This window comes from Anolis sagrei, chromosome 11 (genome assembly GCF_037176765.1).
Source record: "Anolis sagrei isolate rAnoSag1 chromosome 11, rAnoSag1.mat, whole genome shotgun sequence".
NCBI lineage: Eukaryota > Metazoa > Chordata > Lepidosauria > Squamata > Dactyloidae > Anolis > Anolis sagrei.
The window spans coordinates 15,154,394-15,297,551 of record NC_090031.1 but is presented as its reverse complement, the minus strand read 5'-3'; the positions used below and the strand labels follow the sequence as shown (position 1 = coordinate 15,297,551).

Here is a 143,158-nt window from a genome sequence, read left to right as displayed (position 1 = left end):
CTTGTGCATATGTGTATATATGTGGTTTTGTGCATGCATTGTAATGGGGGTTTTTTGGCTTTTTAAGTCTCTTCTGCTGTGTTTTTCAGTGTTTTATGAGTGATGGTCATTTGTTGGCCTGATAGGTGTCTTGTGTCCAAATTTGGTGTCAATTCATCAAATGGTTTTTGAGTTATGTCAATCCCACAAACAAACATTACATTTTTATTTATATTGATACTAGCTGTCCCCTGCCATGCATTGCTGTGGACCAGTCTGTGTATGTCTTTTGTGTATGTATATATGTGTGTGTGTGTATATATATATATATATATATATATGTATGTATTTCTGTTTATATGTGTATATGTATATTGTGTATGTGTGTGTGCTTGTGTATATGCATGTGTGTATGTGTATATGTGTGTAGGTGTATATATAGGTGTGTATGTGTGTGTTCTTGCATATATGTGTGTGTGTATGTACGTATGTGTGCATGTGTATATGTATATGAATGTATGTGTATATGTATATATTGTTTATTTTTTTTGGGGGGGGGAGGAGGTTAAAGTCAGTTCTGCTGGATTTTTTGTGTGTTTTAATGAGTGTATTGTGTCCAAATTTGGTGCCAATTTTTCCAGTGGTTTTTGAGTTATGTTCATCCCACACACGAACATTACATTTTTATTTGTGTAGACTAGCAGTCCCCAGCCACACGTTGCTGTGGCCCAGTCTGTTTATATGCGTTTTGTTTGTGTATATATGTGTATATGTGTGTGTTTGTGTATATATGTGGTTTTGTACATGCATTGTAATGTATTTTGTGCATGCATTGTAATTTATTATTTTTTTGGCTTTTTAAGTCTCTTTCACTGTGATTTCAGTGTTTTTACGAGTGATGATCACTTGTTGGCCTGATAGGTGTATTGTGTCCAAATTTGGTGTCAGTTAGCCCAGTGGTTTCTGAGTTATGTTAATCCCACAAATGAACATTACATTTTTATTTATATAGAACCTATCAAGAAAAGAGCACATTTCCTAAAAGAAGAACCAGGAAAATAAGACTCTGACTGTAAATAGAAGGTCAGCTGTTGTCCTCTCCTTTTTGCCTTGCCTTTTACTCATGTCGTATCTTAAAATGGTCATATGACTGGTCAAATAAAGAAATTATTATTCTAGTTATATTTTGTAGATATATAGAAGATATAGATAGATAGAAGATTGTATTGTCGAAGGCTTTCATGGCTGGAATCACTAGGTTCTTGTAGGTTTTTTTCGGCCATGTTCTAGAGGCATTTCTCCTGACATTTCGCCTGCATCTATGGCAAGCATCCTCAGAGGTAGTGAGGTCTGTTGGAAATAGGAAAATGGGTTTATATATCTGTGGAATGACTGGGGTGGGGCAAAGAGCTCTCTGCCTAAGCTAGGTGTGAATGTTTCAGCTGACCACCTTCATTAGCATTTGAAGGCTTGGCTGAGCCTGGGAAATTGTTCTGTTGAGAGGTGTTAAGATGTGCCTGGTTGTTTCCTCTCTGCTGTATTGCTGTTGCAATTTTAGAGTTTTTTAATACTGGTAGCCAGATTTTGTTCATTTTCATGGTCTCCTCCTTTCTGTTGAAATTGTCCACATGCTTGTGGATTTCAATGGCTTCTCTGTGTAGTGTGGCATGGTGGTTGTTGGAGTGAACACAGCATTTCTGTGTTCTCAAATAATATGCTATTTCCAGCATATGATAGAAGATTCTTCGGATTGGAGGGGAATATGCCTTTAAGAAACCTGCACCGGCTGGCCACTCCCCCTGGCTACGCGGCCCCGCCCCTTCCCGCCTCAAGCCTATCCGCTCTTTGCCTGTGGTATTGTTAGGAGAGAAGGAGCTGAATCAGGCTGGCCGCTCCCCCTCCCCGCGGGGCTCCTCCCCACCTCCCCCCGCGCAGCCAATCCACATTGTTATGCAAATGAGGGCAGTTTAAAAGGCGGCGGCGCTTCTGCGAGGCGCTTAGTGCCTCGGCGGACGCGGAGGAGGGAGGTCTGATGCCATGAGCCAGACGGAGGTCTCCCCTTGCGGGGCGGCAGCAGGAGCGACAGCAGCGTCCTCTTCGTCTTCCTCGTCCTCCTCTTGCCCGGCGCCTCTTCCGTCCTCGACGACGCCGGCCTCGCCTTCGCTGCCGGGGAGCCAGCGGGTCTTCCAGGAGGCGGTGCGGGCGGGCAACACGGCGGCGCTGCAGGCCTTGCTGCAAGGCATGTCCAGCTGCGAGTTCAACGTCAACGCCTTCGGGCCGGAGGGGCAGACGGCGCTGCACCAGTCCGTCATCGAAGGCAACCTGGAGCTGGTCAAGCTGCTGGTCAAGTTCGGCGCCGACGCCCGGCTGGCCAACCGCGACGGCTGGAGCGCCCTCCACATCGCCGCCTTCGGGGGCCACCAGGACATCGTCCTCTACCTCGTCACGCGGGCCAAGTACGCATGCGCCGGGCGGGGAGCCGCCGGGGGCGGGGCCGGCGGAGGAGGAGGAGCCGCCGGGGGCGGGGCCTCGAGGTGAGAGAGAATCTGCCTGTGGTGTTGCCACGCCCCCTTCTGGCCCCGCAGCCAATCCGCGTTGGATGCAATACCGCAGGCTGCCAACCGGGGGCGGAGAGCGAGGGGGCAAAACAAAACCCTCTTCACTCCGCAGCCAATCAGGGCGGGCTTTCCGCGTTGGATGCAGTACCGCAGGCCGCCAACTGGGGGCGGAGTGCGAAAGGGCAAAACAAAACACTCGCCCCGCCCTGTTTTCACCTCGCAGCCAATCAGGGCGTTGTATGCAGTACCGCAGGGTGCCAACTGGAGGCGTAGAGCGAGAGGGCAAAACAAAAACCCTCCTCGCCACGCCCCCTTCTGACTCCATAGCCAATCAGGGCCGCCTGTCCGCGTTGGATGCAGTACCGCAGGGCGCCGCTTGGGGCGCAAAACAGGACAAATCAACAAACCCTCCCTGCGAGGTCGGCCGAGAGGACTCAAAAGGAACAGGGATGGTCCCGTGGATTTATTGGACTCGCGTGGCGAAGAGAGAGAGACTCGAGGAGCCGCGAAGCCCGGGACCTCCAGGAATATGTCGAAGCTGCTGGGAAGAAGCCTCCCGTTCAATGTGTTGCGTGATTCTGCTCTGGAGTCCTTTAGATAGATAGGATTGTGTGATGACTTTGTGTCTGGGCCTTGGTTCTACTGTAAAACCCCTCCGCGGTTCCTTTCCCTCGCCTTCCATCTACCTCGGTTGCGCCCCGCAGTATTTACCCCTGCTTCCTTTCCCCAATTTCAGGAGCTTGCTGCTGTCTTGACGCCCCTTTTGCCCCGCATTCGATGCGGTATTAACCTCCAAATGAAGCATAGGAGTCTCCGAATGGGGTGGGTGGGGAAGGGTACATTTCCCCCCCTTTTGGGGGAATAGGGAGCATTCTGTTATTCCCTTCTAGGAATGGGGCCTTTGGGACTTCATCTCCCAGCATCCTTGCTCATTAACCGCAGCGGTGGAGGCTTCTGGGAGTTGGAGTCCCAAGGCCCTTTGGAAGCTAGGCCTAGTCGCTGTGGCGTCACTTCAAGCCTTGGACTCTATTTCCCAGAGTGCCTGCTCCTTCGCCTCCACTGCCGAGGCTTCTGGGAAATGGAGTCCAAAACTTCCTAGAGGTTGGGAAGCGCCAGAAAAGGCTGAGGTGCGTTTCTGAGGGAACTTGGAAAACTTAAAATCTAACCCTATTTGTTGAATAGGATTGCCATAAGACACCCCCTGCTCTTTGCAAGACACATTTCCCCGCTATTTATCCATGTAAATAAGATTGTGTGTATGTTTGTTCACTGTGTGTACATATATGTGTGTGCCTATGTATATATATCTATATATATTGGGTGTTGTGTTTGAAGGGATGCCTCGGAAATACAGTTTTTTGGGGGGAAGAAGCAGGAATTGAATGATATTTTCTTTCTTTTTCTTCCTGCCCTCCTCCCTCAATTGCACTGACTTTTATTTTTCCCATTTTGTGGGGGTTTTTTGGTAAATTTTGTGGTCTTTTTGTGTCATTTTTTTGGGGGAGGGGGCATTCTTAAAATTCCATTTTTTATTTTTAGAATTGCACATAATTTCTTTCTCTCTTTCTTTCGTGTACATGGATTTGCCACAATTCAAATGTCATAACATTTATGACATTGTTATTATATGCGTTGTCGGAATCACTGGGATTGCTGTGAGTTTTCCAGGCCATGTTCCAGAAGCATTCTCTCCTAACGTTTCACCCACATCTATGGCAGGCATCCTCAGAGGTTGTGAGGTCTGTTGGAAATGAAGTAACTGGGGTTTCTATATAGAATCATAGAATCAAAGAGTTGGAAAGAGACCTCATGGGCCATCCAGTCCAACCCCCTGCCAAGAAGCAGGAATATTGCATTCAAATCACCCCTGACAGATGGCCATCCAGCCTCTGTTTAAAAGCTTCCAAAGAAGGAGCCTCCACCACACTCCGGGGCAGAGAGTTCCACTGCTGAACGGCTCTCACAGTCAGGAAGTTCTTCCTCATGTTCAGATGGAATCTCCTCTCTTGTAGTTTGAAGCCATTGTTCCGCGTCCTAGTCTCCAAGGAAGCAGAAACAAGCTTGCTCCCTCCTCCCTGTGGCTTCCTCTCACATATTTATACATGGCTATCATATCCCCTCTCAGCCTTCTCTTCTTCAGGCTAAACATGCCCAGCTCCTTAAGCCGCTCCTCATAGGGCTTGTTCTCCAGACCTTTTATCATTTTAGTCGCTCTCCTCTGGACACATTCCAGCTTGTCAATATCTCTCTTCAATTGTGGTGCCCAGAATTGGACACAATATTCCAGATGTGGTCTAACCAAAACAGAATCTGTGGAATGATGTCCAGGTTTGGAGAAAGACCTCTTGTCTGCTTTGGAATTGGCCACTTTGATTAGCATTTAATAGCCTTGCATCTTCAAAGCCTGGGGGAATGCCTGCCATAGGTGTGGGCGAAACGTCAGGAGAGAATGCTTTTAAAACATAGCCATTCTGCCTGGAAAACTCACAGCAACCTAGTTATTATTATTAATGAATAGAAAAAATTAAAATAGTTGAGAAACCCAAGATATCTAGGAGGGTAGTTCTTAGGAAACGAGGGAATTTTAAAAACAGCTGGTTTTTCTAAAGGAAAAAAAAAGAAAAACTCTCTTGGGAGTGCCTGTAAAGATGTTAACACATATTTATATATTTTTATATAGAATATATATATATATTAAGGAAAAAAGTCTACATTTGAAGACTGTGAAACCTTTTTGTCCCATTTTTCTTATGAAAAATGAGCTAGAATTGCATGTATTTTAATGGGAGGGGAATGGATTTATTGCTCTGAAAAAGTTGGGGTTTTTTTTTCTTCCAGGGGGGTATTGATTTATTTTTATTTTATTTTCCCTTATGAGTTGCTGTAAGCCCTGCTGAATACTTTAAAAAAATATTTTGGACTATTATTTTTTTTAAAAAAAATTGAATATTTCAAAATTAGAATGTTTTCTGGACTGTATGTTGTCGAATGCTTTCATGGCCGGAATCACTGGGTTGCTGTGAGTTTTCCGGGCTGTCTGGTCATGTTCCAGTAGTAGTCTCTCCTGATGTTTTGCCCACATCTATGGCAAGCATCCTCAGAAATTGTGAGGTCTGTTGGAAACTAAGCAACTGCAGTTTATATATCTGTGGAATAATGTCCAGGGTGGGAGAAAGAACTTGTCTGTGAATTTTGCAATTGGCCACTTTGATTAGTATTGAATGGCCTTGCAGCTTCAAAAACTGGCTGCTTCCTGCATGGGGGAAAGTGGTCTTGCCATACATCAAGGGAACCACGGACCCCATAGGGAAGCCAATGAAGCACAACCTAATACGATCTACAGATCCACTAAAAATTTTTAAAAAAAGCTCAGTTCAATAAAGGACAAGAGGGATCCTCTCACCTCTGCGGGAGTCTACTATATACCATGTGGCTACATAAGGACCACCAAATGCAGCAACATTGCCCAGACACGAATCAAAGAACAGGAAAGGCACTGCATACTAATTCAACCAGAGAAGTCAGCTGTAGCAGAGTACCTGATAAACCAACCTGGATGCAGCCTATTATTTGAGAACACAGAAATGCTAGACCACTTTGACAGCTATTGTATCAGAATACACAGACAAGCCACTGAAATCCATAAGCATGTGGATAATTTCAACAGAAAGAAGGAAACCATGAAAAAACAAAATCTGGCTACCACTATTTTAAAAACTCTAAAATCAGGATAGTAAATAAAGAACAACACTCAGAAAACGGGGAATTCTAGACTGGAAACAATCAGGGCCAGCTAACACCTCCCCAAAAAAGAATTCCCCCAGGCAGGAATCAGCCAGGTTTAGAAGCTGCAAGGCCATTAAATGCTAATTAAGGTGGCCAACTGCAACATTCACACTTGCCTCCAACAGACAAGAGTTCTTTCTCCCACCCTGGACATCATTCCACAGATATATATATAACTCTCACTTGCCTAGTTTCCAACAGACTTCTCAACCTCTGAGGATGCCTGCCATACTTGTGGGTGAAACATCAGGAGGGAATGCTTCTGCAAAATGGTTATACAGCCTGGAAAATTCACAGCGAACCCAGTTTTCTGGACTATTATTTTTGAATATTTCCAAATATTTATAGAATTAAAAAGGTTTAATATTTTGAAACATTTTGGGGGTTCCAAACTTGAATTTATTGGGTGTTATATCTCTCTTTCCCCCCATTTTTCTTTCTATGCAAACCTCCCATTTTGAGGAAATAAAAGGCATTGTCCACCCCATTCGCAGACCTGTGCTGCTGTGACCTTGGTTATGATGTTGATTCCCTTCCTTTTTTTAATTAATATTTTAATTAAAAATAGCCTGAATATTTCTCCTGTTTGTGGGGAAAAATGGAAATATACATCTTTCAGAAACTGAATGAAATAATCCTCGTCTTGGACTGTGTACGGTCTTTCTCCCTCCTTTCTTCTAGATGGCAAATACCTTCCTTTCTTTAATTATGTTAATTAATATTTGTTCTTAAGAGGTTTAGGCTTATATTGAAGCTGTTTGTGGGTCACTGTATGATCACTTTTTAACTGGAGTCTTTTTTAATTATGATTATTAAAGAGAGAGAGAGAATTCTGTACAGGAAATGAATTGTATGATCTAGCGTTTTTGTGACCTAGTCCCAGGTGAGAAGTTGCTAAATAAATCTCTCTCTTGTTTTGTGTTTTTCACAAACTTTTTATAAAAAGGAAAAGAGAAAAACTTGTGTTTGCTTTCAATCTATTGCGGAGTGAAATGCGTCCCCAAAGGCCTTTGCCACCTGGAATCAAAGTAAGAGCAAACCCCGCAAGTAAACGCTTCGTCTCCTTTGGCTTCTTTTGAATGTTGGGCTGTTCCTGGTATTGATGGCCTCAGCTTTGTGTTGTCTGTCTGTGTATATATAGAACATATGTTTATATGTATGTACACAAAGACACCGAGATTAGTTTCACGAGTCTTTCTTCCTTTCTTCCTCTGCTGGAGGGAGGGAGGAAAGAATGACAAAAGATGTACAAGGGATGGGAGTCTTCTCTGGTTTTCTTTCTTGTATTTCCTTTTTCTTTCCTCCCTTCCATTCTTCCTTCCTTCCCTCTCTTTTCCCTCCTCGATCTCCCTGTTTTCCTTCCATCACTTTCTCTCCTTCCTTCTTTCCTTCCCTGATTTCTTCATTTTTTTTCCTTCCATTTATTTTTTTTCTTTTGCTCTCCATCCTTTTCCCTCCCTCATTTCATTCCTTCCATTCCTTTCTCTGCTTCCTCTCCTTTCTCTTTCCTTCTTTCCCTCCTTCCATGCTCTTTCCTTTCTTCTCTCCTTCCTTTTTCCTTCCCTCCCTTCCTCATTTCTTTCCTTCAATTTCTCTCTTTCCTTCCCTCTCTCCCTTCATGCTCTTTCCTTCCTTGCTCCTTTTTCTTTCTTTCCCTCATTTTTTCCTTCCATTTCTTTCTCTCCTTCCTCTCTTTTATTTCTCCTTCCTTCCCTCCCTTCATACTCTCTTTCCTTCCTTCTCTTTCCTTTTTCCTTCCCTCCCTTCCTCATTTCTTTCCTTCCCTCTCTCCCTTCATGCTCTTCCTTCCTTGCTCCTTTTTCTTTCCTTCCCTCATTTTTCCTTCCATTTCTTTCTCTCCTTCCTCTCTTTTATTTCTCCTTCCTTCCCTCCCTTCACGCTCTCTTTCCTTCCTTCTCTTTCCTTTTTCCTTCCCTCCCTTCCTCATTTCTTTCCTTCCATTTCTTTCTCTCCTTCCTTCCCTCTCTCCTTTCATGCTCTTTCCTTCCTTGCTCTCCTTCCTTTTTCCTTCCTACCCTCGTTTTTTCCTTCCATTTCTTTCTCTCCCTCTCTTTTATTTCTCCTTCTCGCCCTCCCTTCATGCTCTCCATCCTATTTCCCTCCCTCCCTGCTCCTTTTCTCTCCATGATCTTCCCCTTTTCTTTCCATCTCTTTCTGTCCTTCCTCTTTCTCTCCTTCCTTCCCTTATTTCTTCCTTTCTTTTTTCCTTCCATTTATTTCTCCTCCTTTCCTCCTTAATTCCTTGCTTTCCCTCCTTTTCCCTCCCTCCATCTCTCTCATCCTTTCCTCCTTCCTCTTTTTCCTTCCCTCCTTTCTTTTCATTCCTTTCTCTCTTTCCTCTCACTTTTCTTTCTCCTTCCTTCTTTCCTTCCATGCTCTCCTTCCTTCCTTGCTCTCCATCTCTCTCATCCTTTCTTCTTTCCTCTTTCTCCTCTCCTGATCTCTCTCATTTCTTTCTTTCTTCCATTTTTCCCTTCCTGCCTTCCTTGCTCCTTCCTTCCTTCCCTAAACCCACTTCTTTCCCTTTCCTTCCATCCTCTTTCACTCCCTCTTTTCATCCTTCCTCCCTTGCATTCCTCCTTTGCTTCCTTCCCTTCTGTTGTATCATTCCTCAAGCCCCCCCCCTTTTTCCTGGACCCCTTTCCCTGTAGCAGCTGCTATGCTAATGAGGGGCATTGGGAGGGGACCCCACCCCACTTTGCAGGGCCCCTTCTCATCCTGATGTAGCAGCAGCATCAGGCAGAACAAAAGAGGGGCTCCCACTCCCCCTTTCCCCATTCAAACCCAGTCATTCATTCATCCCATTGCATTAGAAAGAGAAAGCTGGGAAAGGGGGGGGGGTTGATAGAGCCCATCAAATAAAAGGAGGGGGGGATAATTTTAATAATAATAATAAAGCCTTGGGGTTGACATCCAAAGGTTTTCGTGGAGCAAAGGGAGGGAGACATAGTTCTCAAGGCTCTGCATGGAGACATTATTATCATGTGCCTGCAAGTTGTTTTGGATTTATGGCGAACCTAGGAGTGGGTCTCCTTGGGAAGTTTGCCACCATGGTCTTAAATGATGACCACCTTATTTGTAGTCTCACTAAGAGAAGGAAACTGGATGATGATAATAATAATTAATAATATATTTTGGTGGAGGTGGGAGGCCAGTTTTTGTGAGTACCTGAAACTACTATATGTCTTAGGTTTTAAATTATTATGTTTGTTTATATTCTGCTTATTCACTCCACAAAGGAGACTCAAAGCGGCTTAAATGTAATTTGTACTGTTTGGTTAGAAGAGGAAAGTGAGGTGATGGTGATAATAGTAGTAATAATAATAGTATATTTTAGTGGGAGACTAGATTCTGTAAGAGAAACTGTTATATGTAATAGGTTTTAAGTGGACTGTAATAATGGTGATGATGATGATAATCACAATTTAGAAATAATTAACAAGTCATGTTTGAGCAGGATGTATTCATAAGAATTCCTCAATGGCGCTCCATGCAGTCATGCTGGCTGCATGACCTTGGAGGTGTCTATGGACAACGCCGGCTCTTCGGCTTAGAAATGGAGTTGAGCACCAACCCCCAGAGTCGGACACAACGACACTTAATGTCAAGGGGAAAATCTTTATCTTTAAGATTTGTTGAAATGAGAGTGTGAATAGTAATAATAATAAATTGAGTCTCATTTTAAGAGGAAAGGAAAGCATAATAATAATAACAGTTTGCTTGGGTCTCATTTTTAGAGGAAATCAGGGAATAATATAATTTGCATCATTACAGAGGAAAGGTATATATTAATTTGTGGGATAATATAATTTGAGTCTTGTATTAGGAAACAGGGCACAATTATAATAAAATACTTTGTGTGAGCCATTTTAAGAGAGGAAAGCTGATAATAATGATACTTTGAGTCTTTCAAGAAGAAAGCAGGGTATAATTTGTGTGTCTCATTTTAAGAGAGAAAAGCTGGGAAATAATCATTTTATTTATTTATTTATATCCCGTTATATCCATATGGACACTCAAAGTGGCTCACAATTAAAAACACTACAATATAACTTGAATGTACAAATATACAATAATAAAGCAGTATTATCATTTATTATCAGTATGATAATTAATATATTAGCATTATTACAATATTATATAATATTCATATTATATTGTGTTCCTTTACAATATTATTATTACTTGATGTATATACATCATATTATTAGCATAGCACAATATTAGTATTATTATATTGTACTATACTATTATACTGCAATATTAGTAATATAATATGGAATCATAGAGTTGGAAGAGACCTCGTCGGCCATCCAGTCTGATCCTGCCAAGAAGCAGGAAAATTGCATTCAAAGCACTCCCAACATATGGCCATCCAGCCTCTGTTTAAAAGACTCCATAGAAGGAGCCTCCACCATATATATAACAGTGGTTCTCAACCTGTGGGTCCCCAGATGTTTTGGCTTTCAACTCCCAGAAATCCTAACAGCTGGTAAACTGGCTGGGATTTCTGGGAGTTGTAGGTCAAAATACCTGGGGACCCACAGGTTGAGAACTACTGATATATAATATGTAATAATTATAGTACTGTATATTGTTATGTTGCACTATATTATTATACCACAGCACATACAATATACCACCAGTATATTGTAGTATTATAATATATTGTATTATTGTAAAGGTAAAGGTTTCCCCTTGACGTTAAGTGTGTCCGACTCTGGGGGGTGGTACTCATCTCCATTTCTAAGCTAAAGAACTGGTGTTGTCCGTAGATGCTTCCAGGGTCACGTGGCCAGCATGACTTCATGGAGCAATGTTACCTTTCCACAGAAGTGGTACCTCACATTTGCATGTTTTCGAACTACTAGGTAGGCAGGAGCTGGGCCTAACAGTGGGAGCTCACCCTGCTCCCTCCGACTTTTCGGTCAGAAAGTTCAGCAGCTCAGCGGTTTAACCTACGGCGTGTGTGTGTGTGTATACACACACACACACTATATATATATATATATATATATATATATATATATATATATATACACACATACACACACACACACACACACATGCCCCTGGTGGCTTAGTATATATACTATATATATACTATGCGCTCTGTCTCTATATTATATTATGTATACTATATATATATATATACTATGCGACTGTCTCTCTCTTGATATATATATATTATATTTATACACACACACACATATATAGTTATGTAATATTGTATTATATTATTATACCACAACACATTTGATATACCACCAGTATATTATACTATTAGTATTGTATAATGTATTGTATTATAGCATACGTTTTCTAAATTATATATTATATTAGTTATTAATATTATCTATAATAGATGAGTATTATTATATTACAAATTATTATAAATTTTTATTATAATCAAGATAATTTAAGTCATATTACAGAGAAAAGTACGGCAAAATAGTCATAATGAAAATTTGTATGAGTCTCATTCTTAAAGAGGAAAGCAGGTGATAATTATAATAATACTAATAAGTTGGCCAGGCTTCCTATATCGCCTGCCCAATGTCCCCTAATTGCCCGCCAGTTCTTTCCCCCTTTGCTGCCCCTTTCATCAATGCCAAAGGCTTTCCCTATACAAATGAAGGGGATGGCAGTGGGGTCCCCAAAGGTGCCCTCCTTCCCTTGTCTGTGGCTGCCCTAGATACCTCTCCCTATACATCTGTGGGGAGGGGGCTGTGGGCAAAGAGGGCTCAATGGCCCCATTCATTCTGCCCAGCCAGGGAGAAATCTGTGTCACCACAAAGGGGGGCTTCCCTTCGCTCCCATTGTTGCCCATTTGTTTGGTTCAATGGGCCTCCTCTCCTTCGGCTCAAAAAAGGTTGCTCCTTTCCTCATGCAAATGAGATGCAAAAGCCTGGCCAGGAAAAAAGATGAAAAAAGGGGGAGATAATTTATGCAAATTTATTTGCATCCAATTTGAATGTATTTGTCCTCTTCAAAAAAAGAGTTTTGGATAGCGGTTTGATGGGACTTTGGCGTCCTCTGCTGGCAGTACCTGAGTAGTGCAGGACCTTTTGTAAACCAGAGCTATACAGGTCTATGGGAAGGGCCTTAAGACCAGGTATGGGCAAACTTCAGCCCTCCAGGTGTTTTGGACTACAACTCCCACAATTCCTAACAGCCGGTAGGGACCGCTGTACTGTTGCAGGGAATGCTGTGGATGGAGCAGGATGCATCTACCAAGCTTGTAACTATTCAAAAGAGATGAATCTGGCATGAATTGTTGACTTTTAGTGATCCCAGCATCCCTTTCAAAGTGATTGCAGACTGCCTCATTCATTATCTGCTCCAGGATCTTCCCTGGTCTTGATGACAGGCTGACTGGACATTGGCCATTGGGTCGTTGTGAGTTTTCCTAGCTGTATGGCCTGTGAAAACTCACAACAACCCAGTGATTCCGGCCTTGAAAGCCTTTGACAATACGTCGGTCATTGTTTGGGTCCTCTGTTTTCCCCTTCCTGAAGATAGATCGGGACATCATTTGCCCTCCTCCCGTCTGCTGGGAATTCAGTTGAGGAGTTTGGGAATCCCATGCAGCGACCCAAGGAAAGCCAGTGCGACAGATAGAAGAGTTGTTGCATAATAATAATAATAATAACAATAACAATAATAATAGGATATGAGGATTTAAAGATTGAAATGCGAAGACTCTGGCACAAGCCAGTCAAGGTGGTCCCAGTGGTGATCGGCAAAGTGGGTGCAGTGCCTAAAGACCGTGGTCTGCACTTAAACCCAATTGGTGCTGACAAGATTGCCATCTGTCAGCTGCAGAAGGCCACCTTACTGGGATGCACGCATCATTCGCTGATACATCAGACAGTCCTAGACACTTGGGAAGTGTCCGACGCGTGATCCAATACAACAGCCAGCAGAGTGATCTTGTCTGCTGTGGAGTCATCTTGTTGTGTTTCAAATAATCATCATCATCATCATCCAGCATTTGTATTATTATTATTATTATTATTATTATTATTATTATTATTATTATTATTATTATTAGAAACACAACAAGATGAGTCCATAGCAGACAAGATCACTCTGCTAGCTGTTGTATTGGATCACATGTCAGCCACTTCCCAAGTGGACTCATCTTGCTGTGGACTCATCTTGTGTTTCAAATAATAATCATCATCATCATCCATTATTATTATTATTATAATCATCATCATCATTATTATTATCATTATTATTATTATTAGAAATACAACAAGATGAGTCCACAGCAGACACTCTGCTGGCTGTTGAAGAGCTTCTTCAATTTTTCTTGTTCAGCCAATATTCTTTAATCAGGTTTTTCTTTATTTTAACATTCTTCAATTTTTGCTCCTTCATGTTCTTTAGATTGCTTGCATCTGATCGTAGGCTATTATTATTATTATTTAGAAAATACAACAGAATACAGTATAATGATAATGCAATCATTATACAGTTAGAAAATACATTATTATTATTATTATTATTATTATTATTATTATTATTATTATTATTTGTGGCATTGGCTTTCCTTGGGTCGCTGCATGGGATTCCCAAACTGCTCATTTGGAAACAATAAACATTGACAAAATCACGATCTGTGAACTGCAAAAGGCCATCTTACTTGGATCTGTACACATCATTCGAAAATACATCACACATCACCTAGACCAGTGGTTCTCAACCTGTGGGTCCCCAGATGTTTTGGCCTTCAACTCCCAGAAATCTTAACAGTTGAGAAACTGGCTGGGATTTCTGGGAGTTGTAGGCCAAAACACCAGGGGACCCACAGGTTGAGAACCACTGACCTAGATGCTTGGGAAGTGTTCGACTTGTGATTTTTTTGATACGAAATCCAGCATACATATCTCATTTGCTGTGACATACTGTGTTTTTCTGTCCGTATAATAATAATAATAATAATAATAATAATAATAATTGCATGATTCTGAACACAAGGTTAAATTTAGATTTTATTTCATGCAATACAGCAATGGAGGTTTGGAAAAGATGCTCCTTGGGGGCCTCCCATTTTCCTTGGGGTTCTTCTTTACTTCGGAGGCAAAAACTCCTCATCTGCTGAAAGGAAGGAAATAATGAAATAAGAAAAGGTGAGTGAGGATACTAGATTCTGAAGGGGCTTCTTGAGGTCATCTATCTACCTCTTCCAGGGACATTTGCACAGACAAGGATTTATAGTATGTATGTGATAATAATAATCTATATAAATAAAAATGTAATGTTCGTTTGTGGGATTAACATAACTGAAAATCACTGGACAAATTGACACCAATTTTGGACACAAGACACTTATTAGGCCAACGAGTGTCCATCACTCATTAAAACACCGGGGGGGGGGGGGGACAGTGGAAGAGACTTAAAAAGCCTAAAAATTAAAAAATACATTACAATGCTTGTGTATATATGTGCAAAACCACGTATATACACATACATACACACACAAAACATACACAGACTGGGCCACAGCAATGCATGGCGGGATGGCTAGTACACTATATAGGACAAATGCAATTTGGTGACATACCAGTACTTTCAGGCAGAAATGAAGGGATACCTTGGGAAACTACAACTCCCAGGTTGCACCCTTGTCATCCACTGAGATCGTTTGATATATTGGCAGAAGAGCTTAACCCAATAATAATAATAATAAAATTATCAAATAATATAAAATGCAATAGAATACAGTATAATACAATGAGAATACAATATAATACGGTATGCCATGCAGTCATGCTGGCCACATGACCTTGGAGGCGTCTACGGACAATGCCGGCTCTTTGGCTTGGAAATGGAGATGAGCACCAAACCCCCAGAGTCGGACACGACTGGACTTAATGTCAGGAGAAAACCTTTACCTTTAATGTAATGATAATATAATAATAATACAATGGTACTATTAGAAAATACAATATATTATAATAATACAATTGTACAATTAGAAAATACAACATAATACAATATAATTATTATACAATTATACAATTAGAAAATACAATATAATATAATGATACAATAATCATACAATTGTACAATTAGAAAATGCAATAGAATACAATATTATATAATAATATAATAGTAATCCAATTGTACAATTAGAAAATACAACAGAATACAGTATAATGATAATACATTAATTATACAATTAGAAAACACAATATAATATAATGATAATACAATAACGATACAATTGTACAATTAGAAAAATTGACTTTTTCAAATAACCTGGGCAATGCCAGGTACTCAAGCTAGAGATAATATAATTGTGTGTGTGTGTGTATATACACATATATAATATTGGTAAGAATAATGTGGGTTGCTCACCCTCGGCAAGGACCCCACAGTACTCCTTGCACTCCTTCTCCAAGTAGAACATGTTGGCGTTTCCGCCGCATCCCTGGAAGGTGACGCATTTGCCCTGATTGGCGTCAAAGGCCCAGAATTCAGAGTTGCAGGGCAGTCCGGGGTTGATGGGAAGACGGCAGGCCGCTGGAGAGCAAAAGGAAAGAACAACCGGGCATTTTCACGGCCATGTATCACAGGATTGGCGTTGTGTTTGGAGAGAGGCAGGTTGGCCCCTTGGGAAGGGAAGTCCCCCAAACCCTGATATGACCCCCAACGGTGGGCTGACCCTCAGTGCGGCAGGTCTGGAGGCAGGCCCGTTCGGAGGGGAAATTGTTCCCGTTGCCCATGCATCCGCCAAAGAAGAAGGGCTGGCAGTGCTGGGCGCTGGCGTTGTAGAAGTGCCGGCCCAACATCCCCAGGCAAGGCCCCGCGTCCGGAGGGAGTAGGCAGTCGGCTGCAGAGAAACGAGGGGCAAGAAGGGGAGACCTTTCAGTACATGTACAGGCATGCACCATATTGAGCAGGCATGGGCAAACTTGGGCCCTCGGGGTGTCTTGACTCACAATTCCTGGCCTCAGGCCCCTTCCTTTTCCCCCTCATGTGCAAAACCACATTTATACATATATACACACACAAAATGCTCATACAAAGACTGAGCCACCACAGCAATGTGTGGCAAGGGACAGCTAGTATATGTACGTGTGTGTGTGTATCTATATAAATAAAAATGTAATGTTCGTTTGTGGGATTAACACAACTCAAAAACCACTGGACGAATTGACACCAAACTTGGACACAATACACCTATCAGGCCAATGAGTGTCCATCACTCCTAAAAACACAAAAAAACCCAGCAGAACGGACTTAAACCCCCCCAAAATAAACGGTGTATACATATACACTCATATACATATACACATGCACACATACGTACAGACACTCACATATATGTACACAAGGACGCACAAATATACACATAGATATAGACATGCACACATACACATATACAGGGTTAGTCAAAATGAATAGGCCAATAAGAAAATTAATTGTACCCGAATTGGCCTATTCATTTTGACTAACCCTGTATTTACATATACACATGCATACGTACACACATATACATATAGACATACATACACATATATACACAAGCACACAAATATAGACAATATACATATACACATATAAACACAGAAATACACAAATATATACACACTTATACACATATATGCACACACACATATACACCCATCTATCTATATATTTGTGTATATGTGTATATATGTGTGTTTTCATATATAGATATAGATATATACACATACACACACACACAAAACATATATACAGACTGGGCAACAGCAAAACGTGGCAGGGGACGGCTAGTATCTATATAAATAAAAATGTAATGTTCGTTTTGGGATTAACATAACTCAAAAACCACTGGATGAATTGCCACCAAATTTGGCCACAAGGTACCTACTAATCCAAGGAGTGACCATCACTCAAAAAAATTGATTTTGTCATTTGGGAGTTGTTGTTGCTGGGATTTATAGTTCAGCTACAATCAAAGAGCATTCTGAACTCCACCAATGATGGAATTGAACCAAACTTGGCACACAGGACTCCCATGACTAACAGAAAACTCTGGAAGGGTTTAGTGGACATTGACCTTGAGTTTGGGAGTTCATCTACATCCAGAGAGCACTGTGGACTCAAACAATGATGGATCTGGACCAAACTTGGTGTGAATACTAAATATGGCCCAATGTGAACACTACTGGAGTTTGGGGGAAATAGACCTTGACATTTGGGAGTTGTAGTTACTGGGATTTATAGTTCACCTACAATCAAAGAGCATGCTGAACCCCACAAACGAGAGAAATGGGGCAAACTTCCCACACAGAACCCCGTGACCAACAGAAAATACTTAAGGCCATCCAGTCCAACTCTCTTCACCAGAGAAAGAAAACATAATCAAAGCCCTCTTGACAAAGAGCTATCCAGCCATAGATATAGATAGATAGATAGATAGATATGAGTCACACACAGAGAGAGAGAAATATAGTGTTATAGATTTGAAAGGGACCCCTAAAGAAGGGCAATTACATATTGCATGTTCCAGAGTAGGCAAACCAGACACTCTCCACATCAACACTGACAAAGAAATAGCAAGAAATACTGTTTACTCACAAGCATAAAGAAATTACATATATTAGAAACCAACATGTTCTCATTATATTGTTGAAGGCTTTCATGGCCAGAATCACTGGGTTGTTGTAGCTTTTTTTCGCATTACTTTATTTTCCAGATCACCAGACTGGGCCACAGCAATGCCTGGCAGGGGATGGCTATTGTATGTGTGTGTTTCTGTATATAAATCATAAAAACACTGGAAAACACAGCAGAAGAGACTTAAAAAGCCAAAAAATAAAAAATACAACGCATGCGCAAAACCACATATACGCAGACTGAGCCACAGCAATGCATGGCAGGGGATGGCTGGTTTATATATTTATGTGGGGTCTTTTCCTACCTTCCTTGTTTCCGGGAAAGGCGTTCAGGGGTCCGTCGGCCGAACCTTCATCCTGGAACAAGGTTGCCGACCTTCGATCCCGAGGCTGCAAAGGCAAATCTTATATCTTTCAGCTTTTGGGGAGGGGGTCCAATGGGGTCAGCCACCCCCCCCCCCAATGGCTTTTTAAGGAGCTGGTTGCACACTAAATAGTGTTGCAATTGAAACTAATTTTCTTGCAAAGGCTTTCATGGCCAGAATCGCTGGGTGGTTGTGAGTTTTCCAAGCTGTCTGGCCATGTTCCAGGAGCATTCTCTCCTGACGTTTCTCCTGCATCTATGGCAGGCATCCTCAGAGGTTGTGAGGTCTGGAACTGCCTGAAGAAGGAATGCACCCAAAGTCTTTTGGATGGGATTTTTTGAAGGGCCACCCCATTGCAAAGCCTACCTGTGGGTCCTTGTTGGCCTCGGGTGGCACACATTCCCCTATAAAAAGAGAGATGAGGCTGAGAGAGTGTGACTCATAACTACGGACCCATATCATATTGGAGTGAAGGCTTCCTGAGAGCCAAAGCTGGGGTCTGATCGGACTTACAATCCAACCCAGTCTATGTATTACGATTGATGCTACTACTCTAAGGAAGTGGCACTCACCTCCTTGGATATAATGACAGCGGATGAGACTTGCAGTCCATTCCTTATCATTATTATTAGTCTGAGGAGGCAGTAACCCAGCATCCCCTCGGCTATGACATGATGGTGGCTGATGGGATTTGCAATCCAGCTCCATCCATTGGAAGTCATATTCAAGCCTCCCCCTTTGGAGACTCATGGGACTTGTAAGCTATTTCTTATGTTTGTTGTTAACCCAAGGAAGCGGTCAATACCCCAGCATCCTCCTTGGCTATGCTGATGGGACATGCAATCCAATCTCATTATTATTATTATTATTATTATTATTATTTTATATTCCAGCATTCCTCTTTGACTATGAAGATCATTGATGGGACTTACCATCCATTCCCTTCTTCTTCTTATTATTATTATTATTACCTGAAGGAAGTGGCATCCCTTCTTAGCTATCAGTCTATCTGTCTTCTATCTCTGTCATCTATATGTATCATCTCTCTATCATGATAGCTGATGGGACATGCAATCCATTCCCATATTTTTATTATTTTATATTATTTTATATTATTATTATTATTATTATTATTATTATTATTATTATTATTATTATTACCTGAAGGAAGTGGCATCCCTGCTTGGCTATCGGTCTATCTGTCTTCTATCTCTATCATCTCTCTATCGTGATGGCAATCCACTCCCTTGTTGTTGTTGTTATTGTTATTACCTGAAGAAAGTGGCATCCCTGCTAGGCTATCAATCTATCTGTTTTCTATCTCTGTCATCTATATGTATCACCTCTCTATCATGATGGCTGATGGGACATGCAATCCAATCCATGTTGTTGTTGTTATTAGGTCAAGGAAGTTGTAGGCCTGCACACACACACACACACACACACCGACTATGCTGATGCCTGATGGGATATGCAATCCATTCTATTATTATTATTATTATTATTATTATTATTATTATTATTATTATTGTCATCATCTCAAGGAAGTGGTCTTCCAGCATCCCCCCCTTGACTACTGTGGTGGCTGCTGGGCCTTGCCATTCATCTTGCCTGCATTCGGAAGGGTGAAGATGGCATCCTCTGGGAGGCCCAGGCCCAGCGCAAACTGCCTGAATTCAGCCAGCAGCTCTTCCCGAACCTCTGGGTTCCTCCCTGGAAGGGACAAAGCGGGTGTCAATGCCTTGGATCAGACAATGGATCAAGTGACCCCCAATGACCCCAGGGAGTGACCGCTGCTGACCGTAGAGTTTGGCTGTAGTGGTCACTCCGTGGTTGCTGCTGTTCTTCTTCATCACAACGAAGGCAAACTCATCATAGTTGGTGCGGGCGACGTAGTGCTCGATATGAGCCTTCCACTCTGCAGAGGATCGGGATTATTATTTATTATTATTTTTATTATTAATTGTATAATGTGTAACACTATTGTATAATAATAGAAATAATATAAAATAATCATAACAATATGACTAAAATATTATAATACTGTACTATAATAGGAAGAATACAGCTAAAATAATCAATCAATGATTTATTACAGTCTTTGACCAGCACTGGTGCCCAAGGAAGGGAATCGCAGTTCCGAAGTAGGTCAGGTATAAAAGCAGATTAAAAACATGTTATAAAAGAGACAAATTAAAAATAAAACAGACTAAACTTACAGTTTAAAGTGCATGTATGAACTAAAATAATAATACTGTAGTCTAATAATAATGTACTATAATAGTAATAATATAACTATAGTAATAATAATGTATTTATTTATTTATTTATATCATTTTTTATCCCGCCCATATCAGCCCAAAGGCGACTCAGGGCGGCGAACAATCGGTACAATTTGATGCCATATATAAAATACACACGTCAATAAAAATAAATCATCACATTACAATATATCTTAAAACATCAAAACAGTGAACAATAAAAAATTTAAAACTATGTAGTCATATTCAGTCCTCATCCGTTCCTTCATCTTAGCCGTTCCTAGGTCGTTTTCCAATTCAGGTTTATCTGATTGAGCTGAAGCTCCAAAAACTTGCTCGAAGAGCCAAGTTTTCAGGGTTTTTTTTTTTAAAGCTTAGGAGGGAGGGGGGCGATCTGATATCCCTGTGCAGGGAGTTCCACAACCAAGGGGCCACCACAGAGAAAGCCCTGTCTCTCGTCCCTGCCAGACGTGCTTGTGAAGCAGGTGGGATCGAGAGCGTGGCCTCCTCCGACGATCTCAAATCCCTAGTTATACTATAATAATATAGTGTAACACTATAGTATAATAAAATAATAATAATATAATATACATAGCAATGTATAATAGTAACTATTAATGTAATTATAATCTAATATGTAATTATTATTATTATTATTATTATTATTGTTGTTGTTGTTGTTGTTCTTGTTCTTGTTGCATATGATTACTACTATTGGCAGATTGGGAAAAGCCCTTGGGAAAGTACACAAAACCCTTTTGAAGGAGGCAATAATAAGACCTGCCTGTAGAGGGCAGCAGTGCCAAGCACATCCAGCCAATTCTTCGCCCATTCCATCTATTCTGATTGGACTCATTGGCATTTGATGCAGCCAATGACATCCCTTATTATTATTATTATTATTATTATTATTATTATTATTATTATTATTATTGCATGCTATTGTTATAATTATTACTACTATTGTCAGGTTGGGAAATATTATTAATTTTAAATAATTATTAATTATTTATTAATAATTATTAATTACCGTATATACTCGAGTATAAGGCGACCCGAATATAAGCCGATGCACCTAATTTTACCACAAAAAACTGGGAAAACACATTGACTCGAGTATAAGCCGAGGGTGGAAAATGCAGTAGCTATGGGTCAGTTTGAAAATAAAAATAGATACCAATAAAATTACATTAACTGAAGCATCAGTAGGTTCAATGTTTTTGAATCTATATAAATAAAAATGTAATGTTCGTTTTTGGGATTGACATAACTCAAAAACCACTGGATGAATTGACACCAAATTTGGACACAATAGAAATATTAGGCCAATGAGTGATAAAATAAAACTAATAAAACTAATAAAACACTGGGGGGAAAAACAGCAAAAGAGACTTAAAAATTAAAAAAAAACCAAAATATGCACAAAACCACATATATACGCAAACACACTATACACAAATATATACACACATATATACACACACAAAACACATATACACAGACTGGGCCACAGCAACAAGTGGCAGGGGACAGCTAGTGTTTACATAAAACTATAATTTAAGATAAGACAGTCCAAGTCTGATTAAACCATTATTCTAACCGTCTTCAATGCCAATGTGATAATGCATCTTTCTAATAATAAGTAATAGAGTAAAATAATAAATGCAATAATACTAGTAGAATACAATAATAAATGTAATAATAATAATAAATAGAGTAAAATAATACATGTAATAAAATAACAATAATAACAGAGTAAAATAATAAATAACATTGACTCGAGTATAAACCGAGGAGAACTTTTTCAGCCTGAAAAGGGACTGAAAAACTAGGCTTATACTCGAGTATATACAGTATTATATTTATACCCTGCTTTATCTCCCCTGAAGGGTACTCATTAAACATAAAAGCATTAGCAAAAGCATCCCTGCCATCCTAGTATTAATTCCCCACTCCCTTTGATGCCATATCTGCACATTACAATGCAAAGCCTGACCCGCTTTTACTCCTTCCTAAACCTACTGGGGTTGTAGTAGTTGAATCTGCCCGGGACGTCAGTTTTCTGGTACTCTCCGGTGACCTGGCTGCATGCGCCTTGCCTGCAAGGAAGAAAGGGAGGGTGACGCTTCCGTTTTGCAGAACTTTGGGTGGCAGCCATTCCGGGTTTCAGTCCAAACTGTAAAGGGAGCCCTCCTCGGCCTACCTGATGCGGGTGGAGGTGAAGGTGGTCTCCCTGTCCGTCTTCCCCGCAGCCACCACCAAGGTGCCCATTTGGAAGCGGTCCTTGTGCTGCTTTACCCAGCGGCAGTTGCTGCCCATCGCCACCCCGAACCATTTCCCATAGAACTAGGAAGGGGATAAACGAAAGATCAACAAAACAGCAGGACCTGGGAGTCTAAGGAGGGAGCCAGCTGAACGTGAGCCAAGAGGGCCATGCGGCAGCAAAAAAGGCCAATGCAATTCTAGATCAAGTCACGAAGTCAAGGGAAGTCCTTGCCTTGATCTCCTTGGTCAAGCTTTCAGTGGAATAATAACCCTGGGCCCAGTTTGAGAAAGTAACAGACTGGGCCTGTGACCTCCCTTTAACCCTGAATTGAGGTTATTTCCTGTGCCAGCATAAGGAGGGTTGGGCTAGATGGCCTTTGGAAACCCCTTCCCAACATTGTCTGTCTTTGCTATTTCCTGTGCCAGCGTTAATGGGTTGAGCTAGATGGCCTTTGGAGGCCCCTTCCCAACATTGTCCGTCTTTGCTTCCATGACTCTATGAGGTTCCAAAGGACAAGTTGGATTTCTGTCTATCTACACTGGGAATCTATCTATACTGGGAATCTATACTGTCTATCTGTACTGGGAATCTATCTTTACTGGGAATCTGTCAGTTTGTTTATCTCAGGTATGGGCAAACTTTGTCCCTCTGGGTGTTTGGGACTTCAACTCCCACAATTCCTAACAGCCAAACAAGAGAAAATATGTCTTTATCATCATCATCATCATCATCATCATCATCTATTTGTGTTCTTGAAGGCTTTCATGGCCAGAATCACTGGGTTGCTGTGAGTTTTCTGGGCTGTCTGGCCTTGTTCCAGAAGCATTCTCTCCTGAAATTTCACCCACATCTATGGCAGGCATCCTCAAAGGTTGTGAGGTCTATTGGAAATTAGGCAAGTGGGGTTTATATATCTGTGGAATGGTGTCCAGGGTGGGAGACAGAGCCCTTGTCTGTTTGAGGCAAGTGTTGGAATTGGCCACCTTAATTACCATTCAATGGCCTTTGTTGCAATTGGCCACCTTGATTAGCATTGAATGGCCTTGCAACTTCAAAGCCTGGCTGGCTGCTGCCTGGAGGAATCTCTCTCTCTCTCTCTCTCAATATCTATCTCTCAATATCTATTTATATGTATCAATATCTATCTATCTATGTGTTTATTTATGTATCAATATCTATCTATTGATGTATCAATATATATCTCTCTACGCATCAATATCTATCTATCTATCTATCTATCTATCTGTGTATCTCTATCAATGTATCAATATCTATGTATAGCTATCCATCTATCTCTATCTATCTATCTATCTATCTATCTATCTATCTATCTGTGTATCTCTATCAATGTATCAATATCTATGTCTAGCTATCCATCTATCTATCTATCTCTATCTATCTATCTATCTATCTATCTATCTATCTATCTATCTATCTATGCTTCAATATCTATCTATCAATATCTATGTATCAATAGCTATCCATGTATCAGTATCTATCTATCTATCTATCTATCTATCTATCTATCTATCTATCTATCTATTTCTAACCCCAACTTGGACCATTCAAAGATGATGATGATTATAGAATCCCAGAGTCAGAAGAGATCCCCTGGGCCATCTAGTCCAACCCACTCCTGCCCTACAGGCAGAGCACTAGCAAAGCCCCCCCCCCCCCCCCCCCGCCACAGATGGCCATCCAGCCTCCCTTGCCTGGCTATCTGTCAGGGCTGTTTTGACGGTTCCCTTCCAAGGCTGTGACACTCTGGCTCACGGTGCCCCCCAAAGCGATCCCCCCCCCGACCCACGTTACCCGGGTTTCTTGGAAGTCCTCCTGGACCTGGGGCCTTCCAGCCGTATCAATGGGGCTCCCAGTGGCCCAGGCGAAGAGGAGGAGGAAGAAGGAGAGACTGCAGAGGGGCTCCATGGCTCAGGCTGTGCTCTCTTGGGCTCCAAGGGGGACAATCCTATTTCCTGGGCTCTGGCTTGAATTTGGGAGGCCAGGCAAAGCAGCCTTCGGACTTCGGACCCGAGGAGGGAGGGCAGTGGCCTCATGGACAAACTTCTGTTGCCCAAGGGAGGGAGGGAGGCAAGAGGAGGCCCCAGCACCAGAGGGAAGGTCTCAACGAGGGTCTCAAAGAGGCCCATACAGGAGCGGTGGGGGGGGGGGGGGTTGGGGCAGCTAAAGACCAGTAATTTTTCTACCAGTCTGTCATCCTGATTGGCCCATCATCTAGCTCTAGGCATGTTCTCTCCTATATCATTCAGTGGTTCTCAACCTGTGGGTCCCCAGATGTTTTGACCTTCAACTCCCAGAAATCCTAACAGCTGGTAAACCGGCTGGGATTTCTGGGAGTTGTAGGCCAAAACACCTGCTACTAGCATCCCTCTCAATCATGTCTATATGTCACCTATCTCTATTACACGCACCAACACATATATGCCCCTCTTTCTAAGCTATTTTCTCAACAGAGGGGTTAGCACTCTGACTGTCGTTTCCACAGGGCTTTGTTTTGGACATCCTTAGGTCTCAGGTTGGCAGCATGCATGTCTTAATTGATGGTATCATCCATCTTTTCTTGGGACATCCACATGGTTATCGTTCTGCAATCTCCAAATGTGTATAGTGCTGTAGTATCTCCATCCATCCATCTGTTTATCTATCCATCCATCCACCTATCCATCCGTCCATCCATCCATCTAGCCATCAATCCATCCATCTCTATCCATCCATCCACTTATCCATCCATCCACCTATCCATCCATACACCTATCCATCTAGCTGTCCACCCATTCATCCATCCGTTCCTCCATCCACCTATCCATCAATCCATCCATCCATCCATCTCCATCCATCTATCTCCATCCATCGATCTATCCATCCATCTCCATCCACCCATTTCCATCCATCCATCCACCTATCCCTCCATCCACCCACCCATCCATCCACCTACCCATCCACCTGTCCATCCGTCCATCCATCCACCTATCCATCCATCTCCATCCATTTATCTCCATCCATCCATCTATCTTCATCTGTCTCCTTCCATCCATCCATCTCCATCCATTCACCTATCCATCCATCCATCCACCTATCCATCCATCCATCCACCTATCCCTCCATCCACCTATCCCTCCATCCACCCATCCATCTACCTACCCATCCACCTGTCCACCCGTCCATCCATCCACCTATCCATCCATCTCCATCCATTTATCTCCATCTATCTTCATCTGTCTCCTTCCATCCATCCATCCATCCATCTCCATCCATTCACCTATCCATCCACCTATCTGTCCATCCATTCATCCATCTCCCTTTTTACCTAGCGATCATATCTCTCTCAATCATAATGATATACCTCTATCTATCCTATTTCTACCTGTATACTTATAATCTCTTTCTCAGTAATATCTATCATTTGTGTCTACTATTTATCATCTATCTCCACCTATATCTATCATCTCTCTCAATAATATTTATAATTATGTCTGTCTATCATGTCTCTATCATCTATTATCTTCCTACAGCGATCTATTTATCTTTCTGTATCTATCATCTCCCTCTGAATCATCCATCCCTCTCTCTGAAAAACTCAACAATAGAACGGCAATAAGCAAACATTAAAAACAACACAAGGAAGAAAGCCACGAATCCCCCTCCCACTTTGCCCCCTTGGCGGAACCAAAGCCAACACAAAAACATATTTGAAAAGTGGTTTATTGGGATGCGACTACACTCTCATAGAGTTTAAAGGGGCCCGGCGATCCCTATTGATTTGTTCCCCCGTCAATGATTAGCCGAAGGCAAACAGAGGGGAGGCCAAGGCAAGCGGCAAAGGTTGCAGGACCCATCCTCCCCCTTGAAGCCAGCTTTGAAGGACAAACAAACAGGAAGAGATCAATAACAGGAGGTCTGTCCTTCCATTTCTCCTGCCCTAGGATCGCCTTGGCGTCTTCCGCTGCAGCCGCCCCCACTTGGCTCAGGCCCAGCTGAACACAATGGGGTTCTGGACACAGCGGAAGGCAGTGACCTGTGCTTGGCTCACAATGGCCACAGGCCCAAGACGGATTCCGGCCCAGAAGCTTCTCCTTCCGTGGGTTCAGCCCTTGGAGGCACCTGCGTCCTTGTGTGGCCCTTGTCCTCCCCTGACTCTTGACCTGGATGTGACCATCTCCCAATCTGCACCATGAAGTGCCCCAAGAAAAAGAATATGGCGGAGCAGTTTTGGAAACTGAAGGCCATCCTTCTCCTCCAAGGCAAGGAGGCCGGAGGGGCTTGGTTTGGAAGGGAGGGCGGAGGGTGAGCCCTGGCTCCACAAGAAGCCAATATAGATGATCAAGAGATAGATAGATAGATAGATAGATAGATAGATAGATAGATAGATAGATAGGTGATAGGAGGGTGAGCCCTGACCCCACAACAACTGAGAGAGAAGGAGGAAGCCAACAGACTATAATAACGTAAATGATAGATAGGTCGATCAATCGATAGATAGATAGATTGATAGATAAGTAAGTTAACACTGGCTCTACAACAATCGGGAGTAAATGAGGAAGCCAATATTTAGAAACATGCGAGTATATTTATGTATAGATAGATATAGATAGGGGAGAGTAGAGGGTGAGCCCTGGCCCCACGACAACTGAGAGGGAAGGAGGAAGCCAATAGAATATATACACATAGATAGATAGATAGATAGATAGATAGATAGATAGATAAGATAAGGAAGCCAATAGAATATATACACATAGATAGATAGATAGATAGATAGATAGATAGATAGATAGATAAGATAAGATAGAACAGAATATATACACATAGATAGATGATAGATAGATAGATAGATAGATAGATAGATAGATAGATAGATAGATAGATAGATGATAGATAGATAGATAGATAGATAAGATAGATCAGCAGTCTTCAGACTTTTTAATCAGAGGACCAGGTCACAGTCCCTCAAACTGTTGGGAGGGCCGGATTATAACTTGGGGGAAAAATGAATGAATTCCTATGCACACTACACATATCTTATTTGTAGTGCAAAAAAACACTTAAAAACAATACAATAATAAAAATGAAGAACAATTTAAACAAATATAAACTTATTAGTATTTCAATGGGAAGTGAGGGCTTGCTTTTGCCTGATGAGATAGGATTGTTGTTGGGTGCTTGCAAGTCATTTTAGGCTTAGGTTGACCCTGAGCAAGGGCCAAGTAAATTAACTTGGAGGGCCATATCCAGCCCTCGGGTCTTAGTTTGAGGCCCCCTGAGATAGATAGAGAGATAGATATATAGATGAGAGTGGAGGGTGAGCCCTGGCCCCACAACTGAGAGGGAAGGAGGAAGCCAACAGACTATATACACTTAGATAGATAGATAGATAGATAGATAGATAGATAGATAGATAGACAGACAGACAAGATAGATAGATAGATAGATAGATAGATAGATAGATAGATAGACAGATAGACAGATAGATAAGATATATAGGTGAGGATGAGCCTTGGTCCCACGACAACTGAGAAGGAAGGAGGAAGCCAATAGAATATTTACATATTGATCGATAGATAAATAGATAGACAGTGGAGGGTGAGCCCTGGCCCCACGACAACTGAGAGGGAAGGAGGAAGCCATAGACTATATACACTTAGATAGATAGATAGATAGATAGATAGATAGATAGATAGATAGATAGATGGATAGATGAGAGTGGGCCCTGGTCCCATGGCAACTACTGAGGGGGAAGGAGGAACCCAACAGACTATATACACTTAGATAGATGGATAGATAGATAGGTAGATAGATGAGAGTGGAGGGTGAGCCCTGGCCCCACAACAACTGGAGGCCTATCCACACAGCTCTATATCCCAGAACATCAACACAGAAGATCCCACATTATCTGAGTGTGGACTCAGATAACCCAGTTCAAATCAGATGTTGTGGGATTTTCTGCCTTCATATTCTGGGATATAGGACTGTGTGGAAGGGCCCTGAGAAGGAAGGAGGAAGCCAACAGACTACATACACATAGATGATAGTTGAATGGATGGATGAGACTAGAGGCTGAGTCCTGGCCCCATAACAATTGTAAGGAGGAGGTCACTAGACACAGATGTAGACAGATATAGAGAGGAGAGGGTGAGTCCTGGCACCAAAACAAGTGGGAGGGAAGGATAAAGTCAATAGATATAGATAGATACAGATGACGGGGAGACTGAGAGAGAGAGAGAGAGAGATGATAGACGGTGAATCATGGCACCAAAACAATTGGAAGGACTACTATAGGGTGCAGGTTGTCCCAATGTGTCCCCTTGGCCCTCTGCTCCAGACCAAGTGAAGCAGCTCTTCCTGCAAGGCAAGGAGGAGAACCTGTGCCAGAAGGAGCTGATGAGCTTCCTGCCCCAGAAGACTTGGACCGGGATGCCGGAGTTGCACCACGTCATGAAGGTGAGCCCTTGGCGCCCAATGGACAGGAAGGGCCCTTGGCGCCCAGCATCGGCTGACCCCCTTCCGCCCCTTGCCCCCCACAGCACGACCGGGAGCTCCTCTGCAGCCACGTCTTCGACCAGAAGAACGCCGAGAACCTCCTGCTCTTTGAAGTGGCCCAAAGGGAGCGCTGCCTGGAGAACCTCCAGCTGCGGCTGCAGCACCTAATGGACTTGGAGACCCCCGACCCACGGACCCAGGCCCAGATGCAGGTCAGCCAAGGAGCCCCTGGAAATGGGGTGCATTTGGGGGTCCTGCAGTTAAAAGCATCCCAGCTTCCTAGAAATGCCTTTGGAGTCCAAATAAATGCATACTGGGCTCCCAGGAAACAGATAAAGGGGATCCTAATAAATATATTTGGGGTCCCAGTAAGTGCATTTGGGGGTCCTGGAAATGCATTGGGGTCCAAGTAATTGTGTTGAGGGTCCTAGAAATGTATTGGGAGCCCCAAAAGCGAGGGTCCCGATAAATGCATCAAGGGCTCCCAGGAAATGGATAAAGGGGATCCTAATAAATATATTTGGGGGTCCCAGTAAGTGCATTCAGGGGTCCTGGAAATGCATTGGGGTCCCAATAAGAGCAGGAATCCCAGGAAATGGATACAGGGGGTCCCAGTAAGTGCCTTTGCTGCCTTTTGCATTCATCCTGGTAATAAATGTATTTGGGGTTCCCAATGAAGGAGGTCCCCGTAAATACATCCGGGGGTCTCAATAAATGCATTGCAGTGCCCTAGTAAATGGCATTCAAGGGGTCCTAGAAATCCATGCCGCATTCCCATCAGTGCCATTGGTACCGTTTGCATTCAGCCTGGGGTTGCAAGCACATCTCATGGATTCGTTAGATAACGGCATCCCGTCCTTCTGCACTGCTGACTCTTTTGTTTCCTGGAGTTCTGGGAATGAAGGGCAGAGGGTTGACCTCTCTCCTGGCCTTGTCTTTGGGGTGACAGCTGATCCGTGGCCTGGAGAACAACATTGAGAAGATGCGGGTGAAGATCATGACGGCCGAGAAGACCTACAGCCTGTACCTGAAGATGGCGATTGTGCTGAGAGAGGTGTGTGTGGATACCCCCCCCCACAGCCCTGACCATGATCCTGACCCCCTCTGACCCCATGGCCTTCCCTCCCGCAGGAAGTCTCCTATCTGCCCCTGATCCTGGACGACTTGGAGCAGCGGGTGGCCGACTACCCAGAGAAGCTGCGAGGCATGCGCATCAGCAACAGTGACGAGATCGAGGCCATGGAGAGAGCAAAGGTCAGGCAGGCCCGCAATACCAAGGGTCATTTAGATCTATTTCTCCGTCAGTCCATTTGTCCATCCATCCATCCTCTATCATTCATATCTATCCATCCATCCATCCATCCATCCATCCATCCATCCATCTCTTCCTATCACTAGTACCTACCTTTAGTATCTTTCTTTATCTGTCTATCCATTATTATTATTATTATTATTATTATTATTAACTTTATTTATACCCCGCTAGCATCTCCCGGAGGACTCGATGCGGCTTACACAGGCCGAAGCCTCAAAACACAATACAGTAAAACAACACAACAGTAGAAAACATAGCAAATCAATAAGTTAAGCAAGCAATAACGACAATAACAATACATCATGACACTTTAAAACTGGGCCGGCCAGCGCAGTGGGGTATAGGGTTAAAAGTGCTAGAGTGGTAGGAGGAGCATGGGAATAAAATAGTACGGTGTGCAGTAATGTTAATTGTGCTAAAGTGCTTCTAGGACTTGGGTGGGGATTCCTAATCTGAGAAGGCACATCGGAACAGCCAAGTTTTTAGGTTCTTTCTGAAAGCTGCTAAAGTAGGGGCCTGGCGGAGATCTTTTGGAAGGGCATTCCAAAGTCGGGGGGCCGCCACAGAAAAGGCCCTGTCTCGTGTCCCCACCAGGCGCGCTTGCGACGTGGATGGGATCACGAGCAGGGCCTCCCCAGATGACCGGAGCGAGCGTGTGGGTTCATAGGTGGAGATGCGGTCACGCAGGTAGGGTGGTCCCAAACCGTTCAGGGCTTTGTAGGTAAGCACCTGCACCTTGAATTGGGCTCGGAAAATAAATGGCAGCCAGTGGAGCTCCTTAAACAGAAGGGTTGACCTCTCTCTGTAATGAGCCTCAGTTAGCATCCTAGCTGCTGCCCGCTGGACCAGTTGGAGTTTCCGAGCCGACTTCAAGGGCAGCCCCACGTAGAGCGCATTGCAGTAATCCATTCTAGAGGTGACCAAGGCATGGACCACCCCGGCCAGATCAGCCTTCTCGAGGTACGGTCGCAGCTGGCGCACAAGTCTCAATTGTGCAAAGGCCCTCCCGGATACCGCCGACACCTGAGCCTCAAGTGTAAGCGACGAGTCCAGGAGGACACCCAAACTGCGGACCTGTGGCTTCAGGGGGAGTGTAACCCCGTCCAGCACAGGTAGCCACCCTATACCCCGATCCGGTTTACGATCGACCAGGAGGACCTCTGTCTTGTCGGGATTGATTTTCAGCTTGTTCTTCCTCATCCAGATCAGCACAGCGGCCAGGCACTCGTCCAGCACCCGGGAGGCATCCTTGGCATTAGGTGGAAAGGAGTAGTAGAGTTGTGCGTCATCCGCATAGAGATGGCACCCAACTCCAAAACTCCGGATGACCTCTCCCAGCGGTTTCATGTAGATGTTAAAAAGCATGGGCGACAGAATAGAGCCTTGCGGGACCCCACAGGTCAAAGGCCAGGGGTCCGAGCAGGCGTCTCCCAGCTTCACCAACTGGGTTCGACCCTCTAGGAAGGACCGGAGCCACGATAGAACCGCGCCCCCGAGGCCCATCCCAGAGAGACGACCCAGAAGGATACCATGGTCGATGGTATCGAAAGCCGCTGAGATGTCCAAGAGAACCAACAGAGTCACACTCCCCCTGTCCAGCTCTCTGCGGAGGTCATCCACCAAGGCGACCAATGCCGTCTCGGTGCCATGACCAGGCCTGAAACCAGATTGTGACTGATCTAGGTAGTTGGTATCATCTAGGAAGCTCTGGAGCTGGGAGGCGACCACCCGCTCCAGCACCTTACCCAGAAAAGGGAGGTTGGAAATTGGCCTGTAGTTACTCAGCATCGTGGAGTCAAGGGAAGCCTTCTTGAGGAGTGGACGAACCACAGCCTGTTTCAGGTTAGATGGAAAAATCCCTTGCTCCAACGATGCGTTGATAATCAATACAAACCAATCAACCAGCCCCTCCCTGGCTGATTTAATGAGCCAAGATGGGCACGGGTCTAGGGGTGAGGTGGTCGCTCTCACAGCCCCAAGAATCTCCTCCACGGTTTCAGGAAGAACAAGCCTAAAAGAATCCCACAAGGTTGGACAAGCAGATGTCTCCGTCACCTCTTCTGGTACTGCGATGAAATTGGAGTCAAGCTCAAGACGTATCTGGGCGACTTTGCCTGCAAAGTGGTGTGCGAAATCGCGACACCGAGCTGCTGGGTCATCAGTGACCTCCTCCACCACAGGTGGGTGGAGGAGTTCCCCCACGACCCGAAACAGCTCCGATGATCTATTTGCTGCAGACGCTATCCGGGTGGTCGTGAATGATTTCCTGGCCACCCGAATAGCCACGGAGTATGCCTTAAGAGAGGCTTTAGCCCGTGCTCGATCAGACACGACCCGAGATTTCCTCCATTTGCGCTCTAGCCCCCTTCTCGCATGCTTCATCACGGCCAGCTCCCCAGTGAACCAGGGAGATGGCCTGTCACGACGCAACGAGATGGGGCGTTCGGGTGCGATCACATCTAACGCCCTGGACATCTCCCCATTATAGAGAGACACCAAGGCGTCGATGGAAACGCCAGGCTCCAAGGCAGGAAGAGCCCCAAGATTCCTCAGGAATCCATCCGGATCCATCAGTCTCCTAGGGCGGACCAGTTTAATCTGTCCTCCACCCCTGCGGAGGTTGAGAGTCGCAGCAAGTCTAAAACTGATCAGATAATGATCAGACCATGACACCGGAAGGATGTTTTGATCTTCCACTCTAATCAATTCGTTGTCCGCCACAAAAACAAGGTCAAGAGTATGTCCAGCTTGATGAGTGGGACCAGATATTATTTGTGACAGCCCTATGGTCGTCATGGTGGCCATAAAATCCTGAGCTGCACCAGAAAGGGTGGTCTCGGCGTGGATGTTAAAGTCTCCCAGCACCACCAGGCGCTGGGAGATCAAGGCCGAATTAGAGACCACCTCCGCTAGCTCAGACAGGGAAACTACTGGGTCACGGGGTGGGCGGTACACCAGCAGGAACCCCACACTGTCACGGCTCCCCACTTTCAAGTGGACACACTCGAACCCCGAAGCCTGCGGAACAGCGCATCTGATCACGGCGATGGATTGCCGAAAGACTACTGTGACCCCTCCTCCCCGCCCCCCTTGTCTGGCCTGCTGATGCACTCCGAAACCAGGTGGACACAACTGAGTGAGATTTACTCCCCCCAGCTCATCCAACCAGGTCTCGGTGATGCATTCTCTATAATTCGTATCTATCTATCCTGCTCTCTATTCCTACCTTTAGCATCTTTCATCTATCCATCCGTCCTCTATCATTCCTATCGCTAGATCTATTCCTATCATTAGTATCTACCTTTAGAATCTTTAATCTATCTATAAATCTGTCACTCGTATCTCTATCTATGTATCTTATGTATCTATCTATCTATCTATCTATCTATCTATTTTTTATCATTCGTATCTATCTATCTATCTATCTATCTATCTATCTATCTATCTATCTATCATCTACCCATCCCTATAATTAGTATCTTTCATCTATCTATCCAGCTATTCCTATTATTCGTATCTACCTTTAGTATCATCATCTATCTATATATCTGTCACTCCTATCTATCTATCTGTCTGTGTCTGTCTGTCTTCTATAATTTGTATCTATTGATCAATCGATCGATCGATCTATTTATCTAGTACCTTTCATCTATCTACCTACCTACCTATTCCTATCATTCATATCTACCTTTAGCATCTTTCATCTATCTATCCACCCTCTATCATTCCTATCTATTTCTCTCTCTCTTATAATTAGTATCTACCTTTAGTATCTTTCATCTATCTGTCATCCCTATCTATCTATCTATCTATCTATCTATCTATCTATCTATCTATCATCTATCATCTATCTATCTTCTATAATTCGTATCTATTGATCTATCTATTGATCAATCAATCCATGTATCTATTTCTATAATTAGTATCTTTCATCTATATCTATCTATCTATCTATCTATCTATCTATCTATCTATCTATCTATCTATCTATCTACTTATTCCTATCATTCGTATCTACCTTTAGCATCTTTAATCTATCCACCCATGTTCTATCATTCATATCTATTCATCCACCCATCAATCCATCCATCCATCATGTTTATTTATAAAACTTAATTTTCTCTTCTATTGTCTGTCTATATCTCTTTACCTAAACAACAACAATAATAATGTTATTACTTTCCTCTCCTTGTAGCTTGATATCTATCTATCTATCGATCGATAACAACAGTAAAACAATTAAATAAAACTCATAAACAAAAAAGCAATATACAATGACAGTAAAACAACACACAATTAAAATCTATGGCTGGGACAAATGTCATTAAAGTTAAAAATAATGCTAGCCATGAATAAGGTAGGAGAGATGGGGCATTGGTGAGAGCGCACAAACAATCCTAAATCAGTGCAAAGTGCATTTAGAGGGCACAATGCTGAGAATTCATTATTCTGGGAAGGCACACTGGAACAACCACGTTTTCAGGCTCCTCCTGAAGACTGCCAGAGTTGGGGCATGCCTGATGTCCTTGGAAAGTGAGTTCCAGAGTCGAGGGGCCACCACTGAGAAGGCCCTCTCCCTCGTCCCCACCAATCGCGCCTGCGATGGAGGTGGGAGCGCAAGCAGGGCCTCTCCAGATGAACAAAGATATCATGTGGGTTCATCCATAGAAATGCGGTCACGCAGGTAGGCAGGTCCCAAACCGTTCAGGGCTTTGTAGGTAATCTGTCTTTATCTGTCTTTCCATCTGTCCTATGTATGCATCTATCTATCATTTGCTTATCTACCCATTCTATTATTTATCATCTACCATTTATAGATATAAGAAGATAGATATGTATGTATGTATGTCAGTTTATTTGTTTGGAGCGTAAAGGCTCCTCTGGGGCTCGATGGAGCTGAATCAGACTTGACACATTGACCCTTCGTGACCCAACTTGGCATAATGGAGGAATACTGAGCCAAAATTAGAGGTGGGTAATACATGAAGAGACCCTTCCCTTGCAGGAGGACATGGCCGCCGCTCGCAGTGCCCGGGCAGCCGGCAGGAAGTTTCGAGAGGCTCTTCTCAGCCTCCAGAAGAAGCAGCTGGAGCGCATCCACACCAAGGATGCCGGGGACCGGCACCGCAGGACGGTGAGCCTCCCTCACAGGGTCGGCGTTGTTGCTGGCCAGGCCCAAGGAGGAGCAAGGCAAACAGGGGCTGTGTGGCCATCTGTCGGGAGTGCCTCTGGGGGTCTCTTTCACTCTATGACCCTACAAAAGCCAAGGGGGCTGTGAAACACATCATGGGATTTGCTGTGCTGTGTGTGTCGAGGCCCTTAGTTGACCTGAAGCCCCATCATCCCCTTCCTCTCCCCAACAGCTGGCCCGGCGGGACATGAACATGGACTTCCCTTCCCTGGCAGGACGCGAGCCTACAAAAGGTCAAAATATTACTGATTCGTAACCCTTTTGGTACTAAGGTTGGAGAGAGATCCCTGGTCAAAGTGGTCCCTGGTAAAAAAAAAGGTTGGAGACCACTGGTCTAAGGCCTCCATCTCCTCTCTTTCTTCCTCCTCTCCATCTCAGGCCAGAAGCTGGAGGCCTCCAAGGCGCAGGTGGAGTTCCAGAGCCTGGTCCTCAGCGAAGTGGAGAAGATCAAGAGTGCCGTCAAGTGCTCCCACCTCTGGGTTTGTCACCTTCCTTTTTTGGGGGTCCCTGAGGGTGAGCTGCATCACATCGTGTCCCCACTGCAGACGCGCTCAAGGTCCCTTTCTCCTTCCAGGACATCGCTGGGCGGTTCAAAGCCCAGAAAACATCTGAGGAGAACCTACAGCAGCAAATCGAAGAGTCGGAGGAGCAAAGCCAGGCTTTAGAGCAGCAGCTGAAGGCCCTGGAGCTGGAGCAGGTTGGGCTCAAGTTCCACCAAAACCCCCAATTGCTCAGGTGCGGAACCTGCTTGCCTGCTGAATCTCTATGGCTCAATGCTGTGAGGTCCTGGGAGTTGCAGTTCGGTGGGATATTTACTTAGGGAAGATAATAATAATAATAATAATAATAATAATAATAATAATAATAATAATAATAATGTGATCCAATACAACAACCAGCATAGTGATCTTGCTTGCTGTGTACTAATCTTGTTGTGTTTCGAATAGTAAGATATATAGCTAGCTTTGTAGTTTAGGATGCATCTACACTGTTGAATTAATGCAGTTTGATGTCCCTTTAGTTTCTATGGCTCAGTGCTATGAGATCCTGGGAGTTGCAGTTAGGTGGGATATTTATTTAGCAGAAATAATATTATTATTAATATTAATATTATTATTAATAATAAATATATCATGTTAAATATGTTAAATAATAATAAATAAATTGTGATTGTGTCAATGTTGCAATCCCTGGTGACAACAGAAACAACTGGAAAAACAGACACGATATGAGGATTTAAAAACTGAACTGCAAAGACTCTGGTACAAGCCAGTAAAGGTGGTCCCAGTGGTGATCAGCACACTGGGTGCAGTACCTAAAGACCTTGGTCTGCACTTAAACACAATTGGCACTGACAAGATTACCATCTGCCAGCTGCAAAAGGACACCTTACTGGGATCTGCACGCATTATTCGCCGATACATCACACAGTCCTAAACACTTGGGAAGTGTCCGACGTGTGATCCAATACAACAGCCAGCAGAGTGATCTTGTCTGCTGTGGACTCATCTTGTTGTGTTTCAAATGATAATAAATATATCTATCTATCTAGAGCATTCTTGTTTAGGATGCATCTAAACTGTCTAATTAATGCAGTTTGATGCCCCTTTCATTCCTATGACTCCTTGTTATAGGGTCCTGAGAGTTATAGTTCGGTGACATATTTATTTATGGGAGATAATAATAATAATAATGATAATAATAATAATAATATATTTCAGACTAGATGATTGGTGGGATATTTAGGATGCATCGACACCATTGAATGAATGCAATAGGATTTCTGGGAGTTGTGCTTTAGCAAGGCCCCAGCCCTCTTCGGCAGAGAAGTTTTCCAAAGACTGTAGGAAACTACAAATCCCAGGAGTCCAAGCTGTGCTGAATTGCCTTAGTTCTATCCCAAGCATGGGCAAACTTCGGCCCTCCAGGTATTTTGGACTTCAACTCTGGTAGGCTGTTAGGAATTATGGGGGTTGAAGTCCAAAACACCAGGAGAGCCAAAGGTTTGCCCATGCTTGCTCTATACAGTATATCAGAGGCTGCCAAACCTTTGGCCCTTTCAGGATTTCAGCTCCCAGAATTCCTGACCATTGACTTTGATGGAAATAGAGGTTTCTGGGAGTTGGAATCCAAAAGCAAAAGAGTCAGATGCACACTTTGAGGCCTATTTCTTTGAAGGGTGGGGAGAATAATTACAAATAATAATATAAATAATATATTAAAATATAATAGCAAAATAATAATATATTAATAACAATAAAACACAATATAATAGTTATTATTATTATTATTATTATTATTATTATTATTATTATATAATGATGATAATAAACAAGGCAAGAAATGAGTTTTTCAGTTTATTGATTATTTTACTGTAGTTCTAAAAAGCTGGAAAAGGATTTGAAGCGAAGCCTGGCAGAGGAGGAAGAGCGGCTGGATCAGGTGCGCAGCCAGGCCGCCAAGAACCAGGAGCTGCTCCTGAATTTTGGGAACGGGGTCGACAACCTCTTCATCCGTCTCTGCGGCATCCAAGTCCCAGGCCAGGTATTCGGCCCTTGGGGATGATGGTATTCCTCCTGTGCCTCACGACACTCCTATCTGCTGCTCCTCCCAAACCACACTCCAAATGGGTTTAGCATACCAGGAGGTGCGTCTACACTGAACAATTACTTCGGTTCGACACCACTTGGAACTGCCCAAGGCCATGGCATCGTGGGAGCTGTAGTTGGATGAAGGCAAAGGTTGAGGTTTAAAACACAACCGAAGACCAAGCTCTTCTTCAGTTTTAACTATAACTTTTAAAATCCCCTTCTATGTTTATTGAGTTTTACCTTGCGTGTCACGTATTTCAATACTTGGGTGATGGTTGGAGTTTTTATGTAGATATCTATCTGTGTGTGTGGGTTTTCTGTAGACGGTGTGACCCAATTGTTGATCTGGTTTACGGATGACTAGGACATCGAGAAAAGGCAGTCTTCCTTCATTTTCTTTTACCGTTGTGAATCAAGGAACATGAAAGGCACTGTAGACTACTTCAACCAGAGAAGTCAGCCATAGTAGAGCACCTGATGAACCAGCCTGGACACAGCATATTATTTGAGAACACAGAAATGCTGGACCACTCCAACAACCACCATGTCAGACTACACAGAGAAGCCATTGAAATCCACAAGCATGTGGACAATTTCAACAGAAAGGAGGAGACTATGGAAATGAACAAAATCTGGCTACCAGTATTTTAAAACTCTAAAATTACAACAGCAAAACAGCAGAGAGGAAACAACCAGGCACATCTTAACACCTCTCAACAAAAGATTCCCCCAGGCTCAGCCAAGCCTTCAAATGCTAATTAAGGTGGTCAGTTGAAACATTCACACCTAGCTCCAGCAGAGAAGAGCTCTTTGCCCCACCCCAGTCATTCCATAGATATATAAACCCATTTTCCTAATTCCAACAGACCTCACTACCTCTGAGGATGCTTGCCATAGATGCAGGCGACATGTCAGGAGAAAATGCTTCTAGAACATGGCCATATAGCCCGAAAAAAACCCACAAGAACCTAGTATTATTATTATTTATATCCTGCACCTATCTCACTGAGGAAACTCAGGGTGATATAATGTGGGAAATATGTTATAATAGATTATTTAATAATATTACTATAATAATAATAATAATAAAATATATAATATAGTAATATTATTATTATTACTATATTACCATTTATATATTAGTATTACTATATATTATATTATTATTACAATTATTATTATTGTATTACTGTTATGACACATTATATTATTACGTTACTATATTACTATAGCAAGATGGATGGATGACATCCTTGAAGTGACTGGATTGACCTTGAAGGAGCTGGGGGTGGTGACGGCTGACAGGGAGCTCTGGCGTGGGCTGGTCCATGGGTTCACGAAGAGTTGGAAATGACTGAACGAATGAACAACAACATATTACTATTATTGTATTATGATTATTATTACCTTTCAGAGCAAATTAACTCCTGCCCTTGAGGCGCTCCCTTATGGTTTCATAAGTCTATAGGTCTTTGGGATACATGATTATTACATTGGGGTCTTTCCCCTTAATAGTATTTACAATGTAGAATGAATGCAGTTTGGAGCCACTTTACCCGTCCTATGCAGTTTTGTCTTCTAGAGAGTTCCAAACTACAGCTCCCAGGGTCCTTTGGCCTTGAGCCATGGCAATTCAAAGGGGTGCCAAACTGCATTAATTTCGCAGTGCGAACAAGAAAGGCCTTTCTCTCTCCAGGCGGATTTTCAGGAGGAGACGGGGGATATGCTGGACAAGCTGCAGTTCTGCGAAACCAAACTGCTGTACTTGGTCGATACCATGGCCAAACGGCCCTCTTTTGACTTCAGCCAAGAGGAAAGCAATGAGGTAAAGGACTCCTAGAATTGCCTCGGTTGGACATCTATTGGAATATTTAAATATAATACTACTACCACTAATAATACAATATTACAATTATATATTTTATATTACATGTAATATTACTAATAATATTATAATTGAATCGTACAATATAGTAATATATAATACTGATATTGTGCTATGCTAATAATATAATATATTGTATGTATATATATCATGTAAGCTGCTCTGAGTCTCCTTTGGGTGAGAAGGGTGGCATATAAATGTCATAAATAAATAAATAAATAAATAATGTCCTAAATAAATAAATGAACAAATAAAAATAAGGGGGAAATAAAGAAAAAATATAAAGAAATATGGGAAAATATTTTTAAAGGAATAAATAATATTTGAAAACGTTATTTAAACCTCTTCCAGACTTTTGTGGAGCTCAGGGATTTCCTGGAGAACAGCACCCGGGAGGAGCGCCGTAACCTGAGGATCAGTTATGAAGAAGACGAAGATGACTACAGAGGTATTGAAAGAGGCATATAAACAACAACAACAACTGTCCAGTGTGCCTGATATTTACACGTGAGGCCTTTTTCTTCCCCGCCACAGAGCACTTCATGGACCATAGCTCCGTTCCCAGCCGTGAAGAAATCAAGAAGCAGGGCCTGAAGCTCATTGAAGAGAAAACCAAAATCCCGAAGAAGAAGCAGAGAGGTATCTCCAAGAAGTGAATGTCATCACTATCCCAATTTGTGTATAATTCTCTTTTTAAAAATAAATATATATACATTCAGTTGTTGTGTGTTGTTATCAACATTGTTTACAGCAGGCATGGGCCAACTTGGGCCCTCCGGGTGTTTTGGACTTCAACTCCCACCATTCCTAACAGCCTCAGGCCCCTTCCTTTCCCCCCTCAGCTGCTGTTAGGAAGCTGTTAGGAATGGTGGAAGTCCAAACACCTGGAGGGCCCAAGTTGGAAGTCTAATGACAAGGCAAATTAGGTTTCTCAGTTGTTAGACTGATATACCTGCTCATCACTTAAGCGGCTGAGGGGTAAAAGGAAGAGGCCTGAGGCTATTAGGAATGGTGGGAGTTGAAGTCCAAAACACTTGGAGGGAGGGCCGAAGTTGTGTTGTCGAGCAATTTAGAACGGCTGTGGATTAGGCCCAAGCCATTGTGGGTTGCCTGGTGAGAAAAGAGAAGCCAATATTGCAAGATAAATCTCACCAAGTTGAAGCAGAAGCTACCGAGATATTTATTTCATTCGAGCTAGAAAGGATGACGATTGCAGTAATTCCGCCAAACAAATCGACATATCTGCTAGGCAGGTAAATACAGAATATATAGATTTCAGATTCAAAAGTTTCCATGCCCACTCCCTGAGCCAGCTTCGTTGTGATTGGCTGTGACGTTGGCAAGCCAGCAGAATAGCCAATGGTGGCCTGAGCTCTGCTTTGGCCTCTCAGCCAATGGAGTGGAAGGGAGGCGGGCAACAAGAAAACAATGAAGAAATGTCCAGTTGACTGGTTTAAATGACTAATGTTTGCAAAATGGCTCAGTGAGTGCGTAAGCCCTCAAGCTGGCCAGGGCTTATTGTTTAAGTTCCTTGGAATCATAATCTGTAGTCTGGCGTAAGTGGCCAGGTCCTTTGTTTTATCATCCGGAGATATGGGGCGCGTTGATGAACTTTGGAACTGGTTTCAGCAGGGCTGACATAATGGAAGAAGATGTAGTGAAGTCTTAATTCCTCGCAGACAGAAAAACACCTTTGGTGTTGGTGGATCAAGATGCCCAGAGGTCTTATCTCCAGATGGACTAGCTTAGTGCCCTCTGAGATCTGGCTGATAAGAACCATTTGTTTTATTGTCCATTCAAATGGGTGAGCTAGGTGAGTTACTGGATTTTGAAAACAGTGACTTTCCCTTCATATTTCATAAATATAGACATACACACATATAATGGGAAAAGGGAACATACAAGGAAATCATAAAGGATAAACCATGTAAGGTCAAGGGAGCCCAATCAGCCCTCCCTCCCTCCACAGTCCACCAAAGGTTCATATAGATCAGTGAAATATCATAAAAGTCCGTAAGGGTTTGGTATAGGGTCCACAAGAGTTCCAAAGTCCATGAAAAATTGATTAAAGATTTCTAAAAGTTCATAGAAAAGTCCATAAAGTGTGGATTACAGGGGCATTGCCATGTGGGGCAATGAAAAGAGCCTTAGATTCCCACATGGGGGAGAGATAGCGGATTATGGGATCATTCCAACCTGGTGTCCCTGGTAAAACTATGAATTCCTTGGTTTTGAACTGACCCTAAATTGGGTCTTCTTAGGTCCACATCACGGGAGCACATAAGGAAGGAGACAATCCCAAAAAAAGATAAAAAAACAAGGTTTATTTTAGTTTCTTCATGAAAAAGTGGAGCCCCTGGTGGCACAGTGGGTTAAAGCACTGAGCTGCTGAGCTTGTTGATCGAAAGGTCGCAGGTTCGATTTCGGGGAGCGGCGTGAGTTTCCGCTGTCAGCCCTAGCTTCTGCCAACCTAGCAGTTCGAAAACATGCAAAAGTGAGTAGATCAATAGGTACCGCTCCGGCGGGAAGGTAAGGGGGCTTCATGCAGTCATGCCAGCCACATGACCTTGGAGGTGTCTACGAACAACTCTGGCTCTTCGGCTTAGAAATGGAGATGAGCACCACACCCCAGAGTCAGACATGACTGGACTTAATGTCAGGGGACTACCTTTACCTTTACCTCATGAAGAAGACGGACAGCCTGGCAGCATACGCAGATGCTACCCTTCAAGTGATTGCCCCCTCTCCCGCCCACCTTGGCTTTTATATACCCTCACGTAAACAAGAACCTTTTTTTGGTAATAGAAAGTACGCTCTTTCCAGCCCCCCTCCCTTGCTCTTTTGATGGAAAGTACCTTCTTGTACCTGCAGACTCTGCGCTTAACCACAACCTTTGGCTTAACCACAACACAACTGTGAGTTTGAACTTTGTATGACCTCTACATGTCACATCTTGTCTCTCAAAAACATTTTCTTCTGTGTTGCTCCTTTTCTACAGAGAAAGGGTATGTTTCTCTTTTGCTGTTAATTTCATTCAAAGCCCCTTGCTTAGCATTTGCAAATTTCACTCTAAGACCCTTTCAGAACCATCTTTTACAGCAGTGTTTCTCAACCTGGGGGTCGGGATCCCTGTGGGGGTCACGAGGGGGTGTCAGAGGGGTCACCAAAGACCATCAGAAAACATAGTATTTTCTCCTTGTCATGGGTGTTCTGTGTGGGAAGCTTGGCCCAGTTCTATCATTGGTGGGGTTCAGAATGCTATTTCATTGTGCGTGAACTATGAATCCCAACAACTACAACTCCCAAATGGTAAGGTCTATTTTCTTCAAACTTTACCAGTGTTCACATTTGGGCACATTGATTATCTGTGCCAAGTTTGATCCAGATCCATCACTGTTTGAGTCCACAGTGTTCTCTGAATGTAGGTGAACTACAACTCCAAAAACTCAAGGTCAGTGTCCACCAAACTCTCCCAGTATTTCTCTTGGCCATGGGAATTCTGTGTGCCAAGTTTGATTCAATTCCATCATTGGTAGAGTTCAAAATGCTCTTTGATTTTAGGTGAACTATAAATCCCAGCAACTCCAACATTCCCAAATGACAAAATCAATCCCCTCCAACCCCACAAGTATTCAAATTTGGGCGTATCGGATATTTGTGCCAAATGTGAAAATATATCCTGCATATCAGATATTTATATTATGATTAATAACAGGAGCAAAATTAAAGAAGTAGCAACGAAAATAACGTTATGGTTGGGGGTCACCACAACATGAGGACCTTTACTAAGGGGTTGTGGCATTAGGAAGGTTGAGAACCACAGTTTTACAGAGTCCTGGGGGGGAGTGGTCACCTCCGATATCAACTTGAAGTCTAATGACAAGGCAAATTAGGGGGATGCCTGGCTCGAGAGCAGTATGTCTGAAAAAGATCTTGGCGTCCTCGTGGACAAGAAGTTAAACATGAGCCAACAATGTGATGTGGCAGCAAAAAAAGCCAATGGGATTTTGGCCTGCATCAATAGGAGCATAGTGTCTCGATCTAGGGAAGTCATGCTACCCCTCTATTCCGCTTTGGTTATACCACACCTGGAATATTGTGTCCAATTCTGGGCACCACAATTCAAGAGAGATATTTGATGCGGAGCATCTTCCTCCCCAAGTATTTGTAGTTCGCCAAGGGCCGGACGATGGATTCTGTTGCTTCCTGACCCAGCACACATAACTGGGTTCCTGTTTCCTCTCTGTGAATTCTCTGGCTTGTGCACTGGACCCTGGCCCCTGATCAGGAAAATGTAGTTTCCCAAAAGAACATTGCCCCACACTTCTCCGTTTGGAAACCCTTTACGGACTCTTTTGCCCTTACTTATTGACTTGAAGCCCTATCGTCATGAACTTTTTCTACGGACTCTGAACCAGGCCCCTTGGCAGGCACAGCCTCCGCCTGTGTGTGCACCTTTGCCAAGGGGATCACCATTCTGACGGAAATGAAATGCTTTATTATCAAATATTATTGTCCCTAATAAACTTTGCTGGGTTGGGATGGGGAACCCTTTATGAAATATATGAAGAATGTATATGATATGTATAATATGAAATCTATGAGATGTACCCTTGCCCTTTTCCCTACTTTTCCCCTCTGAACTTTACCCTACTAAGAAAGGATGTGACCTGAGGCTGCAGCTGAGGAAATCCAATTTCCTCAGAAAAACCCCATTCATATTGACATTTTGCATGGATCAGGGTTGACAATTATCTCAAGGTTTGTTTTCAGAGTCAGACAAATAAGCCAAAGATGGGTCAACCGAAACCCGGAAAACGGACTGATTAAATCAATCATGGCATTTGTGTAAGCTCCTTTGTGATTAAGGATCCCCTTGTCTGCAGAGTTTGAGATCCGAATGCCACCAATAGCCCCTTTTCATGTCTATACACATCTGCAATCAGAAATCAGGAAATCCTTTGTTTCTCCCGTCTGCCACCCTGGCGTGTAAGAACAAAGGCTTTCAATCAGCTGGCTGACGCCTCCCAGGCGTTCCGCCCCCTCCGAGCTGTCAAACCACGTCCCGCCTCCTGGCCGCTGATTGGACCATCTTCGGAGGCACTCTAAGGGCTCTGATTGGCCCTCTGGAGGCGACAGCGCCCGGCGATTGGAGGGGAGGCGGGACATGCGGCCAAGCCTCCTCCCAGCTGTTCCGGAGCCAGCCAATCGGGACAGAGAAAACTGACAGAAGGCGGGCGGGAGTTTCAAACCAGGTTTTCTTTGTTTTACTTGTATAAATATGCCTGAAAATCACTGTAGTGTATGCTTATGGTGGAAATATCCCTGTAACGCATCCTTTTCAGCTGAATCGCAGAAATAAACGCTTCGGTCTCTGATACCTCTTCAAGCCTCTGGTGAGATTAATTCTTAATATTTTGCATCTTTGGATTGGCGTTCGCTGGCTGCTCACCAAGGTCAAAGACCCCCTTGGCGGTCTTCTGGGGCCTTCCTCGCTGGGAAAGCCCCCCAAAAAGAGCTCGATATCATATTGACGAGCTGGAATGTGTCCAGAGGAGAGCGACTAAAATGATAAAATGAGAACAAGCCCTATGAGGAGCGGCTAAAGGAGCTGGGCATGTTTAGCCTGAAGAAGAGAAGGCTGAGAGGGGATATGATAGCCATGTATAAATATGTGAGAGGAAGCCACAGGGAGGAGGGAGAAACTTGTTTTCTGCATCCCTGGAAACTAGGACGTGGAACAATGGCTTCAAACTACAAGAAAGGAGATTCCATCTGAACATGAGGAAGAACTTCCTGACTGTGAGAGCCGTTCAACAGTGGAACTCTCTGCCCCGGATTGTGGCGGAGGCTCCTTCTTTGGAAGCTTTTAAGCAGAGGTTGGATGGCCATCTGTCAGGGGTGATTTGAATGCAATATTCCTGCTTCTTGGCAGGGAGTTGGACTGGATGGCCCATGAGGTCTCTTCCAACTCTTTGATTCTATGATTCTCAGTTGTTAGACTGATATACCTGTTAGGAATGGTGTGGGGGGGGGGTTGAAGTCCAAAACATCTGGAGGGCCCAAGTTTGCCCATGCTTGGCCTAAATGCTCACTTTTCAGGGCTTGTTTGGTTTCTAAGGGAAGGAATAGGTTTGGAGGCCTGTTCTGAGTTTCACTTCTACACAGTAAACAACACTCTGGCAACGCGAAGTCCTTAAAGAGAGAAAGCTTAGCTCTTTTGGCCTCCTCGAGCCACCGTCGTCGCTTCCCGCTCTTTTGGTTGCTTAGCGACGAGGCGCGACTAAGATGGCGGCGGGTTTGCGGTAGGGAAGAAAAAAGGAAAATAGACGGCCTTTGTGGGAAAAACTTCTCTGTCTCCCCTTCCTCAGTGAACACAAGAGGATGGTTTATTTATAACTAGTTATTATTTATAATAATTATTTAGAAAACTCTTTGTGTAATTTGTACCGAAGGGGTGACTGAAATAATTCGTCCCTCGGCGCTACCCGTATTTCCAATATGGCGCCGCGGGATGTCCCTCGCGGGCCGCCGTAGCTGCTTCGAAAGGCTGAGGGGGGCCAGGAAAGAGGCCGGGCCAAGATGGCGGCAGCGGAGGCTGTGAGGGAAGGAGGCAGGCGGCGAGGAGGAAGAGTAGCAGAGGCTGCAGCCGCCCCGAGGCCTCTCCTCCGGCCGCGAGCCATGTAAGCAAGCCCCGGGGCCCTTCTTCCCTCGCAGCCAGGATGTTCTCGGCCCTGAAGAAGCTGGTGGGCTCCGACCAGGCCCCGCCTGGCAGGGACAGGCCCATCCCGGCGGGGCTCCAGTCCATGAACCAGGCCCTGCAGCGCCGCTTCGCCAAGGGCGTCCAGTACAACAGTGAGTCCGGCTGGGTCGGGGCGGGAGGGACCCGCTGCGGAACCGGCCACTCGGGCCCCGCTTCCCTGGGTTCTTCCGTGGGAGGTTCAAGGCGTGTTTACATTGCGGAATCTATGTTGTACACACACACAATATAACTACAATAATAATAATTTATTTATTTGACCAGTCATATGACCATTTCAAAATACAACACGAGTAAAAGGCAAGGCAAAAAGGAGAGGACAACAGCTGACCTTCTATTTACAGTCAGAGACTTATTTTCCTGGTTCTTCTTTCCGGAAATCTGCTCTTTTCTTGATAGCTTTCAGAATAAAAAAGGCTTTCAACCTCAGATATGCAGATGACACCACTCTGATGGCCGAAAGTGAGGAGGAGCTGAGGAGCCTTCTAATCAAGGTGAAAGAAGAAAGTGCAAAAGCCGGGTTGCAGCTAAACATAAAAAAAAAAACCCAAGATTATGGCCACAAGAATGATTGACAACTGGGAAATAGAGGGAGAAAATGTGGAGGCCGTGACAGACTTTGTATTTCTAGGCGCAAAGATTACTGCAGATGCAGACTGTGGCCAGGAAATCAGAAGACGCTTACTTCTTGGGAGGAGAGCAATGTCCAGTCTCGATAAAACAATAAAGAGTAGAGACATCAGACTGACAACAAAGATCCGCCTAGTCAAAGCCATGGTATTCCCTGTAGTAACCTACGGATGTGAGAGCTGGACCTTAGGGAAGGCTGAGCGAAGGAAGATCGATGCTTTTGAGCTGTGGTGCTGGAGGAAAGTGCTGAGAGTGCCTTGGACTGCGAGAAGATCCAACCAGTCCATCTTCCAGGAAATAAAGCCCGACTGCTCATTGGAGGGAAGGATACTAGAGACAAAGTTGAAGTACTTTGGCCACATCATGAGGAGACAGCAAAGCCTGGAGAAGACAATTATGCTGGGGAAAGTGGAAGGCAAAAGGAAGAGGGGCCGACCAAGGACAAGATGGATGGATGGCATCCTTGAAGTGACTGGACTGATCTTGAAGGAGCTGGGGGTGGTGACGGCCAACAGGGAGCTGTGGCGTGGACTGGTCCATGAGGTCACAAAGAGTTGGAGACGAATGAACGAATGAACAGCAACTCTGATTATGGCGGATCTTTCCTGTCCTTGCAAGAGGAATGTTAGAAGATCATTTCTGTTGGGGGGCCTGCAGTTGGATAATATTGGATGTAAATATCTGTATCACAGTTGTTAATAATAATAATAATAATAATAATCTTCATTTATACCCCACAACCATCTCCCCAAGATCAAGAGAAAGTGGTGAGACTATATAGAAGATCTGTATAGGAAGGATAATAATATCGAGGATAGTTTTGATGGTGTGGTGAGTGAATTAGAGATATCCTGAAGAGTGAGGTTGAATGGGCCGTAAGAAGCATTGCTAACAACAAGGCAGCAGGAGATGACGGGATCCCAGCCGAACTGTTAAAAATCTTGAAAGATGATGCTGTCAAGGTGATGCATGTCATATGCCAGCAAATATGGAAAACACAGGAATGGCCATCAGACTGGAAAAAATCAACTTACCAAAAAAGGGAAATGCTAAAGAGTGCTCAAACTTCCATACAGTGGCCCTTATTTCTCATGCCAGTAAGGGAATGCTCAAGATCCTGCAAGGAAGACTCCAGCAATACATGGAGAGTTGCCAGATGGACAAGCTGGGTTTAGAAAAGACAGAGGAACGAGAGACCAAACTGCCAATATCCGCTGGATAATGGAGAAAGGCAGGGAGTTTCAGAAAAACATCTACTTCTGCTTTATTGACTATTCTAAAGCCTTTGACTGTGTGGATCATAATAAATTGTGGCAAGTTCTTGGTGGTCTGGGCATACCAAATCACCTTATTTCTTTCCTGAGGAATCTGTATAAGGACCAAGTAGCAACAGATAGAACTGACCATGGAACAGCAGACTGGTTCAAGATTGGGAAAGGCGTACGGCAGGGTTGTATACTCTCACCCAACCTATTCAACTTGTATGCAGAACACATCATGCAATTTATGGGGCTTGACGAATGCAAGGCTAGGGTGAAAATTACTGGAAGAAACATTAACAACCTTAGATATGCAGATGATACCACTTTGATGGCTGAAAGCGAGAAGGAGCCGAGGAGCCTTCTAATCAAGGTGAAAGAAAAATGCACAAAAGCTGGGTTGCAGTTAAACATAAAAAAACCAAGATCATGGCAACAAGAATGATTGACAACTGGGAAATAGAGGGAGAAAATGTGGAGGCAGTGACAGACTTTGTATTTCTAGGTGCAAAAATTACTACAGACGCAGACTGCAGCCAGGAAATCAGGAGACGTTTCCTTCTTGGGAGGAGAGCAATGACCAATCTTGATAAAATAGTGAAGAGTAGAGACATCACACTGGCAATAAAGATCCACATAGTTCAAGCAATGTTATTCCCCATAGTAACCTACGGATGTGAGAGCTGGCCCATAGGGAAGGCTGAGCGAAGGAAGATAGATGCTTTTGAACTGTGGTGTTGGAGGAAAGTGCTGAAAGTGCCTTGAACAGCAAGAAGATCCAACCAGTCCATACTTCAAGAAATAAAGCCTGACTGCTCATTGAAGGGAAGAATAATAGACACCAAGATGAAGTACTTTGGCCACATCATAAGAAAGGAAAGCTTAGAGAAGACAGTGATGCTGGGGAAAATGGAAGGAATAAGGAAGAGGGGCCGACCAAGGGCAAGATGGATGAATGGTATCCTTGAAGTGACTGGATTGACCTTGAAGGAGCTGGGGGTGACGACGACTGACAGGAAGCTCTGGTGTGGACTGGTCCATGAAGTCACAAGGAGTCGGAAACGACTGAACAAATGAACAACAAACCATCTCCTGAAAGGGGACTCAGAGCGGCATACATGAGGCCAAGCCCGACGATACATTACAGCAAAAAATACAAATCAACAAAATAACATCACAATGAAATAAATAAGACATTCAGGTAAAATAAACACCGCAAAATAACATGACAAAGAATCTGACACAGTGGGTGGGCCAAATGCATAACATAAAATGATAAAACTCTGGATGAGTTAGCAGTTAAAAAGGTATGAAGGAAGAACTCATAGGGGATGGAACAGTGGAGTTAGGCTTTCAACATGGTGGGGAGAAGTGCAAGATGAGGACAACATTGAAGGTGAAGCACCAGGAATGAAATATATGGTCACTCTGCAAAAGCACAATGGAAAAGCCAAGTTTTTAGATCTTTCTTAAAGGGTGCTAGGGTGGGGACTTGCCTAATCTCATCAGGTAATGAATTCCACAGCCAGGGGGGAGGGGGGCTGTATATTCTCGATCCCGCCTGCCTCACAAGTGCAATTGGCAGAGACGACAGGGCATTCTCAGTGGTGGCCCCCCGGCTATAGAACTCCCTTCCCAGGGATATTAGGTTGGCCCCCTCCCTCCTGACTCTTTGAGCAAGCTTTTGAAAGTGCAGCGGAATAGGTAACGCGGAACTATGAATGATGAGCATGGAATGGCCAGACGATGTTAGTAGATAACGTTTTTAACACCGATGATTATATGTTTTAACAGTTTTTATTTATGTTTTATATTGTAATGTTGATTGTTTTTAATGGCACTTTTATCAATGCCTGGAATGGAATTGTGCCAATCTGTAACCATCTTTGAGTCGCCATATGGCTGAGAAAGGCGGGCTATAAATATCGTGAAAAAATAAATAAATATGCTGGGATCCTTCTATCTTCAATAACTGAATCAGAAGATAGTCACAAGGGGGGATACAGTTCTGGAAAAATGGAGCTTAGCTTTAGGTTGTTTACAATGGTTACCATACATGGTGGTGAAGAAGTGATAGCCTGTTTCCTCCTGTACATATCAGGAGTTGACAGCCTCTTCATTTGTTGTGTGATCACTCTGTTGCTCAGCCTCATTCACTTCATTTTTTGAGTGTGCGTCAGACAATGTTATTGTCCACTTGTAGCTCTTTGTTTTTCCACACACACACAGAGAATATAATATATTTTTTAAAATAATATTTATTTAAAAAAATTCCAGTTAACATAAAAAGGTAATAGGGAGAGTAAGGGGGAAAGAAATGGTTAGAGGCTAGGTCTAGGGTAAAAGGAATAGGGGATAGAGTTATGAGTGATTGGATTAAAATGGGTGTAGAAATATGAACAACCTCACACAACAACTCAGAGATCGACAAGATAAATCAACTACAAATTGGACTCTATTCACAAATTTTATGGAACAAGGAATCTCCTGAGGAATCTGTATAACGGCCAAGTAGCAGCAGTAAAAACTGCTGCTTCCTGGTTCTTTCAGGAAATGTGCTGTTTTCTTAATAGCTTTCAGAATAAAATGGGGAGAGCACGGATGAGCTCCTTCTGTCAGCACCAGCTCCCTATGTGAGGACATGAGAGAAGCCTCCCACAAGAATGGTACAACATCAAAAACATCTGGGCATCCCCTGGGCAGCGTCCTTTCAGATGGTCAATTCTCTCACATCAGAAGTGACTTGTAGGTTCTTAAGTCACTCTTAACACACATAAAAAAGAGGATCTGGTAAACCTCCCTCTGAAGATTTTTTGCCTAAGAATTTCCTGTGAAATAATTATAATTGAGTTACCATAAATGGACACACACTCATTATTATTATTTGTATTGGAAATTAGTTAGCAGAAATAATGATAATTTAATATAGTATTTTTCTTTATTATAAAACTAATTAATTACGGTGTCAGGGCCTTGCTGAGCTCAGAAGCCAGAGTGAGGCAATTGCAATAAACATCATGATGATAATGATGAGGGCTTGATGCGAGTTACAGGAGTCTGGCCTCTGCTGCCTCTTGGTTTGCTTTCAGTGGAGACCTTGCCCAATTCAACTTATCCACAAGGATGTGCTTTGTGCCACGTCATGGAACTATGGAGGACTGAGCTTAGTTACATTGGAGGAAAGCATCTGCTGTGTCAACATGGAGTGCTGAGGTGTTTCACTCCCTGTCCTTGGCATGCGATCTTCCTATTTAGAAGTGCTTTTGTACTCCTGACCTTCATCCTTTGCTTAAGAATGCTTGCAGATATAATGCGGTTGCTTCAGAAAGCTTTGCAGTTTTCTGCCCAACTAGGACTTGAAACTGAGGTTGCATTTATACTGTGGAATAAACACAGTTTGGCACCACTTTAAACTACCATGGCTCAGTGCTATAGAACCCTGGGAGCTGGTGCCTCACCAAACTACAACTCCCAGGATCCCATAGCATTGAGTCATAGTACTTCAAGTGGTATTAAACTGCATTCATTCTCATTATAGATGTTCCTTTTGCTTTGGAGGAATTGAACTTCTCTGTTTAGAGAGAGCTTTGGGCACAGCTCTAATTTTGCAAAACATTTAATGCATTTTTAAATGCATTTTTGCATGTCTTTGTCTGCATGTGCCTTGGTTTCTGCTTCAACTTACCCTGACAGCTTAAACCCCAGTAAAGGAGGAAAAGGTATAAATGAAAGTACTAATTTTTAGCCTTGTTTCCTGCTTCGGCTCAGCCTACCGGAAAGAAGAGTTTCCTGTATTTTCTCTTTGAGCGCAGCATGCTCCTGCAACCCTTTCATGCCGGGCATCTCTATTGCAACCAGAGAAAATGCCCCTGGACGCCTCTCCTGTAGGAAACTCCATAGAGAAAAACCAATATAGTACAATTTAAAACCTAAACAAAATACAAACATTAAAATAGAATCAAATATTAACAGTATCTATATAAATAAAAATGTAATGTTTGTTTGCGGGATTAATATAACTCAAAAACCACTGGACGAATTGCTGCCAAATTTGGCCTCAAGACACCTACTAACCCAAGGAGTGACCATCCCCCTGTCTCTTAGCTCTTATTGCATCGCCTCCACAAATGCATTTGTGGGTTATCTCAACTACGCTTGCTTTCCTCTTGGCTGATATTTTTAACAGCTTGAGCAAGAAGCTTCTCCATAGTAACTGTCAGTGTCTTGTGAAATCCAGATGACACAAGGGAGGCTTAGCTGCCTCTCTTTTGGAGGGATGGTGGGCCCATGGCCTGGCACCTGCCATTTCCCAGCATGGCTTTGCCTCGCTTGTATTGATGGGCCTGGGGCTTAACTTGTTGGTGATTGTGATCAGCACATGCTGGAAGTTCTGCTTCATTCAGTAATGGTGGAGCGTTCATTTTGGAAAGTGGGGCCCTTTCCTCCATTGAATCGTGCCCTTCCCTCCGCATGGCCTTCCTTCCTAAACCAACTGGGAGGGAGGCTTGGTCAGGAATTGCATTCATCTGGGAGGTGCCCTAATAAAACAATGCCAGCATTAAAACCAGAGCAAATATTGACCAATTCATTAAAAGGATCCCTGCCTTATGCCTTTGCCTTGGTTGTGAGAGGCATGAGGCTCCAGTGGTCCCAGGCTGTGTTGCCAGGCCTGAATATTTCATGGCCCCTAGGTGGATCAGTTACCAGTGGAGGGTGAAGGTGTTCAGACCTGGATTTTAGTGTTTTATATCTCTTGTTTTAATGATGATGTACTCCACTTTGAGCCACAGGGAGAGACCTGTAAAAACGGTATTATTTATTTATTTATTTATTTGAAACACAAGATAAGTGCACAGCAAACAAGATCACTATGCTGGTTGTTGTATTGGATCACATGTCAGACACTTTGCAAGTAGACTGTGTGATGTATCACTTATTATTATTATTATTATTTGAAACACAACAAGATGAATCCACAGCAGACACTCTGCTGGCTGTTGAATTGGATCACACGTTGGACACTTCCCAAGTGTCTAGGACTGTGTGATGTAGCAGCGAATAATACGTGCAGATCCCAGTAAAGTGGCCTTCTGTAGCTGGCAGATGGTAATTTTGTCAGTGCTGATTGTGTTTAAGTGCAGGCCAAGGTCTTTAGGCACTGCACCCAGCGTGCCGATTGCCACTGGGACCACCTTTACTGGTTTCTGCCAGAGTCTTTGCAGTTCAATCTTTAAATCCTCAAATCGTGTCAGCTTTTCCAGTTGTTTCTCTGCAATCCTGCTGTTACCTGGGATTGTGACATCAACAATCCATACTTTGTTTTTTAAAACGATTGTGAGGTCAGGAGTATTATGCTCCAAAACTCTGTCTGTCTGAATCCGGAAATCCCAGAGGAGTTTTGTGTGTTCATTCTCTGTAACTTTTTCTGGCTTGTGATCCCACCACTTCTTTGTCACAGGCAGATGGTATTTGTGGCACAAGTTCCAATGAATCATCTGAGCAACGGTGTTGTGCCTCTACTTGTAGTCTGTCTGCGTGATCTTCTTGCAGCAGCTCAAGATGTGATCTATTGTTTCGTCTGCTTCCTTGCAGAGTCTACATTTGCGATCTGTTGTCGACTTTTCAATTTTGGCTTTGATGGCATTGGTTTGAATGGCTTGTTCTTGGGCTGCCAGAATCAGGCCCTCCATCTCCTTTTTCAGAGTTCCATTTGTGAGCCACAACCATGTTTTTGCTTTGTCAATTTGGCTCTCAATTTTTCCCAGGAACTGTCCAGGGAGAGCCTTCTTTTGTCAGGTTTCTCTTCTTCTCTGGATTGTGTTTTTATTATTATTATTAGAAACACAACAAGATTAGTACACAGCAAACAAGATCACTCTGCTGGCTGTTGTATTGGATCACACATCGGACACTTCCCAAGTGTCTAGGACTGTGTGATGTATCAGCAAATAATGCGTGCAGATCCTAGTAGGGTGGCCTTTTGCAGCTGAGAGATGTTAATTTTGTCAGCGCAGATTGTGTGTAAGTGCATGCCAGAGTCTTTAGGTACTGCACCAAGTGTGCCGATCACTGGGACCACCTTAACTGGCTTGTGTCTCCCACAGGATGGTAAAACGTCAAACATACGGGCAATGTCCCCTGGGCAACGTCTTTCCAGATGACCAATTCTCTCACACCAGAAGCAACTTGCAGTTTCTCAAGTCACTCCTGACATGAAAAGAAATGCAAACATACAGATTAAAAACTTACAGACATGAGATTCTTATACAGACATGAGATTCCACACTTGCTGTCTTCTTGCCTGCTAAACAGCCTTTTCAGGGAGACAGAATTAGTCAATACCACAAATTGCATCTGATTCAGCTCCTTTCTCTTAGGAGTTCTGCTCTTGATGTTTTTGTATCTAAGTCTTTCCAATATGTGGTCTGTCTGTCCATCAGCGAGAGACTGGCATCTTGTGTCCAGTCTCTTGGCATGAGACAGACTCTGCTGTCTTCCCCTGAACAGTTTGATGCTCACTGAGTACCTTTCCAAGGCAAATATGTAGTATAAATATGGAAATAATGTCTCTGTAAGGGCCTAGTCAGAGATTAGCTTAAGGAGGCTGTTAGCTACAGAGCCCTTTCTTTTTTCCGAACTACTGCCAGGAAACAGGAAAAGGCAGAAGGTGTGTGTTAATGGACAATGTTTTTAATAGGAGACCATAATGTTCATGTTTTTATTGATTTTGTTATGGTTTTATTATCCAATTGTTTTTATTGTATTGAAATTGTATTTCATGGTCTTGGCACCAACTGTAAACCGCCCCGAATTGCCTGTGGGCTGAGAGGGACACTATATAAATATAGCTAATTAATTAATTAATTAATGTGTCTCAGCTCAGCTCGGCTTCTCCTTTCCTCCCTCTTTCTTCCCTCTTCTCTCTTTTTTCCAGTGAAAATAGTCATCCGGGGGGACAGGAACACAGGGAAGACCACTCTGTGGCACCGGCTACAGGGGAAGAAGTTTGTGGAGGAGTATATTCCCACTCAGGAGATCCAAGTCACCAGCATCCACTGGAATTACAAAAGTGAGTTGGATTAGGAAGAGGGAGGAGACGTTTCAAAGTGAGCCAGGGCTCTCGAATAATTGCCTTAACCTTGTGCCTCTTTCTCCTCCTTTTATAGCCACTGACGATATTGTGAAAGTCGAAGTCTGGGATGTGGTCGACAAAGGTAAGGCCTCCGCCTCCCATTTTTTTCTCTTCATTTGGAAGAGATGTGTTTGGGAGTTGAGACCCTCCTCTTCTCCACTTCCTAGAATGAGCCTCAAAGTCAGCTTAGTGAAATAGTCTTCAAACTGTGGGAGTGCAGGACGCTGTGGGCTCCCTAGCCCCAAGCCAATTTCTCCACGATGGCAGCCAACTCATACAATGGTCATACGGTGCCATTCCAAACTTCTTTAAATTTTGTATTTTCTTTAAATTGTGATTAGATTTTAGGGGTTGTTAGCCACCTTGAGTTCTTTACTGGCAGAAAGGTGGAGTAATAATAATAATAATAATAATAATAATAATAATAATAATAATGGGTTGCTGGGAGTTTTCTGGGCTGTGTGGCCATGTTCCAGAAGCATTCTCTCCTGACGTTTTGTCCACATCTATGGTGGGCATCTTCAGTGGTTGAGGGGTCTGTTGGAAGCTACGCAAGTGAGGTTTCTATATCTGTAATGCCCAAGATGGGAGAAAGAACTCTTGTCTGCTTGAGGCAGGTGTGAATGTTGCAATTGGCCACCTAGATTAGCATTTAATGGCCTTGCAGCTTCAAAGCCTGGCTGGTAGCGGCCTGGGGGAATTCTTTCTTAGGAGGTATTAGCTGGCCCTGATTAATTCTTGTCTAGAATTCCCCTGCTTTTTGAGTGTTACTCTTTATTTACTGTCCTGATTTTTGTTCATTTTCATGGTTTCTTCCTTTCTGTTGAAATTGTTCACATGCTTGTGGATTTCAATCAGGACAGTAAATAAAGATCAACGCTCAAAAAGCAGGGGAACTTGTATAATGGTCATGTAACACAACACAATAATAATACTATGAGTCTGCATTCCTTATATGAGTATAGACTTGTATAATGGTCATCTAACACAACACAACAATAATACTATGAATCTGCGTTCCTTGTATGAGTGTAGACTTTTATAATGGTCATATAGTGCAGTACCAAACTTCTTTAATTGTTGCATTTGCTTTGAATTAGGTTGTGAGGGGTTGTTAGCTGCCTTGAGTTCCCTACAAGCAGTAAGGTGGGGTATACATTAAGTCAACAACAACAACAGTATTAATAATAATAATAATAATAATAATAATAATAATAATAATATACCGGTAATTATAATATGAGTCTGCACTCTTTATTATATTTCGCACTGCATTATATGGCAGTGTGGATCCAGCCTTAGAGAAGGACATCTCTATAATCAAAGGACTCGCCTTTTCCATCTCTGTGGGTTGAATGCTCTTCCATCTCGTTGGTTGTTTTTATTTTCCTCATTTGTCTCGTGATTCTTTCTTTTCTCTCCTTCACAATCCAACCTGCTCAGGCCAAAAAATCAACCTGCGCGACTCTTTGGGTGAGAGAAAGAGAGGAGGAGGCCTCGATCCTCCCTTAGCCAAACTTCCTGAGCTTTTGTAGACAGCACCCTTTCCCTCCCCTGCGTGAATTGGTGTGTGTTTGCGTGTGCTGGCATTGCCGTGCTCCCCTTAGGCTTAGCCTGGGGTCCTGTACCGGGAAGCATGGTTTGTGAAATGACGCTTGGCATTTCCCGTATCTAGATTCACCCCCCTCGAGCCCTGCTTCAGGTTCACCGTCACTTTCTGCTTTGACTGCAGCAAAGGGCAGGGGCTGGCAAACCATGGCTTGCCGTCTTCACCTGGGTTTGTTCCGTTCCTGTGCCTCACGTTTAAAGTGCCATAGAATGAGGGGAAGGATGCCATGACAAGCTATGGCTTAAACCAATCCAGAGTCCACTGCCCATGCCGGTTTGCGGTTCATGGCTGGTTAACCGCAGTTCATGATCACAGGAAGCTTGTTCTCCACAGACCACAAGTCAAGAGGGTGAGGGGTCTGCTGTGGTTTTTCTGCATCTTTGTTTGAGGAAGTTTTTAATATTTTGGTGTTTTTATCTATGTAATTGATTGCATGTTTTTGACTTTCCTATACCCTGCTTCAAGCCACCAGGAGAGACAAATGACAAATAAAATATGTTATTACAATATTATAAATATTATGTTATGTTAAATATGTTGTTATTTTAGTTAAATGGATAGGTTTTTAAATGGGTTCTAACTGGTTTTAACTATTTTTAACCCTGTTCATGTCTAATTCTGTTTTAATCTTTGTCCATTTTTGGGTTTTAAATGGTATTGTCTTGGTTTTATTATTATGAGTCACTTCATGTCTCTTTTTTAGAGAGATAAAGCAGAACATATATATGTGTGTATGTGTGTGTGTGTATATATATATATATATATATATATATATATATATATATATCTGGGGATGGGTTGGCATATATTCAAGTATATATGAGTATATATATATATAATATAATATATATATCCATATATGCTCAAGTATAAGCCAACCTGAATACATGCTGAGGCACCTAATATTACCACAAAAAAAAACAGAAAACGTATTGACTCGAGTAAAAGCTGAGGGTGGGAAATGACACAGCTACTAGTAAATTTAAGAATAAAAATAGATACCCATAAAATTACATTAATTGAGGCATCCATAGGTTCAATATTTTTAAATATTTACACAAAACTGTAATTTCAGATAAAACTGTCCAATTCTAACCTTCCTCAATGTAAATGTGCTGTCGTATCCTTCCAATAATAGAGAATAAAATAATACATGTAATAAAATTAATAATAATGGAAATATAATAATAGCAGTAATAATAATATAGTAAAATAATAAATATAATAATAATTAATAAAGTAAGATAATAAATATAATAATAAATAGTGTAAAATAATACATGTAATAACAATAGAATAAAATAATGGAAATGTAATAATAATAAGTAATATAATAAATGCAATAATACTAATAATAAATAGAGTAATAAATGTAATAAAATAATAATAGAGTAAAATAATGTACATGTAATAGTAATAATGAATAGATTAAAATAATAAATGTAATAATAATAAATTGAGTAAAATAATAAATGTAAGAAAAGAGTAAAATAATGTACATGTGATAATAGTAATAATAAATAGAGTAAAATAAATGTAATAATAATAATAATAACAGAGTAAAATAATAAATAACTTTGACTTAAGTATAAGTTGAGGAGGTCTTTTTCAGCCTAAAAAATGGGCTTATACTCGAGTATATACGACTATAATAAAGCAGGATGATAATAAAAATAATAAACATTTTTGCCATTATGTTCAAACACAGTCAGTTAATGTGTGCCTGGGAATGCCTAGATGCTCTCATTTTCATATGGACATGTGTGCTCTGCAGCCTAACTGCTTTTTTTTTTTTTGTCGTGTCAGGAGCGACTTGAGAAACTGCAAGTTGCTTCTGTTGTGAGAGAATTGGCTGTCTGCAAGGACGTTGCCCGGGGACATTGCCCGGATGTTTTGATGTTTTATCCTCCTTGTGGGAGGCTTCTCTCGTGTCCCTGCATGAGGAGCAGGAGCTGATAGAGGGAGCTCATTTGCGCTTCTCCAGGATTCGAACCTGCGACCTGTCGGCACAGGGGTTTAACCCACTGCACCACCCGGGGCTCCTGCTTTCTTATAACAACAACAACAACAACAACACTATGTAAAAAAATAAGTGGCTCAGAATCATAAAATCGATACAGTATATAATCTAAAAATATACAAACAGTAGAATAGAACATGAACAGGTTTAAAGATAAGCAATTCCAACCCTCTCTGTGCAGCTAAAACCACAGCAGCCCTGGAGCACTGTTCTCCTGCCCGCCGCATGTGGGGCCTTCTTCCTGTTTGAGCTTGAAAAGAGAGTGCAAGGAGTGTGATGAGACCGTGGAAGGAGGGCTGCATGTCTGGGGTCTGCATTTCTGGGGAGCCACAGGTGAGGGCCAGCAGCACTGCTTATGCCGGTTTCCTTTGTCTCTTCACAGGGAAGTGCAAGAAGCGTGGCGATGGCTTGAAACTGGAGAATGATCCTCAGGAGGTGAGGCTTCTTGGCCCGCTTTCTATTTTTCCTCTGTCCTTCCCCCTTGCATATTTCAGCACTGCCCTTGGGACTCCGTGGCAATAATGACGTCCACGCAAGGCCACCGGCTGGGCATCTCTTTCCTTCCCTGTTCCTCTGACTGCAGAGAAAGGCTGTATGAAAGGACTGGCAATGCCTGCAGAGAAATGTTCCTATTTCCCATAGATTGTGTGGTATTTCTCTTAGGAAGCCAAGTGGCCTTAGAGAGAGAGAGAGAGAGAACATGTGACCCACGCTGCCTTGGCCAACTTCTTTGTTTACTCCGTGCCCTCAGAGAAGGGGTTTAAAAGCCTCACTTCCTCTCTGGTTACTGAACAAAGGCTGGCAGATGTGGATGAATCATAGAATCCCAAATTTGGAAGAGACTCCCAAGGGCCATCCACTCCAACCCTGTTCTGTCAAAAGAATACTATCCAAGCGTTCCTGACAGATGGCCATCATCTGTTTATAAACCTCCAGAGAAGGAGACCCCATCACCATTATTATTATCAAAGATTATAATTGAATACTAGAGTTGGATGAGACCTTCTAAGGCCATCTAGTCCAACCCCTTTCTGCCAGGGTGGACAATATCCAATCTCTCCTGACAGATGGCCATCCAGCCCCTGCTAAAAAGCCTCTAGAGAAGGGGACTCCACCACCATCATAATTATTGTCAAAGATGATGATGATGATTGAACCCTAGAGTGGGATGAGACCCTCCAAAGGCCATCCAGTCCAACCCTGTTCTGTCAGAAGGATACCATCCAGCCTCTGTTTATAAACCTCAAGAGAAGGGAATCCCATCACCATTATTATTATTATCAAAGATGATAATTGAATCCTAGAGTTGGATAAGACCCTCCAAAGCCATCTAGTCCAACCCCTTTCTGCCAGGGAGGACACCATCCAATCTCTCCTGACAGATGGCCATCCAGCTCCTGCTTAAAAATCATCATCATAATTATTGTAAAAGATGATGATTATTATTATTATTATTATAGTATCCTAGTCGGGAAACACCCCCCCCAAGGGCCCCCCAGTCCTAGCCCCTTCTATCAGGCAGGAAAACCACAATCAAAGCCCTCCTGACAGATGGCCATCCAGCCTATGTTTCGAACCCTCTAAAGAAGGAGCTTCCATTGGACTCCAAGGCAGTGAGTTCCACTGAGTCTTCAGGGACACTCACCTAGGGGCGAGAAAAGCGGTATAGAAATACTGTAAATAAATAATAATAATTCTCCCTCTTCCATAGGACATCCTTTTAAATGTGGAAACATGGCTCTTATGTCCCAGCTAAGGCTTCTCTGCTGAAGTTTAACAGGTCCAACTCAAAGCTGTTGATCATTGGCTTTCAGAGACTTATTCACGTCCTGCATTTCCCCTCTTTTCGGGATCCAAGAGGCTTTATGGTGGCTCAGACGCCATTAATTGCCTAGCCATCCTCATCCAAACCCTTATTCTTTCCTTTCAGGCGGAGGCCGAGATGGCTCTGGATGCTGAGTTCCTAGATGTTTACAAGAACTGCAACGGCGTTGTGATGATGTTTGATATCACCAAACAATGGTAAGAGGAACCGCAGAAAAGGGTCGTGTAGGATTTGAGGAGAAATGAGGGTACCATCCTCCCAAATCGGAGCAGAGATTGAATAATCCAGTGCCTTTGGATGGAAAAGAGTGTTCTTCACCATGGTTTTCCGAGGCTTATCTTACTTGATATGTCTTCAAGAGACGAGGACTCCCAGTATTGTTGTTGTTGTTGTTGTTGTGTTGTTGTTGTTGTTGTTGTTGTTGTTATTGGTTTTCTGTGAGTTTTCCGGGCTGTCTGGCCATGTTCCAGAAACATTCACCCACATTATGGCAGGCATCCTCAGAGGTTGTGAGGTCTGTTGGAAACCAGGCAAGGGAAGTTTATATATCAGTGGAATGTCTTCTAAAATCAAATCAGTAAATAAAGAACAACACTCAGGAAACATTATTATTTTTATTTGCATCCTCCTTTTTCTCTCTTAAAGAAAAGAGACTCAAAGCGGCTCACAGTAGAACCAATGTGATACCATTTAAAGCCTGCAGATATACAAACATGAAAATGGAATTAAATATGAACAGTATTTCAAAATATGTCCTTATTTATTATTGAATTGGTTGAGCTGTTATGTTGGGTTCCCTGATTTGCTGGATTCACTGGCCAATTGTAGTGGATTGAAAGCAGCAGAATATATATGTGTGTGTTTTATATATAACATTATTTAATAATGTTATATATACACACACACATCTATATAAATAAAAATGTCATGTTCGTTTGTGGGATTAACAGAACACCAAATTTGGACACACGACACCTAACAACCCAATGTATGTCCTTCACTCAAAAAAATTGATTTTGTCATTTGGGAGTTGTAATTGCTGGGATTTATAGTTCACCTGCAATCAAAGAGCATTCTGAACCCCACCAACGATGGAATTGAACCAAACTTGGCACACAGTTCTCCTATGACCAAGAGAAAATACTGGAAGGGTTTGGTGGGCAGTGTCCTTTGGTTTTGGAGTTGTAGTTCACCTACATCCAGAGATCACTGTGGACTCAAACAATGATGGGTCTGGACCAAACTCTACACGAAGACTCAATATGTCCAAATGTGAACACTGGTGGAGTTTGGGGAAAATAGAATCTTGACGTTTGGGAGTTGTAGTTGCTGGGATTTATAGTTCACCTACAATCACAGAACATTCTGAACCCCACCAACGATAGAATTGGGCCAAACCTCCCACACACCCATATAGTATAATATAATAGTAATTATAATAATAATACTTTGTATTCCGCCCTTCTCCCCAAGGAGATTCAGATCAAATTATAGCATATAAACAGATGCAAGCAAACATTCAGTGCCTTGGTACAATGAAATACAATGAAACACAAATGCACAGACAAAGGCAAAGGCTTCTCCTTTAATTTCCGGCTCTGGAGGCGGTGCTCATCTTCGGCTGTGGGAGAGATGCTGTTCTCCATTTCCAAGCTGAGTATCTTGTGTTGTCCATAGACACCTCCTGGTCATGTGGCCAGCATGACTACATGGAGTGTGTTTGCCTTTTCCTGCCGAGGTGGTACCTATTGGATTTACTCACATTTGCATGTTTTCGAACTGCTAGATTGGCAGGAGCTAGGGCAAATTGTGGAACCTCACCCCGCCCCATGGATTTGAACTGTCAACCTTCTGGTCAGCAGTTCAGAAGTACAAGGGTTTAACCCATAGTGCTACCCACGCCCCCCATATACATATGTATAATTTACACATATATAATTAGAGCTCCCTCTATCAGCTCCAGCTCCTCATGCAGGGACATGATAGAAGCCTCCCACGAGGATGGTAAAACATCAAAAACATCCGGGTGTCTCCTGGGCAACGTTCTTGCACATGGCCAGTTCTCTCACAACAGAAGCGACTTGCAATTTCTCAAGTCACTCCTGACACGATAAAAATGTATAATTTATAACTATGTGCGTGTATATGTATGTGTGTGTATAATAAAACTATATACAATATATAGTATATTTGTCGGAGCCCCCAGTGGCGCAGTGGGTTAAACCGCTGAGCTGCTGAACTTGCTGACCGAAAGGTCGCAGGTTCAAACCTGGAGAGAGGTGTGAGCTCTTTCTGTTAGCCCCAACTTCTGCCAACCTAGCAGTTCAAAAACATGCAAATGTGAGTAGATCAATGGGTACCGCAGGAAGGTAACGTCATTCCAGGCAGTCATGCTGGCCACATGACCTTGGGGGTGTCTACGAACAATGGCGGCTCTTAGAAATGGAGATGAGCACCAGAGTCCCAGAGTCGGACATGACTGGACTTAATGTCAGGGAAAAACCTTTATCTTTAACTACTATCTTTGTGTGTGCAATTTTTGTACAAAATAGTAGAAAAATGTCTTCTGTCCTTGGTGTCAAAAGCAGAGGTGGGCAGGGGGTTCTGGGTGCTGCAATGCAAACTGGTTGATGTCTCCAGGCTATGGGTGGGCTTTAGAGTCCTTCCCCTCGCTCCCTGGGGCCAACGCTGGGGCTGGAAGGGCCTCCAACCTGAAAGTGAGGCCTGACCAGCTGCTTTGCTTGCCTCTCCTGCAGGACCTTCAGCTACATCCTGCGGGAGCTGCCCAAAGTGCCGACCCACGTTCCGGTCTGTGTCCTGGGGAACTATCGGGACATGGGGGAGCACCGGGTCATCCTCCCAGATGACGTGCGGGACTTCATCCACAACCTCAATAGGTGAGAAGGGAGGAGGAATGGCGAAGGGCTGGCGCCGCCTTCTTTTTCCGATTTTTTCTCTTTTTAGCCCTCTTTTGTGAGGTAGGTGAGGCTCCTTTCAAAGAAGGTGGTTGGCCTGGATGATTTGGGGGGGGGGGGGGTGTTGCTAGGGCTGCTACTGTCTTGTGCATCTACGCAAGGAGAGACCGGCAATCAATAATCATTGTAACAATCACAATGAGGAAACCAGGCTCATTGAAGAGGAACATGGTTGTCTTTGAGAGAGGAAGGAACGCTAAACTTTGGAAATGACATGGTAACAAATGATTGTCAAATTATTATTATTATTGTCTAATTGTTATTATTGTTTCATATTTTCAAATTATTATTATTGCTTTATGATTTTCAAATTGTTATTGTATCATATTTTCAAATTATTGTTGTCTAATGATTTTCAGATTGTTATTGTTTCATATTTTCAAATTATTATTATTGTCTAATAGTTTTCAAATTGTTTCATATTTTCAAATTATTATTTTCTAATGATTTACAGATTATTGTTTCATATTTTAAAATTATTATTGTCTAATGATTTTCAAATAATAATTAGTCGCTTAATTCTTCTTTCAAAAACATGTTAACAATAATTATTGTTACCATCTTTTTGTAAGAAGAATTAAGAGACTAATTTTTCCTTGTTCCTGCCCTTCTCTTGTCAATCCCGAAAGGGAAATTCAGTGCTCATTACATTTTTGAAATGGCTAACTTTTACCTTGGGTTCCTTTTCTGAGCAAGTGGCAGAAGGTGGTAACAATAATAATAATAGCAATAAAGAGTCTGGCACAATTATTTATTTATTTATGACATACATATGCCGCCCTTCTCAACCCAAAGGAGACTCAGAGAGGCTTATAAGTAAAAAGTAAATACAATATATTATATTATTATCATAGCACAATATTAATATTATATATTACATGGTAATATTACATTATACTGCAATATTATTAGTTAATACTACATTTAAAATAAAATATATAATTATAATATCATTTTATTATTATTAGTAGTAGTAGTATATTATATTACATTATAATATCAATATTATATGTATATGGAAAAAATTGGCAGCTCGAATAGTATACACTAGATATTGGAAAACCCCAAGAGATACCTCCTTTAGAAGAATGGGAAAAATATATTATAGATATGCTGATAATGGACAAAATAACTGTATTATTAAGAGGAGAACTATTAGATAATTTTGTTAATAAATGGCAACCAATGATTCAACACCTTAATGTAAAATTAAACTAAAAACGTATATATAGGACCCTATAACATTGTAGACAAGGAAGAAGCGGATGTAAAGTAAGAGTCTATGATATTAGATAGTAGACTGTGACCCCTTAACTGACATATTATCAGATAAATGATTATGGAACATTAAAAGATAAAAAGTATTGCACTGTATGCAACAAACACGTGCAAATGTATGTCTACTTAAATAAATAAAACATTATATGTATATACAATACATATGGGTGAATAACTCGGGACTATGTCGGTTCTCGTTTTTATTGTATTTTGAAGTTGGTTGTATTGTTTTAATCTATTGCTGTAAACCACTCCGAGCCAAATTGGGAGTGGCGGTATACAAGTCTAATAAATAAATAAATAAAATTATATTATATTATATTATATTATATTATATTATATTATATTATATTATATTATATTTATTATATTATAAGCACAGTGCAGAAGACAAGCCAGTCAAGGCAGTCCCAGTGGTGATCGGCACACTGGGTGCAGTGCCTAAAGACCTTGGCCTGCACTTAAACACAATCGGTGCTGACAAAATTACCATCTGCCAGCTGCAGAAGGCCACCTTACTGGGATCTGCATGCATTGTTTGCCAATATATATCACACAGTCCTAGACACTTGGGAAGGGTCCGATGTATGATCCAGTACAACAGCCAGCAGAGTGATCTTGTCTGCTGTCGACTCATCTTCTTGTGTTTCAAATAATAATAATAATAATAATAATAATAATAATAATAATAATATGGTGGTGATGATATTACTACTACTATTATGGTGGTGATGATGATGATGGTGTTGAAAGGAAACCTTTGAGCCGGTTGTGGTGAGTGAAAGGGCTGCCTCCTGTGCTTCGTCCTCCTGATGGGCCTTTCTCCTTCTCTCTGGACACAGACCTCCAGGCGCCTCCTACTTCCGCTACGCCGAGTCTTCCATGAAGAACAGCTTTGGCCTCAAGTACCTGCACAAGTTCTTCAACATCCCCTTCTTGCAGCTGCAGGTGAGCCTTCTGGCCAGCCTCTCCTTCCTGCCCTTGAAGAGCAGCAGAATTGAGCTGCAGCGCCTTTGGTCCTGACTGCTGGTGAGGGTTTCTGTGGCATCCCTTTGCCAGCAGTCATTATTTTAAAATAATTTTATTATTATATAGCAAATCATGTATTAAAGCATTCAGGGAAGCTCTTCCTGAGTGGCTTGACCCTTGTGTTTAGGTAGAGATGCCTGTTGTTTACCTTCCTTGCTCCTTTCCTGTAGCCTGAGACTGCTGTTTAATTCATGGGCCTCCCTGCTGCTGAGGCGCAGGCCTGACACCAGATCCACCCGGCAACAGCCCTGCCTTTCCAGGGATCTGTTACACCGGATCCGATCTGACCTGCTCTCCCTTCCTTCCAGCGAGAGACGCTGTTGCGGCAGCTGGAGACCAACCAGCTGGACATCGACGCCACTCTGGAAGAGCTTTCCGTCCAGCAGGAGACCGAGGACCAGAACTACGAAATGTAGGTGCCCCCCACCCCAAAGAAAAAGGCCACTCATATGCCCTATAGCTGAGGAGGCTCCCTCCTCCTTGCTCTTGCATAATTTAGAGGGAAACCAATAGATGGCATTAACAGAATGCAAAGACATCCCTTATGACTTTCGATGGTTATTATTACTGTTATTATAATAATAATTTCATTTATTAGCATTGCTATATTTATTATTATATTTTATTTATTATCATTATATCATTATATTATATATTTATTATTATACATTATGATGCTGTGGGTTTTGCCATGCATAGCTTTTAACCAATTGTAAGGATTTTCACGGCATATTATTACTGCTGTTTATGTTCAGTTCTCTTGTTAATGTGTGTATATTATTAGGGCTTTAAAATTATATTGTATTGGTTTGATTGTGAGCTGCTTTGGGTCTCTTTTTAGAGAGAAAAAGCAGGATACAAATAAAATAATAGCTAATACTACTACTACTAATAATAGCAATAATAATAATAATAATAATAATAATAATAATAATAATAATCTGGCCTTGGGGCTGTTTCCCACAAATGCTGCAGGCCTGGACTTCTGGGGGGATGATGATGATGATGATGATGATGGTGATCCTGTAAGTCCAACCCTGCAGCATTTGGCATAAAAGGGCCCAAGGTGAGATGATGATGATGATGATCATCATCATAATCATCATCCTCACCTGATTGCGGGCCTTTTACCCCAAATGCTGCAGGGCTAGACTTCCAGGATCATCATCATCATCATTATCATCATCTAGCTTGCAGCTTGGACTTTCAGGGCATGGGGAAAGGAATCCTTTTGGGATCATTTTCATCATCATAATCATCATCATCTGACATTGGATCTGCAAATGCTGCATGCTTGGGTTTCCAAGACGATAATAATGATGATGATAATCCGATTTTGGGCTGTTCTCCGCAAATGCTATAGGGCTGGACTTCCAGGATATTCGTCATCATTATCATCATCATTAGACTGGATGGGCTTCCAAGGCATGGGAGAAGGGTCCCCCTTGAGACTGCCACTCCCAGCATCCATTCCTTTAACCGGGTTGTGGCTCAGCTGGTTGGGAGTCAGCTGCATTAAAATCACTACTGACAAAAAGGTCATGAGTTCGAAGCCAGCCCAGGTCAGAGTAAGCTCCCGACCATTTGTCTAGCTTGCTGTCGACCTTTGCAGCCTGAAAGACAGTTGCATCTGTCAAGTAGGAAATGTTAGTATGAGGAAACTAATTTAACTAATGTACAATGCCATAAAACTCTCCATCGGCAGTGCAAAAGAATGAGGAAGTATTTCATCGGTGTCACAAGTGGACGGTGAAGTGACAGCTCCCCCGCTGGCCAGAATTCAAAGCATACCCTCATGAAACTGGAAAGTTGAATAGCCTCTGTGTGTCTGTCTATGTATGTTGTGTATCTATGGCATTGAATGTTTTCCATGTATATGTGCATTGTGATCTGCCCTGAGTCCCCTGCGGAGTGAGAAGGGCGGAATATAAATACAGTAAAAAAAATAAATTAATAAAATAAATCTGCCCTTCTTTCTCCTTGCAGTTTCCTGGAGATGATGGAGGCCCGCAGCCGAGGCCACGCCTCCCCTCTGGCGGCCAATGGGCAGAGCCCTTCCTCTGGGTCCCAGTCGCCGGTGGTTCCTCCCCCTCCTCCTCCCATGGGCGATGCCTCCGGAAGCTCCAGCCCCGGGACCCCGCTCCCACCACCCCTCCCTTTGGCCCCGCAGCACATTGATGGACCCCCGGTGGAGACCCCCGAGGCCCCCTCCTCCACGGTTGTTGTGGCAGCCGCTGCTCCACCTCCAAAGCGCAGCATTATCTCCCGGCTCTTTGGGAGCTCCCCTGCCCCTGAGGCGGCCCCAGGTAAACAGAACCTACTTAGCCTCCCTTTGACGAACGGGCTTTTCATTTGTATGATTACGAAGAAAGGATGCCCCAGATAAAGAAGGAGAAGAAGATGATGACAAATTGAGGGCAGATCCGTGTGCAAAGGCGTCTGTCATATTGGCGCATGTGTGGGCGAGGGAGAGCATGAGAGGCTCACACCCGTGATTCCATTCAAGGCATGGGGGTTCTGTGTGGGAAGCTTGGCCCAATCCTATTGTTGGTGGGGTTCAGAATACTCTTAGATTGTAGGTGAACTATAAATCCCAGCAACTACAGCTCCCAAATGTCAAGTCTATTTTCCCCAAATTCCACCAGTATTCACATTTGGTATATTGAGTATTTGTGCCAAATTTGCTCCATATCGACATCATCATTTGAGTCCACAGTGCTCTCTGGAGGTAGGTGAAGTACAACTCCAAAACTCATGGTCAATGCCCACCAAACCTTTCTAGTGTTATGTGTTGGTCATCAGAGTTCTGTGTGCCAAATTTGGTTCATTTCTATTGTTGGTGGAGTTCAGAATGCTCTTTGATTGTAGGTGAACTATAAATCCCACCAGCTACAACTCCCAAACAACAAAATCAATCCCCCCCAACCCCACCAGTATTCAGATTTCAGCGTATTGGGTGTTTGTGCCAAATTTAGTCCATTGAATGAAAATACATTCTAAATATCAGATATTTACATTACGATTCATAACAGTAGTAAAATTACAGTTATGAAGTTCCAATGAAAATAATTGTGTGGTTGGAGGGTCACTACAACATGAGGAACTGTATTAAGGGGTCATGACATTCGGAAGGTTGAGAAACACCACTCTATAGAAAACGAGAGATGAGATGAGTCTGGCAGTTCTTGTTTTTGAGGAATCCATGGTGACTTTTAGCGTCGCCAGGTATTCCTTGACTCCTTCTTTACCTATTTAGGGCTGCCTTTCGCCTTTCGATTACCTCATCAACTCCATGTTTATTTATTTTATTTATTGCGACATTTATATGCCGCCCTTCTCACCCCAAAGGGGAATTGGAGCAGCTTACAAGATATATATATACATACAATATACTATATTATTAGCATAGTACAATATCAGTATTAAATATTACTATATTGTATTATACCATTATATTGTAATATTATTAGTAATATTACATGTAATATAAATATATAATTATAATATCATATTATTAGTATTATATTGCATTACATTATAATATTATAAATATTATATGTATATACAATATATTATATTACATTATATTATATTATTAACATAGCACAGGAGAAAAGGTGGAACTATCTTCTGTCCCCCTCTGTCTTCACTCTGACCCAGAGAGGCAGTTGGTGCTGTGGGGAGGGGTCCCGAGCTGATGACATATGCAGGAGATAAGATGGAACTGTCCCCTGGCCCCTTCTCTCTTCATGTTGCTCAAAGCGCATTAATCCGAACCTCAAATGCTCAGTGATTTCCTTCAGGATCTATTCCTTGTCTTTATTGGCTGACACCAGGCTCCTTTGGGACTCTCTCTGTGTGTGTTTTGATGTCCTTCCTTTGTTCCCAGTGGAGGCCTGGGTCCTCAGAGGCCTCTCATTCTCTCTCTGTTACAGATCCCTCCCTCGGGCCTCCTCTTCCTCCTCCTCCCTCCACCGGGATCCCTCCGAAGGTGCAGAGCGTGGAGGACTTTATCCCAGAGGAGAGCCTGGACCGCAGCTTCCTTGAGGACCCTGCCCCTCAGAGGGGCCCCAGGCCCGGTCCCAAGGCCCCCCACGCCGACAGCGACAGGTGAGCAGGGCCTTGTGTGGATACAAATGGATTTATATATTGGGTCTCCATGGCAGGCCAGAGCGCAGTGCTGTGGGTGAGCTTAGGGTAGGAATCAGGAAAGGAAAGTCACAGGAGGAGGCTCCTCAAAGGTCAGAACTTACCTTCATTGTTACAGGGAATTCCTCTGAAGTATTGCAGAGGAGATAGGCAAATGGAAAGGGACCTCACTTGATCATTGCCTGTTGTGTGATGTAAGAATGCTGTTTATTTTGGACTTTATCAGAGACTTGAGTTTTGTGTCTGCATTAAGACTTCCTTGCTTTCTTTTGCATTTTTCAACTTCATGTGCTGTTCTCTTGTGTTTGCTGAAGTAAAGCATTTTTCTTTTACTTTCAACGTGGTATTAAGGCTGTTTTTGAAGGGCCAATCAGGACATCTATGAGCTATCATACATCTCTCTTGCTGGGTTGTTGTGTGTTTTCCAGGCTGTATGGCTATGCTCCAGAAGCATTCTATGTGCCAAGTTTGGTCTACCCCTCCTGTTTAAGGAGCTCCACTGGCTGCCGTTCATTTTCCGGTCCCAATTCAAGGTGCAGGTTCTTACCTACAAAGCCCTGAATGGTTTGGGACCTGCCTACCTGCGTGACCGCATTTCTGTGTATGAACCCACATGATCTTTCGTTCATCTGGAGAGTCCCTCCTTGCGCTCCCACCTCCCATCGCAGGCGCGATTGGTGGGGACGAGGGAGAGGGCCTTCTCAGTGGTGGCCCCTCGACTCTGGAACTCACTCCCCAAGGACATCAGGCATGCCCCAACTCTGTCAGTCTTTAGGAGGAGCCTGAAAACATGGTTGTTCCAGTGTGCCTTCCCAGAATAATGAATTCTCAGCATTGTGCCCTCTAAATGCACTTTACACTGATTTAGGATTGTTGTACGCTCCCATTTACGCCCCTTCTCTCCTAACTTATTCATGCCTAGCATTTTTAACTTTAATTACATTTGGCCCAGCCATAGATTTTAATTGTTTGTTGTATTATTGTCATTGTATATTGCTTTTTTGCTTATGAGTTTTATTTAATCTGTTTTACTGTTGTTGTTATTGCTTGTATTGATGTATTGTGGGCTCGGCCTCATGTAAGCCGCACCGAGTCCCTTGGAGTCCGGAAAACAGCCCGGAAAACACACAACAACCCAGTGATTCCGTCCATGGAAGCCTTTGACAATAAATCTCTCTCTCTGAATCATATCCATGGCCGGCTGGCACTCTCTCAGAAAGGATCAGATGGTGCTTTGCTTTGTGGCAGAAGGGTGTTGTAGTGGATGACCTTTGGGGTTCCCTTCCAGAACTCTAGAAGTCTGGGATTCTTTAGTTCTATGGCTGGATGAACATGTGTCCAAAGGCATCGGGTAATACCTTCTTGCTTGACAGAAAAGGATTGGACTTGATGGCCTTTGGGATCCTTTCCAAGATCCTATGATAGATATATGCATATAGGAGGTTGGACTGGATGGCCCTTGGGGTCCCTTCCAGCTCTAGGGAGGGCCGCACTTTAACGCAGCAGGTTAACCACCGCCTGCAGTAAATCTTGCAAATTGAAAGGTTGACAGTTTGAAGCCCATGTCACGGTGAACTCCTGGCCTCTAGCCCAGCTTCTGCCTACCTAGCAGTTTCGAGTAAATAAATAAGTACCGCTTTAAAGCGAGGAGGTATTTAAGGCACCCATAAGGAAATGCCAACGATTCGATCAAAGAGGAAGTTTACGGGAAAAAGTTCTTCGGCAGGGAAAATGGAGCAACAGCACCCCTCATGGCTGGAACCAAGCACAACCACCAAGATGCCGATAAAGCCTTTATATACCTCTATCTATGTACAGTTGTCTGTCATGTCAGTGTATAATGGCATTGGATGTTTGCTGTATATGTGTTCTGTGATTGACCCTTCGGTGTGAGAAGGGTGAAATATAAATACTTAAATAAATAAATGGAAGTCTTTGATGCTATAGCCCTATTTCCATGAGCCTGCTCATTTCTATGAGGCTGGATAGCCGTCTGTCAGGAGGGTCCCCAGCAAGAACATTAATAAGGGCGCTGGAGTGGATGACCTTTGGGGCGCCCTTCCAACCCTCAGAACCTGTGATTGCATTGATTTTTTTTTTAATTCTAGCGACCAGGAGGCTTCCAGAGGGAACCCGCTGGTGGCTGGCTTCCAGGACGACCTGGACCTGGATGACCGCTTGTCCAGCAAGGCCCCTCACGCCTCCAGGCGGGTCCCCAGCAAGAACATCACCCTGTCCAGCGAAGAGGAGGAGGAAGAGAGGCCCAAGGCCGCAGAAGAAGACGTCCCCCACGAAGAAGGGGCAAAACGGTACCCATGACTGGGGGAGAGGGATTCTTGGAGTTAGAGTCCAAAGGAACTGCAGCATCAATGGTTGTCATGCAGCCAGTAGTAGCCAGAGCTTGTGTTTATGCCCCTATTGAATATTTACAATGATTATGTATTCCAACTATGTTGTCACCCACTTTGAGCAACAAGGAGAGGTGGGTAATAAATAAATAAATAAATAAATAAATAAATAAATAAATAAATAAACATAATTACTATTAATAATGTAATAATACTTTTTCCCTTCCATCTCCCTCTCTCCCCCTTTTTTTAGACCTTCCCAAAAGACTTCCAGGCCCCCAAAGCCGTCCTCCTTGACCAAAGCCCCCGACCTGAAGACTGCCCCCTCCTTGCTCCCCACAGCGGCGCAGAGGGGCCTGGAGCCCAACGACAGCCATCTTGTCCCTACACCCCCCTCCCCCTCCTCCTTGCTGCCACCCCACAAAGCCTGGACCCCGAAGCAGAAAGCAGGGGACAAAGGCGGGGAGTCGGAGAGTGACCCCGAGGGCCCCATTGCCACCCAGATGCTCTCCTTCGTCATGGACGACCCGGACTTCGAGAGCGAGGAGTCGGACGCCCAGCGCAAGGGAGCGGTAAGCCTTGCGCCCATCCTCTTCCAGGTGGAATTGCAGCATGGGAAGGGACACCCCCCCCCAGTGCCACCCTCCCCCCCCTTTGCTATGAAGGAAGGCACAGTCCGATCCGTCCGACAGAGGGCCATCCCGCCATATATAATTATAAAGAAATGGAATATATGTGTATGTCTATGTGTATATGTATACGATAGACATAGAATCCCAGAATGGGATGGGATCTCCAAAGAGGGCCACCCAGTCTGATCTCTTTCTGTCATGAAGGAAGGCACCATCAAAGTCCTCCCGATAGAGCCATCTAGCCATATATAATGATAGATAGATAGGATACACACACATACACACGTATTTATGATAGATGCCTATGCCCAAGGCCACCCACTTTGACCCCATTTTTCCATTAAGGAAGGCACCATCAAAGCCTTCCTGACAGAGATCCATACAGCCATAGATATAATAGATGTCATTGAGAGAGGTATGTATGATGGATACATCACAGAATCGTTGAGTTGGAAGGGACCTCTAAAGTCCATCCAATCCAACCCCCTTCTGCTATTAGGAAGGCACCATGAAAGCCCTCCTGACAGAGCCATCCAGCCATATATAATGATAGATAGATAGATAGATAGATAGATAGATAGATAGATAGATAGGACACACATACACATACACACATGTATGTATGATAGAGATCTATCCCCAAGACCACCCACACTGACCCCATTCTTCCAGTGGGAAAGGCACCATCAAAGCCCTCCTGACAGAGAGCCATCCAGTCATATATAATGATTAATAAATAGATATGATATATATAAACACACACATATGTATGTATCATAGATATCTATCCCCCAGAGCTATCGACTCTGACCCTATTTTAGGAAGGCACCATCAAAACCCTCCCAACATAGAGCCATCCAGTCATAGATATGATAGATAGATGCCATTGAGAGAGGAGTATATGATGGATACATCACAGAATCGTCAAGTTGGAAGGGATCTCTAAAGGCCATCCAGCCCAACCCCCTTCTGCCATAAAAGAAGGCAGTCTTGTTCCTCCCAGCAGTGGGCCATCCAGCCAGATATAATAAATAGATATGATATATATATAAGACTAGCCATCAGCAACTACAACTCACAAATGACAAAATCATAATTTTTGGAGTGATGGTCACTCCTTGTGTTGTGAGACGTTTTGTTGCCAAATTTGGTGTGATTTTGTTCATTGCTTCTTTTGTTTTTAAGGTACTCATTATGCACAGAGCATTTTTATATATATAGATGGAATCACAGAGTGGGAAGTGGTACCATGTTGTTAACTCAAGATTGAAAGAGACACAAACGGAGGGATTGGGATTAACTAGAATAGAGATTGCAATGCTGGAAGTGTTCCATTATGGCTTGGAATGAGGCTTCCCAGTTTGGGCTTGTTTTCTCTCTTTTCGATGGCTCAATCTGGAGTTTTCTGGGAAACGAAGGCACTCCCTTCTCAAACAAAGAGGCACGAAGCACTAAAGGCTTTTGGGAAGAAGAGGAAGAAGAAGAAGGGGAAACTGGCCCCCTAAAGGGTCATTTTGGGTGGCCGTGGCCTTTGAGTGCTTCCTCTCTTTCTCCCAGGCGGAGTTTCCGGTGAGAGAGGAGGACCTCTCGGACGTCTCAGACGAAGAAGCCCCTTCCAGGCCCCCTCCTCCACAGCCTCTGAAGCCCATCATCCACGCCTTCAAGGCGAAGGGTGACGCAGACCTCTTTGGCCTGGGCCTGGATGAGGCCGGCCCCAAGGAGAGCAGTGAGGAAGGTGAGTTTGGGGGTCCATGATTCTGTCCCATGAAAATAGCCCTAAAAATGGGGTGTTATGTTATTATATTGTGTCGGTATTGAATAGTTGTCTATGAAAAGACCTTCCTCATAAACATAGCAGAATAACTTAGCAGCAGCAACGTGACCCAGCAAAAAGAACAAAAACACACAGACCAATGTTATCTCTTCCATAGGAGGCTTTTCTTTATAGCAAAATAATATGGTTGCACTATTTACAAGAACAAGGTTTCCATAACATGAACAAAGTTCTGTATACTTTCTTATTTGCTTCCATGCTGGACTTCTTTCTCATGCAGATAAAAAGCTTTGCTCTCACAAAGCTTCATCTCACACCAAAGTTATTTATTTATTTACAATATTTATGTGCCGCCCTTCTCACCTCAAAGGAGACTCAGAGCATCTCACAAGATATATAAGGAAATAAGGAAATAATTCCCAGCAAAATGTCCTCAGAAGCACTTTAACTATTCATTGGATTGCTCTCCCTTCATTTCTTTTAAAACCCTCCTACCATATACATCCTACCTCTGTGCATGCCCAGCGTTTATTTTTTAATTTTAAACTATTACATTTGGCCTGGCCATAGGTTTTTAAATCTTTGTGTGTTATTGTTTATATGTGATTTATATTAATTGTATTGTTTTTTGTTTATTGCTTTTCTGTTTTATTGATGTGTTGTCGGGCTTGGCCTCATATAAGCTGCTCCGAGTCCCTTGGGGAGATGGTGGTGGGGCGTAAATAAAGTTTTATTATTATTATTATTATTATTATTATTATATACAATATATTATATTATTAGCATTATTAGGTGACCTTTTAAGATAGAATATAGTACTATTGTACTATACCATGTTATATGCTGCTCTTCTCACCTCGAAGGAGACTCATATAATTATAATGTTGTATTATTATTATTATTAGTAGTATTATTTTGTATTACATTATAATATTATAAATATGTGTAGAATGCAATTTCCCTGCTTCTTGGCAGGGGGTTGGACTGGATGGCCCATGAGGTTCATTCGTTCAGTCATTTCTTTGTGATCTCATGGACCATCCTACACCAGAGCTCCCTGTCGGCCGTCACCTCCCCCAGCTACTTCAGAGTCAATCCAGTCACTTCAAGGATACCATCCATCCACCTTGCCCTTGGTTGCCCCTCTTCCTTTTTCCTTCCATTTTCCCCAGCATCATTGTCTTCTATAAGCTGATTCTGTATGTATATACAATGTATTATATCATATTATGTTATTACACAGGAGCTTCACACAGTAATAATAATAATAACACTTTATATTCTGCCCTTCTCACCCCGAAGGGGACTCAGGGCGGATCACAAGTACACATACACGGCAAACATTCAATGCCATTTGTATAGATAGTACACACAGTACATAGACAGAACAGAAGGAGGTTTTTGTGTTGTGCTACATGGGGTGCTGTCACTCCATCCTCTATGATGAAAATCCTCCAGGACTTCCTCATTCCAGTATTTTCTGATCTTCTTTTTCTTTATGACGTTGTAAAACACCTCCCCCGCTTTTTAGCGGTACCTAATTTCTCTAATTACAACTATAGCTGTTTTTGAACTGCTTAGGTAAACAGTGGGCAGGGCTGACGGTTGGCTGCCCACGCCAACCCAGGGTTTGACCTTGCAACCTTTTGGTTGATAGATCTTATAGTTGCTGATGATTTACCAGCTGTGCTAAACCTCCGGCCCATGGTATAGTACAATATAGTAATACTTAATTGTACTATATATATTGTACTATGCTAATAATATAATATATTGTAAGTATATATATCTTGTAAGCCGCTGAGTCCCAGAGTGAAGAGAGAGGGGGGAAGAAGACAGTTCCATCCTGTCTCCTGTGTTTTAGTAATAATACAATATAATATATTGTATATACATGCAACATCCATAACATCACAATGTAATACAATATAATACTAATAATAACAATGCAGTACTACAACCATATACCCTACATTACATGCAATATTACTAATGATATCACAGCAGTAGCTTTACACACAGCAGCCTTCACACACTGGAGCTTCACACATGAGATCTTCTCATACTGAGGCCTATCTCACACAAAGGGCTCTCTCAGACTGACACCTCTCTCACATTGAGGCAAACTAACACTGAGGCCTACTCATAATGAGGCCTAATAACACACTGTGGCCTTTCTTCTACAGAGACTTCTCACAGGCTGAGGGCTATTAAGCTACAGGCACATCTGTATATATTGAACCGCAGCGATAACATGCAGGTTAAAAGTTACAAGTTACCATGGGTCTTCAGTTGTGTCTTATTCTGTTGCATTGCCGTTTTGTCTGTCAGCTCAGTTTCTCTTATCTTTCGTTCAGAGAAAGAGAAGGCATCCTCCAAGGAGAAGAAGAAGAAAAAGAAGAGGAGCAGCAAGGAGGTAGGTTGTTTCTGGCCATTTGCATGCATTGGGGGGCCCACCTGAGCCTTCTATCCATGGGGCCCAAAAGACAAGTAAGCAAATCCCAGAATCCTCTGCCTCATTTACAGAAATGTGCTTCCAGACCCAAGCTATTAAGAAGTGTTAGGATGCTGGGGGAGATGTTGAATGATGCCACCTTGACTACAATGGCTATTTGCTGGGATTTGTAGTCCAAGGAGGCCTCAAGGGCCCAAATCCTAAACTGCAAAACCCAGGGCTCCATAGGAGGCAGCTATAGGGTTGGAAGCAACATCACAGCACTTTCACAGTGTGAGGAGGAGGTGGAGCATAACAACAGCAACACTAGTGGGGTTGTAAAATTGAATTATTATTATTAATAATAATAATAACAACAACAACACACTGGTGAGTTCTGAAGATAGAATAAAAATAAGGTAATAATATGTTGGCGGGTTTTGAAAATTGAATTAATCATCTATATATATATCTATATATTTATACAGATAATAAAAGTGAAAACATGTATGTGTGTATGTGGCTGGGGTGTCCACTTACACAGACAGGCTCCCACTTCCACAAATAGTTTTAGCTCCCACTACTCAATGGCCTTCCTTCCAATAACATTGCAGGTTACATAGAGTGGCATGAACATGTATCCCAAGCCCTGCCAATGTCCTCCACAAACACCTTACCACCCTCCACACAAGTGAAAGCTTTCATACGGGGACCATTTCATCCTATTGTTACGTGTTTCCTCCACCACAGACATCCCACTGTTTCTGACACTCTCAGTTGGTGTGGAATTTGCATGACCCCGCCCACTGCCTTTCCCTTATTTTTATGTGTTTCCTCCACCACAGACATCCCAGTGTTTCTGACGCTCTCAGTTGGTGTGGAATTTGCATGACCCCGCCCACTGCCTCTCCCTATTCTTTTCTTTGGCACACAGCAAACAGGAATTGATCATACCAGAGAGGTTTGGGGAGAATTCACCATGATTTATAGAAGTTGTAGGTCCTGGGATGTATAGTTCACCTGCAGTCAAAGAGCACTCTGAACTCCACCAATGATAGACCTGGAACTAACTTGGCACACAGAACCCCCGTGGCCAGCAAAAAATACTGGAGTTTTTTGGAGAGGTTTATAGGAGTTGTAGTTTACCTACATCCAGAGCATACTCTGAACCCAAACTATGATGGATCTGGACCAGACTTGGCATGCGTGCCAAATACAGTGTTCCCTCACTTATGCGGGTGTTACGTTCCAGGACCATCCATGAAAAGTGAAAATTTTTGAAGTAGGGACATGCTATATCTCTCTCTCTCTATCTATCTATCTATCTATCTATCTATCTATCTATCTATCTATCTATCTATCTATCTATCTATCTATCTATTGCATTCTACAGGAGAGGCAGAAGTGAGGAGAGATTTAAAGGCACCATGCACCTTCCCCCCCCCCCTAGTTATAAGGAAGGGACTATAAGGCCGTGATTTACATACTGCTTTGTATCTCCTCCCTCTCTTTTTCTATGAGTGGCTGCCTCTCTCCCGAGGGGGAGGGTGGAACCCCCTTCCACACTCCATTGTTGCCAGGAGGTAAAAGCCCGCGAAACAGCGAGTTTGTGAAAAGCGAACCACAAAGTAGCGAGGGAACACTGTATATCCAAATTTGAATACTGATGGGTTTTGAGAGGAATTGGCCTGGACATTTTGGAATTGTAGGTACTGGGATTTATAGTTCACCTGCAATCAATGACTACTCTGTACTCCACCAAAGATGGAATTGGACCAAACTTGGCACACAGAGCCCCCATGACCAGCAAAAAATACTGGAGGACTTTGGAGGAAATTCAAGTTTGATTTGGGAGAGTTGTAGTTCACCTACATTCAGAGAGCACCGTGAACCCAGACAACGATGGAGCTGGACCAAACTTGCCACACATACCTGATATGCCGAAATTCGATTACTGGAGGGGTTTGGAGGGAACTGACTTTCCTTTCTGGGAATTGTAGTTCACTCAAAACCAGGGAAACTGTGATGTCCACCAATGATGGACCTGGACCTTAGTTGGCATGCAGAACCCCATGACTAACTCAACCTACTGGAGGGGTTGGAGGGGACTGACTCACCATAGTGGGAGTTGTAGTTTACCCTATGGTCAGAGAGCACACTGAACCCCACCAATGGTGCATCTAAAGCAATCCTGCCCAACATAACAAACTAAGTACTGATGGAGTTTCAGGGGGTTAACCTGCATGATGTGAGTTGTAGTTCACCCACAACCTTTATAAATAGTATGACAATATGATTTAATACAGTCAGCGCTGTGCTTTCTTCCAGGAGGAAGACAAGGCCTCGGGGAAGAAGAAGAGCCGCGCCAAGAAGGAGAAGGAGAAGGAGAAGGAGGAAGGGAAGGAGGAGAAGAAGCCCAGGAGAAAGAGGCGGAGCAAAGAGAAGGGCGGCAGCGAGATCGACGAATTGGAGGCCTTCCTGGGAGGGCGGGGGGCGGGGCCTACCAAGCAGCAAGGGGGCGGGGACTATGAGGAGCTGTAGGGAGAGCAACCGCAGAAAGATGGCCGCCAAAGATGGGGAATTTTGGGGGGAAGACAAAGCCCTTGGTGGCTCTTCCTGGCTTCTTCCCTCCCTCCTTTAAGACTGCTTGAAACCCCCCTCCCCCTTTCAGAAACAAAATGGCAGAAAAAAGGCTATTTTTCTCTCTCAGTTGAAAAATAGCGAAGCCAAGGCCTTGCTGCTAGACCTCTCTCATGCAAACCAAGGGGATCAAGTCCTGACTCCTCTCCACTCCCAAAATAATCATGCAAGAAATAATGGCAGAACTCTTGCTCTTTGCACCCCATAAATCCCCCTCAAAAACAATGGGCCCTCGCTATTTTTGTACCCGAGACATAGTCACGGATCAGCTGCTCGTCTTTGGCTTTTGAGAGCTTTTTTATTTCTATTTTTGGGGGGGCGGGGAGTCCTTGAAAGAAGAGAGGAAGGGTCTCGTCCCAAAATGGAGGGTGGTCCTACTTTGCTGGCTGCTGTGCAGTTTGGGGGGCAAAAGTAAAGGTGTGCCCCCTTTTCAAAACCCCTTTGAGGTTGGGAAGAGAGTGTTTACAATCATATTATTTCTTAAAGAGGCCTCACTGGGGTGACCCTACCCCCTCCATTGAAGGTCTGTGAGGCCTTTCGATCATATTGATAATATTATTAATGAGGACTAATTGGGGTGGACCCCTCCCTCCATCAAAGGTTATTTGAGGTCCCTCCTTGACCCCAAATAACCCCTTCCTCACCTGTCTGCATCCTGGCCTGTTTTTTATATTTACCATATGCATCTTTTGTTTGCTTGTTTGTTTGTTTTGCTTAAATTGGGGGGGGGAGCCTATTGCCCCTCCCCTTTTCATCCTGAACCGCTGCATGTTTATCCTGTGCGAATCCAGCTCCTCTCTTGCTTTATTGGTGAGTATGTCAATCAGTCCTTTCCTCCTTTGCTCTCTCTCTCTCTATATATATGTGTGTGTGTGCATATTTTATATATATATATATATATATATATATATATATATATATATATATATACACACACACACACACACACATATATATATACATGTATGTATGTATGTATATATATATATGCGTGTAATAGAGTTGCACTATATGCACACACACATATAAACACATATGCGTGTATGTGTGCATATATATATATATATATATATATATATATATATATATATATATATATACAGTAGAGTCGCACTATATGAACACACACACATATATATATACACACATACACATATGTGTGTGTGTGTATATATATATATATATACACACAGAGTCTTGCTATATGTGCATATTATATATATATATATACAATAGAGTCTCGCTTATCTGACCTTCGCTTATCCGACTTTTTGTCTTATCCAACGTTCCTCCAGCATTTCCCCTTCAATTACAGGAGCGCTCCCCAACTACCTCTCCTCCATTCCCAATAAGTAAAAAAGGCAAGACAAGGAGGAGGAAGGAAAGTGGGAAAAGAGGCAGGGCCAGAAGTGGAAGCGTCCTCCTCCTTCCCTTTGGGATTTCCACACTCCTCTTCCACATCATCTGGGCACTTCCTGCTGGGCCCTCTAGCCCCGGGGCGTTGCCTTGCCTTAACTCTTTGAGTCCCTGTTTGTTAGTATTCTAGGTGCCTAGCACTCCGTCAGACGGGTAAAAAGAGGAGACTCCGTATTATCTGACATTTTTGTTTATCCGATGTTCTGATGGCTCATTGGTGTCGAATAAGCAAGGCCCTACTCTCTCTGTATGTATTATTATTGTTATATTTATTTATGTGCGCATACATACATACATACATACATACACACACAGGCATATACGGAAATGCTGGAGGAAAAGGAGGGCGTCGGATAAGACTGTTAGATAAGATGAAATGTCAGATAAGTGAAGGTTGGATAAGAAAGACCCTACTGTGTATGTGAGTGTGTATATATATGTGCATAGACACATACATAAACAAAAAGGCATATACAGAAATGCTGGAGAAAAAGGAGGGCATTGGATGAGAGTGTTGGATAAGACGAAATGTCGGATAAGCAAGACCCTACTCGGTGTGTGTGTGTTTATACACATACATACACACAGGCATATAAGGAAATGCTGAAGGAAAAGGAAGGCGTTGGATAAGACGAAATGTCAGATAAGATTAATTGTCGGCTGAGCAAGACCCTACTCTGTGTGTGTGTGTGTGCACGCGCATACATACATACACACACAGGCATATACGGAAATGCTGAAGGAAAAGGAGGGCGTTGGATAAGACGAAATGTCGGATAAGATGAAATGTTGGATAAGCAAGACCCTACTCGTGTGTGTGTGTATGTGTGTGTGTGTGTATATATATATATATATATACACACACACACACATACATACACACACATACACACACACACATACATACATACTTACATATACACACACAGGCATTACGGAAATGCTGGAGGAAAAGGAGGGCATCAGATGAGAGCGTTGGATAAGATGAAATGTCGGACAAGCAAGACGCTATTCCGTGTGTGTGTGTATATACACATACACATACATACATACATACATATACACACACATGCATATAAGGAAATGCTGAAGGAAAAGGAGGTTGTTGGATAAGACGAAATGTTGGATAAGCCAGACCCTACTGTTTGTGTGTGTGCATGTATATGCGCATACATAAATACACACAAAGGAATATACGGAAATGCTGGAGAAAAAGGAGGGATAAGAGCGTCGGATAAGACAAAATGTCAGATAAGCAATACTCTACTGTGTATGTGTGTGTATACACGTGTGTGTGTGTACCTTTCCTTTGCATCTATGTTTTGGCATTGCTGTGTTTTTCTCACCCCAAAAGATATCAAGGTATTTGCATATCCTTTTTTTTTTGTTGTGTCTTCTCTCCCCCTCCAAAAATGAAGGAAATGTGGCCTATCGCTTTGCTTTGTTGCTATATGTCAGCAGTACATAGAACATTCCTCAAACGGGGCTGAACATGGGGAGCTCCCTTTTGTGTTTTTTGGGGGGGTGCGTTTGCATCCTGCTCCCCCCCTTTTTGAAACTCCTTCACTTTTAACAACTGCATGGACATCTCAGGTATCTTGGTCTCGGCCTTCGTCGGAGGGCGTTAAACTCTCAGAAAGGACCTCCCCCTCCCCAACGATATCAAAACACTCCTTTTCTCGCCACCATAATCCGCATCTGAGCCAGTCCTGGTTGTGTTCTATTTTTTGTTTTATATATATATATATATATATATTTGGGGGGCGAAGATGACCCCAATAATGGTACACTCCTCCTCCCCCCCCCCTTCCGACCGATAAAGCTCTTGGTTGTACGGCTGTCGGACCTGGTTTTGTTCATTGGGGGCAATGGCTGAAGTGGCGTTTACATGGGGTCTAAAGGCAGAAGAAATGAAAGGCGAAAATATAGACTGTGGGGTGGGGGATGACGCCTGGCTTGGAAACAATGCAAGTGAAAGGAATCTAGGGGTCTTGGTGGACCACAAGCTGAACATGAGTCGAGTGTGGTGCTGCAGCGAAAAAGGTCAATGTGAATCTAGGCTGCATCAGTAAGAGAATAGTGTCTAAGGAAGTCATGACCCATTATATAAATACTAGCCGTACCTGGCCATGTGTTGCCGTGGCCCTCAGAAGATAGAGGAATTCCAGACTTGTGTTCTTTTCCCCACCTTGGACCTTTCACAGGCATGGGCAAAGGAGAGCTGGGGTGGCTGTTTGTTTTCTTTTCCCTCGCACAGGAAGGGGGCGGGGCCAAGGGAGTCATTTCCACGTATGCACTATATCGTAATTTAGCTTTTGGAGGATTTCAAGTCCTTGCCGCTGTGTTTTTGGGGGTTTTGTGAGTGATGGTCACTCATTGGTTTGTTGGGGGTGTAGTGTCCAAGTTTCGTGTCAATCCCTTCAATGTTTTTTGAGTTATGTTAATCCCACGAACAAACATTACATTTTTATTTATGTAGATAACCATGTGAAAGGGATGTCTTAGGGGATCATAAGTCGAACATGAACCAAGACTGAAGCAGCAGCGAAAAAGGCCAATGTGATTCTACAAGAGGAGTCTAGTGTCCAGATCAAGGGAGTTAATCTATATAAATAAAAATTAAATGTTCGTTTGTGGGATTAACATAACTCAAAAACCACTGGGCGAATTGACACCAAATTTGGACACAATACACCAACTAAACCAATGTATGTTTTTCACTCACAAAGACACCATCAAAGCCCTCCCGACAGATGGCCATCCAGTTGGAGGGCAGCCCCAAAGGCCATCCAATCCAACCTCATTTTACAGTAAAGGAAGACACCATCAAAGCCCTCCTGACAGATGGTCAGCCAGTTGGAAGGGAGTCCCAAAGGCCATCCAGTCCAACCCCCCCCCCCCCTTTGGCTGTAAAGATGCCTATCCATCCTTCCATCCATCAATCACTCCATCTATCTACCTATCTATGTTCTATCCATCTAACTTCTGTTCCATCGATCAATGTCCCATCTGTCCCTTCTGTTTATTGCTTCAAGTGGAATTCCTTTATTTTCTGAGGGCGACAGCAACGCGTGGCAGGGTACAGCTAGTATAGGATATGACTTGACAATTGTACATGCAAAGGCTCTAGGAGTCTTAGTGGAGCACAAGTTGAACATGAGCCAATAGTGTGATGTAACAGCTAAAAAAGCCAGTGCGATTCTAGCCTTAAGTGGCAGAGGCGGTTAGGAATTGTGGGTGTTGGAGTCCAAAACACCTGGAGGACCCAAGTTGGCCCAGGCCTGTGCTAGACTGCATCAAGAGGAGTCTAATTTCCAGAACAAAGGGAAATTAGTATTTATTAGTATTATAGTTTATTTATTTACTATCATAATAAATTGAACATGGGCCAGGAGTGTGATGCAGCAGCTCAAGAAGCCAATGTGATTCTAGGTGCCATCTGTAGGTGTTTAAGAAGGTCCTTAAATCTATAATCCATGGGAAAGGGATCTAGGCGTCTTAGTAGAGCGCAAGTTGCACATGAGCCAAGAGTGTGATGCGGCAGCTAAAAAGGCCAATGCGATTCCGAAGGCCGCATCACTTCCAACTGGTTCTTAAATGTCTCTGCATCTGAGCTCGAGCCCAATGTTTATAGTGAGCAATAAAAGCGTTCTGCGTTGGGGTTCGGATTCATTGTGCTGAGCTGGACCTGAGTTCGAATCCTCTCTTCTTCGGCCCTGGAGCAGGAATGAAACTTTGCCTTGAAAACATAGTAAAACTACACATTTGAGATTATTTAAGTCTGTTCCCACAGATGAGGTCTATTGCCATGGCAGCCTGGCAGCTTGGAGTGGGTGCCAACAAGCCCACCCCCCCCCCCCCAACCACCACCACCAAAGAAGAAGAAAACAAGTATTTGGACACCAATCCGGGAATCCAGTCCGGGTTTAAGGGGAGCCCTCCAAAGCCCTGAATCCATCCACTGCAAAGTGCGCCTCAAAAGAGGCCTTTGGGAGCTCTGCAAAACCGAGCATGGATTTCTGATCCATTGGATGTGGATTGAACATGTTTTTTATTTGCTTTTTCATACATCTCTACAAAGACTACAATTCCCAGTATCCACCCACCATGGGGGCTCTCAGCATCACAGGAAGGTCAATGCAGGTGTCACAGCATCCTTTGGGACTGTAACTCCAAATAGGTGAATTTGGGGATCTTTAGTTCCCAAAGGAGGGGGACAATGGGAGTTGTAGTCTGATCCTGAAAGCTGGGGGTCCCAATAAGCCGTGGGTTCCAGTTTGGGGGGATTGTGGTCCGTAAAAGGTGGAATCTAAGGCGGATTGTGGGGTTTTGTAGTCCCAGAAGGGGGATTGTGGGGTTTGGAGTCCCAGAAAGGGGGATTGTGCGGTTTTTAGTCCCCAGAAGGTGGAATCCTTGAGTTCTAGTACACAGGAAGGTCGAGCTGGGAGCTGGAGTCCAAATAAAAGGTGGGCATGGGGAGTTGATGCCCAAAAGAGGCGGAATCTGGAAGTTCTAGTCCCAGAAAGATGGGATCTGTAGTTCCCAAAGGAAGTGGATAATGGGAATTGGAGTCTGATCCTGTAAGTTGGGGGTCCCAATAAACAGTGGGTTCCGATTTGAGTGGATTGCGGTCTGCAAAGGGTGGAATCTAAGGCGGATTATGGGGTTATGTAGTCCCAGAAAGGGGGATTGTGAGGTTTGTAGTCCCTAGAAGGTGGAAGCCTTGAGTTCTGGTCCATAGAAAGATGGATTCTGGGAGCTGAAGTCCAAATGAAAGGTGTAGGAGAATTGACACCCGAAAGAGGCAGAATCCAAGAGTTCTAGTCCCAGAAAGGTGGGATCTGTAGTTCCCAAAGGAGGGGGATAATGGGAGTTATAGTCCAACCCTGAGAGTTGGGGGTTCTGGTGTGGATGGATTGTGGTCTGCAAAGGGTGGAATCTAAAGCAGATTGTGGAGTTTGTAGTCCCAGAAAGGGGGATTGTGGGGTTTGTAGTCCCCAGAAGGGGGAATCCTTCAGTTTTGGTCCACAGAAAGGTGGATTCTGGGAGCTGGAGTCCAAATAGAAGGTGAAATAGGGGAGTTGACGCCCGAAAGAGGCGGAATCCAGGAGTTCTAGTCCCAGAAAGGTGGGATTTGAGAGCTGGAGACCCCTCAAAAGGTGGATGCTGAATGCAGTGCAATGCCAAGCAAGGCAACCCTGCAATGCAAGCCCAGGCAATGCAAATGGGAGGCGTCGCCTAAGCGGCTGTTCCCTGGCGCGGCCTGAAGAGGGCGCTGTTAGGCGGCGGTGCGGACGCTGACATCTTTCGCGCTGGACCCGGCGCAGGTGCGGATGGGAAGGAGAAGGAAAGGAGGAAAAAAAGGAGGAGAAGGGAGCCGCCTTTGCAGCAACAGAAGGAGGAGGAGCAGCAGCAGCAGCAGGTGAGCCTTAGCGGTGCAAGGTGGAAGCTGAAGGCCCTTTCCCATTGCTGCTGTGATCATCTCCATCACAAGCTGCAAGAGAAAGCAATGGCCTTCTGCAATCAGGAGGAAAAGGGGGTCATCCGGATTTCCCCCCCTATTTCCCCATTGCAACCCATTTGGAGGAAAGACATCCTGGGTTGGAGAAGCCCTTGCAAGGAGAGGGCATCCTTACTATGACATGATTATGATTAAGTTATTATGGCAATATAATACTATCTTATCTTATTGATATAATTCCATAATCTGCATTATTATATTGTATTCTTACATGATCAGGTGATTGTTACAACTGATATTATCATTACCAAATGATTATGAAATTATTATTATTATTATTGCATATAATAAGTTAATAATTTGGTAATCATAAGTGGTTATTGCATTATTATAATGTATTATTACATGAGCAAGTAATTATTGCAACTGATATGATTATGAAATAATTTCATAATCTGGTAATGATTAGGGGTTATCATTGCATTATTATAATTCATTATTACATGAGCAAGTAATTATTGCAACTGGTATTATTACCAAATTACTATGAAATTATTATTATTATTGCAATTGATATGCTTATTACCAAACTGATGACATTCAGTGATTATTATTGCAGTTGATATTATTATTATTTGAAGCACAACAAGATGAGTCCACAGCAAAAGGAGAGGTGGGTAATAAATCTATAATAATTATTATATTATATCATGTAAGCCGCCCCGAATCCCTGTTGGGGAGATGGTGGCGGGGTATAAATAAAGATTATTATTAATATTATTATTTGATACACAACAAGATGTACACAGCAAACAAGATCCCTATGCTGGCTTTTGCATTTGGTCACACAAGTGTCTAGGACTGTGTGATGTATCGGCAAATAATGTGTGCAGATCCCAGTACGGTGGCCTTTTGGAGCTGACAAATGGTAATTTTATCAGCGCTGATTGTGTTTCAGTGCAGGCCAAGGTCTTTAGGCACTGCACCCAGTGTGCCCATCACCACTGGAACCACCTTGACTGGCTTGTACCAGAGTCTTTGCAGTGCGATCAATTATTATTATCTGAGGATGCTTGCCATAGACGCAGGCGAAACGTCAGGAGAAATGCCTCTAGAACATGGCCATATAGCCCGAAAAAACCCACAAGAACAGATTATTATTATTATTATTATTATTATTATCCAGTTATGATTGCAATTGCTTTTATTACCAAGTGATTATTAAATTAAGTGATTATTAAATTAATATTATTGCAATTGATATCATTATTACCAAACTATTATGACATTACATGGTTATTATTGCAATTGATATTGTTGTTATTATTTCATGATGATCAAGTAATTATCATTGTGTAATAATATCGAGCCCCCAGTGGCCCAATGGGATAAACTGCTGAGCTGCTGAACTTGCTGTTTGAAAGGTCACAGGTTCAGATGCGGGGAGCGGGGTGAGCTCCTGCTGTTAGCCCCAGCTTCCACCAACCTAGCAGTTCAAAAACATGCAAATGTGCGTAGATCAATAGGTACTGCTCTGGCGAGAAGGTAAACAGCATTCCATGCAGTCATGCCAGCCACATGACCTAGACAGTGTCTATGGACAACACCGGGTCTTTGTCGTCGTCATCGTCTTCTTCTTCTTCTTCTTCTTCTTCTTCTTCTTCTTATTGTAATTGATATGATGATTATTATTGCTAATCTCTTATTAAATTATTATGTGGTTAATATTGCTAGTATTATAATAATAATTATTACATTATTATTAAGTCATTATTGCAACAGATATTATTGGCATTACTAAACATGAAATTATTATGAGTGATTATTATTGCAATTGATATGATTATTAATATTATTATTACATGAGTCTCAACTCATATCATTACCAAACAATTATGCATTTATCAACATTGTTGCAATTGATATGCTTATTTTTCCCAAACTGTTATGACTTTCAGTGGTTATTATTGCAATTGAGCCTCCATTCTCTCAATCCTCCTCAGTCAAACGCATTGAGTCTGGTTGAATTAATGGCTCTGATTTGGACTGAGAGAATGTTCCCTCTTCCAAGAAAGACATATGAGATATTATTTTCATCTTGGAATGGATACAAGCTCTTCTATAATAATAATAATAATAATAACAATAATAATAACAACAACAACAACAACCATAATCTCAGAGCAAGGGATGAATACAACATCTGTGTACGGTAGAAGCTACTATGTATACTATAACACTAATAATTACAATATAATGGATAAATATACTATTATTGTTGTTATTATCATTTCTATCCTGCTTCCTATCTCTTAAAAGAGACTACTGTTAATATTATTTTGCAGAAAGGCAAACATTGGGGAAATCAATCTTTTTTTCGGAGGAATTTGTCACCCATTTTCCTTTTGGCCCAACAAATGAAAGGCCTAAAATCATACTCTCCTGTTATTGTTTGGGGCTTTTAGTCCATTGGGATGCTTAATTCCCAAAGGCTCAATGAGACCCACTTTATTCAGGACACAAAACCATTAATGAAACCCTCCATTAGCTTAAAAGTCTTGCTGCCTTGCAGGCAATGTGTGTTTTTGTGTATGTGTGTGTATACATACATACATAACATAGACATACAGAGATTGATGTATCTCAATCCAGAGCAGGCTATAAATTATTTATTTATGTATTTATTATATGTGTACTTCCTTTAAAATATTTATATATTGTGGATTTTAATGCTGTTTTATCTCAATAGGCATAAAACAGAATATAATTAATAATAATAATAATAATAATAATAATAATAATAATAATAAATAGGACATGGATGTGAATAAGGCCCCGCTCCTCCTTTTCCTCTCTCTTATTTCTACTTGACCGCCTGCGGCTCCGGGTCATTGACCCGCTGTCCAGCTCCGGCCAAAATCGCTCTGCATCCCATTCCTGCCAAGGAAAGAATTTCCCATCATGCCTTGCCCCTGCTTCCGATGCGTGTGTGCGCCTGTGTGTCAGGCAACCATGGCAACCGTGTGTGTGAGAGAGAACCCTGGTGAATGCCAACTGGTGAGTCTCCGCATCCATCCACTTCCAAGGCGAAAACGCTGCCCAGGAAGATCACTGACCACCAGAAATGTACCGGCCCTTTAAGAGCGTTCCTGCAGAGTGACTTGTGTAGAGAAGGCCCTGCTTAGAGGAGCACAGCGGTCAAGGCAAAGACATATATCTACATAGAATATGGCTTTAAATAGGAACTAAAACCAATATGGCTTTTGTCACCCCCTTTTTTGTTTTAATATGTATATCAAGTCAACACAGAACTTATGGGAAGGTATAGTATGCTTTAGAAGTATGGCTCTTTTTAACAGTAACCCACAATCTACCAATCAATCCCCATAAGTGCTGGGTTTCCCTCCTTTCTTCCCTTCTTTTCCCTTCCTCTTTTCCTTCCATTCCTTTCTCTTCCTTCCTTGTCTTCCTGGCTTCATTTCATCCTTCCTTCCTGCTCCAGCCCTTCCTTCCCGCCCTTCCCTCCCTCCTTCAATCCCTCCTTTTCTTCCACCCCTTTCCTTTCCCTTCCTTCCTTCCTTCCTTTGTTCCTTCCTTCCTTGTCTTCCTCCTTTCTTCCCATCCACTTTCCTTTCTTCCTTCCGTCCTGTGTCCCTCCTTTCCTTCCATCCTTTCCCTTCCTTCCTTGTCTTCTCTCATTTCATCTTTCATTCCTGCTCAAATCCTTCCTCCCTCCCTCTCTTCCTTTTATCCCTTTCTCTTCTTTCCTTCCTTTCCTTCCTTCCGTCATTTCATCTTTTCTTCTGCTCTAGTCCTTCCTTCCTTCCTTCCTTCCTTCCTTCCTTCCTTCCTTCCTTCCTTCTTTCCTCCCTCCCCTCCCTTCCTTCCAGTCTTCTTCCTTTCCTTCCATTCCTTTCTCTTCCTTCCTTGTCTTCCTTCACTCATTTCGTCTTTAATTCCTGCTCAAGTCTTTCTTTCCCTCCCTCCCTGCCTTTCTTTTCTTTCATTCCTTGTCTTCCCTTCTTTCTTCCTGTCTTCCTCCTTTCCTTCTATTCTTTTCCCTTCCTTCCTTCTTTCCTTCCTTCCTTCCTTCCTTCTTTCCCTTCCTCCCTCCTCTCCTTCCATCCTTTTCCTTCCTTCCTTGTCTTCCCTCCGTCATTTCATCCGTGCTGCTCCAGTTCTTTCTTCCTTTTTCCTTCACTTCCTCCCTTTCTCTTCTGTCATTCTTTCCTTGTCTTCCTCCCTCCCTTCCTCCTTGTCTTCCTTCCCTCATTTCATCCTTTCTTTTTGCTCCAATCCTTCCTTGTTTTTCTTCCTTTCCTCTCTCTCTTTTCCTCTCTCTCTGTCTTCCTTTGTTTTCCCCCTCGCTCCATGCCTTCATTGCCTTTCTTTTCTTTCATTCTTTCCCTTTCTTTTCTCTCTTCTTCCCTTACTCTCTCCTTCCTTCCTGGCTTGTCTACTTCCCTCCTTCCTTGCCAGCCTCCCTTCTTCCTTTCCTCCTTACTTCCTTTATTTTCTTTCTCATTCATTCCTTCTTTCTGAAAAGGGCTGCAAGGACCCTGCCCAAAAGGACTTAGGTAAAGGATATGGGGATTGTTTGGGGCAGACTCTGACATAGGTTTTCTGTATCTCTTTGCAGCTTAGGATGGAGCCGAGGGGTCAGGCGAGGCCAGTGTTGCCTGTGTATAAACCATCCGTCCTGCAGACAGGTAAGGGACTCATAACTCAATGCATGTTGAAAATGATAATAGGGGAAGATCAGGGTCACATACCCAGTCCAGGTAACTTTGGGGAAGGAACGTACCTGAGCAAGTGAGTCCAGGTTGGACCCCAGTCTGAACTTCCAGGGTCCCCCTTTCTTGAATGTGGCCTCAGAATAGAAAAGGGTGTTGGGAGAGTGGGCTTATTAACAAAAGACCCTCCTCATAAATGTACAGCAGAGTAACTTATTAACAGCAGCGTGAGCCAGCACCAGTAACTCAAAGTGATTAAAATTATTTATTTATTTATTTATAGTATTTATATATTGCCTTTCTCACCCCTGGGGGGACACAGACCGATGTTTTTTCTTCCATATGAGGCTTTTCTTTATAGCAAAATATTATGCACTATTTACAAAAACGAGATTCAAAAACGGTACTTTATACTTCCTTCTTTGCTTCCACGCTGGGCTTCTTTCTCATGCAAATAAACAGCTTCACTCTCACAGAGCCTCTTCTCACACTGAAGTTACACAGTAGATTTTCACACACAGGAGCCTTCACACACGATGGCCTTCAACCTGGGGTTCCTTTCACCGAAGTTTCTCACACCAGGCCTTCTCACACTGAGGCCTACCTCATACTGAGGCCCTGCCCCCACAGAGACCTCTCACAGACTTAGGCTGTTGTTGTTCATTCATTCAGTCATTTCCGACTCTTCGTGACTTCATGGACCAGCCCACGCCAGAGCTCCCTGTCGGCCGTCACCACCCCCAGCTCCTTCAAGGTCAATCCAGTCACTTCAAGGATACCATCCATCCATCTTGCCCTTGGTCGGCCCCTCTTCCTTTTTCCTTCCATTTCCCCCAGCATAATTGTCTTCTCTAAGCTTTCCTTTCTTCTCATGATGTGGCCAAAGTACTTCATCTTGGCCTGTACTATTCTTCCCTCCAACGAGCAGTCAAGCTTTATTTCTTGAAGTATGGACTGGTTGGATCTTCTCGCTGTCCAAGGCAAGACTGAGGCTACTTTTAATATATGTGTGTTACGACGATAATTTTTATGCTTATATTGTTTTGTTAATCTTATGGTTATGTTGTTTACTCTGTATGTATTGATGATGTTACTTGGAAGCTGCTCTGAGTCCCCTTGGGGAGATTGAGCGGTATATAAATAAAGTTATTATTATTATTATTATTATTATTATTGTTACTACTACTACTAAGCTACAGGTACACTAGCTTATACTGAACTGCAGCTTTTGCTGAGTCAAAGCTGCTTGACTCATATTTTTGTAATTCAAATACCTAGTTAATTTTTAATATTTCTGACAAAAGGCAACTCGCTGTTGAGGGAAATGTGCCCCATACCTGCCTCACTTCCATTACTACAATTTGACTCCACTTAGAATTCTAGAGTTGGAAAGGACCCCCAAGGTCATCCAGTGCAACCTTGTTGTGTCTCTTTACCTGTTCTGTGCTGCATTTTCCTATTTCGTTCTCTGCTCCGTTGTCTGGCCTGAAGAGACGTGAATCCCTTTGGAATAGCCAGGTATTCCTGTGCTTCCTCTTTACCTCTTCTGCGCTGCATTTCCCCTCCTGCATCCTCCTCCTGCCATCCTCCCCAAGTGGAGCCCTGTTCACCCTTTGGGAGAAAGAAGGCTGAATTAAGATTTTAGGGAAAACTACCCTAAAGTAAAGCAGAGAGCACCCAAAAACAAACAGGATTCAAAAGTTGACTATTCAGCTCATTCGCGAGCAGAGCGTGAGGTGCTGTGTGATGTGGCTGTAAAGAATTCAGAGCTTAGGTAGGCAAACATGCAGAGTCCAATCTTTAAAAAAATCGCAAAATCATAAGAAATTGTATAAGAATAATAATTGCATTTCTTAATAATCAAGAACTCTGTCTGAGCTACTCTTAACATCCACCTCTTCTGAGGTCTCAAGAGAGGGAAAAACTCAATCACTCCATCTCTCCTGATTCACAAGAAGAGAGAGATCTCAAAGCACACAGCACATACTCTCCGTACTAAAGTGTAATAAGGTAAGTCAGATTCAAAAAGGCTTGCAGTAAAACGTATCCCTTCTAAACAACCAATCAGAATGAGAGCAGAAAGAGAAATGAAATAAATTCCCAACTATCAATCAAGAGACATGGGGGAAAGGAAACCTTCAGACCATTCTAATGCTAACTGACTTCTCCTCATTGAGGACTTGAGACTTGGGCAGTGTGGGGTTGAATCCCAACACTGAGGAGCTTAAGTGCTATGACTCAATGCTATAGAATCCCAGCCTTCTTCAACCTTCTTCAATCTTCAACCTTCCCAGCCTACAAGTCCCAGGGTGCCATAGCGTAGAGCCATGGCAGTTAAAGTGGGGTCAAACTGCACTGGTTCTGAGTGTAAATGCATGCAAAGAGGGGGGAAAGCCCACCCTTTATCCCCCTCCAAACCCCATTTCTCCTCCTTTTTTCCTTTCCAGGCCTCGTTTTGGGCTGAGATGATGACGACAATGTGAGGGAGCAGAGAGCGGACTCTAAGATGACCCGAACGGACCCTCCTGACATCCTGGTCTCAACGGTGTGTCCGGATATCCGCGTCTCCGCGACCGCCCCCTCCCTTCCCGCCGCCTCTGCCGGCCGGCCCTCCAGGCCATGCGAGACCCCCATGTCGTCCTTCCGGCAAACTCAGGACCCCCAGCCCTTTAACAAACGCCACTGCCGCAGCTTTGACTTCCTGGAGTCCCTCGACGACACCGGCAGCGACCTGGCCCCTGCAGCCTCTCCAGCCATGGAGCGCCTTTTCCGCAGGGCCCCCACGCCGGAACCCACTTCCGCCCCCGCCGTCCGGAAGCCATCCGCAAAGGCCGCTCTGATGGAGGAGTACACAGCCAGCAAGGCCCACTCCCGCGGAAGGGAGCCCCCCAAGGAGCAGGCCCTGCGGCCAACGGAGGCCAAACGCCGGCCTCGGTCCAAGAGCGCCCCGCGATCCAAGCCCTCCTTTGCCCCGGTAGCTGTGCCCATCTCCGCAGCCCAGTCCCCGCAGGTCCCCGTCCGGAGAGGTCGCGAGGCCCACCGGACGCCTCGAGAGGAGGCCTCTCCGCCGCGGAGAGAGGGCGGCTACACCTCTATGAAGGCCCTCATGAGTGAGGTGCACCCTATCAAGCTCCAACCTCAGCGCAGTAGCCGAGGAGGAGGAGGAGGAGGAGGAGGGAGCCGCATCTCCCCGCTCTGCGTCTCTGGTACCAACTGCTATGAGGAGGCCCCACGGGATCCCCTGCCCCCCACCGTCCACGTTAAGCGACGGATGGACATCAAGCCGGACGAGGCCACTGTTCTGCATGCCGCACGCACCGCCACTGCTCCTAAGCCCAGTTATGGGGAGGCCCCAATGGTCTGGCCACTGCGCCCAGCGTCCACTGCTCACACAAGCCTAACCGTGCCCAGCAGCCGACAGGTGTCCATGTCCCGGACCCCAACCCCTAGTGACACCTACAGCGGGGACCACCGGATGCTGCCCCCCTTCCCTGCTGATCACTTCTATGAAGGGCCCCCTGTTCCGCCGGAAGCGGGTTGTGTGCCCTATACCTCTTACGTGCCAACCAAGTTCTTCTACACTGAGGAATCCACCAGCAGTGGGGGCGGTTTCCCACTGAAGGGCTCTGGCTATGAGGGTTACACACCCCATTATGGCCCACCCGTCCTCCCTCCACCCCAGCCAATTTATGCAGAGGAGCCCCCTTTGCAGAGCAGCTTTCATCCCGTGGCAGGAAGAAGGTTCTTCATGGAGGATGGCCGGGCACATTACCCAGTCCAAGAGGCCCCTGCTCGCAGCTACTATGGCGATGACCCCCGCTTCTACCCCTCCCGGACAGTCCCCGTGAACACTGTCTATGCCGAGGACCCCCGGGCCTTCCCCTCCGTGGCGTCCAGCCCCCGTGTCTTCTACGCAGAGGACTATGGGAAATACCACGAGCGGGAAGCAATGTCCCGAACTTACCCACACCCCCGGAGTGCCCCCCACGTCAGCGAATGGTATTATTCTGACCGAGGGGTCGCCCTGCCCTATCAGACGTGGCAAGTATCCCGCTTGCCTCCACAGCCACCCCCACCTCCTAATCCGCCCACCATGCTTTCCTCGTGGCATGCCGGCTACAGTCTTGGTCCCACTCCTCGGCTCGGCACAGACTCTCAGAGGCACTACTCTAAGTCGTGGGACAATATCCTTGCACCTCACGCACGCCGGGAGGACCCCCTCTCGCGTGGGCGCAGCTATGAGAACCTCCTGGCTCGTGACCCGCACCGTGCCTTGTCCCCTGATGACCGCCGCCCACCCGTCGTGGTCAACCTTTCCAGCTCGCCCAAGCGCTATGCTGCTCTCTCGCTGTCAGAGAACTCCCTCCTGGAGAAAATGCATGGTTCGGATGGTGTCGGCGTCGGGCGCCACGGGTGGTTTGTCACCCCAGAGATCACTATCACAGACAACGACATCCGAGCTGGCAACGGGTTCTGTAAGGGCGACCGGCGCTCGGCTAGTTGGGATGTCCTGGATTCGGGGGACGGACGGGAGAGGGGCTGTGGCCCAACGCGGCCGTACGTCCTGGACCCCGGGGCCAAGGAGAGCGCCGCTCGGCAGCGCAGCCTGGAGCAGCTGGACGAGCTGATTACTGACTTGGTCATCGACTACAAGCCGCCCTCCCTCTGCCCGTCCAGCGAGGTGAGCAACCTGGCTGAACAGCTCCGGAAGCTGATTAGTGACAGTTTGGCCTTGCCACCAAAGAAGCCAGAGTCGTGGAAAGCGCCAGAGCCGCTGCCCACCAAGGAGCAGCCGGGGCGTAGTGCCTTCCATGCGGAATTGCGCAAGGACCAGGGCCGATGGCCACCAGACACCTTCGAGAGGCCTCCTCCTCCGTCTGCAGCAGATGTTTCGCCGGAGCTGAGCGCCGATGAGGATGAGGAAGAAGAGGAGGGCGGCAACGTGATGATGTGCTCCAACGCCAAGTGCCGCCGGACGGAGACCATGTTCAACGCCTGCCTGTACTTCAAGTCCTGCCACAGCTGCTACACCTACTACTGCTCCCGGCACTGCCGCCGCGAGGACTGGGACACCCACAAGGAGAGCTGCGTCTACGGCCGGGTGGGCAGCACTTGTCGCCACGTCCTGCAGTTCTGCCGGGAGAGTGCTGCAGTTCACAAGGCCTTCTCTCGAGTGGCCAAGGTGGGCTTCTTGTCCCGGGGTCGGGGTGTTCTTTTCCTGGGCTTCCCCAGCGCCGGCTCGGCTGAGAACTTCCTCCAGTTCGGCCTGGAGAGCCTGCTCATGTCGCCCACTTACCTTTCCCTGCGGGAGCTGGAGGGCTATTCGGACAACCTGGGGGACTATGCACGGGAGCTGCGGGAGGCCGGCCAGCGCTACGACCCGGAGGAGTGTTTCCTGCTGAATGTGACGGTGGCTGTGGGGCAGGGCCTTCCCGATGGGCCCTCCCCGAAGACCCCGGTGCCCACCGTCCGCAAGTTCGCCAAGGTGGCTCTGGCCTCTTCCGCCAGCCCTGAGAGGTCCCAGGGGGGTGCCCCACCTCGCAAGAAGGATGCCATGGAGACCCTGATCCTGACCCCACCCCCCGGGACGGCCGACCTGGACCAGGAGGGAGAGGAGGGGCGCAAGGCCCGGCAGGTCTGCTTCATCCACATCCAGCGCGAGCTGCGAACCCGTGGCGTCTTCCTGCGCCACGAGTTCCCCTCCGTCTACGAGCGGCTCTGCGCCTTCGTGGAGGGCGGCCGGCGCTTCACCCCCACCACCATCTACCCCCTGGACAAGCGGACCGGCAAGCCCTTCATGTGCATGATCATGGCTGCCTCCGAACCCCGCACCCTGGACTGGGTGGCCAGCCCCCACCTCTTGGATGACATCATGTGACCCTGGCATCACCCCCTCCATGACCCCACCATCATACACTCCCTCCCTCTTTTCTCTTCCTTCCTTTCTTGCCTGCCTTCCTGCTTCCCTCCCTCTCCTTCCTTCGTTTGTTCTTTCCCTTCCTCTCTCCCTCCCTCCCTTTCCTCTCCCTTCCTCTCTCCCTCCCTTCTTCTCTCTCTTCCATCCCACTTGGAAACTATTAAGATTCCCTCCCTCCCTCCTTTCCTTCCTCCTCCTTTCCCTTCCATCCCACTTGGAAAGTATTAAGATTTCCTTCCTTCTCTCCCTCCTTCTCTCCCTCCCTCCCTTCCTCCCTCCCTTCTTCTCTCCCTTTCATCCCACTTGGAAACTAATGAGATTTCCTTCCTTCCTTCCTTCCTTCCTTCCTTCTCTCCCTTCCATCCCACTTGGAAACTCTTTAAGATTTCCTTCCTTCTCTCTCCCTCCCTCCCTCCCTCCCTCCCTCCCTCCCTCCCTCCCTTCCTTGCTTCCTTCTTGCCTCTCTCTCTCTCTCTTCCATCCCACCTGGAAACATATTAAGATTTCTTTCCTTCCTCCTCCCCTTTCTTCCTTCTCTCCCTTCCATTCCAGTTAGAAACATTACGATTCCTTCCTTCTTTCCTTCCTCTTTCTTTTACTTTCTTCTCTTCTCTTCCATCCCACGTGTGGAAACATTCAGATTTCTTTCTTCCCTTCTCTTCCTCCTCCTTTCTTCCTCTCCTTCTTTGCTTCTTTCTTTCTTTCCTCCTCGTCCATCCCACCTGGAAACGTATGAAGATTGGCATGTTTTCGATAGTCTTTAATGGAGCTCAGATGCCTCCAAGGGCTTTGGGATGGAGGGGAGATCTAGTCTGCTGGCGTCAGCCTTGCCCTAGTGGAGGCGTTGGCCCTCAAGACAAGAATGGTGCTACCTCTCTCTCTTTCTGTCTGAACTGGGCGAGGGATGGGATGCTCGCTTGACCGTTGCCCCAAGCACCCAAGGCTTTTGGGAGTTGTAGTCCTGGCCCAGGAACCTCTTTGGCTTTCCCTCCGGAGAGCTGGGGCTTCTGGCCAAATGGTAATTGAATGTCAAGCCTCCATCTTCAAAAGCAGTCTACCATACAATGCAAAGGGGACTACAGATCCCATGCTGCTGGGAGTTGAAGTTCTACAAGGGAGAAACGAAAAGAGAGGCATTTTCCAAAGCTTTGTTGATGGCTTGGCCAGAAGGGAAAAAAAGAAAGAGCTGTCATTTTGTATTATTGTTATGATTATTATTATTTAGGGGGAGGTCTTTCCTTACCAAGGAAAGCAGCCAAAAGTCTAGGGTTTGGAAGGGAAGGGGCAGGACATAATGCCATCTTCCCTGCTCCTCCTTATCAAGGCTGGGAGACTCGAAGAGGCATCTACACTGGAAAGTTAACACAGTTTGGTCCCACTTTTAACTGCCCTGCACTCTTTTGAGCCAAACCTTGCAAAACTCCATCTCCCATAGCGCTGAGTTGGCGGGATCCAGGTAAAGGAGGGTGGGAGAAAGATGGGGTTACCGTGGAAACACTGCAGATAGGGTTGTCATGGAAACGCAAAGCATCCTGCCTCCCTTATGGACCGGAGTGATGGAGTAGATGGGAAGCAGGCTGTGATTTGGCCACTTAGGCCATGGAAATGCCATAACTTTGGGGCCAAACAACAACAATGGAAGGTTAAATCTATAGAGAGAGAGGGGGGAATGATTGGAGTTATAGTCCACCCATATTGATGTATACCCCTCTTTCCTCTCTCAAAGCGGGAGCTGCCTCTCCTGGATCAAGTCCATCTCTGCCCAGACTCGCCTTTGTTTGATCCGCCTGCCCTTGGAAAACTGCGCATCCCGGCATTCAAGGGCTCCCCGTTTTAACTCGGTCGACTGCCTGGGAACATACGGAGGCTTCGTTAACACGATTGGAAGGATGGTTGCGATGGCTGGGGATTGTGGGAGTTGTAGGTAGTCCTCCCCTCTCAAAAAGGGTCGCTTTCCTAGGCATTGGGCCCATTCATGACAATGTTGGGGTGGGATCGATGAAAGGGGTGGGTGGGGAACGGTTTGCGTGTTTTACAAAACTGGGGGGAGGGTTGCATGGACAAGGTACGCATGCGTGACATTGGGATGTGTGTGCGTATGTGTGACGTGATTCCTGCGAACGGGGTCAGGCTACATGACCTTCGGTGGGTCTTGCTTTCATGTCGGAACAGGGGGGGACCTTGGCTCTTGGTTGTTCAAGCTGGAAAATGTATTTTATCGTTTTCAGATCAGATCTATAATTATTCCTAGGGCCTGGAGAATGAGAATGGAGACCAGGGTTCGAATCATCACCATTAATACCTTGGGGCAAGTCACACTCTCTCAGCCTCAGAGGAAGGCAATGGCAATAGCTTACCAAGGGAACCCTGGAATTAATTTGTCTTGAGACCATTCTTCTCTCCCTAGAGCAGGCATGGGCAAACCTTGGCCCTCCAGGTGTTTTGGACTTCAACTCCCACAATTCCTAACGGCTGTTAGGAATTGTGGGAGTTGAAGTCCAAAACACCTGGAGGGCCAAAGTTTGCCCATACCTGCCTTAGAGTCTGGTTTTGTCCCCTTTTTTAGGGGGACATTCTGTGAATTGTGGGGGCAGGGCATGACTACCCCAAGCCTTGGCCTCCCCGCTTTGCCATTGTAATGAATTGCACATTTGAGAGCACTTCTGCATGGTCTTGCACTGAGTTCCCATCTGACTTCGGATCCAATTTGTAGCAAGTGGGAGAGGAAGAGAGAATAGGACATATTGGTCACTTAATAGGACCCTCCTTGATTAAATGTTGTAGCCGTTAATTTAATTGTTTGGCAGCTAACAAAAGTGTGGCCAAAGGAGGAGAAAGAAGTGAAAAATTAGATTTAATTAGCTGGAAAAATTGGGATGGCAGAGGGTTCAGCGCCTTCCGAGTCACCCAAGTCTTCTGTGTGCCCAGGAGGGAGTCTCTCATCCAGTTTCCGCCACTATTTGAGGTTCCGGGTTTAAGCCTGCCACTTTTGGACTCTTGCTTGCTGAGGTATTCCTGCAAGTATCTGTGTAGATCTTGGAAAGCTATTTCTTGATTTAAGGCGTTGGCATGCTGGCTGATATCCAAATAGAGGATAGGCTGGAGATGTCCCTGCCTTGGTCCTTTCATTATTGGCTGCTACTTCCTGGCAAATGTCAGGTGGTGAAATGCGAGTTAAACATTATAATTTCTCCAGTGGTGTAAGGCATTATTACATCCTGTAATAATGCGACATGTCTCATTAAGAGCCACATCCACTGTTTTAATGTGATGAGATATATTCCACACTGGGCATGCGTATTCAGCAGCAGAGTAGCAAAAAGCAAGGGCAGATGTCTTCACTGTGTCTGATTGTGATCCCCAGGTTTTGCCAGTCAATTTTCGTATATTATTTCTAATATCTACAGCTACAAAACAGGAGCTTTTTTGTTGAGTCCAAGAGCCAGAGAAGCAGATGGCAAAGACAGAAGAACGGCCTGCCACAGGGGATCATGCTTGCTCCATCAATGTGTTAGATATCTCGGTTCCAAGCTGTGTGGCTCTGGAGAAATCTCCTATGAAGGATCACGCAGAGAATCACAAGTGGAGTAGATATCAACGCATTTATTGTTTGGAGTACAAAAGCGTCACCTACTGGCCTCCTATATAGTACTAACTACAATACCATAAATCACTCATTCAGGAATCCTGGTGCCTTTACCATTTCAAAGCCCTCCCATATCAAAGCCCAGTTCTCCCCTCACCTTTGGGCAATTGAGTTTTATGGCTGGTCCATTTGTCCTGCATTTCCTTTTGGCCCAATGTCCCATGGCCGTGTGGTTTGTGTCAGTTGTATGGCATGAGCTGGAGATCATGACACAATGTTTAGGTAAAGGTAAAGATTTCCCCTGACATTAAGTCCAGTCATATCTGACTCTGGGGGTTGGTGCTCATCTCCATTTCTAAGCCGAAGAGCTGGCGTTGTCCCTAGACACCTCCATGGTCATGAGGTCGGCATGACTGCCTGGAGTGCCATTACCTTCCCTCCAGAACAGTACCTATTGATGTCACATTTGCATGTTTCTAACTGCTAGATTGGCAGAAGCTGGGGTTAACAGTGGGACCTCATCCTGCTCCCTGGATTCAAACCAGCGACCTTTCGGTCAGCAAGTTTAGCAGCTCAGCAGTAACACTGTGCCACTGGGAGCTTGATTTACACAAATGACCAGCCATTGGTAGAAGGGACAGAGACTTTCATCTATGCTGATGATTGTGCCATCACCGCTCAAGCAGGGAGCTTTGAGATGGATGAACAGAATCTCTCTCTGAAGATTTAGGAGCTCTTACTACCTGTTACAGGGGAAACCAGCTGATCCCTAATCCATCTAAAACACAGACTTGTGCTTTTCACCTTAAGAGCAGGCAGGTATCTTGAGCTCTGAGGATGACCTGGGAAGGAATCTCACTGGAGCACTGCTGCACACCCAAATACCTGGAAGTTACTCTGGATCGGGCTCTGACTTACAAGAAAGCACTGGTTGAACATCAAGCGAAAAGTGGATGCTAGAAATAATATTGTATGAAAGCTGACTGGCACAAGCTAGGGATCACATCAGACTTTTGGCAGAGGATTAATCTGGAGTCTCTTTTATTATTTGCTTTTCTTTATTCCATTTGCAGCTAACAAGGAGAGAGCAACTGGGACATTTCTTTAATATGGCAACGGGTTAATAGGTCCGTGTTGAATATATTAATGTGGTTAGTTTGCAGCAAAGCGAGGAAGAGGATTAATTGGGATTATTATCACTGCCAAATGGGGACTTTTAGGACTTTTATGCCCAAAGGAGGAGTTCCCCTTTCCGTGCTTTCTTCTTTATCCAGGATCCAAACCTTTCATTATTATTATTGCTGTTGTTATTATTCTTATTGCCCTTCTTCCCCCAGGAATGGTTTTCTTGGCCGAATGCATGCTTGGTATGTTTCCTTTATTATTATTATTACTATTATTATTACCATCTATTTTTTAATAAAATGGGCACAAAATAGAAAGGACAGAAATAATAATAAATATACTGTATCGCTGTGGATGGCTTCCACGAATGCGAAATATGAAATCTATACATAGAGATATAATATATATATATTATATATATAATATGATATAATATATATAATTGAGAAAAAAAGATATTTCCTTTGAATAAATATGAAAATATACAATTTGAAAGCCTCTGGCTGCTTCTTTCTGTGTGAGTTTATAGGGTGTTGTTGTTCATTCGTTCAGTCATCTCCGACTCTTCGTGACCTCATGGACCAGCCCACGCCAGAGCTCCCTGTCGGCCATCACCACCCCTAGCTCCTTCAAGGTCAGTCCAGTCACTTCAAGGATGCCATCCATCCATCTTGCCCTTGGTCGGCCCCTCTTCCTTTTACTTTCCACTTTCCCCAGCATAATTGTCTTCTCTAGGCTTTGCTGTCTCCTCATGATGTGGCCAAAGTCAACTTTGTCTCTAGTCTCCTTCCCTCCAGTGAGCAGTCGGGCTTTATTTCCTGGAGGATGGACTGGTTGGATCTTCTTGCAGTCCAAGGCACTCTCGGCACTTTCCTCCAACACCACAGCTCAAAAGCATCGATCTTCCTTCGCTCAGCCTTCCCTAAGGTCCAGCTCTCACATCCGTAGGTTACTACAGGGAATACCATGGCTTTGACTAGGCGGATCTTTGTTGCCAGTCTGATGTCTCTACTCTTTACTATTTTATCGAGACTGGACATTGCTCTCCTCCCAAGAAGGAAGCGTCTTCTGATTTCCTGGTCACAGTCTGCATCTGCAGTCATCTTTGCACCTAGAAATACAAAGTCTGTCACGGCCTCCACATTTTCTCCCTCTATTTCCCAGTTGTCAATCATTCTTGTTGCCGTAATCTTGGTTTTTTTGACGTTTAGCTGCAACCCGGCTTTTGCGCTTTCTTCTTTCACCTTGACTAGAAGGCTCCTCAGCTCCTCCTCGCTTTCGGCCATCAGAGCGGTGTCATCTGCATATCTGAGGTTGTTAATGTTTCTTCCAGCAATTTTCACCCCAGCCTTGCATTCATCAAGCCCCGCACATCGCATGATGTGTTCTGCATACAAGTTAAAAAGGTTGGGTGAGAGGATGCAGCCTTGCCGGACGCCTTTCCCAATCTTGAACCAGTCTGTTGTTCCGTGGTCAGTTCTGACTGTTGCTACTTGGTCCTTGTACAGATTCCTCAGGAGAGAGACAAGGGGGCTTGGGATGCCCATACCACTAAGAAGTTGCCACAATTTATTATGATCCACACAGTCAAAGGCTTGAGAATAGTCAATGAAGCAGAAATAGATGTTTTTCTGATACTCCCTGCCTTTCTCCATTATCCAGCATCCGAATATTGGCAATCTGGTCTCTCGTTCCTCTGCCTTTTCTAAACCCAGCTTGAACATCTGGCAACTCTCTCTCCATGTATTGCTGGAGTCTTCCTTGCAGGATCTTGAGCATTACCTTACTGGCATGAGAAATCAGGGCCACTGTACGGAAGTTGGAGCAGTCTTTCGCATTTCCCAAATTAGTACTTCCCCGTTAAGAGCCCTATCCCTTTAAGAGCTCAGGCCTCGCTTGGCTCCTTCCCCGAGTCAAAAGAGACGATGCCTCCTCCCGCTTTTTTCTTTTACTATTCCCGCGTGACTCCAAAGCGACGTTCTAATTGGATAGTTCCTTTTCTGTATCCTTGTCACATCTGATTGGCTGCTGTTGCCGGTCCTGTCTTCCATTGCCATTGGGCGAGAAATCGGTAGGCGGGACAATAATGTGTCCAATTAAGTGAGGGCACAGAAAATCTAGTAATCCGATTGGTCAAGTCGACCCCTTTGCGTATCGACGCGAGCAGCGATTGGTTGAGAGAGACCTACTTCATACGGAGCTCTTTCTTGAGGCGGTTCCTGCCCTCAGACGGCAAATTATGGCGGCGGGAGGAGACACGAGCCGCGTCCCGGACGTCGATATCGACCCGGACGGCGTCTTCAAATACGTTCTCATTCGCGTTACGCCAGAGGAGACCGGGGCGAGTAAAGATGTCGTTCGTGGCTACGCCTGGGCCGAGTACCACGGTGAGCCAATGAGGAGGGAGAAGGTCCCAGGGGAGGACGCTGATTGGGCGAAGTGGAGAAAGTGGGTGGGGCCAAGCCCGTTATTGACATGCGACCGCATGCCTTTATTTTGTGCTTGAGGAAGGGGCGGGGTTTTGTCAGATTCGTGGGCGGGCATAGTATAATGAGTGGGCGGAGCTAAGGACATGTATTAGACCAACTGTGCTTCCTGAGCAAACTGGATAGGCCTGAAATAATAATAATAATATAATCAATATAAATAAAAATGTAATGTTCGTTTGTGGGACTAACAGAACTCAAAAACCACTGGGGGAATTGACACCAAATTTGTACACAAGATACCTAACAACCCAATGCATGTCCTTCACTCAAAAAATTGATTTTGTCATTTGGGAGTTGTAGTTGCTGGGATTTATAGTTCACCTACAATCAAAGAGCATTCTGAGCCCCATCAATGATGGAATTGAACCAATATTGGCACACTGTTCTCCCATGACCAACAGAAAATACTGAAAGGGTTTGGTGGGCAGTGTCCTTTGGTTTTGGAGTTGTAGTTCACCAACACCCAGAGATCACTGTGGACTCACACAATGATGGATCTGGACCAAACTCTACATGAATACTCAATATGCCCAAATGTGAACACTGGTGGAGTTTGGGGAAAATAGAATCTTGACATGTTGGAGTTGTAATTGCTGGGATTTATAGTTCACCTACAATCACAGAGCATTCTGAACCCCACCAACAATAGAATTGGGCCAAACCTCCCACACAGAACCCCCATGTGGGCCACAGCAACACGTGGCAGGGGGCGGCTAGACTATATACATAAAATGTAATGTTTGTTTCTGGGATTAACAGAACTCAAAACCACTGGATAAATTGACACCAAATTTGAACACAAGACATCTAACAACCCAATGTATGTCCTTCATTCAAAAAAATGATTTTTGTTATTTGGGAGTTGTAGTTGCTGGGATTTATAGTTCACCTACAAACAAAGAACATTCTGAACCCCACCAACGATGGAATTGGGCCAAACCTCCCACACAGAACCCCCATGTGGGCCACAGCAACGCGTGGCAGGGGACGGCTAGTAATAATAATAATAAACTTTATTTGTACCCCGCCACCATCTCCCCCAATGGGGACTCGGGCAGCTCACATGGGGCCAAGCCCAAACAACAAATTACCATAAAATAAAATTCAGTTTAATAACGGAAACACAAACAATATCACAATAAAATAAAATACAAAACACACGAATACAATAAACAATATACACAGAACATAAGAAAGCAATAACAAACATAATGACAGTAAGCAGGCCGCATGTACAAAAATGATTTAAAAACTCAGGGTGAGATAAAAGGAGCAGATTATTTGCAAGGGAGAACTCATAGAGCAACAGGGTAGTAGACATACGTACATACAAGGGGGGGGGGGTTACTCCTAGGACAAAACATTGAGGGGAGCAATAGCTTAAGGTTGTGTGGCTACTCTCCAAAAACGCAGCGGCAGAGCCATGTCTTGAGATTATTTTTAAAGGTTTTTAAGGTAGGGGCTTTCCTAATCTCTCCGGGCAATGAGTTCCAGAGTCGAGGGGCCACAGAGGAGAAGGCTCTCTCCCTTGTACCCACAAGGCAAGCCTGAGAAACGGGCAGGGGCAAAAGGAGGGCTTCTCCCAAAGATTGAAGAGCTCAGGTTGGTTCATGGAGAGAGATATGGTCACGAAGGTAGGCGGGTCCCAAGCCATTTAGGACTTTAGAGGTAAGAATCTGTAGCTATAAATAAGTTTGGTTTCCAAACTGAGTATGGAGTCTCAGGAATTCTGGGAGTTGTTAGTCTCCAAAAGGAGATATTTTCCAGGGTAAATTATGTCAGGGGATGCTGAGAGTTGCTGTCCCCATGAAAAAGAGCTTTATGGCAGTTATAGATGTGGTTTATGTTCGCTATAATTCATGTTTTCACCCCAAAAATCAAATTACCAGCCTTATAGGGTTATAACAGATTCATTGGCAACCCCAAATGGTGATTTTGTCTTCTAAAATGAAAATATTCCATCCTTTCTCCCCAAATTCTGTCACTGAAATGATTCCTTTCTTCCCTCAAATTTGTGCCCATTTTATTTGTTTATTTTTATTTATTAATTTATTTAATTAATATTTATTTATTGTATTCTTGTTTCCTGTGCTATTCTAATAATATAATATAATATATTGTATATACATATAATATTTATAATATTATAATGTAATGCAATATAATGCTACTAATAATAACATGGTATGATTATATATTTATATTACATGTAATAGTACTAATAATATTACAATATAATGCTATAGTACAATATAGTAATATTTAATACTGATATTGTACTATGCTAATAATATAATATATTGTATGTATATATATCTTGTAAACCGCTCTGAGTCCCCTTCGGGGTGAGAAGAGCCGGCATATAAATATTGTAAATAAATAAATAAAATAAAATATTCATTATTTATTATAATTATATTATTAGATTTTGTTGTTTATTCGTTCAGTCGCTTCCGACTATTTCTTAGATTATTAGATACTATATATAAAATTTATTAGATGCTATATATAAAATATTATATATAAAATATTATTATCAAAACATAGCTATTTCCTTGGCGGAAATGTCCCGATTGCCCCGTTGACAAAAATTAGAGATTGTGGAGCATCCGATAAGGCTTTGCGTCCTATAAACCCGCTTCTTTTCCTTGTCCTTCCTTCCGCAGCCGACATTTATGACAAAGTGGCTGAAGAGTTGGAGAAGCAAGGCTTCGACTGCGAGTGCCTAGGAGGCGGACGCATCTCCCACCAAAGCCAAGCCAAGAAGATCCACGTTTATGGCTACTCCGTGGTAAGGGATTCCTTATGATGCATAGCAGTTGAATTGGCATCAAGCCGCATCCATTCTAGGTCGGAGCTTTCCAAACAGTTCACGTTAGTAACACAGCTTTGAAAAATGTATCATTTAGCTAACTGGAGGATCCAAACAAATACATAAATCTAATAACTCCATGTATGAGGACACAACATATCTTATGAAATTATTTCTATTTCATATACAGGCAGTCCCCAAGTTACAAACAATATAGATTCTGTAGATTTATTCTTAACTGGAATGTAAGTCAGATCAGGTACATTTTTAAGCGTAACTCCAGTGGTATATATATGTAACCTTTGGATTGCATAGGGAAAGGTGAACACTCCTGTTTTGTTTCTTTTGCTCTCTGTGCCGCTGTTTAGACAATTCCACCTTCCTTTCTGTTCCTTGATAATTAGATTTTGGAAAAATCGGTTTGTTGTGGAAACAAAGATTGGAGATATAACTTTACTGGAGACACCTGATAATTACTCTTTCAGGAGTGGATTTCCCTTCCGAGAGGTAGATTTCTCTCACTTCATGTTGTCTCACCCTCATTCTTAACTAGGAGTCATTTGTAATTGTATTTATTTTATTTACGATATTTATATGCCGCCCTTCTCACAATGAAGGGGACTCATAGCAGCTTACAAGTTATATGTACATTCAATATATTACATTATTAGCATAGCACAATATTAGTATTATATATTACTCTTGTGCTATATCACTACAATGCAATATTATTAGTAATATTGCATGTAATATATAATATAAAATTATTTATTTATTTATCGTGTCAGGAATATACCAAACAGTTGTATTGCATTTTTTAACAAACAAACAAAACACAAAGTTTGCAAGCTTGATAGTTGATTAAATGTCCTTTGACCAGTAGCTGGCCACTTGGAGTGCCTCTGGTGTGACTATAAGAAGGTCCTCCATTGTGCATGTAGCAGGGCTCAGGTTGCATTGCAGCAGATGGTCTGTAGTTTGCGCTTCTCCACACATGCATGTCGTGGATTCCATTTTGTAGCCCCATTTCTTAAGGTTAGCTCTGCATCTCGTGGTGCCAGAGCGCAGTCTCTTCAGCTCCTTCCAAGTCGCCCAGTCTTCTGTGTGCCCAGGGGGGAGTCTCTCATTTGGTATCAGCCATTGATTGAGGTTCTGGGTTTGAGCCTGCCACTTTTGGACTCTCGCTTACTGAGGTGTTCCAGCAAGTGTCTCTGTAGATCTTAGAAAACTATTTCTTGATTTAAGTCGTTGACGTGCTGGCTGGTACCCAATATAAAATGATTATATTGTATTATTATAAGCATTATATTGTATTACATTATATTATTATCAATATGATATGTATATCCAATATATTATATTATGAGCATACCACAATATTAGTATTATATATTACTATAATATTGCTGGGGGGAGAGGCTCCCAACTGATGACACAGGAGATATGGTGGAACTGAATGTTTGTAACCCCGGGACTGCCCATATATATATATATATGTATATGTATATGTGTTGTTTATTTGACAGAGACTCAAAATAGTTCATTATCTTCATGGGACAGACCTACATGGATATTAATGAGACAGCTCTATGGAATAAATCGCAATGGGACACACAGTTTGGGAAGCTCTGGTCCACATTGTAGAATGGATGTAGTGTTGCCTCACTTCCATCGCCACGGCTCCATGTTATGGCATCCTGGAAGTTATAGTTCTTCTACTGGCTCTATAACCTTCTCTGCCTGTTTCTCTTGGCAGGGTTTCGGCCGAGCCAAACACTCCATTTCCACCGAGAAACTGAAGGCTGCCTTCCCTGACTATGAAGTCACCTGGTCCGACAAAGGCTATTGACTGTTGCAGGATCTGGATAGAGGCCTCCATGGCTCTATGGGTGTCTGCCCTGGCTCCCGTCCCAACAAGAACTGGACAGATGGAGAGGGAACGGGGTCCATTCCCCTGAGAAGGGCAGGAGGGTCCCTTGGGTCAAATCTGACGGAATAAATGCATATCTCTGGCATCAACTTCGGTGCTTTTTGCCTTTTCTCTGCCCAAAGTGGTCTCAATTCACTCTTCTTTGCTTCCCAGGTGGTGGCTCTGAGAAAGAGGTGCATCATAGGTTCATCTAGACTTTAGTATTCATGCAGTTTGGCACCACTTTGCCATGGCTCCATGCTACGGACTCATGGGAGCTGTAGTTTGACAAGGTCTTCTGTCTGCATTTTCCCCGTGCATATTTGTTATACGTATTCTAATAGTGTTTTGCTTGATCTTGCTATTTGAATCATGTTGTACCTCATCTTGAGCCTCAAGCAGAGACAGGCAATACATTTATTGTATGTGTATTGTTTTGATGCAAATTGTTAATATGTCTTTTTTTCTGGCATTGAATTTTTCCCATATGTGTTGGAAACTGCCCAGAGTCCCTTTGGGGAGATAGGGCAGTTTATAAACAAAGTATTATTATTAATAATAAATCTATTAATATTCTTACTATTATTATTGTCTTTGTCTTCTCTTTGAGTCTTTTTTAGAGACAAAAAGTGAGATAATAATAACAACAACAACAACAACAACAATTATGCTCCCAGGATTCTATAGCATTGAGCCACAGCAGTTAATCTGCATGAAGTCTACAGTGTAGATGTTCCTCAAATAAGAATTGCCTCCTCCTTTGATATACTTTTGTTTAAGTCCCCAAATTTCTGCCATTGCAAGGAGTGAGATCTTGTCATATCTAGGGCTCATAGCCACTGGAATTAGTGCCCCTAGGATACTTTGTTGCTCCTTTTCTTTCATACACATTCTTTCTGAGTGCGAAACTGAGGCTTTAGGTTATCCGCAGCGATTGGTTGTTAAGGCCTAATCTCCCTCCTGAAGAGATTTAATGACTTTATTGCTCTTAGTCCAGGGTCCAAGGCTGTGATCCTCAACTGGGAAATGAAAGGCCTGGTTTTTTGGACTTGAGAGGTTTTGTCATTTAGCTTCATGGGAAGTATCTCAATAGCGCAAATGCTCCATTGCAAGACACACAGAGCTGACTGAATAAGGCAAAGTGTGCATCATATTATTAAAAGCAATATAACCTAACATTTTCCAGTCTGGTGCTTTCCAGAAACTTTTCAAGGGACCTTAAGGGTCAGGGGAAGAGTATTGGGTGCGAACAGCTGTTAGAGCCATTGTGTTCCTAATGTTTGGAATGTGAGTCCCTATTAAATCTAGGATTTTGTTTAGGGTTCTTAGTCTTATTCATATTTATTTAGGAATCTTTCCCTATCTCCCCAAATGTTGCTCAATGAGGTTTAATTAATTTGAACCACAAAAGGAGAGGCGGGTAATAAATCTATTAGTAGTAGTAGTAGTAGTAGATACACAACAAGATTAGTACACCGCAAACAAGATCCTTATGCTGGCTTTTGCATTTGGACACTTCCCAAGTGTCTAGGACTGTGTGATGTATTGGCGAATAATGCATGCAGATCCGAGTAGGGTGGTCTTTTGCCGCTGACAGATAGTAATTTTGTCAGCACCAATTGTTTTTAAGTGTAGGCCAAGATCTTTAGGCACTGCACCCAGTGTGCTGAGCACTGGGATAATTCAATAATAATAATAATAATAATAATAATAATAATAATAATTTATTAATAAGAATTTTCCAAAAGAAAAGACCCTGCTTTTTGAAATCAGTGAGACGTAGTAGCCTGCAGTGGAGGTGGTTTGGCCACTCTAGATATTGAACTGTGTTTTTATGCTTTCCAACTAAGACAATTGGTAGAAATACTTCCAAGTTCACACATTTCTACTGAAATCTATCTCCCTTTTCTCTATCAGAAAAGCAGGGTAAAAATGAGATACAGGTATCATGACACTGGCAACAAATGTTAGGGGTTGTAACTTTGAAAATCAAAGAGGTAATAATAATAATAATAATAATAATAATAATAATAATAATAATTTATTATATATTGCACGCCTTTCAGCCTTTTAGCTCGAGGTGGGGCCCAAAATAGTTAAATACATCTATATAATCACATCTTCAAACCGCTGGTGTTTATTAAAAGACCTGAGACAAACATTAAAACACAATAAACATAGAACGGGATGTAAAAGTCATAGTAATAAGAAATGAAAGAACCCACAACCCTTTTCTTTTCAAGGCAAATAAATATAGTTTTGAGACGGATGTCTTCCAGGAAGTTGGGGCAAGTGGGATCACTATCCCTTGATGCCCATCTACATTAAAAATGGTGTGCATTTGTGTTAGTGCAGCTTGGCTGGCTTCCTTGAGCTGCCTAGGAATGTCTCCATGGCCTTCCAGGCTTGTGTTCTTTGGCCTTCCGGGTCAGTCTTTATATCTATCTTTGTGGGTCTTTGGGCCCCATCCCTGCCTCTGGGGAGTGTCCTCCTTGCATCAAAGCAAGGGGGGAGATAAGGCAGGTTGAAGTCCGGGGCAAAGCGTCATTTAGAGGAACCTGCCAGGTGCCTTCCCTCCCAGAGCCTGAAGGATGGAGGGGCCTCGGCTGCTGCTGTTGCTGCTGCTGGGGCTGGTCCTCATTGAGGAACGTGCCGGTGAGTTTAATTATAGATGCACTTCTTAAAGAGATCTCATCCTCATAGGGGACCTTGTTGGGGATTTTATCTACATAGATAGAAAGATAGATAGTGCATGTTTTAATAGAGCTAGTCCTCATGGAGAAACTTATCAATGAGTTTAACATTATTATTATTATTATTATTATTATTATTATTATTATTATTTACAGTATTTATCGATATAGATGCACTTGTTCAGAGTGCTAGTTCTCATGGACGCACTCGGGTGAGTGAGTATACCTAAATAGATAGGTAGTGCATGTTTTAATGGAGTTGGTCCTCTCCTGCACTGTGCTTATAATATAATGTATATTATATTGTATATTCATATAATATTGATAATATTATAATGTAATACAATATAATACCTCTACTACTAATAATATATTATTATAATTATATATTTTATATTAAATGTAATATTACTAATAATATTACAGTATAATGTTATAGTACAATGTAATATATAATATTAATATTGTGTTCTGATAATAATATAATATATTATATTTACTTTTTACTTGTAAGCCGCTCTGAGTCCCCTTTGGGGTGAGAAGGGCGGCATATAAATGTTGTAAATAAATAAATAAATGGAGAAACTTGTCAATGAGTTTAACTTAATAGATAGACAAATGGAAGGATATGTTAAGAGGGCTAGTCCTCATGGAGATACTTGCTGGTGTGTTTAACTTTATCATAGACATATATGCAGTTGTTAAGAGGTCTAGTCTTCATGGAGTAACATGCTGACTAATTTGAATATCTAGAAAGATAGATAAATAGATAGAGATAGTGCCTGTTTTAATAGAGCTGATCCTCAGGGAGAAACTTATCAATGAGTTTAACTTTAAGATATATATATTGTTAAGAGGGCTAGTCCTCATGGAGGAACTTGGTGAGTTTAATTAGATAGATAAATAGACAGACAAATAGATGAATATAAATAAATTATTATTATTATTAATATTATTATTATTTTCATAGACAGGTGGGTGGGTGGATATGTTAAGAGGGCTAGTCCTCATGAAGGTACTTTCCAGTGAGGTTAACTTTAGCATAGATATAGACATCTATGCACTTGTTAAGAGGGTCAGTTCTCATGGAGGAACTTCCTGGTGAGTTTAACTAGATAGATGGTTGTTGGGATGATTAAAGGAAAAAACGCTTTCTATCCAAGGCAAGAATAAAAATCTAGGAGGATGTTCCTTCTGATCTCTCTCTCTGGGCTTCTTTCAGTCCTCGCTGGACCTCCGTCTTGGGCCCAGGCAGACTTCATCAATCGATGCAAGGCGGCCAGCCAAAACCTGTGCGACTTCATCTGCGATTGCTGGGATTGTTCTGATGAAAACCAGTGCGGTGAGTGGTTCTTTCACCGTGTTCTTCCTTTGGCTGATAATCTGGGTTTGGAAAAGTCCCGCCTAAGAAGAAGTAGAGCTACAAGGAAAGTTCTCACCCTGGTCTACTTTACAGGCTTATTGGATTCTATGTGTATTGTGTTTTAACTTTTGTCCCATGTAGATATATGCTTCAAAATATGTTTCATTTAAACTATGTTTTAATATGTGCTTTTATGGATGTATTTTAACTATGTTGTGCCCCCCAGCTCGAGATCCGAAAGGAGAGGCAGGTAGTAAATTAAAGAAGTTGTTGTTGTTATTATTATATTGTTACATTATAATTATTTTCATTATATTATATTATATTTTTATTTTTATCACTAGCTGTCCCTTGCCACATGTTGCTGTGGCCCAGTCTGGTGATTTGGAAAATAAAGTAATGAGAAAGGGTTGGTTTCTAATATATGTAATGTGTTGATGCTTGTGGGTAAACAGTATTTCTTGTTGTTTCTTTGTCAGTGTTGATGTTAAGATTGTCTGGTTTGCCCACCCTGGAACATGCAACATATAATTGTCCTTCTTTAGGGGTTTCGTGGTGGTGGAGTTCATTGTAGGTGAACCATAAATCCCAGCAACTACAACTCCCAAATGACAAAATCATTTTTTTAGTGAATGACGTACATTGGGTTGTTAGGTGTCTTGTGTCCAAGTTTGGTGTCAATTCGTCTAGTGGTTTTTGAGTTATGTTAATTCCACAAACGAACATTATATTTTTATTTATATAGATGATGATGATGATGATTATTATTATTATTCTATTGTTGTTATAGGAGCTGTGGTAAGCTATGTTTCCTATTTAAGTGGTTATAATTCATGCAGTGAAGCCATTTTACAGAAATGGAATGAGGTTGAAGGGGAGTTGCCGATACTCCATCCTTTTTTGTACCATCCCTTCTTCCTGAATTGGGCGAATGACTGTTTTCTCGCAGGTTTCCAGAAAGAGTCAGTGGCCCTAGGGAGGCCCTTCACTTGCGATTTTGAAGGCAGCCTCTGTGGCTGGGAGGATATCAGCCCCTCCGCCTTCCGGTGGGTCCCAGTCCAGGCCAGCCTCTCCGATGGGGATCAGGAGCCCCCCTTCGATCATACACGGGGCACTGATCTGGGTAAGGAGCCTTCCTCCCTTACTTCTTTCCTACCTTCCTTCTTTCCTGGGGAGGGGGTCACTCGGAGCAATTGAAGGAAGGAGGGCCTTTCTGGGCAGAGAATCACTATAAGAGAAATTACTGCTGGAGTCCTTAAGACTCGGAGGGCAGAGCATGCCTTCTGTTTTGGTCAGAGCCCTCGAAATCTTAGAACCAAATATGGCACAAGGGGACTGGACTGGGTGAGCCTTGGAGTCCCTTTCAATTCTAGGATTCTGTGATATATCTGTCATACACACACACACATATAGTCTATCATCTCTCTCTCAGTCTCTCTCAGAGTCATATCATATCTATGCCTATCTGCTTATGGTTAGATGTCCATCTATGATTCTATGACAGGCTTGAGGTCCATCTGTCCTGAGGGACTAGATAGTGTCCTGCTTGGCAGAAGGGGGGTGGACTGGATGGAGTCCATTCCAACTCTAGGATTCTATGATATATCTATCTCACACACACACATATATATCTATATATAGTCAATCATCTCATCTCTGTTATATCTATGTCTATCTGTCTATAGCTAAATTGCCACCTGTGATTCTATGACAGACTTGAGGTCCATCTGTAGGGAGGGATCAGATGGTGTCCTGCCTGGCAGAAGGGGGTTGGACTGGATGGCCCTTGGGGTCCATTCCAACTCCAGGATTATATGATATATCTATCATATATATACACACACACATATCTATATATAGTCGATCATCTCTATCCTTTCTATGTCCATCTGTCTATGGCTAAATAGCTACCTGTGATTTTATGAGAGAGTTGAGGGCCATCTGTAGGGAGGGATTGGGTGGTGTCTTGCCTGGCAGAAGGGGGTTGGACTGGATGGCCCTTGGCCCTTCATTGTCTGTCTCAGCGCCTTTCAGTACAGAGTCCAAGCTGGATTTTGACCCAAATATCCTGATCAGTTAAGGACTGCTTTCGTGTGCACCCCAAATATTATTATTATTATTATTATTATTATTATTATTATTATTATTCCAATTCTAGGATTTTAGATAGATCTATCATTCATTCCAATTCTAGGATTTTATGATAGATCTATCATTCATATATATATATATACACACGCAGACACACACATATGTAGTCTTATATATTATCTCTCTCTCTCAATCTTATCATTCCTATGTCCATCTGTCTATGACTAGATGGCCATCTTTGATTCTGTGACAGGCTGCGGAGGGCCATCTGTTGGGCAGGATCGGGTGGTGTCCTGCCTGGCAGGAGGGGACTGTACTGGCAGCCCCCCTTTAGAGGCCCTTCCAGTTCTACAGTTCTTCCCTGTGATACCTGCAGGCTGGTACTTGGCCCCCACTAAGCAACAGGTGAAGCCCTCGGCCACGGCCCGCCTGCGTTCCCCCTTCATGAGAGAGGCCTCTGCCGCCTGCGAGCTCCATGCCTGGTTTCACCTCTCGGGAGCAGGTGAGCACTGTTCCTGAAGACAGCCCTGGGGGAGGAGCTTGCCTCTGGACCAGTGTGTCATTGCATGGTGTCTCTCTCAAATGCAGGGTTCAACCAGAGTCACCGTCCCCCACTGGCCTTGGAGCTGAGCGCTGGAAACAACACCGTGACCCTCTGGCACAGCCTCCTCCCAAGCAGCACCTCTCCTTGGCGGGAGCTGGTGGCTTTCACCGGGCGGATCCAAGGGGCCTTCCAGGTACCTGGCTGGGATGGTACCCAGGCCCTCCCTCCCATTCATTGTCTGTCTCAGCGCCTTTCAGTACAGAGTCCAAGCTGAACTTTGACCCAAAGATCCTGATCAGTTAAGGACTGCTTTCGTGTGCACCCCAAATATTCTTCGTCTTCTTCTTCTTCTTCTTCTTCTTCTTCTTCTTCTTATTATTATTATTATTATTATTATTACTAGCTGTACCCACCACGCATTGCTGTGGCCAACCTTCCCCCCCACTTTCTCTCCTTCTTTCCCTCCTTCCTTCACTCCCTCTTTCCTTCCTTTCCTTTTTTTCTTTCCTTCTCTCCTTCCTTTCTTTGCTACCTCTTTCTTTCCTTCCCCCCTTTTTTCTTTTCCTTCTCCTTTCTCTCCTTTCTTACTTCTCTACCTCTTTCCTTCCTTCCTTCCTTCCTTCCTTCCTTCCTTCCTTCACTTTTTGCTTCCATGCTCCCTTCTCTCTTTCCTCCTTTCCTTCCCTCCCTCTTTTTCTCCTTTCCCTCCTTTCTTCACTCCCTCTTTCCTTCCTTTCCTTTTTTCTTTCCTTCTCTCCTTCCCCCCTTTTCCCTTCCCCTTTCTCTCCTTTCTTCCTTCTCTACCTCTTTCCTTCCTTCCTTCACTTTTTGCTTCCATGCTTCCTTCTATCTTTCCTCCTTTCCTTTCCTCCCTCTTTTTCTCCTTCCCCCTCCTTCCCTCACTCCCTCTTTTCTTCCTTTCCTTTTTTCTTTCCTTCTCTCCTTCCCCACTTTTACCTTCCACTTTCTCTCCTTTCTTCTTTCTCTGCCTCTTTCCTTCCTTCCTTCCTTCCTTCACTTTTTGCTTCCATGCTTCCTTTTCTCTTTCCTTCTTTTCTTCCCTTCCTCTTTTTCTCCTTCTTTTCCTCCTTCCTTCGCTCCCTCTTACCTTCCTTTCCTTTTTTCTTTCCTTCTCCCTTTTTTCTTTTCCTTCCTCTTTCTCTCCTTTTTCCTTTCTTTCGTTCTCTCCTTCACTCTTTGCTTCCATGCTTCCTTCTCTTTCTTTCTTTCTTTCTTTCTTTCTTTCTCTCTCTCTCTCTCTCTCTCCTTCCCTCCTTCCCTCCATCTTCCTTCCCTTTTTTCTGTATCGTCATTTAGCTTATTTGGGTTTTTAAATCCACTGTTGTTTTTTTTTGGGGGGGGGGGGAGTTATGACTGATGGTCACTCGTTGGTCTGTTAGGGATTTAGTGTCCAAATGTGGTGTCAATTCGTCCGGTGTTTTTTGAGTTATGTTAATCCCACAAACGAACATTATATTTTTATTTATATAGCTTGTTGTTGTTGTTATTATTATTATTATTATTATTATTATTATTATTAAACTACTACTAATTAATAATGATAATGATAAATGATAGTCTAATAATACAAATAATAATAAGAGAAAAGCACAGGATCGTCTTACTTTGGCAAATGGTACATTTGTGTGAAGCCCAAAGGAGTGGCTCGATGACAAGTCGGATAGGAACAAACTAACCTACTTTGTTCTGTGAGGTTCTAAACTGAGCCACCGAAAGGGAAACTTCCTGGTTTCCGTATGGACTTCTTATTAGTTCTGAGGCTAAAGGGCTGCTTGTGGATGTGTTGGGCTCTACTCCATTGGGAGGGAAGCTCACATAGAAGCAGGATGCCCACCTTAGTGGTGGGATTATATAGCCTTTGGGTATGTTTAGGACTTTGGAGAAACTGGAGCCCTGCAAGTCCCAGAAGGGAAGTATGACCATCAGAGGCTCACGTGTTGCTCTCCTCTCCCTCTGCAGCTCATCTTCTCCGCCACCCAGGACTTCTCCACATCGGTGCAAGTGGCACTCGACGACCTGGAGTTCCGGAACTGCGGCCTCCCCAGTAATGACACTGGGATCCCAGCCCAGCTTCTCTCGCTCCTTCCCATTGACACACTACCTTCCCCTCCCTTTCGATCAAGGTGTCCAGTTAGCTTGATCAGTGTCCAGCTATACAGGAAGTACCCAAGTTACTACCAAGAGAGATTCTTGTTGGGCGAGTGGGCTTATTAACAAAAGACCCTCCTCATAAATGTACAGCAAAGTAGCTTATCAGCAGCCGCGTGACCCAACACTAGTAGCCCAATGTGACAAAAAGAACAAAAACACACAGACCAGTGTTATCTCTTCCATAGGAGGCTTTTCTTCGTAGTAAAAAGGTTGCACTATTTACAACAACAAGGTTTCCATAACACAAATAAAGAAATACACAGTAGCTTTACACACAGCTGCCTTCACACTAGAGCTTTCCAACACGAGGCTTTTCTCACACAGAGGTGTACCTCACACTCCTCAGGATGACACTAACTTTGGTCCACTGACTCTAATGAGCTTCGGCCTACTAACTCTTTCAGTGCTTGACTCACACTTTGGTAATAAAAAATGCCCAGTTAATTTTTAGTATTTCTGACAGTTCTGTCGGTTTGTTCTTAAGTTAAATTTGTGTGTCAGAACACGTAGCTTTTTTAAAGTGCAACTCCAGCTAAAAGTACATATTTTCAAAGTTTTTTATAACATAGGAAAGGGTGGTGTTTCCTTTTCTGTCAGAAGGTATCACCTTACTTTTTGTCCCTGTGAGAATGGGATTTTGAGCATTTTGGCTTGTTATGGAAACAAGGATTGGTGCTAAAGCTTCAATGGAGACACTTTTACTCCACGATAATAACTCTTCCAGGAGCAGTTTGTCAGAAATATTAAAAATTAATTAGTTTTTTAAATTACAGAATGTAGGTCAAGCACTCAAGGAGTTAAATAGATGCAATGACTCAGAAAAATATTAATCTGTATAAATAAAAATGCAATGTTTGTTTGTGGGATTAACATAACTCAAAAACCACTGGATGATTTGACACCAAACTTGGACACAAGACACCTATCAGGCCAATGAATGACCATCACTCATAAAAACCCTGAAAAACACAGCAGAAGATACTTAAAAAGCCAAAAAACAAAAAATACATTACAATGCATGCACAGAATCACATATATACACAAACACACAAATATAGACACACACATATACAGATATATATGTATATACACATACACAAAACATATACACAGACTGGGCCACAGCAACGCGTGGCAGAGATGGCTAGTTACTCATAAAAACATTGAAAAACACAGAAGATGCTTTAAAATTACATTACAACGCATTTTACATAAAGCCACATATATATATATATATATATATATATATATATATGTGTGTGTGTGTGTGTGTGTGTGTGTGTGTGTGTGTGTGTGTGTATATACACATACACGCAAAGGCACACATACACACATATACATACACACATATACATTCACAAAACACATATACACAGATTGGGCCACAGCTACGTGTGGCAGGGGACGGCTAGTTTCTATATAAGCAGGTGTGTCTGTAGCTTAGTAGCCATCAGTCTGAGGTAAACCTCAGTGGGAGAAATGTCTCAGTCTGTGAGAAGGCCTCACCGTGTGAGGTAGGCCTCAGTCAGTGAGAGAATGCTTCACAGTGTGCAGTAGGCCTTAGTCTATAAGAAGACAGAATGTGAGAATGTGAGAAGGCCTGGTGTGAGAAGCTTCGGTTAAAGAATCCCCAGGTTAAAGGCCTTGTGTGTGAAGGTGGCTGTATGTAAAAAGCATACAGTATGTTTGTTGTGAGAGGAGTCTCTGTGAGAGTGAAGCTGTTTATCTGCATGAGGAAGAACCCCAGAATCCCAGGGGCAGATTCTCTCACTTTCTGTTGTTTCAGCCCTGTTCTTAACTATGTTTGTAAGTTGGATGTTTGTACCTCAGGGAGGGCCTGTATTCCATCCACCCGTCTCAGGGAGAAGGGCGGCATGTCAATCAAGAAAGGGGTGGCTGCTGTGTCTCGAATGTTCCCTTTGGGATCCCTTCTTTATCCCCTAGAGCTCGGGTCACACCCTCCCAGCTGTGGTCCAGATGAGCTTCTGTGTGGCAACAGCACCTGTCTTGCTGCGGATCGCTTTTGTGATGGGACGGAGGACTGCCTCGAGGGTGACGATGAAGACCCCGCGGTTTGTGGTGAGCATCTGTGCGCACTTTCCTCTTGGCGGAAGGACCTCTCGGGGGATGTAGCCTTGCCTGGCCCAGAAATGCGGACTCTCCTTGCTTCACGGCTCCTTTCCCTTTGTGCAGCTTCCTTCAGCATCTGCCGCTTCGAAGAGGACTGGGGTCATTGGAGCACAGAGCTGGACCAAGGCTTTTCGTGGACGAGGAACAGCAGTCTCCATGTTACCTCCACGTCTCCTTTGCGGGATCACAGCACCAATAGCCCGGAAGGTGACTTTGGGTCAATGGGGGCAGGATAGAATACCTTTTTGGGGGGAAGGGGTCTCCTTTCCCTTGGAAAGTCGGTCAAAACAAACAGGTCTAGTCCCAACATGCTGATTCCAGACCATGCCTTTTCAGACCAGGAGTGGAGAAGGGAGGCACACTATTTAGTTTTGAATGTTTACCTGGTGAGATAACTGGCTGAGAGCTGAGTCTTGTGTCTTTACCTGGCTCCACGGTGAGGCCACTGTGAGATATTTACTAAATATATCATCAAATCATAGAGTTGGAAGAGACTACACGGGCCATCTAGTCCAACCCCCTGCCATATGTATATGTTGAGGGCTGCAGCATCAGGATTTCATGCATATGGTAAAGGATTTCCCTGACATTATGTCTAATCAAGTCCAACTCTTGGGGTTGGTGCTCATCTCCGTTTCTAAGCTGAAGAGCCGGCATTGTCCATAGACACCTCCTAGGTCATGTGGCTAGCATAACTGAATGGAGTGCTGTTCCCTTCCCACTGAAGCGGTACCTATTGATCTACTCATATTTGCATGTTTTCGAACTGTTCGTTTTGCAGAAGCTAGGTCTAACACCGGGAGCTCATCCTGCTCTTTGGAATCAAACCGCTGACCTTTCGGTCAACAAGTTCAGCGGCTCAGTGGTTTCTGTGCCACCAGGGGGCTAATTGAAAGATGCCATTAAAGATGCCCAGTAATATCAGTACCAACAAGAAAGCTATATCAGGTGCACTTGTGATTCTGAGATGCACCCCATTTTTAGAGGTGTTCAACTAAAGTAAAGATCCATCTTAGAATTAAAGAAATACGAAGGTTGAATGAAAAGTAATGCCTCCACCTTCGTAACTCCTCAACAGATGGCAATACTGGTATGCAGCAGGTACTGGCTTGTTCAGTAGACTCTCATCTACAATTCCATTTTGGCAGGAAGCCTTAGCGTTGAACGGTTGTGTTGTTAAAGTGCGAAGTATGGAACCCTGCACAGACAGTCGGTCAATGCGACTTAAGCAACGTGCAATCATTGAATTCTTGACAGCAGAAGGTGTCACTTCAACCTCTTTAAACCTACTCACCCAACGACGCACAGTACTTACATCAACACAATCACCATAAACAGCTTGCATTTTCTGATGAATCTCCTTTGGGGTGACACCTGCTGTCAAGAATTCAATGACTGCACGTTGCTTAAGTCGCACTTTAACAACACAACTGTTCAATGCTAAGGCTTCCTGCCAAAATGGAACTGTAGAGTCTACTGAACAAGCCAGTACCTGCCGCATACCAGGATGCCATCTGTTGAGGAGTTATGAAGGTGGAGGCATTACTTTTCATTCAACCCTCATACGATATCCCCCTCTCAATCATATCTATCATATCTCTGTCTTTGATCTATGGCTGGATAGCCATCTTGGATGGCTTCCTTCCTGGCAGAGGAAGGTTGGACTGGATGGCCTTTGGGGTCCCTTCCAACTCCACAATTCCCTCCTACTCACTTTCCTATTTGATCCCTTCCAGGGTATTTTGTCTACATCGATCATGGGGACCTAGGCCAAAAGCAGAGGAGTGCCTGGTTGCTCAGCCCAACTCTGGCCATGTCGGAGACAGAGCCCTGCTATGTGAGTGATAGCACTTCGGTCTTAGAAAAGGAGGGTCTGGTGGGCCTCGCAAGAAGGTCAATGCACCCCTCAGACTATCCTTGCCCCTCCCTATAGAAATATATTGTTATAGCAGAGTGCTTTGTGTGAGCTTATGGGAGGAAACAGGAGAGGAAAGACATAAGAGGATGTTAGTGTTGCTCTTTGTATCTCTGTTAGTGTTGCTCTTTGTATCTCTGTTAGTGTTGCTCTTTGTAACTCAGTATAAAAGCACAGATAGGCAAAAGACTTTGGTAGAAGAGCCCTTGATGCCAGCTCTCATGTCATTGTATAAGAGAGAGAGGCCTCTTGATGCTTCCTTTGCAAACAAAGGGGTTATAAAATATTAAATCCAGAAAAGAAGTGACTGGCATGAATGACTTTTCAATAACTTTGAAGCATAGATTCTTTTTATTGCCATTTCCAGTGTGAGAGAGTACAAACACGAGGCTTGTGTTGACTTCTTTCTTAACATAAGGAATGTTGTAAACATTTCTGTTATCACTGTCCCAGTTCTTATCAGAGTTTGCTTTTCAGTTTTTATTAGCAACTTTTCATTACAGTCCAGCAAGCAGGTAGTTAGTCATTGCAGGCCTTAATATTATACTGGTGTCTCCAAAATTATTAACTCCACTCATACAACTTCCACTCTTCCATTCATTCCCACACATCATATTAAATTCACATTTCTCAAATTTGCACATTAAATTTTTGTGACATGACCTCAGGACACCTTGAGTCCCGTAGATCTGGGAAGCAGAGGTGAAAAGAAGATGGAAGCATGGCGTCTGGGATCCCCTCCATCTCTCTAAATACAAGTCCAGATACTCCTCCTCCTCTTGAGCATCTCCTTTGATCCTTCCTCCTTCCAGCTGGTGCTCTACCTCTATCTTCACGGCTCTGGCACCAACAGTCTTAATGTCTATTACCGGACGGAGAAGAAGATGGAGCTCGTCCAGAGCCGCACTGGGGATCTGGGTGACTTCTGGTTCCGGGAGAAAGTGGCCTTCAATGTGGAAGAGAAGTTCCAGGTGAGGAAGGAAATGGGGGGGGGGGCTCCCAGGGTCTAAGGGAGACTGGGCTGAAGAGGGGAAAAGAAGGGGCAGAGGCTTTGGGGGGCGCTCTTGGGCAAGACAAGATGGCCGACACCATCCTCTCAAACAGGCGGATCATACCCCATGGGCCTTTGGACTATGTAGGTGTACTACAAAGCTTCCCCAAACTTTGCCAGTATTTTGAGATGGTTCAGATTTGTTCTTGGTGGGATTTGCAGTGCTCTCTGGATGCAGGAGCAATCTTGGAAAACACATACAAACACAGATACTTTTATATATTAATTTTGATTTATATAAATGTGTTAGATAAATTTATGTTAGATAACATATAATAATATATAATATAGGTAAAGGTAAAGGTTTTCCCCTGACATTAAGTTCAGTTGTGTCCAACTCTGGGTGTTGGTGCTCATTTCCATTTCTAAGCAAAAGAGCTGGCATTGTCCGTAGACACCTCCAAGATCATGTGGCCGGCATGACATGGAGTGCCCTTACCTTCCCGCTGGAGCGGTACCTATTAATCTACTCACATTTGCATGTTTTCAAACTGCTAGGTTGGCAGAAGCTGGGGCTGACAGCAGAAGCTCCCCCCGCTCCCCGGATTCAAACCTGCGACCTTTCGGTCAACAAGCTCAGCCGCTCAGTGGTTTAACTCACTGATTCATATAATTAATATATAATATAGAAATGGAAGAGATACATATAGATATAGAAGGATGGATAGATAAATACAATCCTAGTGTTGAAAGAGACTGAAGACCACAAGGGCCATCCAGCCCAATCCCTCAAGTGACTACATCTATCATGGGTTGCTGTGAGTTTTCTATGCTGTCTGGCTATGTTCCAGAAGTATTCTCTCCTGACACTTCGCCCACATTTATGGCAGGCATCCTCAGAGGTTGAGCTCTGTTGGAAATTAGGAAAGTGGAGTTTATATATCTGTGGAATGTCCAGGGTGGGATAAAGAACTCTTGTCTGCTTGAGGCCAGTGTGAATGTTGTAACTGGCCACCTTGATTAGCATTGTGTAGCCTTGCAGCTTCAAAGCCTGGCTGCTCTCTGCCTGGGGGAATCCTTTTTTAGGAGGTGTTAGCTGGTCCTGATTGATTCTTGTCTGGAATTCCCCCACTTTTTTAAGCATTCCTCTTTATTTACTGTCCTGATTTTAGAGTTTTTTAAAAAAACTGGTAGCCAGAGATAAAAAAAAACTCACCTGTATCAATGTCAATTCTCAAATTGGAGAGACCCAAGTGGTGCAGGGAATCTCTCAGTTCTTGTGGGTTTTTTCGGGCTATATGGCCATGTTCTAGAGACATTTCTCCTGACGTTTTGCCTGCATCTATGGCAAGCATCCTCAGAGGTAGAGGATGCTTGCCATAGATGCAGGCGAAACGTCAGGAGAAATGTCTCTAGAACATGGCCATATAGCCCGAAAAAACCCACAAGAACTGAGTGATTCCCGCCATGAAAGCCTTCGACGGTGCAGGGAATTTCAGGGGAAGAATTATTGTGTCGTACCTTAACTCTCTTCCTTTGCTAGATGAAGATTGTCAGGGTTGTTGTTTGGGGTTGTTTGGGGTTTTTTTGTTTGGGGTTTGGGGTTTTTTTGGGGTGTTGTTTGGGGTTTTTTGGGGTGTTGTTTGGGGTTTTTTTTGCTTAAATGGGAGGTTGTTTAAATGGGAGGTTGTTCATTAAAGTGGGTCATGTTTGAAACCAAAGGTGCATTTTAGGTAATACATTCATTTGGACTGCTGAGACTCTAGGGTTCCTTTTCCTTATCCAGATTGTCATTGAAGGAGCCCTTGGGATAGGGGACAAGGGGAGTATCGCTTTGGATGACCTCATCCTGTCTCCTGGTTGCCTGGAGCAAAACAGTGAGTTGTTGTTGTTGTTATTATTATTACTATTATTACTATTATTATTAGAAAGAGAGGAGGCCTGAGGGGAAGCCTCAGGAGCCCTGCTACTTCATCTCCGGGGTTAGTCTGAAGTTTAAAGGAACAGCAATATCTTGGAAAGCACCTTTAAAGTTCAGACCTGGGGAGACCTACAAATTCCCCAGCATGCATAACTTAAGAATATAGGAATTATTATTATTATTATTATTATTATTATTATTATTATTATTATGTATTTCACAGATATATAAACCCCACTGCCTCATTTCCAACAGACCTCACAACCTCTGAGAATGCCTGCCATAGATGCAGGTGAAATGTCAGGAGAAAATGCTACTAGAATGTGAGCATAGAGCCCAGCAACCCAATAATAATAATGATACTCAAAGAGTCAAGTGGGCCCTCTCCTAAGTTATTTATTTGTTAATGCTTATTTGTTTTGCTCTTTGTGGGAGCATAATATTGTCCTCTGTTTGGTATCCCTGATGCCTGTTGCTCTGAGGGTACTATTGTGTGTGTGTGTGCTTTTTTTGTTATGGCCTTGGGCTTGTGCAATAATCATAATACATTTTTGTTACCTGTCTCTCCTGATGGCATGAAGTGGGGTACAAGGTCAAAATACTGTATATACTCGAGTATAAGCCTAGTTTTTCAGCCCCTTTTTTAGGCTGAAAAAGCTTCCCTTGGCTTATACTCGAGTCAAGGTTATTTATTATTTTACTCTGTTAATAGTATTATTTTTATTTCATGTATTATTTTACTCTCTTTATTATTATTACATTTACAGTATTTTACCCTATTATTATTATTATTATTACTACTACATTTATTATTTTACACTATTTATGATTATTATTACATTTATTACTTTACTTTATTATTATTGCATTTATTATTCTACTCTATTATTACTGTTATTGCATTTCCATTATTTTACTTTATTATTATTATTATTATTATTATTATTATTATATTTATTATTTTACTCTCTTTATTATTGTTGGAAGGATATGTAAGTACATTACATAGATATGTAATGATTTAATCAGAGTTGGGCAGTCTTATCTCAAATTACAGTTTTATGTAAATATTAAAAAAACATTTCACCTCCTTTTGCCTAAATTAATGTAATTTTATTGGTATCTATTTTTATTTTGAATTTTACCAGTAGCTGCTGCATTTCCCACCCTCAGCTTATACTTGAGTCAATATGTTTTTTGTGGTAAAATTAGGTGCCTCGGCTTATACTCGAGTATATACGGTACATCAGTGTTGATGCATGCAATAAAATCCATAGATCAGAACATATTATTATAAAAACATTCACCAAAACACAGATTATAACGATCAACAACAACGCTTCTATTTATTACCTGCCTCTCCTTCAGCTCGAGGTGGAGTCCAACATGGTTAAACAATGAGATAAAACACAATGTATCACAAGATACACACAGGTAAAACGCAGGTTAAAATTCACAGGGTTTTCGTGTTAAAGCAAGTATGGGCAAACTTGGGCTCTCCAGGTATTTTGGACTTCAACTCCCACAATTCCTAACCACCTAATGGGGAATGAACCAATTGTCCCTATGCAATAGTGACCCGCACACATTGGCTGACCCTTTTGAACTCAGAGAATCAGGTTCCTGTTTGCTTCCTGTGCCGCCATCTTTCTCTTCCCTTCCAGGCAACCTTTCCACTCCCTTTGAGCCGGAGCCTCCTGCTTCCTTCTGTGCCCAGGACCAGTTTGCCTGCTGGGATAACAAGGGGTGCATTGGCGTGGAACTGGTCTGTGACTTTAAGGCTGACTGCCAGGATGGCTCTGATGAACAGGAGTGCGGTGAGTGGGGCTGGGGAGTCAGAGAGATACCCTTTTTCTTCCCGCTTGGCTTATGGTTCACTTTGTTTAGGGCAGGGGTCCTCAAACCCTTTTTTTGATAGTTACAAGTTTGGTAGATGCAGAGAATGCTGTGGCTGTAGCATATCTTAATTTCAGTAAGGCCTTCGACAAAGCCTCCCATGACCTTGCAAGCAAACTAGTCAAATGTGGGCTAGGTAATGCTACTGTTAGGTGGATCTGTAATTGTTAGGCAACTGAACCCAAAGGGTGCTCATCAATGGTTCCTTTTCATCCTGGAAAGGAGTGACTAGCGGAGTGCCATAAAGAGGCTTCGGTCCTGGGCTCAGTATTGTTCAATATCTTTATTAATGACTTGGATGAAGGTTTCGAGGCCGTGCTTATCAAGTTTGCAGATGGGACCAAATTAGGAGGGGGAGCTAATACCTCAGAGGACAGGATCAGGATGCAAAAGAACCTTAACAGATTGGAGAGATGATTGGCCAAAACTAACAAAAGGACAAATGTGAGATACAGTACTTAGGCAGAAAAAAATGAAATGCAAAGATACAGAACGGGTGACGCCTGGCTGGACAACAGCCCATGCGAAAAAAGATCTTGGAGTCTTCATGGACAAGAAAGAACATAAGCCAACAGTGTGATGCAGCAGCTAGAAAAGCCAATGGGATTTTGGGCTGCATCCAAAGGAGTGTAGTGTCTAGATCAAGCAAGGACAAACTTTGGCATTCCAGGTGTTTTGAACAGCTCTCTCTCACAGTTAGGAAGTTCTTCCTAAATGTTCAGGTGGAATCTCCTTTCTTTCCTGTAGTTTGAAGCTATTGTTCCATTGCGGCCTAGTCTGCAGGTCAACAGAAAACAAGCTTGCTCCCTCCATGGCCCTCACCAGCCTAGAAAACGCACAACCCACTGATAAGGACTTCTTCGCTAATTTATTATTATTATTATTATTATTATTATTATTATTATTATTATTATTATTCATCGTGATCGTCAACACTCTCATGAGAAGCTCTATGTTAACAAAACTGCTATGTTAACAAACTCCTATCTAACTGCTCATTAGTCTGTCCATCTGGACTTTCATTTTCATCCTCTGAGCTGAGATTGGTTCCTGTCCTTGCTTCCCGAGCAAACTGCCTTTCAGGAATGCGGCCTTCAGACACAGACCGCTCCTTTTCAGGACTTAAAATGTCTTTCTGGCTCCTCTGCTGACTTGCAGACCCAGGATCCTCAGTGTCATCAGAATGACTTGCAGGCCTAGAATCTCCAGAGAGATCAGGTGTAGGCACAATCAAAGGCTGAATTACAACAAATGGCCTTGAAGGGTAAAGGGTCCTGTTTTGGGGACCCCTGGTTTAGGGTCTCCCTTTGGACACACGGCGTTTTACAAAAGGAGCCTGGGGATCAGCTTCCTCTCTCCTTCTCTCTGCAGGGGCCAGATCTTTGAACGAGGGCAGCGGTGGCTGGAGGGATCTCAGTGTGGGACGGCTGCAGTGGATGCTCCAAAACATCAGCAGTCAAGGCAAGGCCCAGGTCAAAGGGGATGGTTCAGGAAGTGTGTGGAGGGGACTTGGAGGGTCCCAGGAAATGGAGGGGGAAGCAAGGCAGCAGGAAGGCCCCGCAGGGTTGCAGGAAGTGATCCCTCTCCCTCTGCAGGCCGCGTCCTGGCCCTCTCTTCTGAAGGTCCAGGGCAGATGCTGTCCATGGCAAGAGCGGCCACTCCGACCCTGGGCCCCTCCGGTTTGGCCTGCACCCTGCAGCTGGACTACACCACTGGACATCGAGGTACTGCCTCTGCGGCTGCTCCGTCTAACTCCCCTCCTGAGCTGGACATCAAATGTTTCCACTTGGAAGCAGTTGGCCAATCCAGTCTCTGAACCATTTGGGTGATGTTTCGTGTAGGGGGTGGGGGAATATAGTTTTGGCTGTTTGAATTCATATAATGACGTCTTCTGGAACATTGTCATAACATTATGTCCATGTTATTACTTATTTATGTTTGAATTTTGTGTGTGTGTGTATATATGGTAAAGGTATTACCCTGACTTAAGTCCAGTTGTGGGGGTTGGTGCTCATCTCCATTTCTAAACTGACGAGCCGGCATTGTCCATAGACACCTCCAAGGTCATGTGGCCATCATGACTGCATGGAGCGCCCTTACCTATTGATCTACGCAAATTTGCATGTTTTCGAATTGCTAGGTTGGCAGAAGCTGGGGCTGACAGCAGAAGCTCACCCCGCTCCCCAGATTCAAACCTGCGACCTTTCGGTTAATATGTTTAGCAGCTCAGTGGTTTAACCCATTGCGCCACAAGGGGCTCCATATGTGTGTGTGTGTGTGTGTGTGTGTGATTTTATCGTTCAATATGTCCACCATCATGCATTGTAATGCACGTATTCGATGCATCACTCTAACGCTTCTCTTAACTGGGCCTTATTCTTGGCATGAGGTTTATATTACCAACATCATGCTAGATCTTAATTACCTGTTAGGTCTTACTTTTGGGGAAATAGGGTTGAAGGTGCTTTCAAGTGTGTCCCTCTTGGCCCAGGGCTCCTGGCGCTCGCCGTTGTGGATGAGGCTTTGAGGAGCAGCCGCTGGGTTTGGTCCGCTTTGGGCAATGGGACGTCCGTTTGGGACGAGGCCCGGGTTCCCCTCGGGGCCAGAAGCCGGCCCTTCCAGGTAGGCCCCCATGCTATTCGAGGCCATTGGGATGCTACTCTCTGGAAGAGCTTGCAAGAGGCAGGCAGTTCTCCGACATCCATAGATCTGGGAGTTCTGGGCTACTGCAAAGGGGTGGCCCAGAATCCCCTCTTCCTTCCCCCCTCCAGCTTGAGCTCCTGGCCTCAGAGGACCACCACGGGAATGACGCAGAGGGTCCGACAGTTGCTGTGGGCAACGTGGCTTTCCTGGACTGTAACCCTGCGGCTTCCCCACTGACCAACTCCTCAGGTTAGAAACAACAACAATAGCAATATGCCTTCAAAGCATTATCAATCTATATAAAATAGAGATTATATAAAATATAATAAATCTATATTCTTTTTGTATTTTAATATATTTGCTAGCATATGTAAGTGGTTCTGAGTCCCCTTTGGGGCGAGAAGAGCAGGGTAGAAGTATAGTAAAGAAATAATAAACAGTTGGGACTGTGGCCCATCTCTGTCTTCTCTCTTTCGTCCCTTCTTTCACCCCATCCTCTCTCTTCCCTTCTTTCTCTATTCCTTTCCCCCAGATCATTCCCCTTTTTCTTTTTTTCCTTTTCCTTTTCTTTCTTTTCCTTCCCTCCTTTTTCTTTCTCTTTTCCTTCTCACTTTCTTTCTTCCCTTCTTTCTTCTTTCCCTTTTTCTTCCTCTTTCCCCTACCTTCTTCTTTCCTTCTCCCATATCCTCTTCCCTTTCCTTTCCCTTTCTTCCTTTCTCTTTCCTTCCCTCCCTCATACCTTTCCCCCTTTCCTTTCTTTCTTTCCTTCCTTCTTTTTCCTCTCTTCCCCCACTTCATTCTTTCCTTCCCTCATATCCTCTTCCCTTTCCTTTCCCTTTCTTTCTTCTTATAATTTTATATTGTTTGTATTCACATGTTTTATGTAATTATGATGTTGTTTATTGTTCGTGTTTTCGGTTCGCATTTTTGGTTTTTCTTTATTGTAATTGTAAATGTAAGCCGCTCCAAGTCCCCATCGGGGAGATGGTGGCGGGGTATAAATAAAGTTTATTTATTATTATTATTATTATTAAATAAATAAAATTATATTATTATTATTATTATTATTATTATTATTATTATTATTATTATATTCTTTCCTTCCTTCCCTCATACCTTTTTCCCTTTCCTTTCTTCCTTCCCATCCCTTCTTTTTCCTCTCTTCCCCCACTTCCTTCTTTTCTTCCCCCATATAATCTCCCATTTCTTTTCCTTTCCCTTTCTTTCTCTTTCCTTCTTTCCCTCATACCTTTTTCCCTTTCCTTTCTTCCTTCCCGTCACTTCTTTTTCCTCTCTTCCCCCACTTCCTTCTTTTCTTCCCCCATATAATCTCCCATTTCTTTTCCTTTCCCTTTCTTTCTCTTTCCTTCCTTCCCTCATACCTTCCCCTTTTCCATTCTTTCTTCCCATCACTTCTTTTTCCTCTCTTTCCCCACTTCCTCCTTTCCTTCCCATATCCCCTCCCATTTCCTTACCTTTCCCCCTTTCCTTTCTTCATTCCCTTCTTTTTCCTTTCTTCCCCATCTCCTTCTTTTCTTCCTCCCATATCATCTCCCATTTCTTTTCCTTTCTTTTTCCTTCCTTCCCTCATACCTTTCACCCTTTCCTTTCTTCCTTTCCTTCTTTTTCCTCTCTTCCCCCACTTTCCTTTCTTTCCCCCTATATCTTTTACCCTTTCCTTTCCCTTCTTTCTCTTTCTCCCCTTCACCCCACATCTTTTCTCCTATCCTTTCCCTCCCATCTGTCCTTCCTTTTTCTTCCTCCCTTCTCCCTCTTCCTCTTTTCCTTTCAGTAGGGAAAGTGGAGTCAATCTGCATGAATTCTGTAGTGCAGCCTGACTTAACCCCATTGCTATTCACCATCCGGATTCTGGGATGCGTCTTTCTCCTCTTTGGGGTGTAATGGTTTGACAAAGCATCCCAATGCATCTCCTTGACCTCACACTTCTCCTCCTTCTTGTCCTCCTTTTCCCCTTCCCTTGCTTCTTTCTCTCCGGAGCAGGGATCTCTTGCAACTTTGAGGCTGGAGGCTGCGACTGGTTCCCGGATCGGAGCTATGGCTTTGAATGGGAGCTGAGCACCGGCCAGGAACGGGGCCCGGACCACACCACCGGATCAGGTAGCCCATAATGGCGGATAAAGTGGTGCCGAACTGCATTAATGCTACAGTACAGATGCAGCCCCTTTGTGTGAGTCCTCAACCCCTCCCTCTGCCTTTCTAATTCTCACTTTCGCATCTTCCCAGGCAGAAAGTGGAGGGGTTTGTGAAGATTTGGAACCAGGATCCAGACAAAAATGCTATGTTTTCCCCCCTTAAAACCCAGGCTCCTTCATGTCTGCGGACCCTTCTTCCCCCGGAGCCCAAGGCCTCAGCGCTCGCCTGGTTTCTTCCCCACAGAAGCCTCTGTCCAACTCGACTTGCTTTTCCTTCTGGTACCGAATGGAGGGGCCCCAGATTGGTAAGATGGTGATAACAACACTATGTAACACAGCTTTTGTTCCTGGGCTATAAATGTAAAAAAAAAAATCCTCGATAATATAATAATAACCATGTGACTGTAGAATTGGTGAGAAGCAACTGGAAAGGCATAAGATCAAACTGCAAAGACTCTGGCACAAGCCAGTCAAGGGGGTCCCAGTGGTGGTGGGCACACCGGGTGCAGTGCCTAAAGACCTTGGCCTGCACTCAAAAACAATTGGTGCTGACAAAATTACCATCTGTCAGCGGCAAAAGGACACCCTACTGCAGTGGTTCTCAACCTGGGTCCCCAGATGTTTTTGGCCTACAACTCCCAGAAATCCCAGCCAGTTTACCAGCTGTTAGGATTTCTGGGAACTGAAGGCCAAAAACATCTGGGGACCCAGATTAAGAACCACTACCCTACTGGGATCTGCACGCATTATTCACCGATACATCACACAGTCCTAGACACTTGAGAAGTGTCCAACGTGTGATCAAATGCAAAAGCCAGCATTGTGACCTTGTTTGCTGTGTACTCATCTTGTGTATCAAATAATAATAATATATATCTCAATCATAATAATATAAGTCCTAAACACTTGGGAAATGTTCGACTTGTGATTTTGTGATACGAAATCCAACATGTGTATTTTGTTTGCTGTGTCATAATGTGTTTTTGTGTCAGTGAAGAATAATAATAATAATAATAATAATAATATTAAAAAACGTTATTTATACCCCACCATCATCTCCCATAGGGAGTTGGGGCAGCTTACAAAATAACACACAGTGGTGCCATGCAACACATAAAATGAAATACATCAACATATAAAATTAATAATATATTTACATAAGACCAGGGATATATAATTAACAAAAGCAATCTCTGTTAAATAAAATGAGTAAAATTTAAAGGATCCATCCATACAATCAATTTAGTGTCCCAGCTGTATAATAATAATATAATATAAGATAAGATAAGATAATATATATGCTCTGTGCATAATGAGTACCTTAAAAACAAAAGAACCAATGAATGAAATCACACCAAATTGGCAACAAAACGTCTCACACAGGGAGTGACCATCACTCAAAAAATTATGATTTTGTCATTTGGGAGTTGTAGTTGCTGGGATTTATGGTTCACCTACAATCAAAGAGCATTCTGAACTCCATCAACAATGGAATTGAACCAAACTTAGATAGATAGATAGATAGATAGATAGATAGATAGATAGATAGAGATAGATATGATTCACACACACAGAAATATAGTATCATAGATTTGAAAGGGACCCCTAAAGAAGGACAATTATATGTTCCATGTTCCAGAGTAGGCAAACCAGACACTCTCCACATTAACACTGACATAGAAACAACAAGGAATACTGTTTACCCACAAGCATTAAGACATTACATATATTAGAAACCATTACTTTATTTTCCAGATCACCAGACTGGGCCACAGCAACACGTGGCAGGGGATGGTTAGTAGTAGTAGTAGTAGTAGTAGTAATAATAATAATAATAATAATAATAGGAAGAGATTGTTATTCCAGGTGGGGCCTGGCTAAAACAGAAGAGAGAGTGGGACTAGGACTTCTCTTGATCTCAGCACTCTCTTGATGCAGCCTAGAGTTGTGCCTCTTTGCAAATTATGGGATTTGCAGTCATTAGAAAATCACATTTTAAAACAACATCCTTCTCAGAATCACATTCATCTTTTTTGCTGCTGCATCACACTCCTGGCTATCTTATATATTCGTTTACAACCCTGTTTGCGCTATGTAATAATAATAATAATAATAATAATAATAATAATAATAATAATATGCTCAGTTTATGCCCAGTTGCAGACTGAGGACAGCTTTCAATTGGAAGCCCGCGTTCTGTCCTGTCTCCTTTTTGCAGGGACCCTCAACCTCTTCTTGAAATATGCCAGAGAACCAGAGCAAGCCATTTGGAGCCAGACAGGGAGCCAGGGGTCAGTGTGGCACCGGGCTTCGGTTACTGTCCCCCACCCTACACTCAGCCAGAGCTTCCAGGTCCGCCCTTCTGTCTCTGGTCCATCTCTTGGGATCTGGGTGGCCTTTGAGCCGTGGGTCGTCTGTGGCCTGCATTGCAAGGCTGGCCCTGCTTTTGATTTCTCTTGTTTCTGGGGAAAAGAGGGCCCTAAGAAGGCATTATAACACCATCCTCAAAACATCAGCATCCTCAACATCACCCAGTAACCAAGAGGGTCCCACCTTCTGAGGGTCATTTTGGTCAGTTCAGGCCTTTAGGGGGAATGCCTTTAATGTCATGGATAGGGCCTAGCAACCAAGACCGTCACAAGGGCGAGTTTAGCTAAGTTTTTAAGGTCATTGAGGTCAGTTTTTGGACCATTTAGGTCTTTGGGGAAAGTACCATTAGCATCAGCAATAGGATCCAGCCGCCAGAGCCACCTTTTGAGAGCAATTTGGGTCAGTTCAGCTGTAGGAAAAGCCTTGGGGGAACTCCATTAGTGTCAAAGGTGAGGCCCAACCCTCAGCCCACCTTTTGCGGGGCCATTTGAGTCAATTTAGGCCTTTGCGGGGAAATCATTTAATGTCAGAGGTGAGGCCTGACTGCTAAGATGGCCACAAGGGATAGTTTATGCACATTTTGAAAGTCATGTTGGTCAATTTAAGCCTGGGAGAAGCCATTAAGGGAAGGCCATTAGTATCCGAAACGAAGCCCAACCCCCCAGGCCACCTTTTGGGGGCCATTTGGGTCAGTTCAGGCCTTTGGGGGGAAGCCGTCAAGATCAGAGATGGGGCCTAAGCACCATGACGTTCACACGGATCATTGCTGCACCCTTTGAGGGGCCTTTGGGGGCAGTTTCAGGTCTTTAGGGAGATGCCATTGACCTCATAGATGGGGCCTAGGCACCATGAAGGTCACACGGGATCGTTGCTACACCTTTTGGGGGGACTTTGGGTCAGTTCGGGTCTTTGGGTGGACGCCATTGATTTCAGAGATGGGGCCTAGGCACCATGAAGGTCACACGGGATCGTTGCTGCATCTTTTGGGGGCTTTTGGGGCCAGTTCAGGTCTTTGGGGGGATGCCATTGACCTCAGAGATGGGGCCTAGGCACCAAGAGGGTCACAAGGGGCATTGCTGCACCTTTTGGGGGCTTTTGGGGCCAGTTCAGGTCTTTGGGGGGATGCCATTGACCTCAGAGATGGGGCCTAGGCACCAAGAGGGTCACAAGGGGCATTGCTGCACCTTTTGGGGGCTTTTGGGGCCAGTTCAGGTCTTTGGGGGGATGCCATTGACCTCAGAGATGGGGCCTAGGCACCAAGAGGGTCACAAGGGGCATTGCTGCACCTTTTGGGGGCTTTTGGGGACAGTTCAGGTCTTTGGGGGGATGCCATTGACCTCAGAGATGGGGCCAAGGCACCAAGAGGGTCACAAGGGGTCATCACTGCACTTTTTAGGGGGGCTTTGGGGCCAGAAACACAGTTGCCCGTTGTCTTCCTCCCGTAGTTGTCCTTCGAGGCCCTCCGGAATGGCTTCCTGGGCTCCATGGCGCTGGACGACTTCTCCGCCATCCCCGGGACCTGCGGGGCCCCCACCCGCTGCTCATTTGAGGTGGACGACTGCAGCCTCTTTTCCGGAGAGCGGCCATCTTGGGTGCGGCAGAGTGGGGACCAGGGGTCGGGGCCCCCCAGGGATCACACATTGGGGTCGCCCCAAGGTCAGTGCCTCCCCTTTCCTCCTCTTCCTCCTCCTCCACGTTCGGAGCTTCATCAAAGAGAGTGACTTTGGAGTACATTTGGCTCTTTCCAGGGCATTATCTGCTCCTCAACACCAGCCAGAGCGCCCTGCAGCCCGGTCAGACGGCCATCTTGCGCTCCCTGGCCTTCCCGCCGGGCCGCCGTCTCCATTGCGTCACCTTTTGGTACCACCTGAGAAGCAGCCGTGCAGGTAAGCCCCCGTTGGGCCCCATTCTGTTTTGTTCTGTTGGACTATTGTGTGTGTTTTAAACATTGCCCTAAGCCCAAGTTTCTAGTCTATAAAAGGGCAATGTGACTTTTCAGTACACTCCTGGAGCTTTTGGTTACTTTTAAAACTGGTCCTTGAAAATATAATAATAATAATAATAATAATAATAATAATAATAATAATACAGTATAAGAAGAATAAACTATAATAACATATTAAATATTAAATAATATATAATATGATATAAGAAAAATTAAATAGCAATAGTAATCATAATATGAGATAATAAGCCTTTTTCTAGGGTCTTTGAGAGTCACCATCAAAGAGGGAATCAAACAGAAGGAGGAGGCACTGGACGTGAGCCTGGTTCCAGGGGAGGCCTGGCAATATGTCCGCCTTAACATCTCTGTTGAAGATGATTGGCAGGTGAGCAGGACCTCCATTGTTGCAGGACTTCTAGCTTTAAAAAGAGACGCTCTTGGGTTAAATGTGTGTTTAAATATGTGTTTAATAATGGCTGGTCCTGACTACTCTGCACATGCTCAGAAGCGCTCTGCTTCCAGACAGAACAATGGTGGCGAACACTCTTCCTTCCCTTCTGTCTTCCCTCCCTTCCTTCTGTCTTTATTTTCCCCCCTCTCTTTCTTTCTTTCTTTCTTGCTTTCTTGCTTTCTTGCTTTCTTGCTTTCTTGCTTTCTTGCTTTCTTTCTTTTTCTTTCTTGTTTCCCTTCCTTTTTCCTCCCCTCCGTTTTCTCCTTCCTTCCTTCCTTCCTTCCTTCCTTCCTTCCTTCCCTACCATCTTTCTATTTCAGTCCTTCCTCCTTTTCTTCCTCCTTCCTTTCTTCCTTTCTCTTTCATTTCCTTTTCCTTCCTTCCTTACCATCTTCCTCTTTTGGTCCTTTCTTCCTTTTCTTCTCCTTCCTTCCTCCTTCCCTCATTCTTTCCTTCCTTCTCTCCCTCTTCTCTTCCTTGTTTCCCCTCCTCCCTTCCTCTCCTGCTTTCTCTTCACTTCCTTTCTTCCCTTTTCCCTTTCTTCCATCCCTTCTTTCCTTCTGTTGTTTCTTCTTCCCCCTTTTTCCTTCTGCTTTTCCTTTCCCTCCCCTCCTCCTTCTTTCCCTCTCTTTCTTCATCTATCACTCCTTCTTCCCTCCCTCCCTTTTGTCCTTTCTTCCTTCTCATTTTCCCCCTTTGCTTCCTTCCTTCCATCCTTCCTTCCCTACCATCTTCCTCTTTCACTCCACTCTTTCCCTTACATTTCCTTTTTCCTTCCTCCTTTTCTCTCTCTTCTGGTCAAATAACCAGCACCCAAAGACCTCATTCAGACCCTCCATTTGGGGTGACCCCAGCCTTATTGTTATTGTTGTTATTATTGTGATGCCTTGGTGTCTCCTTTGGGCAGGTGGCCTTTGCAGTGGAAGGGGCTGCTGAGGGACCCTCCTCCTTCCTGGCTTTGGATGACCTCCTTGTGACGGAGGGAGGCTGCCTTGGGGCTGGTGAGAGAGGCCATATTGTCCCTGAATCATGGCATCTATCTATCTATCTATCTATCTATCTATCTATCTATCTTTTTTTTTTTAATAATCTTTATTGAGCTTTTGGTTATACATGATTCAAACGATAGAAAAGTGGGGAAAGTGGTGCAGGATAGAGGAAGAACGTGTGATGTAGGGGGAGAAAGAAAAAAAAAGGGGGGAAGGGGGGGAGGGCTGGGTTGGGTAACGTAGCGGGGTTGGAAAAGGGGGGGGGGGGTTGGCGGTGACTTCCCGCCAGTCTTCCGGAATCTTCCTTTGCGATTATATTCTACTTTCTTCTTCTTGTCAGCTCCGACTTCTATATTTTACCTTGTTCACAAGCTAGACAGATCTATGTGGAGCGGAAAGCCTTCAGTTTTAATAAAGTCTATGAAACCTGTCCAGATTGTGTCTTTGTACTTTCCTTTAAGTCTCTGTGAGAGGTTATCCATTTGTATGATATCCAGTACTTTTATAGTCCATTCTTCCAGGGTTGGAATCTCTTTTCGTTTCCATACCTTGGCGAGAAGCATTTTTGCCGCCGTACTGAGGAGGAAGCTCATCTTTTCTTGATTCTTGTCTAATTTTATATTTGTGATGCCTAATAAATATGTTTCTGGTGTTAGAGGAAATTTGATTTTCATAATTTTTTGGGTTGCTTTATGTATCTCCTTCCAATATTTTTTAACTAGTTTACAGGACCACCACTGGTGGAAGAAAGTTCCCTTTTCTCTCCCACATTTCCAACACATGCTTGACCCATTTTTATTGAATTTTGCTATTTTTACGGGGGTGAAGTACCATCGAAAGAACATTTTATACCAGTTTTCGCGTAGATCACTGGCCTCTGTATATTTTAATTTGGTCATCCAAATTTCTTCCCATTGTTTTATTAAAACATTATGTCCTAAATCTTTTGCCCATTTCACCTGGCACTCTTTTATTTGTTCTTCCTCCGTACTCCACGAAAGTGATCGGCGTGGTCTATCTATCTATCTATCTATCTATCTATCTATCTATCTATCATCCTCCCAATCATATTTATGGTTGGCTGGCCATCTGCCAGGAGGGATTGGATGGTGCCTTTCTCTATGGCAGAAGGGGTTTAGAATGCATGACCCTTGAGGTCTCTTACAATAGGAGCCTCTGATACGCCTATCATTTCTCTCTCTCTCTCTCTCTCTCTCTCTCTCTCTCAATCATATATGTGTATCTCTCTCAGTTCTATCCATCCTTTCTATGGCTTGATGATCCTCTGTTGGAGGGGTCAGATGGTGCCTTCCTTCCTGGCAGAAGGGGGTTGGGCTGGAGGGCCATCTTTGGGGGTCCCTTCCCACTCTCTCCCTGTCCCCTTGCTGCAGGGTCGTGTGACTTTGAGCGGGGTCCCTGTGGCTGGAGCAAGCCCCCCGGAGCCTGGTCTAGCTGGGGTTGGAAGGCCGGGGACACTCCCTCCCAGTTGCTTTCCTCAAAGACCAACCGCACTTTTGGCACCAAGGAAGGTAAGGCCAAAAGAGAGGCAGCCTTCCCCCTGGGGCCCCAAAGGCCTAGATGGGTGGCCCTCGACGTCCCTTCATTGGCCTTTCTGCTTCCAGGCCACTATGCCTTCGTGGACCTGGCTCTTCTGGGGCAGAGCGTGGCCCGACTGGCTAGCGAGCCCCTCCCTCCGGCCACCAATGCCTCCCTCCGCTTCCATTACTACATGGACTTCCTTGGCCAGAATTGTAAGTCGGGGTGGGGGGCAAGGAGGGTCGGGGTCGTGTCTCTGTGCTGCATTTCATTGCCCTCAATGGAGATCTCTTGGTTGTAATACCCAGGAAGCCAAAGGAATGCAACACATCCTTCAGTCATACCCTGATCAGTTTTCATTTTCCTCATTGAGCACAACACCAATAAAATCAAGAAATACCACACACACACACACACAAGCTGTCCCCTGCCATGTGTTACTGTGGCCCAGTCTGTGTATATGTGTTTTGTGTGTGTATATGTTTGTGTATATATGTATATATGTGTATTTGCATATATATGTGTGGTTTTGCGCTTACGTTGCAATGTAATTTTTTGGGCTTTTTAAGTCTCTTCTGCAGTGTTTTTCAGTGTTTTTTGAGTGATGGTCACTTGTTGGCCTGACAGGTATATTGTGTCCAAATTTGGTGTCAATTTGTCCAGTGGTTTTTGAATTATGTTAATCCCATAAATGAAGATTACATTTTTAGATAGATATATATATTTCTACAGTTGGAGGAGACCCCAAAGACCACCCAGTTCAACCCCTGTCCTCTTATTGTTAATAATAATAATAATAATAATAATAATAATAATAATAACAACAACAACAACAACAACAACAACAACAACAACAACACCATCATCTAGCACAAGGCAGTCAAGGCAGTCCCAGTGGTGATGGGCACACTGGGTGCAGTGCCTAAAGACTTTGGCCTGCACTTAAACACAATCAGCACTGACAGAATTACTATCTGCCTGCTGCAGAAGGCCACCTTACTGGGATCTGCATGCATTATTCGCCGATGCATCACACAGACCAAGACACTTGTGAAGGGTCCGACGTATGATCCAATATAACAGCCAGCAGAGTGATCTTGTCTGCTGGGGACTCATCTTGTTGTGTTTCAAATAATAATAATAATCATCATCATCCTCCAAATGCTGGATGATGATGGTGATGAGAGATCTTGTTTGCTGTGGACTCATCTTGTTGTATACCTAATTATCTATATAAATAAAAAGATGTTAGTTTGTGGGATTAACATAACTCAAAAAACCACTGGATGAATCGACACCAAATTTGGACACAAGACACCTATCAGGCCAACGAGTGACCCTCACTCATAAAAACACCAGACAACACAACACAAACCCACATATGTACCCATATACACAAATATATACACACACATATACACATATATACACAGACTGGGCCACAGCAACATGTGGCAGGGGACAGCTAGTGTATGTGAATGACATTTATTGTTATTTTTAGTGTTCCATTTTCCCTATAAAAATATTGAATATACGACGAATTTTATTTTATTTTTTAAAGAAGGGAACTTTTGGTGAGTTGCCATAAGCCATAAAATATATATTCTACCAATGTTGTTCAGTCAAAGCACTTCCTTGGAAACCCTCTCATCATGGAACTGTGTGCTCACAAACTCTTCTCCAACCCAGTTGCATCTCCCCTTTGCCTGTTACTTCTTGTTGTCGCCTTGTCCAGCTCAAGCTGAACTCCGGGTGAAAGTGTCCAACTTGGATGGGGAGCGGACGCTCTGGGCAGCCAAAGGGCACCAGGGCCACTCCTGGCTGCAGCAAACCCTCCTGGTGTCCAGCCTCACGGAGTTCCAGGTACCCGATACAAAGAGGATTTTAACGTGGGAATCCATGACAAAAATCCCAGCGAATGCTGGACAACTCAGTGGTGGTGTGCCTGGGCCTTTCCCAAGTCCTGGGTCTATTAATCCCACTCTGTCCTCCTAACCTTGCCTTAGATCCTGCTTGAAGCCACCAGTGGAGCGTGGCCCAATTCGGAGACCATTGCTGTGGATGACGTCTCCTACATCGCTGGGCCTGATTCTGGCGACATCGAAGTGAGCCAAGAGACAGGTAAAGGCTCAGAGATGCATAAGGTCCTGGAGCCGGAAGGGGCACCCGCGGGTCATCTAGTCCAACCCCTGTCTGTCACCAAGGAAGATTATTTATTTATTTATTTGCGGCATTTATATGCCGCCCTTCTCATCCCGAAGGGGACTCAGATCGGCTTTCAAATGATATATTTTCATACAATATATTATATTATTAGCATAGTACAATATCAGTATTATATATTACTGTATTGCACTATACCATTATATTGTACTATTATTAGTAATATTACATGTAATGTAAATACATAATTATGATATTGTATTATTATTACTAGTATTATATTGTATTACATTATAATATTATAAATATTATATGTATATACAATATACTATATTATTAGTAAAGAAAAGATGGAACTGTCTTCTGATGCAATCAGAGCCCTCCTGACAGAAGGCCACTGGCCATCCAGGCATAGATATGATAAACACACAGATTATTGAGATATAGGTATTGAATCCTAGAGTTGGAAGAGACCCTAAGGGCCAACTCAATTTGGCAATGCAGGAAGGCACAATCTCATCCCTCCAAAAAGATGCTCATCTAGCCATAAATATGATACGGTGTGTGTGTGTGTGTGAGAGAGAGAGATGACAGACATAGATATAGAATCCTAGAGTTGGGAGGGGCCCCAAAGGCCAACTCCATTCTGCAATACAGGAAGGCACAATCCAATCCCTCCTGATAGATGGCTAGACAAGCATAAATAGATATAGATATGAGAGACATCAATTAGATACAGATGTGTAATCCTAGAGTTGGAAGGGCCCTTTGGTCCAACTCCATTTAGCCATAAAGTGTTGGGTGAGTGGGCTTATTAACAAAAGACCTTCCCCATGAATGTATAACAGAGTAACTTATTAGCAGCAGCGTGACCCAGCACCAGTAGCCCAAAGTGATAAAAATAATAAAAACACACAGACCA

At 43.7% G+C, this 143,158-nt stretch overlaps 7 protein-coding genes across 13 annotated transcripts in view; 6 read left to right on the top strand and 1 right to left on the bottom strand.

Moving 5' to 3' along the window:
• Window positions 1–1,758: 1,758 nt before the first annotated feature.
• Window positions 1,759–7,282, top strand: NRARP (NOTCH regulated ankyrin repeat protein). Its single transcript, XM_060757278.2, has one exon. It carries the CDS (start codon window positions 2,017–2,019, stop codon window positions 2,515–2,517), a length of 501 nt encoding a protein of 166 aa, XP_060613261.2. The 5' UTR covers window positions 1,759–2,016; the 3' UTR covers window positions 2,518–7,282.
• Window positions 7,283–14,326: 7,044 nt separating this feature from the next.
• LOC132763626 (protein AMBP-like) lies at window positions 14,327–24,890 on the bottom strand. 2 transcript variants are annotated; one of them, XM_060757281.2, is made up of 10 exons: window positions 24,667–24,890; window positions 22,792–22,934; window positions 22,611–22,687; window positions 20,129–20,245; window positions 19,939–20,040; window positions 18,694–18,731; window positions 18,268–18,352; window positions 16,021–16,188; window positions 15,714–15,878; window positions 14,327–14,450 (listed from the first exon to the last, which is right to left on the bottom strand). In XM_060757281.2, the coding sequence occupies exons 1-10, from the start codon at window positions 24,778–24,780 to the stop codon at window positions 14,422–14,424; spliced, it is 1,038 nt and encodes a 345-aa protein (XP_060613264.2). In that variant the 5' UTR covers window positions 24,781–24,890; the 3' UTR covers window positions 14,327–14,421. The 2 variants fall into 2 exon arrangements, with proteins under 2 accessions (XP_060613264.2, XP_067328008.1); XM_067471907.1 differs by having other exon boundaries at window positions 14,327–14,447.
• A 1,849-nt stretch (window positions 24,891–26,739) lies between these two features.
• Window positions 26,740–41,046, top strand: CCDC183 (coiled-coil domain containing 183). The gene is made up of 13 exons (XM_060757280.2): window positions 26,740–27,113; window positions 29,189–29,307; window positions 29,391–29,558; window positions 30,296–30,400; window positions 30,478–30,600; window positions 35,667–35,795; window positions 36,025–36,085; window positions 36,231–36,331; window positions 36,427–36,587; window positions 38,231–38,396; window positions 40,140–40,268; window positions 40,680–40,776; window positions 40,863–41,046. Exons 1-13 carry the CDS (start codon window positions 27,044–27,046, stop codon window positions 40,982–40,984), a joined length of 1,551 nt encoding a protein of 516 aa, XP_060613263.2. The 5' UTR covers window positions 26,740–27,043; the 3' UTR covers window positions 40,985–41,046.
• Window positions 41,047–46,597: 5,551 nt separating this feature from the next.
• Window positions 46,598–81,047, top strand: RABL6 (RAB, member RAS oncogene family like 6). Of its 2 annotated transcripts, XM_060757282.2 has the most exons (16): window positions 46,598–47,183; window positions 55,912–56,046; window positions 56,144–56,191; window positions 57,553–57,582; window positions 60,121–60,173; window positions 61,669–61,760; window positions 64,320–64,460; window positions 66,659–66,764; window positions 67,154–67,257; window positions 68,832–69,151; window positions 70,781–70,955; window positions 73,103–73,303; window positions 73,596–73,914; window positions 75,532–75,709; window positions 78,106–78,164; window positions 80,511–81,047. In XM_060757282.2, exons 1-16 carry the CDS (start codon window positions 47,051–47,053, stop codon window positions 80,721–80,723), a joined length of 2,307 nt encoding a protein of 768 aa, XP_060613265.2. In that variant the 5' UTR covers window positions 46,598–47,050; the 3' UTR covers window positions 80,724–81,047. The 2 variants fall into 2 exon arrangements, with proteins under 2 accessions (XP_060613265.2, XP_060613266.2); XM_060757283.2 differs by lacking the exon at window positions 57,553–57,582 and having other exon boundaries at window positions 46,747–47,183.
• A 5,063-nt stretch (window positions 81,048–86,110) lies between these two features.
• Window positions 86,111–100,829, top strand: AJM1 (apical junction component 1 homolog). Of its 5 annotated transcripts, XM_067471905.1 has the most exons (4): window positions 90,515–91,021; window positions 92,339–92,408; window positions 94,880–98,067; window positions 100,076–100,829. In XM_067471905.1, the coding sequence occupies exons 3-4, from the start codon at window positions 94,939–94,941 to the stop codon at window positions 100,184–100,186; spliced, it is 3,240 nt and encodes a 1,079-aa protein (XP_067328006.1). In that variant the 5' UTR covers window positions 90,515–91,021; window positions 92,339–92,408; window positions 94,880–94,938; the 3' UTR covers window positions 100,187–100,829. The 5 variants fall into 5 exon arrangements, with proteins under 5 accessions (XP_060613267.2, XP_067328006.1, XP_060613269.2 ...); XM_060757284.2 differs by lacking the exons at window positions 90,515–91,021; window positions 100,076–100,829 and adding an exon at window positions 86,111–87,660 and having other exon boundaries at window positions 94,880–98,769; XM_060757286.2 differs by lacking the exon at window positions 100,076–100,829 and having other exon boundaries at window positions 90,515–90,756; window positions 94,880–98,769.
• A 4,393-nt stretch (window positions 100,830–105,222) lies between these two features.
• Window positions 105,223–110,852, top strand: PHPT1 (phosphohistidine phosphatase 1). Its single transcript, XM_060757289.2, has 3 exons — window positions 105,223–105,447; window positions 108,216–108,340; window positions 110,118–110,852. Exons 1-3 carry the CDS (start codon window positions 105,300–105,302, stop codon window positions 110,208–110,210), a joined length of 366 nt encoding a protein of 121 aa, XP_060613272.2. The 5' UTR covers window positions 105,223–105,299; the 3' UTR covers window positions 110,211–110,852.
• A 3,067-nt stretch (window positions 110,853–113,919) lies between these two features.
• MAMDC4 (MAM domain containing 4) overlaps window positions 113,920–143,158 on the top strand; it is a 32,432-nt gene continuing 3,193 nt past the window's right edge. The window contains exons 1-26 of the mRNA XM_067471903.1: window positions 113,920–114,305; window positions 115,276–115,449; window positions 116,794–116,919; window positions 117,006–117,154; window positions 118,942–119,026; window positions 121,078–121,212; window positions 121,327–121,470; window positions 123,000–123,100; window positions 123,991–124,149; window positions 125,956–126,046; window positions 127,755–127,907; window positions 129,358–129,447; window positions 129,582–129,710; window positions 130,478–130,608; window positions 130,758–130,878; window positions 132,631–132,747; window positions 132,953–133,087; window positions 135,001–135,134; window positions 136,598–136,808; window positions 136,901–137,038; window positions 137,358–137,482; window positions 138,456–138,549; window positions 139,929–140,066; window positions 140,160–140,288; window positions 141,809–141,936; window positions 142,080–142,194. Of these exons, the coding sequence (XP_067328004.1) occupies window positions 114,149–114,305; window positions 115,276–115,449; window positions 116,794–116,919; window positions 117,006–117,154; window positions 118,942–119,026; window positions 121,078–121,212; window positions 121,327–121,470; window positions 123,000–123,100; window positions 123,991–124,149; window positions 125,956–126,046; window positions 127,755–127,907; window positions 129,358–129,447; window positions 129,582–129,710; window positions 130,478–130,608; window positions 130,758–130,878; window positions 132,631–132,747; window positions 132,953–133,087; window positions 135,001–135,134; window positions 136,598–136,808; window positions 136,901–137,038; window positions 137,358–137,482; window positions 138,456–138,549; window positions 139,929–140,066; window positions 140,160–140,288; window positions 141,809–141,936; window positions 142,080–142,194 (3,409 nt within the window). The 5' untranslated portion in view covers window positions 113,920–114,148. The remainder of the gene's footprint in view (window positions 114,306–115,275; window positions 115,450–116,793; window positions 116,920–117,005; window positions 117,155–118,941; window positions 119,027–121,077; window positions 121,213–121,326; window positions 121,471–122,999; window positions 123,101–123,990; window positions 124,150–125,955; window positions 126,047–127,754; window positions 127,908–129,357; window positions 129,448–129,581; window positions 129,711–130,477; window positions 130,609–130,757; window positions 130,879–132,630; window positions 132,748–132,952; window positions 133,088–135,000; window positions 135,135–136,597; window positions 136,809–136,900; window positions 137,039–137,357; window positions 137,483–138,455; window positions 138,550–139,928; window positions 140,067–140,159; window positions 140,289–141,808; window positions 141,937–142,079; window positions 142,195–143,158) is intronic.

Coding starts and splice junctions, on each gene's coding strand:
- NRARP (XM_060757278.2), top strand. CDS start 2,017: ATGAGCCAGACGGAGGTCTCCCCTTGCGGGGCGGCAGCAGGAGCGACA.
- LOC132763626 (XM_060757281.2), bottom strand. CDS start 24,780: ATGGAGCCCCTCTGCAGTCTCTCCTTCTTCCTCCTCCTCTTCGCCTGG. Junction 18,732..19,938: donor CTTCACCCTTCCGAATGCAG/GCAAGATGAATG, acceptor CTCTTTTTATAG/GGGAATGTGTGCCACCCGAG. Junction 14,451..15,713: donor CTGTGGGGTCCTTGCCGAGG/GTGAGCAACCCA, acceptor CCTTCCTTTCAG/CAGATGAGGAGTTTTTGCCT.
- CCDC183 (XM_060757280.2), top strand. CDS start 27,044: ATGAAGTGCCCCAAGAAAAAGAATATGGCGGAGCAGTTTTGGAAACTG. Junction 30,601..35,666: donor AGGCCATGGAGAGAGCAAAG/GTCAGGCAGGCC, acceptor CTTCCCTTGCAG/GAGGACATGGCCGCCGCTCG. Junction 38,397..40,139: donor GCATCCAAGTCCCAGGCCAG/GTATTCGGCCCT, acceptor TTCTCTCTCCAG/GCGGATTTTCAGGAGGAGAC.
- RABL6 (XM_060757282.2), top strand. CDS start 47,051: ATGTTCTCGGCCCTGAAGAAGCTGGTGGGCTCCGACCAGGCCCCGCCT. Junction 61,761..64,319: donor TTTGATATCACCAAACAATG/GTAAGAGGAACC, acceptor CCTCTCCTGCAG/GACCTTCAGCTACATCCTGC. Junction 64,461..66,658: donor TTCATCCACAACCTCAATAG/GTGAGAAGGGAG, acceptor CTCTGGACACAG/ACCTCCAGGCGCCTCCTACT.
- AJM1 (XM_060757284.2), top strand. CDS start 94,939: ATGACCCGAACGGACCCTCCTGACATCCTGGTCTCAACGGTGTGTCCG.
- PHPT1 (XM_060757289.2), top strand. CDS start 105,300: ATGGCGGCGGGAGGAGACACGAGCCGCGTCCCGGACGTCGATATCGAC. Junction 105,448..108,215: donor CGCCTGGGCCGAGTACCACG/GTGAGCCAATGA, acceptor TTCCTTCCGCAG/CCGACATTTATGACAAAGTG. Junction 108,341..110,117: donor ACGTTTATGGCTACTCCGTG/GTAAGGGATTCC, acceptor TTCTCTTGGCAG/GGTTTCGGCCGAGCCAAACA.